At 37.2% G+C, this 120,728-nt stretch overlaps 15 protein-coding genes and 1 pseudogene across 25 annotated transcripts; 5 read left to right on the top strand and 11 right to left on the bottom strand.

Annotated features, from left to right (window-relative positions):
* The first annotated feature begins 255 nt into the window (after positions 1-255).
* Positions 256-2,113, top strand: LOC107037972 (ADP-ribose pyrophosphatase, mitochondrial). Its single transcript, XM_015256817.1, has 2 exons — positions 256-646; positions 1,363-2,113. The coding sequence occupies exons 1-2, from the start codon at positions 367-369 to the stop codon at positions 2,028-2,030; spliced, it is 948 nt and encodes a 315-aa protein (XP_015112303.1). The 5' UTR covers positions 256-366; the 3' UTR covers positions 2,031-2,113.
* Positions 2,114-3,831: 1,718 nt separating this feature from the next.
* On the bottom strand, positions 3,832-7,949 carry LOC107037961. 2 transcript variants are annotated; one of them, XM_015256801.1, is made up of 4 exons: positions 7,527-7,949; positions 5,991-6,257; positions 5,106-5,321; positions 3,832-4,466 (listed from the first exon to the last, which is right to left on the bottom strand). In XM_015256801.1, exons 1-4 carry the CDS (start codon positions 7,782-7,784, stop codon positions 4,017-4,019), a joined length of 1,191 nt encoding a protein of 396 aa, XP_015112287.1. In that variant the 5' UTR covers positions 7,785-7,949; the 3' UTR covers positions 3,832-4,016. The 2 variants fall into 2 exon arrangements, with proteins under 2 accessions (XP_015112287.1, XP_015112288.1); XM_015256802.1 differs by having other exon boundaries at positions 7,539-7,949.
* A 797-nt stretch (positions 7,950-8,746) lies between these two features.
* Positions 8,747-11,713, top strand: LOC107038007 (peroxisomal biogenesis factor 3). Of its 3 annotated transcripts, none has more exons than XM_015256868.1 (3): positions 8,747-8,853; positions 9,351-9,452; positions 10,247-11,713. In XM_015256868.1, the coding sequence occupies exon 3, from the start codon at positions 10,518-10,520 to the stop codon at positions 11,598-11,600; it is 1,083 nt and encodes a 360-aa protein (XP_015112354.1). In that variant the 5' UTR covers positions 8,747-8,853; positions 9,351-9,452; positions 10,247-10,517; the 3' UTR covers positions 11,601-11,713. The 3 variants fall into 3 exon arrangements, with proteins under 3 accessions (XP_015112354.1, XP_015112356.1, XP_015112355.1); XM_015256870.1 differs by lacking the exon at positions 8,747-8,853 and adding an exon at positions 8,982-9,243; XM_015256869.1 differs by lacking the exon at positions 8,747-8,853 and having other exon boundaries at positions 8,982-9,452.
* Positions 11,714-12,217: 504 nt separating this feature from the next.
* LOC107038006 (sodium-dependent nutrient amino acid transporter 1) lies at positions 12,218-19,817 on the bottom strand. Its single transcript, XM_015256866.2, has 9 exons — positions 19,765-19,817; positions 19,611-19,697; positions 18,757-19,015; positions 17,579-17,801; positions 16,399-16,773; positions 14,051-14,417; positions 13,316-13,592; positions 13,142-13,236; positions 12,218-12,574 (listed from the first exon to the last, which is right to left on the bottom strand). The coding sequence occupies exons 1-9, from the start codon at positions 19,789-19,791 to the stop codon at positions 12,440-12,442; spliced, it is 1,845 nt and encodes a 614-aa protein (XP_015112352.1). The 5' UTR covers positions 19,792-19,817; the 3' UTR covers positions 12,218-12,439.
* Positions 19,818-21,042: 1,225 nt separating this feature from the next.
* Positions 21,043-25,601, bottom strand: LOC107038010. The gene is made up of 2 exons (XM_015256873.1): positions 23,832-25,601; positions 21,043-22,590 (listed from the first exon to the last, which is right to left on the bottom strand). The coding sequence occupies exons 1-2, from the start codon at positions 24,387-24,389 to the stop codon at positions 21,943-21,945; spliced, it is 1,206 nt and encodes a 401-aa protein (XP_015112359.1). The 5' UTR covers positions 24,390-25,601; the 3' UTR covers positions 21,043-21,942.
* On the bottom strand, positions 25,096-27,361 carry LOC107038009. Its single transcript, XM_015256872.1, has one exon. The coding sequence runs from the start codon at positions 26,838-26,840 to the stop codon at positions 25,623-25,625; it is 1,218 nt and encodes a 405-aa protein (XP_015112358.1). The 5' UTR covers positions 26,841-27,361; the 3' UTR covers positions 25,096-25,622.
* A 589-nt stretch (positions 27,362-27,950) lies between these two features.
* LOC107037958 lies at positions 27,951-30,572 on the bottom strand (annotated as a pseudogene).
* Positions 30,573-30,960: 388 nt separating this feature from the next.
* On the bottom strand, positions 30,961-32,337 carry LOC107037967. Its single transcript, XM_015256810.1, has one exon. It carries the CDS (start codon positions 32,260-32,262, stop codon positions 31,045-31,047), a length of 1,218 nt encoding a protein of 405 aa, XP_015112296.1. The 5' UTR covers positions 32,263-32,337; the 3' UTR covers positions 30,961-31,044.
* Positions 32,338-33,790: 1,453 nt separating this feature from the next.
* LOC114841199 (sodium channel protein Nach-like) lies at positions 33,791-41,541 on the bottom strand. The gene is made up of 12 exons (XM_029126095.1): positions 41,381-41,541; positions 38,617-38,718; positions 37,442-37,648; positions 37,007-37,192; positions 36,857-36,919; positions 36,505-36,637; positions 36,321-36,443; positions 35,778-35,949; positions 35,034-35,211; positions 34,836-34,951; positions 34,158-34,381; positions 33,791-33,844 (listed from the first exon to the last, which is right to left on the bottom strand). Exons 1-12 carry the CDS (start codon positions 41,539-41,541, stop codon positions 33,791-33,793), a joined length of 1,719 nt encoding a protein of 572 aa, XP_028981928.1.
* A 1,237-nt stretch (positions 41,542-42,778) lies between these two features.
* On the bottom strand, positions 42,779-64,860 carry LOC107037992 (transient receptor potential cation channel trpm). Of its 4 annotated transcripts, XM_015256844.1 has the most exons (19): positions 64,619-64,860; positions 63,969-64,121; positions 61,016-61,125; positions 60,463-60,545; positions 59,887-59,943; positions 59,159-59,345; positions 57,655-57,868; positions 56,649-56,808; positions 55,646-55,782; positions 55,320-55,476; positions 55,006-55,171; positions 52,711-53,557; positions 51,298-51,509; positions 51,010-51,177; positions 49,773-49,832; positions 48,482-48,694; positions 47,877-48,225; positions 47,308-47,453; positions 42,779-47,154 (listed from the first exon to the last, which is right to left on the bottom strand). In XM_015256844.1, the coding sequence occupies exons 3-19, from the start codon at positions 61,076-61,078 to the stop codon at positions 45,409-45,411; spliced, it is 4,965 nt and encodes a 1,654-aa protein (XP_015112330.1). In that variant the 5' UTR covers positions 61,079-61,125; positions 63,969-64,121; positions 64,619-64,860; the 3' UTR covers positions 42,779-45,408. The 4 variants fall into 4 exon arrangements, with proteins under 4 accessions (XP_015112330.1, XP_015112333.1, XP_015112332.1 ...); XM_015256847.1 differs by lacking the exon at positions 49,773-49,832; XM_015256846.1 differs by lacking the exon at positions 59,887-59,943.
* A 3,116-nt stretch (positions 64,861-67,976) lies between these two features.
* Positions 67,977-69,020, top strand: LOC107038003 (protein lethal(2)essential for life). The gene has a single exon (XM_015256863.1). It carries the CDS (start codon positions 68,124-68,126, stop codon positions 68,646-68,648), a length of 525 nt encoding a protein of 174 aa, XP_015112349.1. The 5' UTR covers positions 67,977-68,123; the 3' UTR covers positions 68,649-69,020.
* Positions 69,021-74,822: 5,802 nt separating this feature from the next.
* LOC107037964 (glutenin, high molecular weight subunit DY10) lies at positions 74,823-76,824 on the top strand. Its single transcript, XM_015256806.1, has one exon. The coding sequence runs from the start codon at positions 74,823-74,825 to the stop codon at positions 76,722-76,724; it is 1,902 nt and encodes a 633-aa protein (XP_015112292.1). The 3' UTR covers positions 76,725-76,824.
* Positions 76,825-77,702: 878 nt separating this feature from the next.
* LOC107038017 (golgin-84) lies at positions 77,703-82,647 on the top strand. Of its 2 annotated transcripts, XM_015256881.2 has the most exons (5): positions 77,703-77,839; positions 77,923-78,117; positions 79,485-80,793; positions 81,852-82,076; positions 82,523-82,647. In XM_015256881.2, exons 2-5 carry the CDS (start codon positions 77,972-77,974, stop codon positions 82,580-82,582), a joined length of 1,740 nt encoding a protein of 579 aa, XP_015112367.1. In that variant the 5' UTR covers positions 77,703-77,839; positions 77,923-77,971; the 3' UTR covers positions 82,583-82,647. The 2 variants fall into 2 exon arrangements, with proteins under 2 accessions (XP_015112367.1, XP_015112366.1); XM_015256880.2 differs by having other exon boundaries at positions 77,703-78,117.
* A 3,069-nt stretch (positions 82,648-85,716) lies between these two features.
* Positions 85,717-95,313, bottom strand: LOC107037989. Its single transcript, XM_015256837.1, has 3 exons — positions 94,991-95,313; positions 88,233-88,483; positions 85,717-86,573 (listed from the first exon to the last, which is right to left on the bottom strand). Exons 2-3 carry the CDS (start codon positions 88,468-88,470, stop codon positions 86,260-86,262), a joined length of 552 nt encoding a protein of 183 aa, XP_015112323.1. The 5' UTR covers positions 88,471-88,483; positions 94,991-95,313; the 3' UTR covers positions 85,717-86,259.
* Positions 95,314-105,980: 10,667 nt separating this feature from the next.
* On the bottom strand, positions 105,981-109,161 carry LOC107037986 (beta-1,3-galactosyltransferase 5). Of its 2 annotated transcripts, XM_015256832.1 has the most exons (3): positions 109,092-109,161; positions 108,132-108,410; positions 105,981-107,328 (listed from the first exon to the last, which is right to left on the bottom strand). In XM_015256832.1, exons 2-3 carry the CDS (start codon positions 108,304-108,306, stop codon positions 106,184-106,186), a joined length of 1,320 nt encoding a protein of 439 aa, XP_015112318.1. In that variant the 5' UTR covers positions 108,307-108,410; positions 109,092-109,161; the 3' UTR covers positions 105,981-106,183. The 2 variants fall into 2 exon arrangements, with proteins under 2 accessions (XP_015112318.1, XP_015112319.1); XM_015256833.1 differs by lacking the exon at positions 109,092-109,161 and having other exon boundaries at positions 108,174-108,647.
* Positions 109,162-111,992: 2,831 nt separating this feature from the next.
* Positions 111,993-116,354, bottom strand: LOC107037987 (beta-1,3-galactosyltransferase 1). Of its 3 annotated transcripts, none has more exons than XM_015256834.1 (3): positions 116,103-116,354; positions 115,510-116,000; positions 111,993-114,566 (listed from the first exon to the last, which is right to left on the bottom strand). In XM_015256834.1, exons 2-3 carry the CDS (start codon positions 115,640-115,642, stop codon positions 113,482-113,484), a joined length of 1,218 nt encoding a protein of 405 aa, XP_015112320.1. In that variant the 5' UTR covers positions 115,643-116,000; positions 116,103-116,354; the 3' UTR covers positions 111,993-113,481. The 3 variants fall into 3 exon arrangements, with proteins under 3 accessions (XP_015112320.1, XP_015112322.1, XP_015112321.1); XM_015256836.1 differs by having other exon boundaries at positions 111,993-114,542; XM_015256835.1 differs by having other exon boundaries at positions 115,510-115,997.
* Positions 116,355-120,728: the final 4,374 nt, after the last annotated feature.

The raw sequence follows: 120,728 nt of genomic DNA, 5'->3' as shown, positions 1-120,728 counted from the left end.
ATAAAATTTTTTGGAAATAATTAAATAGGGGGGATAACGCCTTTTTTTCCGGCGTGATTTTTCAAAAATTTATTTTAAAAAAAGTACCAACTAGCAAATGTTTTTTATTAGCTCGCAATTTCCTTCAAATCTACTTCAATGAGGAAAAAAAAAAAATTTGGAATATCTATACATGAGGGGCTAATTGATCGGATCTTCCAAAACGGTATGTGTCCACATCTGTGAATACAAACGACCCCCCCCCCCTTCCCCATTCACTCTGTCAGTGCCAGTACAATTGAAGAAGACAGTCTTGTGATGTGTAAAACAAAATTTTCCCTTCCGTAAATCGTGAACACTGGAGGCTCGTCCACGTGGAAGCACGACATGCCCAGGACATGGAGGAAATGGCCAGAGTTACAGTGGTGTCATTACCTCTGCAGGAATGGTTTTTACGCCACAACAATGGTCAAACGATTTCCGGTACCGGATGATTTTGTTGGTTGGACACCTACGGCGAAAATCGCCTATGGTAGAAAGATAGAGTGTATAAACTGGCCTGAGTATGCACCTGTAGAATACACATCTCCAACTGTTGATGGAAAACCCTGGGCAGATCCTGATATCTCGGATCCCTCGTTCAAGCCCCAGTGGAATTCACTGGACGGTAAGAATTGTCGATGATGTAGCTGTCTAAGCATGATGATTCCTCGTATGAAAAAATTTTATAAGGTGAACACATTCGTTAGTCCAATATTTCTGCTGAAATGAGTGTAAAGATGCGATGTTTTAAATTAGATATCAGAAAGTAAAAACTTGCAAATTACAATTCACCTGTATTTATCACGATAATTAATATTTTTTAACAAATAATCGTCCATATCCTTGGAAAGTCCTATGTCTCTACGCTCGCTCATTTGTCTTGTTTTGCATAAGAGATAATTCATACGAAAAATTCAATACATTTTGGTTTTTCTATTGAAATTCTTAAGCACAAATTTTCCAAGTTTTTTCCGCTGATAAAATCGAAGAAAAATAAACTTGCATTTTTCAATGAATATGTTTTAACAGGAAAAAGTTTCAACTTGTTGATTTTCTATAAGAAATTCTGAAATTTTCTTTTCTAAAAATTCTTGCACATCAATTTTTCAACTTATTTTTCCTGAACTTTATAGAAAAAAAATAATAAAGCCAAAGAAAAATTGAAACTACTGCCGAAAAAATGGAGAATTCATGCCTAAGAATTTCTTCAAGAAGGCGTCAAGTTTTTATATTCTGTTACATTTTCAATGAAGAATGCTCTTCAAATACCAAAATGAAAAGAATATTCATTAAAATATACATATAAAAATATCAGAATAATATAAAAATATCGCTGCTCAGGGCCTATCGACCGTCAATGCTACGGTCGAGGCAAAGGCGTCTTCTCCTACGTTATATCCGATGATGGACGACCGATTAACCCCTTCGGACGCACAGGGATCACTGGACGAGGAGTGCTAGGTCGTTGGGGTCCAAATCACGCAGCAGATCCCATAATTACCCGATGGAAGCCTAAATCCCTAACTTGGACGGAGCCCGAAGAGAATTCACAGCCAAAGGACGACGACATTCTCCAATTCGTTGCCATACAGAGGAGAGACACAAAGCAGTGGGCGCTACCAGGGGGAATGGTGGACCCTGGAGAGCCAGTTGAGAACACACTGAAGCGAGAGTTCATGGAGGAGGCCCTGAACTCCCTCGCGAGGGAAAGTCAATCCACAGTGATGACGATCAAGCGTAAAATTAATGAATTATTCAAGAGAGGTGATGTTGTGTATAAAGGGTACATCGATGATCCTAGGAACACTGATAACGCCTGGATCGAAACGACTGCTGTGAATTTTCATGATAACGATGGTACTGCCTTTAATTCAATCCACCTCAGTGCTGGGGATGATGCGTGTCAAGTTCAGTGGATGGATATCAATGAGAGCTTGGAACTTTATGCTGAGCATAGGATGTTACTCACCTACGCGGAGATGTTAAGGAATGTCAATTGGAAATTTTAAGGGGGTGTTACGTAAATCAATCATACACTGAGAGAAAAATGACAATGTTCTCAAACAAGTCTTACTTGTTGCCGAGAAAATGGTTTTTTGAAAATTATCAAAAAAGGATTTTTTGTGCCAAACGTGCAGAGAGTGCGTTGGAATGAAAAATTTTTGTCACAAAAATAGATTTAGTAGTTGAAAAAAATTGCATTCTTTGTACACGCAAGAAATGTTCTTTCTAGCACTACTCCGTCCTTATTCGATACTCTCATACGTATTTTGCTCCCGAAAAATCTTTGTTTTATGCGAAACAAGGCATAGTAGTTTTCCGTTTCGGCTGTCTAATAATCACAGACAAGAAATGAACCCTTAAATGAAACAATAATAATGATATGATAGCAATCTTGTAACTTAGAGATAAAATATTTGTTGTTAAATTTTCCTCTGCATGAGATATTTTCATCCTGAAAAGGCACCGTCTGGTGTGAATTATCCCCCCCTTGAGCCAAATATTTCGTTGCTGTAGAAAGCAGAACAATTATTCATGTTTGAGACTTTCAAATTCGAAACAAACAAATTCTTTTTTGGCAATTTTCAACTAGCGATTTTGTGGGCCCAAACAAGACTTGTTTTACGTGTTTGTTTTTCTCTCGGTGTACTCTCAGTGTTGATTAACCAAATAATAAGGAATTTTAAGAAAAATAAAATGAAAGAACTGCTCTTTCTCCTAATTTCTTTATACGAAAGGCATGAGGCCCTACGACGTCACTCTAAGTGAGTCGGGAATTCTACTGGAGTTCTGTTTTTTTCATTTTATTAGTTTAAAGTATACGTGTGCGGTATACCGTATTCTCATCGCTGTTTGCGTTTTTTGCGGACACATCCGTCGTCTCATTCCCTTCGAACCCTACGTGAACAGGTATCCAGGGATACGTGATTTTACCATGATCCCTGTCGTCATTGTGAAATTTGGAAAATTTCCTTTCTATTTCAAGGATGTAAACATTAGTTTTCGCGGAGAATTTCACTGATTCTAAGCCCTGAAGTGTGCTCAGGGAGTCTGAGAGAATGAGAAAGTTTATTTTTGGGTGTTCTAATGTTATGTTCAATACACGGTTTAATGCTACATTGGGACGTAAAGACTGACATTTCTTTTTTTAATTTAATGGATTTCTTAATGTTCAAATCTGGGCAGTACCACGCGGCTCCAACGTGCTCTGTACCCGTGGAGTTCTGTTAACGTTCGATTAAATAATTCTATCGGTATTTGCGCCCATTCGGTTGTTGATTACGGAGTAGATCTTTATTATTCTACGGAAATTCTTGGGCATTTTCCAAGCATTTTCTGCTGTATTTTTATTCACTTCTCATAATAAAATTGAAGAAAAATAACTTGGAGAATTCATTCCCAAAAATTCTCATAGAAAAAATTGGTTATATAGAATTGGTTATATAGAAAAATCACCATTTGTAGACTTTTTCTATCAAAAAATATCGATTGGAAAATACATGTGCATAATTTATGATAGACTTGGTGCAAAAACCTGGTATTTCAATACAATTTCTGAGAGTTCTTAGATTTCTGTATTATATTTTATCATGTGTTGTCATGCTTGGGTGTAATAATTGATGATGAAGATATTTCTCTCAAAAAATGATGCAACGTTGCTCTATTATTGATTTTCAAAGATCCTATCTCCTTGTTTATTTTTATTAAAACAGTTTCAATTGTGAGTTGAATTTTCTGACAATTCATTCAGTGAGAAAACTTTGAAATAACTAAACGAGAAAGAAGTGAAGGGTGAATCCATTGTGACGATTGTTTTTCAAAAAAATGTCATCTCTATTTATTAGAAACAAAATATCACTATTTACAGAAACTTTTTATATACATTATATACAGTTTTGTTATTATCTCAACAGTTGCACAGCAACTCGTCGTCCTAGACTAGTCAAAAAATAACAGTACTTCGAGTTATGGCAAATAAGTACGAGAGGTATCACTCAATTAGCAGATTCCATGAGGACTTTGTTAGACTGGAGCCCCAGGAAGTCGAGAAAGGATTCGGTTGGATTTTTCATTCTGCTGCTGTCGTACAACGAGTCGTAACTGCTCTCCAACGAGCTATTGGGGAGGTCTGGGATGCCTGCGAAGGGATCGTTGGGTTTGTAGGGACAGTAGTCCTCTGACTTTGATGGTAGATCCATTGACGAGACACCAGTGGAGGCGTTAGTAGTGGTTTCGTCCCTTGATTTTCCTCTAGTCAGCCTTGTGTCGAGTTTCAGAGCATCTTGAGCCTCCACTTGACCCAGACTCGCTGCTTTTGTGAATAATTCACGTGCCTCGGCTAGGTTTATGGGAAGACCACCCCTTCCTTGGGCGTGGAAGACACCGAGGTTGTACATGGCACCTGCGTGACCATTTTCAGCTGCACTTCGGTAGTATTTCACAGCCTGAAATATTTTGATTATTAGTTTTCTCGCATTGGATGCAGGGATTCGATTTTTATGGTGGAATTGTAGAACAATGAGGTGATATCTGGGAAGAAATGGCATCTGCAAATTTGGGAAAACCTGAGGCATTTGCGGGTTGGAAAATTCTATTGGAATTTTATTTAAATTCTAACGGACGACTATTGGAAGTTGTAGTTTTTTGCCTATTTTCAATGGAAATTTGGAAATTTATATCAATAAATTTTATTATTATAAGTATATTATTAAAAATGAAACAACAGTTCTGTTGGAATTCAATAAACGAAATTCTATTGTCGTGCGTTTTTCCATAGATTTGCAGAAAAAAATCTATCAAAATGATATTGTAAAGTTGACTTATCTTCAATAGAAAGTGCGCAAAAATCCAATAAATTATTGAATAGAATAATTCCAATAGAACTCCACAGAATTTTAATAAAATTACTAGAAATATTCACTAGAATTTCTTAAAGAAAGCGGGAAGTTTTTCTTTGGATTTCTTTCATTTGTAATTATGTTCATACGTAATTGAATTCATAAATAGGGTAGAGCGTCGTGTTAGAATAGTGAATAGTTCGAACATTGGGCTGCAAATTGTAACGATTCTTCACGTTATTTTACCTTCACTGGGTCCATCCTCGTGCCAATACCCAACTCATAGCACAGTCCCAAGTTGAACATGCTCCCTGGTGACTTGAGTTGTGCTCCAACGAGAAAATGCTCCATCGCGTCGTTGTATCGATGTTCCTCGAGCGCTTTTATTCCATAACGAAGCTCGAATTCGCCCATCACTACTCGGTGTGTTCGAGTGTACTCGTCGCGTGCTGCTCCCAGTGCCTATTGACGCAGGATAAACACAACATGGTCAAAATGGAGATGATTACCTAGATAATTGAATAGGGGAATAGTGAAACTTGAGAGAACAAATCAGCTTCTCATTCTGTTGAATACATCTAATCATCCTCATAATGAATTACATTCAGAGCCATAAGACCATTAATATAAAAAGATTTTTTTAGAAATTAACCATTTTATATTTTGAGAATTACATTTGAAAATGGTGAACTGGTGAAACCTAATAGAAGTGGAGATTTTACATCTCAGTGAAAGTCAAGAGATATTTTTTTATGGAAATTCATTTACTATAAAAACGATCTCTGGATATTTATTTAAAAAAATCTATATTTTAAAAACTCACGACAAAATTTTATAATTTTCAATAGAATCGGCGAAAAAATGGTATTCTTTGATAAAATTTGCATAAAACTCCAGTTGAATTCTAATATATTTCAATGCGAAATTCAATGAAATTTCTCAGAGAAAGCGCTAGATTTTCCGATCAATTTTTTTACAAGGTCTTGTTTTTTTTATAGCAATTCTTGGGCATAAATGGAGTTTCAATAAACCTCCAGTAGAATTCTAATAGAGTTCCAACATAAATTCAATAGAATTTCTCATAAAAAGCGTTAATTTTCCCATTTATTTCTTTATAATGAACATGTTTACCTCTTCAGCAGTGATAGGACCGTAACGTCTCTGCTCCCAGTTCCCCTCGCTCTCGTGTCCAAATCCCCCATCACTCCCAACGCAATTGGTGACTGGGAGGACATGTTTCGGTTGCAAACTGAGTGCATGTTTCACCAGATAAGACACTTGTGTCTTCGGGCACTTCAAAATTCTGTACGCACACTTGTCATTTCTATTCCTCTCGAAAATGTGCTTTCTGATGCATGGGGTCTGGCAAATTGCCCAGCCGATGGCCAAGATGCTAGACTGAAACGCATTAAACAAAATGTTGAGAGTTGATATGGACACGGGACTAGTTACGTCTCCATGAATATTCAACACAGAAATCATTATCTGCGATGTTGGACTCTGCTGATATTCACATATCAAGTATCATATAAATACTGTTATATGATTCTGGTGACATTTATGTGATATACACTAACAATAGGAGTTTTTAACAATTTTAACCTCCGCTGGACCCTCTTTACGGCAAAAAAAATTAATATATGATTAAATAGGGAAAATTTCAGAAGAAAATATTTTCTTCATGAAACTTCACACTTTTCCATCGGAGTACCGGAGAATTTATTCGAATCAAATATCATTTGGTTGTTAATTTTCAAATAAACATGATTTCATAGTAGATACTAGTTATCTCTTCTTGAGATACATTTGATTGGGAGAAATCGAACTTCTCTAGAATTGAAGTTCGTTTTATTTGTCGCAATAATGAGAGCATTTAATTTTTTTCTAGCCAAAAGTTTGCCAACTCCAGAAATCCGTTGGTTTACTCAAAAATCAAAATTATTCTCATGACTAAATACGTTGTTATCTCAATCAACGCGATCATACGTTGTTCCAAGGAAATTATAATTGAAGTGAGCATTTCGTATGTCGAATCAGGATGAATATTGTTACGCGGAAAAAACTTTGAGATTGTAGAAAGATGTCGTTGAGTTGAAAGAAGTTTATATTTATTGACTAAAAAAAATCGCAGTAGTTTGCAATAACAGAATCACAGATTACGGTAATTCAACACAAACTTGGATATCACAAATTTCGTTCAATGTGATGTACGGAAAGATCAATTTAAACATCGGCTTCTCTCGAAAAAACAACATTCAATTAATTCCTCAATGTAATCATCTCCTAGGTACGAATTTTTTATCACTTCATGAGAGTAGAAAATTTCTCGACTGGAGATTACATTAGGTTAAAAAAAAATAGAACTTTTCCATTTTTGTGGTGAATACATGTGACTTGACGCCAAGGACTGTTTTATTTGATTCAAGTAAATGTATCTCAAGAAGAGATAATTGATCTGCACTGTAAGATCTTATTTATTTGAAGTTGCTTCAAGTATGTAATACTTGTTTCAAGGAAGAAACATCTCAATAAAAATAATGTGTTCTATCAGTGTAGTGGTAGCCAGGCTTTGATGCCAAATTTAGTACTTATTATTCTCGTATTGATTTTGTTGTGTTAAACAGTCCTGTCACCAGTTACAACAATTGTCTTCAACTGATACTGTACCCATCCAATTACATCAAAGAGTGTCCTATCTGCACTCCAGTGTGGACCACTCTTCTTGTCCTTGGTACCTCGATAATTGAAAAAACCACAGAAACCACTGGTGTTACGACAGCTCGTCAGACTCGATTTATTAACGTTAGCTGTGGCTTTAGCTTCACTACCATTGCATTCATCAGCTGTCGGTTGGGAGTAGACGTTGGTGCGGCATGCACGACGCTCGATGGACTCGCGAATTCCCCGGCTTACGAATTTCCACATTTTTGAAGGATTTTATTTGTCTACTGGGTATTTTGTTATTCTAGGTATCTATTATTTGGTAATAGGCTACACCGTGTAGCCCAGTGGTTACGGTGTTCAACCCCCCCTGACAATGCGTGCACAGACAAGTATGGAAAACTGGCGATATGGACCGAAGCGAGCCGAACGTGTCGTGCGAACGTCTCGTGAAATTTTCAATGTTGAAAAAGTATCGATGGCTCGAATCGACTAGCTGATATATCGCGGGTTAAAATTTCGATGGTGAAAGCATCGATGGAAGAAATGTTGAAAATCGTTTGTATTTGAAATTTACAAAAATTAATTGAATCGTATTTTCCGAGAAGATTTACGCGTGCGAAATTATTTCTTAGAAAAACTACACGAATTTTATTGAAAGATTTCAGTTGTTTCTGGCGTCGATTCTATTGAAAATTATGCAACTTTTTCATGCGTTTTTAAATAGAATATTTTTGTTTATAGAAAAAAATCTGTAGTTGTTGTTTATTATGAAAGACATAACAAATAGAAATGATGAAAATTCTCTTGCAAGTCTATAAAAATTCTAGCGGAGTTTTGATAAAATTCTATTAATTAATTCTATAAAAATTCTCGGGGGTAATAAAATTGAAGAAAAAAAACTTGGAAATTCAAACCCAAAGGTTTTTTCTGAAATAATTCCAATAGAATAAGTTCTACAGAAAAATCAATATCTATAAACTTTTGTCGATCAAAAAATATTTATTGAAAAATACGAGACAAAGTTATAAATTTCAATAAAACTGGCACAAACAAATTTTTTTCAATAAAATTTTAGTAGAAATCCAATAGAATTCTCATAAAATTCCAACAGAAATTCAGTAGAATTTCGCGACAAAATTTTTTATTCAATATCGATTACCGGTTGTCGGACACTGAAACATCGATATTCAGAATAATCGATAACCCTCGCATCGCTCGTCTCTACATGCGCACACAAATGCGCAAGTGTTGTTTATTTACGTGTTTATTTGTTATAAAGGTCACGACACAACGAAAAAGTGATAAATAGCGGGGTTGACCTTCAGCAGAGGTATTTACCCATTCACAAATATAAGAAATGATAAAAATTGGCATGATATCATTCGCATGTGATTGCAATCAAAATTAAAAATGACGAAATCATAGATTTTTTTGAGGTTATGACCCATGTTTATTGATTCCTAAAGGAACTTACACATTAGGATAATATCTCGCAAGTATCTTGACAGTTCGTGGGGATTTTTACCAACTCAAGTCATCGCCGAGTGCAATTACGTAGTATATTTCCACATGTGTACATTGGTTAATCACGAAGTACCGTTCAAGTAGTGGCAAAGTCCACGACAAGTTGTGGTGATTGAGGAGAGTCCTCGCAGTGAGGCCTGTACTCCGATAGAGAACGAAAAATAATTCATTTGTGTTGCACCTGATAAGGAATAAGGTTATTCCCCTCTCCCCCTGTCTCATAAACATTAAAAAAAATCATAATTTCACGTGCCTTACGCATTACCCTTGATTAACCGATTATTGAAATGTTGATCCCCTCAGAGAGAGAAAAATATGAGTTTCAATACCGATGGATCCAAGGAAATTGCTGATTTGCAATTGAAACAATTCATCGACGTTGTATCTGCCAATCAAAAGTTTCAGGTTAGTTCATCAATGTCAAATTAAGCTAATTGACAATCCCATTATTCTAACCCAGCAGAAATAATAGTTACATAATCTGAAATAGCAAATTTTGAGAAATACATTTAGAAACAATTTTTCAATGGTCATGTCCCAGTGATTTGAATTTCATAATTCATCAACTGGAATTTGTAGAAGAATTGAAATAAAATGTTGCCAACTATTTGTCGACAATCCTTCGACAAATCGTTGACATATTTTCGACAATTCGATAACGGGGTTACAATCTTTAAATTATATGTTGTCGATAATGTAACATGTTGTCGACAGTGAATTATTCGTCGACATTCTGAAGATAATGTGCTGGCATATTGACGACACATCGTCGACATATTAGCGACAAGCCACCAACATATTGACGACAAATCATCGACACATTGACGATAAACAATTGACATGTTGACGAAAAATAGTCGACATATTAACGACAAATCATCGATACATTGACGACATAAACCATTCTCTTGTTGACAACAAATAGTCGACATATTAACGACAAATCATCGACACATTAACGACAAATAGTCGACATATTGACAATTGATCATGTCAACAAATTCTTACTCGAGTCAAAATTCTGACTGCAGTGATTTCATTCAACATTTTTTAACGACCAAAACATGTCGCCATATTATCGTTTTCTTATCTGCCAGTCTAAATATAAGCCCTCCCTGACGACAATTCGACGAAGAATTGTAGCTGTCATAGCCCCAAAATCCAACATAATCAATAGTCGAAAAAAAAATTGATTCCAGGGTCTAGTCCATGGCCTGACAGAAATCTGTTGGGACACTTGCGTTGACCGTCCAACACCCCGTCTAGAATCAAAAACCGAGAGGTGCCTCGTTAATTGCATCGAACGCTTCATCGACACAACAAACTACATAACAAATCGTCTTGAGAAAGTCGCCCAGTCCGCCTCCTTCGAGTCCGACTAGAGAAAAAAAAACAAGTCCCACGAAACAAATTAATGTTAAGACTAGAGTTAGTTAATGGGTCAAGAGAGTGCCTCAGAAGAGTTCCACCATGTTCTCAAGTTTGCGAAGATTCTTGAGCAATCACAGACGTAAATTCATAGTCAGTGGAATAATTGTGGGCAGTGCTGTGGTCCTATGGAGATGCAGTAAACAGAAGCTCCTGGAATGGAAGCAGAAGGAGGTGCAGGAGTTGCTGCAGAGATCGAGGAGGAGTCAGCACTTTGAGAGTACCGAGAGATCCTGCAACCAGACGATAATAAATCTGGCGGTGTGCGTCAGAAATTCAGTGATAAAGTCCCTGGATACAGAGAAGGTGGTGAATGAGCTTCGAGATGGCTCCGCTGATAAAATAACAGCCTGGAACAAGCTGAAGGTCTTCTCGATAGCTCGTTCAGCTACTGTAATATACGCCAATACAATGCTGGTGGCGACTCTCAGGGTGCAGCTGAATCTCATGGGGGCGTACATGTTCAAGAATTCACAGAAGACTCTGGACACTGGACATTTGAGTGAGGAGCTACAGCAGAAGTACCTGACACTGTGCAGCTACTTCATTGACGAAGGAATCCAGAGGCTGAGTGCCTTCATTGAGAGGAAAGTGGATGAGACAGTTAGTTCTATCAAACTGACTGATAAGTTGAGCATCAGGGATTTGGAGCAGATTTATCTAGCCATTATGTCCACTGTTCTCGCTGATGATGCCTGCAATCCAGTCAAGAGGCTCACGAGCTATATGCTACCACCTAATGTCGAGGAGGAAAATGATCCACTGCTTAAGAAGATTGTTATTGAGACGCTGGATCTTCTGGAGACTGAGGAGCTGCAGAGCCTCATGCAATCCAATATCAGGACTGGATTTGTTGCTTTGGTTGATAAAATATCGGAGTATTTCATTGAAATTCCTTTTGAGAAGAATGGAATGTCCGGTCTTAAGGAGTTGGAGGGGAAGTATGGGTTTTTAGATGTCAATAAAATTACCATGCCCATGGCGAAGATCATTCCTATTGTCAATGGACAGGTGCCAGATGCACCCACTCAGAATGATATACCCACGGACTGGCTGCAGAGGCTCATCATGGACGAGATGCTCAAGTCGTTTGGGGCTAATGTCTATGAGGCATTCAGCTTTTAAGCGGAGAGGTGGGGGAGTTATTGAGTTTTCCATGCTTACAGGGATGGAAATGTGAAAACTATTTTATATACGCGGATGTAATGTTGTTAATAAATTAATCAGTTTCACTTGGATTTTTGGGTCAGGTTTTTATCATTGTTGATGCAATTTTACACGTATGAGAAAATTTAAATTGTAAACTTGCACTTTTTATTGGTGATTTTCTTTGATTTTTTCTTATCGTAAGTCTGGGGAAATTCTATTGGAAATTATGACTGCTTTTCGCTTATTTTTGAATAGATTTTCAGTAGAAGAAAGTAAAAAAAATTAAAACAACTGATGCTGGTGGGAATAAGTTTTTTCATGATTTAAAAAAATTAAAATCAAGTGAAAATGCAGGGAATTTTTTTTTTTAATCTCAAAAGAATACGTAATTATATAGAAATATTAAAATCGATTGACTTCTTTCGATGAATGTCTGTGAAAAAATGAAAAAATTTCCATTGAAATTGAAAAAAATTGAGGGAATTTCTACGAAAGTCTTAAATTTTTCTGTTGATTTTAAATTCTTTCAACTCTGACAGATTTTTATTTCCGTATTCCTCATTCCTTCTACATTTGATAATGGCTGAAAAAATGTGAACAAATGATATTTTATTAATTTAATTCTTGGAATAATTATTGTCGTTTATATTTTTTTTAGTCACATGGTACAGTCATTTTTCGTCATTTACAATAATGTTTTGTTTAATGTAGGTGTAAATAATTTTTTTTCCATCAATTGAACTCAATCGATGAATTCATTTCTGATTTATGAATATTTCAAGGAAAGTCAGAAGTTTTGAATTCCCCCTATTCTTTTAGTCTAGTAATAATTGTCTTAATCCCTTTTTGCGTGTAGATTTTTTGTCGTTGATGAACTCCAGCCACTTCTCCCGATGTACCTGACATTTCGGGCCCCAAGCGGGTGATGGCGCAAATGCAGCTTTAATTGCCTGAAATTATTTAATTCTTGTGTAAAATACCACATATGAAGAAATCTAATTAAATAAACCAAGCTCTTTTCGCAGAAATTTGATAAATTTCTATGAGAATTCTATCTATGAGAAATTCTATTTGTTTCTTGTGGCAATTCTATATTGAAAATTACGCAACGCCTCCCGTCTTTTTAAATAAATATTTATTTATATAAAAATGTCTACAGATATCGATTTTTCTATAAGGATTCTTGAACATAATTTTTCCAAGTTTTTTATTTTTTAAATTAAAAAAAAACTTGGAAAATCTACATTTATAGACAAATCAAAATCTATTTACTTTTTTTCTATTGAATATCTCTTAAGAAAATGAGAGAATAAAATTGCATAAACTCCTATAAAAACGGCGTAAAAAACAATTAATTTTTAAAAATAGAATTCTAATCAACTTCGAAAGAATTCATATAGTGTTGCAATCGAAATTCAACAGAATTTCTTAAAGAAAGCATTAGCTTTTTCTACTAAATTTTTTCATGCAAAAGTTACTGGATTAATTATGGGTGATGTTTGGAATGAATTTTTTACCTTCCCGATTGGTAATTTATCATGTTTATCCACATAATAGAAGATCCATCCTGGAATTTGGACCATTGCGAGAAAGAATAGAATCCACCCGGTCGCTGCAATCCCCAATAAAAAAAGAAAGCCATCAGTGGAAAGTAAAACATTATTACTCTCGCAATTACGATGGATAATCACCATATGCCCAATTAGGATAGTATTTCCCATCGTGAGTTAGCGGCGAGTAAATGACAAAAGTGTAAATCATGATGACGATCATGAGCGCGGGAGTGATGATCAGCCAGCAGAGTCTCCAAAGGATTCCTGGTCTCACTCCGAGCATGAATTCCACGTCGTCCAGGAAGTTATTCAGCCCATAAATCCAGAAAATGGAAATTATTTCCAGCACTCCGATGACAATGGCAACTAGAGTGCCCCCGTAGTAATCAACTAGAGCGACCAGCCATTGTCCTCCCTGAAGAACTCACAAATACTTGAGAGAAAATTCATAACAGAAAGAAAAGAAATGGATTCAGTTGTGAAATGGTGAAACGTCTGAAAGTCCGTGTAGACTTTGAAAAATTCATAGGAAAAAAATTAGATGAAAAAATTTTTTCAATATATTTCACATCTATTCTGTTTTATTTATTTGATGTGTTTTTATATTTATTTCCATGAGGTACGCAATTCATATCGAGGAATTCCTATAGAAATTTCTCAATTGATCAAATTCTGTAGAAAAAACAAATTTTACAGATTTTTTTCTGTAAAATTATTTCTATTGGACATTTTGTATACAAAAACGCGCAGTAAACTGCAGAATTCTACAATGAAACTGAGTTTTCAAAAAAAGTTCAACAGAAATTTAATGGAATTTTCTATCAAGTTCGCGAGGTTTTACGTTTCACCACTTGCTGACCAATCCAAACCTACCGGAGTAATATAAACAAGTCCAACACCAAATCCAATCACCGAAATGACCAGCGTAATAACCCATTTCTTCGCATTCGGCATGTATTCACAACAAGCTAGGAATGGCGTTCCAGCAAGTGCCATTGCAGTTCCCAATCCCAGGACAAATATCATGACGAAGAACAGGACTGAAAAAAGTTGGGGAACGAAGCTGAATCTCCCCAGGGCGTCGGGGTACGAGATGAATGCCAGTCCTGAGCCACCTCTGACCACGCTGCCAATGTCATCCGTCCCCATCTCATACGCTAAATTCCCAAGAATTCCGAATATCGTGCATCCCGCCATGAAACTCGTCAAAGTGTCCAACGTTGTAACAATCATCACATCCCTGGAGAATTAATTGAAGAAAGTGGGAAATTGCTTTCTTCACAACATAGTCAATATATTTTTGGTAATAAATTGGCAATTTTCTTCCGAATGGAATTTACAGTTGATTAAAACAAGTGGAAAATTGCTTTCATCGCAACATCACAACATATTTTTGCTAATAAATTAGCAATTTACTTCCGAATGGAATTTCTATCGCGATGTTTTCAAATTCATTTCAATTTAAAATCTTTAAATTGAATTGAATTATTCATTGGATTTAACATTACTTCAACATTGAAAATGTTTTACCTTTCCCTGAATATTGATTTCAAAATACATTTTTTGAATAACAGATGATGCAATCAATTTAATGATCGAACTCGGTCAAATTGGCATTGGAAAGAATATTTTAAATCACAATTGGAATCATTAAAACAATTATTTTTTCAGTTATCGTTAAAAGCCCAAAATTAGTTATCCTGACATAAAAAATCAGACATTTCGGATTTGATGATTGTGTATGGATGTCTTGTGGCACTGTGCGTACTATACGCAGGATATTTGGGGATTCCCCTGTGTGACACGCAGACCATGAGCGCCACACGCAGAGGCCATATGAATTTTGCGAGGGATTTCACAAATTTTCCGAGTGTCCCACGCAGTCGATAAAATCATAATTTTTTAGACGAAATTTTGCAAAAATAGGGCTGTGAAGTTGGCATCTTTAACTTCTTATTATTGTATACGAGATCGGCTGCGCGTGCTACGCCCGCGCCATATCGTCTCCCCACGTAGTGGCGCTTTGGTTTCAGTCCTACGCTTACGCTTACTCGAGATTTTCGAGATATATCGAGATCCGTTTCGATCATATGAGGTAGAAAAGTTCTTTTCATCACGCTGTGACGAAAAGTGAACTTTTCGGCACGCTCCGCGTGCCTAAAAGTCCAATTTCCGCCACATTGTGATGAAAAATATTGTTCGTAACTCGTGAAAAAATGTTTTTTATCTCGTGAGATTATATCACTCGCCTTCGGCTCGTGATATTAACCTCCCACGCCAAAAAAAAAGTTTTTTGCACTCGTTACGAAATATACTATTATGTCGTTGGGCCCGAAAACTGGAGAGGGAAGAGGAGAAATGGAGAGAAAAATCTCTCAAAAATTAGTGTACCTTCTCACCAACGCATGGGACGTACCGAATGGGGCGCAAGAAAGTAGAAGGAGACACTGAAAAAGTGGTATCCCGTACTGAAAAATTCATATATGGCACCCTAATTTTGGTGAGTCGTGCACTAATTTTTCATGCGTTTTCCGTAGTTTCTCATGTAACTCTTCCGAACAACTGGGTGAACAGCATTCTGTTTTCTCATTGATGAAATACACTAATTTTTAAGGAAAGTTTTTTTTACTTTTCAATGTATTTTTCTCTCCGTGTAGTGACGAAAAAAAACAACAGTTCAATCCTCGTTCTCGATTAACTTATCTCTCATACTCCATTGTGATCATCAAAGTGGATTAGGGTAATAAAAGATATAAAAAAATTATGATTGAAGATTAAAAAAATTGCGAATGCTGAATGTATTCGCAAAAACGTTCGATTATCTCTTTCACGTTCAACTCGATTCTCAACATATGTGGAAAAAAATTAATAGAAAAGCCTAGACTTTCTCCAAGAAATTCTGGTGAATTAAATTCTTCGATGGGCGTCAGCCTGAAGTATTAAATAAAACCTATGTGAACTATGTCCTAAAATTTCCCCAAAAATGAATTTCCTGAAACCTAACACAATTGATTAAACGAGAAATATCATTCACTCGAACAAAACAAAACGATAAATTACATACGATAGAAGAAAATGATGTCCAAAATGATCATTCGGAATCTACTTAATTTTTTTCTCCGTCTGGATATTCAAAATTCAATATAAAATTCACTTTCTTAGTGAAAGCGCTAGCTATTTCTATTCAATTCCGTCGTACGTTGAAGAATGTAATAACTCACCGATGCATGGGGTGGAAGAAACGATTATGAGATGAGTAAGTGACGATTGGTCCAAAGCAAACGGAGAGGGAGAAGAAGCACTGGGTGATGGCTGCATACCAGACGTTTGGATCCCAGAGTTTATTCCAGTTAGGTGTAATGAAGAATAGAATGCCATTGACAGCACCTTCCAGAGTAACTGCCCTGATCAGTAAAGCCAGCATGATGATGTAGGGGAAGATGGCGAAGAAGTACACGGCCTTTCCGGTCTCCTTGATCCCCCGGTGGAGGACGATGAAGACACACAGCCAGGTCAGAGCTAGGCAGATTGTCAACTTCCAGGAAGGTAGGCCTATTCCAGATTCTATGGAATCAGTTTCTTTCAAGACTTCTCTCCTGACGGGACGAAAAAATAATGCGCTTGGATTCAATGTGATGGGATTTTTACAAAAGTATAGCATCTATGAAAACATTCTAGGGAAATATATTGAAGAATTTTGGACAAATGTACGAAATATCGATTAGAAAGCGTTGGGTAGGACAAATGTAACGATAAATCATTTTATAATCATTGATTTGGTTTTTTTATCCAGAGCAATTCCTCCAAAGAAACTGAAAAATTATGATTGATGATTGCAATTATAAAAGTAAGCTTCTTAAAATATCTCCACGGATAAAAAATTATGTAGTTTTCAGAATCAAATTATAGATTCCAAAACAAAAAATTAGAATTCTAAAAAGCTTTGTGTTGAGAATAAGGCACTAGTTACTTAATTTCAGAAGAACACGGATGAAAAAATTTAATAGAAAAACCTAGTAAATTCGCTAGACAATTCCATTGAAATGTTCGATAGAAAATATTCTATAGAAAAGAACGGAAATTTGAAAAATCATCAGTTAGAAAACGAGAATATTTTTATATATAGAATTTTTCGGTTCTAATTTTAAGGATGAAAATTGCCCTGAAATAAATGAAAATATTGTATTTATGAACTTTTCGTTCTCTAAATTTCAGTTCGGAAAATTTCTAAAATTTACAAATTTTTACGAAAAATTCGAAGCACTTTCTTTCTGTCCTGCATTAGTCCATAAATTTTTCTTCTAAAGAAATTTTTATCGCATTGGATTTAAATCTTGCAAAATTTTTGTCATTGTCTATGGGATTTATGTATTTTATTCCTCTGAGTGATAAAATATTTACCGAAAATATAATTCAGCAGAGCCGGTAACTTTCTGACCGGAGGCCTGTATCTCACTCAAATTCGAATGTTGAGATACGCAGGGATCAGTCCACTCATCCCAGCAGTAAGACCAGGGTAGTTCGCTCTGAAAGCTCGCGACTAGGTACAGAAGGGCGAGGGCCATCAATGAGCAGTAGTAACTGACTACGTAGCTTCCGACGAACGCCTGGCCGAATCCTAATCCTGAGAAGACAAAAAAAATTATCAGCATTGTTACCGCGATATACGTAGTACTATAAGACGGTAAATCCGGAGTAATCCTGGGTGATAAATGACGAAGGCTATCTACGTGACAACATTGTACGACCATTTCGATGCATTATACACACGAAAATATTTAAGGGGATACGTCGGTGAAATTAAAAAGTATTCACCGGGCCTTGGGAACTGTTGAACAGTTTGTGATATACGACGGAATGTGGGAATCACTGGGGAAAAATTTCATTATTTCCTATTGAATGTTCGTTACACGCCAAAGAATAAAGTTAAGCATCCATTTACTTCATTCGCAATAGATCATGAATAACTGAATTTTGAATTTCGTAAATTTTTTACAAAAATAACTTTTCATTCGAAATATTGCCAGTTTCACCAGAATTTAGTAGCGGAGCGGTAAAACGGTTCAACTAGACTTTGACAGTTGCTCAGTTTTCATTGAATATCTCGGAATTTAAGGCAGATAGCAGAATTTTTGTTGTAACGTTTTCTGTGGAGAAAATTAAGAGCTGCAAAAAAGGTTATTATAAAAATGTCGATATCTCCTTTAAATTCGGAGATATTCCTGCAAAAATAAATTGTTCCACCGCTTCCCTACTAAATTGTTCTACTTTTTTCATAGAAATCTAATGAAAATTCCTGGAAGGTCGATTACTAGGTTTCAGGTTTAATTTTCAGTAGAAATGATTCTGAAAATATTATTATTTTAGGAAAAATCCCAATATTTAAGGTGGAATTTCCACAAAACTACTTTAATTTGGGCTCAAAATAATGTGGTTTTGACTAGAATTATTGTCCTTTTCATTAAAGTCCTGTTAAAAAGTCCTGAAAAATCGTTTGCTAGATATCACAAACAATTTTAAAAATAAATTTTCCCCCGCAAGGGAAGAATGATAGAGGAGAAAGATCATTGCTCCTTCACCTCTCATCGCTGGAGTTATATTCCACAATCCTGTGCAGGATCTGCTGGTAAATTGACCGATGGCTGCCTCGAGATAGTAGAAAGGTTTCCCAACAAGGACTAAGATTATGATGTAGGGAATCAGGAAGGCTCCACCTCCATTCTCATAGGCTGTGTAGGGAAATCTCCAGACGTTACCCAGACCCACCGATGTCGCGATGCAGGCCATCAGGAACTGCAGATTTCCACTCCATTCTGGTTTTTCCTCCGATTGTATCACCTGGAAAATTAATTTTAGGCATCTCCTCGTTTTTTAATAATTTCGAAAAATTAATTCTGAGAGTTCACGTGCGAAAAAAAATCAGAGAAACCATAGCGAATTGGCTAGATAATTCGATTGAATTTTTTATTAATTTTTGGACGATTTTATTCAAAAAAATCGAAGCTTATCTGCGCATTTTTTTAACAGAAATGTTCAATCGAAAATATTCTATAGGATAAGGCAGCAGAACTAGATTTTTTCTATGCAACTTATTCTATTAAAATATTTTCTATAGAAATTCCAGGGCTCAATTTTTACACATTTTTTTGTTTAATTTTGTCAATGAATAAAGAAGAAGAGTAGAATGAATAGAACTTGGAAAATTTATGGCGAAAAATTTCTATAGCAAATGCCTCAATAGAAAAAGTTGTATAGAAGGATGAAATTCTACTGATTTTATGCCGAACCTTTTCTCTTTCAAAAAAAGCGCTATAAATCGGCTAAAAACTACTGGAATTATCAACAGAACTTTAATGAAAATTTAATGGAATTCTAATTCTATCGAATTCACTAGGTTTGTCTATCAAACTTTATCACGTGTGTTTGGACTCACAGGTGGAGTCTCTCCCTGACAGCCTAAGTTTTCAAGATCGTCCGGAAGCTTCTCGACGGCATCAAAGCCCTCGTTAGCGTGACCGTTCTGAGAATAATTAATTCCGATTAATTCAGGGATGGGATTACTCAATGGTTGCGGGAATTGCACTCACACGTGCTCCATTAGAAAATTTCTCCATGTCGGGTATCTGATGATGTAGTCGAGTCTGTCATCTGACAGCAACTGCTGAAGAAATTTCTTATCACAGTCGATGTATTAATTGCTCTGGAATTAATGCCACGGTAATCCAGGGAGAAGTGCAATTGCCCTGAGGAACTTGTGTGGGGAGATAGGATTGGTGTCAGGTGCGAAGTGGAAGATATGTATTAGTATATGACAGGTGTTTTTGACGAGAAAATATAATTTCTCATGTCCTGTGAATTTTTTTATTCAGCGGTGTTCACAACTCGACAGAGTATTTGACGAACAATTTCATATTTTGAATTTATTAGAATTGACTGTGAATTCTGTTGCCGAGTTTGTGTTATCGGGGCGGGTTGATAAAATAGAGAATGGGGATTCTCTTGTCTGGCAATTGTTGATTAATTAGATCACTAGAAAATGTCTGGATATTCTTCCTGAACGTGATTCGGAAAAATTCACGCGGAAATTTCATTTCATTTCGTTTTCATATTTTATTTATTTACTAGGGGGCTTCGCCTCCCAATCTTCTCGGGTATGTTTAGATGTTCGTATTGTAGAGAAAAAAAATTGTTTATCGCCTTTGAAAAATTGAGATTGCATTTTTCCATTCATTTTTCTATTTTTGTAAGAATTTGATCCCCCTATAATCCCCATATGACCCCATATGAACCTATGGAGATATGAACGTATTAGAGAGATAGAGATAATAATTCATTTTCAATGGCAAACGTATAAGAAATTCAACAGAAAACCGTAGCGAATTCGCTAGAAAATTCAAGGGGATTCTCGATAAATCTTGTTTGTTTTTTGCACAGATTCTATTAGATATTTGGGGAAAAAAAAGGCAATAGATTTCGATTTTTCTATTTGAGTTTTTCTCTTTAGACTTTTCTATCAAAATTATTGGACACGGATTTTCCAAATTTTTTCCGCTATATTTTCTTTAATTTTGTTTTGTTTTGATAAGGGTCAGAAAAAGGGGCTTCTCCAAAATTTTTTAATCTCCTTATTTTTTTTATTCTATAGAGAGATTACTTGATGAAATATTAGAAAAAAAATTGTTCACGGTACTAGAATGTTTAACCAGAGGTGAAAGTGATCTCGTTACTCTGAACTAGCATCGAATTCCGTGGTGAGATGTCCTTGACATCTTCGATCAATTCCAGACAATTGTATTGAGCCATCCACACATTAAAAAATCAGACATTATCATCATTTTTGGTGATATAAATAACTGCGTCAATGGTATTTTCGAAATTTGAGTTTATTCTTTTTTGAAAAAATAACAAATTTACATTAAGATTGACATTCAACAATTTTTACAACTGTGAAAAATATTTTTAGTTTTTAATTGGATCCAATTTAAAATACGTCGTCATAGAAATTCCATTCGGAAGCAAATTGCCTATTTATTACCGAAAATATATTGACTACGTTGTGGCGAAAGCAATCGCCCCCCTTGTTTTCTCTTCAAATGGCCTTTAATGTCCCACTCTTGAAAATTACTAGTCAAGTGTCCATGGAATTTTAATTTTGTCCTAACAGTGCAGTTGATTTTTTCCCGCGAGCATTGAGTGTTTGCACACTGCTAGAAAAATCAACATAATATGACCAAAAAAATTTCTTGCGTCTTGCAGAACATCGCAGACGTATTCGATCAATTCATAGTAGGTTTCAGTCAAAAAATCGGTGCTCTTCGGGGCAAAAGAGTATGATACTGATTGAAAAAATCTTTTTTTTCTGGAAATTACTTACAAATTACTAATCTCATTGCGATTGAGAGCACGTGACGGTTATATTTTGAAATATCTGAAGGTTTTCGCTCGTATAAATTCCGTATTCATTCAATATGAAAGTCTCCAATCCATGATTCACTGAGTTTTTAGTATTTTCATTAATTTTCTCATCTTTTGCCCCAAAATAACCGATTTCTTGAGACAAGAAACTCTCACTTTATCGTCAAGTGTTCGTGTTCAGCTGATGAATATTTCACAGGATTCTTACACGCTCTGACTCATTATGCGGACGTCTTATCCCAAGCGTTTTATCCTTGAGATGGGATATTTAATGCAGGAAATTAGTTTTGTGATTTTATGTCGATATTTCTCTCGCCGCGGACGTAAAATGACTTCACCCACGTCGTAAACTACTTCCCCAACCATCCTCTCCTACTGTAAGTCACAACCAAATCCCTCAACTTCCTCCGGTAAGCCTCGTTGCTCTCCCCGTGCTGCATCAACTTCTTGACGTTACGGCAATCCGGATGTCCAGCCTCAACATCCAAAGTGATGATTTTCACCATACTCAAGCAATGCGAGAACTCTATCGGCGCATCCTCCTGAATTCTCTCATCGAAGGTCTCCCGAGAGTAAGGTTCGACATCACAGTGCAAAGCCATCAGCCGATCGATGACAGTCTCATAATACAGATCAATCAACTCATCGATGTGACCAAGCGCATCACGACGCAGTCCGCAAGTCACGAATAAAGTCAACTCCCTCAGAGGACTGAGATGGAGATAATTCTGGAAATCAATGAGTTTGACGTCATCCACTTCGCCATCACTTCCCCTTCGGTACATGATGTTGTTGGCCCAGAAGTCAGCGTGGATTATGGTCGACCAGGGCTCATCCGGAGTCGCCAGCCACGTCTCGTATTTACCCTTCTGCAGAGTTTCCACGCAAGCCTCGAAGTACTCTTTTATCTCGGGATCCCTCGCTATGTCCTGAATCCTCTCGGCTATGATGGGGACCCATTCGTCTGGATTCGCTAACTCCACGCATTTAGACTGAACCTACAATGTTAATGAAGCTGAAACTAGCAGAAGATTCGCCAGCGGAAAATTCAATTTGGGGGGTATTTGAGTGGAGGAGAGTGTAATAATCATATGTACAAATGTTTTTCAAGTGCCAAAGAGTTTGTACATTACTTAAAAACATTTCAGTAGCGAAGTGGTGAAAAGAGATGAGTCAATTTTGACCATTGACCAGTTTTTAATCAATATCTCGGAATCTAAGGGAGATAGCGAAATTTTTGTAATTACACTTGTTGTAGCACTCAATCGGCTTCACAAAAAAAGTTATAACAAAAATTTCGCATTCTCCCTTACATTCCGAGATATTGAATGAAAACTGGTCAATAGTCAAAATTGACTTATCTCCTTTTACCACTTCGCTACTGATTTGTACACCCCTAGATTCACCTAAGAGAAATCTTCTACTGTCGAATCTTTTGCTAGTTTCAGCTCATATAATGTAACTACTTTTTATAACTTCGCACACTGCGAAAAAAAATGTTTTTGAGTACGTTTTTGGTTGTATCAAGAAACTCATGGCTCGAAAGTTGACAAGCCGAACATATCTCGCACTGAGAAAAGAAACCTTTGCTCCAGAGCTTTTGTACTTGTCTGAAAGATGAGGGGCGATTTGTTCACAATAAGAAAACCACTTCTCGAATCAAGTCAGGTGGTTTTTGTATTGAAATATCCCGAATTTTAGACGCAAAAATTACTGAATAAATTGATTCAACTAGCCTAGCTTTGATTAATCACTTTCTTGTCATAAACTAATTATACTCATCTTTGTGACAAGTCAAATTATTTTTGGCAAAGAATCATTTTCTTGGGAGAAGACTATTTTTTAGCAACGGATTTCTCGAGGCCAGTCATTCCCAAGTGGTCCATGGCCATCTCCAAATATTACAATTATGTTGAGCTACGAGATGATTATGCTATATATGACCTTGAATGGTTTTCCAATTTCCCTTCACCATTTTCCAATTTTTTCAAATTTGAGATTTCGTTACGTAAAATGATTTTGAATAATTCTAATTCTGTTGATAATTGCCAATGGAGTTCATTCAAAGTCATATGTAGCATAATGCTCCCATAATGCAACATAATTATAATATTTGGAGATGAAGTTAAGCTGGAGAAATACGCCTCTAAAAAAATGAAATTTTCTCCTAAGAAAATGGTTTCTTGCTAAAGATAATTTTTCTTCAGTGTAAAATTGAAATGATCAAGAATTTACAAACCTTGAGAGTCTCGAAGAACGCGGGATCTTTCTCCTTCGTCGCAATGCCAAGAGCATGTAACCGCGCCATCATCTTCACCGTCAATTTCGCATGGGCCAAATCACAGCCGTACCTTCTGTCTGCGCAATAATACCCCTTTGGCTTCAGATTTTCGATGAGAATTACCGCGTCATCATTGAAATCATCATCGGAATTCACTCCCAATCTCGATCCGTAGTACTTTGGCGCAATTTCGCGGCCCTCTACGCCATTTTCCGTCTCCAATTTCCGGTAGAAGGGGAGAAGTTTAGAATACATGAAGATCTCTTTTCGAAATGTGCTTGGGGTGTCGAATGTTTCTCGCTGCTCTTTAGTAGGGGGCGGTAATTTTCCCACTAGATGCAAATCTTCATTTTCTTGGTTTTTGTTTTTGATTGAGACGTGGAGACTCACAATTCTACTTGCGTAGTTTTCACCGGGTGGAAGTAGATCCTGCATTTCGTAGTTTTCGACTATTAGATTGTCTCCCAGAGTTGATTGCAGGACTGATTGTAAGTCTTTTAGTGTTGAATTCGCCATTTTGGGGGACGATGTTGCTTTATTGGAGATACTGAGGGTACTGAGACAGTATCATGGTTTGGGAATTGATCCCAGTGTGGCCGGACGAGTCTACTAGATTTATGTGGTGGGAGGTATCATTACATCGGGAGTATATTGAATGAGGTGGATCGTGCAGATATAATATGTAGTTGCAGACAGCGGCTCAATAACGCGCTCGATAAGGTAGCATTTAACATTTTACGTGACGGGACGCTTCCGGAACGTACAAAACTATTTCTTCGAAATTCTTCTACTCATTTCAATAATGTTTTGAGTGAAGAAATATTAATGAATAAACTTGCGTATTTATTTCGCTGAAGATGTTCTGAATTTGTTCTCGCCGGATTTAAACAATGATTCCGTTTTTTAAAAATGAGGTCTTTGTTTGGATCATTTATGATCCAAACAAAGGTGAAACATTTGTTCAGGCTATAAAACATTTCTGGATGTGATTAAAAACGAAATTCTATTTTAATAAATCTATTTTAATTAAAAACAGAAATATCGAAATATCATATGTCCGAATGATATTCAATCAAATTCACTGCAACTGACCAAAGCGAAAAATTTATTGCATCACTTAGAGAAATGGGGAAAATTTGAAAAAAATGTCTTTCCAAAAATCTTTGTAGTAGAAAATGCCCTGGGGTTGTAAGTAAATCCAGTGTACCCGTACAGGCTTAAATACATCAAGGTCAAGCGTATATTTGTTGGTCCATCAATATTATTTTTGAATCGAACTTCATTATATTTCGTGAAAAATAGAAAATTTTAACACTGATTACTTTCCAATTGTTCTACTGGATTAGAAGTTTTTTAAAATTTTCTATTCATCTTTATAATTCGACAAAATTCAGTTTTAAATACAGAATAATAGCCGCCTGAGTTTTCACAATTTTCTATAATTTCCATGGATCTCAGATACGAAAATGATTTGATTCTTATTGATTGAATTTTCCACCGAAGCTCTCCACTCAAATTCTCACCTCAAACAAACTTTGTTGGCATTAATACATTTTTCTTTCAATGTTCACACGAAGAAATATACTTCTTGAGACACATTTTTGATAAATAACAATAACATTACATACATTATTACTATTAATCACAATAACAATAATGATCTTAGCTTAAAGCATAAGCCAGCTTACATCCGACGAATGGCAGTACAAATTGACACCTATTAGGAACAACGAAGGACCACCGCGAATATTATTTCTTTAGCCAGCCTTTCTCACCGTACGTCCGCACCAACTTCCTCAGCCTCCTCTCATAAATCTCATTATTATCGTGAGACTGCAGCAAATTTATCAGATCAGGAGCCTCTGCACCCTTCTCATGAATGTCCTGCGTCACGATTTTGATCATGGCCACGTTGTGCACGATCTCCACATAAGCGTCCTCCCGGACCTTCTCCTCAAAGGACCTCCGGCTGTATGGCTCAACATTGCAGCTCAGCAGTTTCAGTCGTCCGATCAGAGTATCGTAGTACAAATCAATGAGTTCATCAATGTGATCAATGGCATCTAGCTCCAGCCCCCCAGTAACGAAGAAAGTGAGCTCCCTCATGGGACTGGCGAAGAGATAAGTTTGGAAGTCTACTAGCTTCATGTCCTCCGGCTCTCCCTCGCTGTTATCCCGAAACATCATGTTGTTCGTCCAGAAGTCCGCGTGAACTATGGTCGACCATGGCTCAGAAGGCACTGCCTTCCAGCTTTCGAACATTTTCTGGCTCAAAGCTTGACGACAGGCCTCGTGATACTCTTCCAACTCGGGATCATCAGTGATGTCCTTAATCCTCTGTTGAAATAGTGCCTCCCACATCTCCGGATTCACTATATCAATCGCCTTAGCCTCGGCCTTCACAACCTCGAAGAAATCAGGATCCTTCTCCTTGGCTGCCATCCCAAGAGCATGGAATCGTGCCATAGTTCGCACCGCAAGTCTAGCGTGGGCCAGATCACACCCGAATCTTCTGTCCACGCAGTAGTACCCACTTGGCTTCAAATTTTCAAGCAAAATCACTGCATCATAATCATCTGAGTCGCCAGAGTGGACCGATAATTTTGAGCCATAGCACATCGGACTCACTTTGAAGACGTCCTCCTTCCTCACACCACTCGCAATCTCCAAATTCTGATAGAATGGAATCAGCTTTGAATACATGAAAATCTCTTTTCGAAATATAATCGAACAGTCGGTAATCTCTCGTTGCATCTCGACTGGGGGAGGTGATTTCGCCACTAACTGCAACTCCTCACTTTTTCCTTGTTTATGATTTTTAATTATCACGTGCACACTTGACATTATGCTCCCGTAATTTTCACCGGGTGGAAGTAAATCCTCTGTTATGTAACTTTCAACTGTCAATTCGTCGCCCAGCGTTGATCGCAGGAGTGATTGAATGTCTTGGAGAGATAGCGATGTCATTTTTTTGGAGAGACGCTGCTTCTCTGGTGAACTGACGGAGCACTAAGGTAGTCTTTGAGGCAACTGGGCTGTGTGGTACGCGGAAGCTCTATCGCTCGGACTCTTATGATAGCAATGATACACGTGTTTAGGTGATGTGTGCACACGGACAAAGTTGGCAGATTGCACATACATTTTTCGTTACTAGTGAGGCATACATGAGTGGAGGAAAAATATTCCAAGGCCCTCCATTAGATTGATTGTGACTTATTGACGTGTGAACGTGGCATTCATGACATATTGTGTTGAGAAGATTCTTGATGATGTACAATGATTCAATGAAATGCTCTGAGCGCATGTTTCCTTTTCAGGAAATTTTTGCATTGGGTAACTAGTGCAATGCAACGTGCGAAAAAATTTTCGTGAAAAAAATCAACTGATTCTGGCGAATACTTTATTGGCTTTCTGTTGAACTCTTGCTGAAAATTCTGTTAGTTTTGAGACGAGGCTGGTGATGACTTCCGCAGCTTTATCACGCGTTTTTGTAGTTGAAAGGGTCCATGTTTAAAAAAGTTTAGTTGAAAAAACTTGGTCAATACAAAAAATATGCTAGAAAAATAGTAAAAAATTCTCATTCAATTTTTATATAATTCTCGAATTTTATGTAATTCTCGAAAATATGGATCATTCTCTCGCTTTTCAATTGCAGATCAGTGGGATTCCCGTTTCTATTTTAGTTCAAGAACGAATTATGACGTGATAAGATGAACGTAGGTGGGGCGGGTCTCTCAACTAACGTCGCATTTCCTGCTAACTTGTTGACTGAATGGAGTGATGGATGATTTATTATGTACAGTAGCATCAAGTGACCCATTGAAAAAGGATTATTCTTCTCGCCTTCTATTATATCAACATCTTTTTTTGAACATGTATATTTTTTTCTCATACAGATAAAACATTGATATCATTTGAGGTAGCATATGCTTATGACATTTATTGATTAATTGTTAATGAGAAATGAACTGACTTACTGCTAATACCTGGCAGTGACGTATTAAAACCTATAGAAAGAATGGAAGAAAATAGGGCGCTAAATCAAGGAAATTTTATTCAAAATATTGTTAGAGTAAATTTTCAAGTGTTTTCATTGTATTTTTATTGGGTTTTGTAAGAAAAAAGAACCAAGAAATCAGAAAGAACAAATTTGGTAATTCATGTCCAACTTTTTTCGCTCCACGATTACCTTTCGCACAGTAAAATTTACGTAAAATATTATCAAAACCTGTTTATAATTTTTTAAAGCATTTTTTAACACGTTAAATAAGAGCGAAGAATTTCGAGTCGAAACCGCTCAATCACGCAAAGCGCACTGAATGAAACCACGCGATCTCCGCTAGGCGAGAAATCCTCTTTTCTATACATAAATATTGACAAGAACCGAAAAAAAAATTATCGAAAATATTGGGGCCACACTGAGAGCAATTTCAGTGGTAATTTCAACTACAAGGGAATTGTCAAAAAAATAATAGTTACGGTAACAATAAACATTGTAGATTCAACTATTACATTGCAATATTACAAGTGAAAATTACATCATAATGTTGATGAATGATGACACGGTTTGTCATAAAAAATCGAACGATGAAACCTAGTTTAATCTAAAAAATTTATTGTTACTGTAAATATAATTTCGTTGACAATTCCCTTGTAGTTGTAAATTACCATTGAAATTTTTCTCAGTGCAGATCTCGTACGATGTTTGACGGAATGGCCCTTGTATAAAGAATCACAACAAGATAACCCGACAAATCTCACAATTTTCAGCACAAATAGGTAAAAAACAATTACATTTTCTATTGATTCTGTTCACCCGCCTTTAACCAGCCCTTTCTACAATACATCTGAATTATATCCCTCAATCTCCCTCGATACATCTCGTTACTGCCACTGTTCTGCAGCACATTGATTACATTATCAGAGGCTGCAATCTCAGCACCATCTAAAGTACTGATCTTCAATTGGCCCATACCATGGATGAATTCAGGGCCTGCCTTCTCTCGGATCTTTTCATCAAAACTTTCTCGAGAGTACGGCTCTACATTGCAGTTCAGTAACTTCAACCGCTCGATGAGAGTGTCGTAGTACAAATCAATGAGTTCATCAACATGATCAACGGTCTCGTGGTTCAGTCCACAGCTGACGAAGAATACAATCTCCTTCGCAAGACCGGTGAACATGAAATTCTGGAAATCAATGAACTTGACGTCATCCGGCTCGCCATCACTGTTGTCGTGAAACATGATATTGTTGGTCCAGAAGTCCGAGTGGACGATTGTAGACCAGGGCTCACTAGGCGGCGTCAGCCAGATCTCGAATACATTCGTGGACATCAGGCCCACGCAGGTCTCGTAAAACTCCTTCAGCTCAGGATCATCACCGATTTCTTTGAAATGCTGCATAATCATTCCCTGCAACTGCTCCGGATTTCCGAAATCAATGCACTTGCCTCGGATCTTCAGGTCCTCGAAGAACTCTGGGTTCTTTTCCTTGGTCGCCATCCCGAGGGCGTGAAATCTTGCCAACGTCTTCACCGCCAATTTCGCGCGCGGCAAGTCACACCCGGTTCTTCTTTCTACGCACTAATAGCCCTTTGGCTTCAGATTTTCGAGGAGAATCACAGCGTCATCGTCGAAATCATCGTTGGGACCCAGGCCCAATCGTGATCCTTAGCATTTAGGCGTCAAGTTCGTGACTTCTTCCTCCTTCACACCGTTTTCAATCTCCAATTTGCGGTATAATGGCAGCAATTTTGTGTACGTGAAAATCTCTTTCTTGAATGTCACGGAGAAGTCGACCATTGCCCGCTGTTGTTGATTCGTCGGCAGCAATTTGCCGACTAAATGTAAATCCTCAGTTGTTCCTTGGTCATGATTTTTTATTATTACGTCGAGACTCACTATTTTACTCCCATAATTCTCACCAGGCGGAAGCAAATCCTGTATTACGTGATTTTCGATCGTGCAATTATCTCTGAGAGATGATTGGAGGAGTGATTGCAGGTCTTTCAGAGTTTCCGGCATTCTTGAAGCGAAGTGATGTTGCTGGTGTGAGAGTGCGCGCGCCACTGATGGGATAATATTGGATAATGTAGATGATAGTTTCTTTAGTGGGTGTGCCGACCTTGGCTCGACGCAGCGGCTTTACTGGTCGTGTCCACTGCATACACTGGATGGAACTATGTTGAGGTTGCTCTGACTAATATACATGTTTTATGTTTTCATTTAGGTCTTTATCTTTGAATGCCACTTAATAACTGGGAAAATTATGGTACCTCTACGGTCTCGGTTCAATTTGAATCTCCCGTTTTGGTGAACAAGGCATTTCAAATTGCATATGCGAAAAGAATGCCAAATTATTTTTTAGTGTGGGTACATAGTAATTTTAAATATGATAAATTGAAGGTAGGACGATAACCACGAAACTCGAAAATTTACCCTTCAACCTGGTATTTTCCATTTTTTAAGGGAATTTGTCACAAGAAGCTTGTGACTGACGATCGCGCGAGGGCCTTCAGCCTGGTATTGACATGTGATATGTGTTTTGATCTTTTGATTATAGAACACAGAAAGAAAATGAAGGAAAAACGAAACCAAAAGAATAGATAACCACGACTATCGACCTCCACACGACTGTTTACTTTAACAATCTCATCAAAAGGCTCCCGCGAGTACGGTTCAATGTCACAATCAAGTATCCTCAACCTCTCGATCACCGTATCATAGTAACGACCAAGAAGCTCATCGATATTCCCAGCAGTTTCATGAAACAATATGCGCATTATTATTATTATTTTTTTCTATCGTTATTTTACATCGCTTCGACCCGGTTAGGGTATACTACGATGACGATCAAGACTTTGAATGGTTAGATCGCACCATTCTACCCGGCCGGGATTTGAACTCGGAACCTTTCACATGTGAGGCAACGGATTTACCTACTGCGCCAAGCCACCGAGCAACGCGCATTATGATGAAACAATATGTTGTTCGCCCAAAAATCCGAATGAATGATGGTCGACCAGAATTCTTCAGGAGCATCAATCCAATTATTAAAACAATGATTAAATGACAAATCGAAGGAATATCATAAAAGTAACTCAGATAAAGAATATTTATTTTCGTATTTTCTAAGCACCATTGTTCAATACATAAACTACGAACTAACATCACTGTAGTAGCCACCCCCTCTCATGAAAAGAATTCACAAAATCCCTCAGTCTGCTTCGATACGCTTCTCCGCAATCCCCCCTCTCAAGCAAATCCTTCACATCATGAACATCCGGATCATCAGCATTGACATCCATCGTGAGAATCTTCACCATAAACAAGCAGTGGGTGAACTCCACACGACTGTCTACCTTCAGAACCTCATCAAAAGACTCCCGCGAGTAAGGTTCAACATCACAATCAAGTATCTTCAACCTCTCGATCAACGTATCATAATAAAGATCAAGGAGCTCATCGATACTCCCAGCAGTTTCATGATTCAGCCCCGACCCGATGAAGAATGCCAACTCCCTGGCAGGACTGAGGAACAGGTAGTTCTGATAATCAATGAACTTGACGTCATCCGGCTCGCCGGCCGCACTCTTATGAAACAGTATGTTGTTCGCCCAAAAATCCGAATGAATGATTGTCGACCAGGGTTCATCAGGAGGAGTAGTCCAAGCGCTCTGATCAGTCGCTCGAACAGTCTTGACACAAGATTCAAGGTATTTCGCAATCTCCGGATCGTCCTCGATGTTCTTGATCCTCTGCCCGAGAAATTTCTCCCATTGATCCGGATTCTTCATCTCTAGACACTTGGACCGGGCCTTCAGGGTCTCGAAGAAGTCTGGATCCTTCTCCTTGGTCGCCATCCCGAGGGCGTGGAACCTCGCTATTGCTCTCACCGCCAATTTCGCGTGAGCCAGGTCACACCCAAGTCGACGTTCTGTGCAGTAGAACCCTTTCGCCTTCAAGTTCTCCAGGAGAATTGCTGCGTCATCGTCAAAGTCAATGTCAGGATTCATTGACAGCCTTGAACCGTAGTACTTTGGACTTATGTCGAGGGCCTCCTGCTCAATCACTCCACTGTTTATCTCGAGTTTGCGGTAGAATGGTAGGATCTCCGCGTACATGAAGATCTCCTTGCGAAATGTGAAAGGACTGTCGAACATGTCTCGTTGGAATTCAGTGAGTGGAGGCAGTTTTGCTACTAAATACAAATCCTCCGGCTTTTCATTTTTGCTTCGTTTTATTACCGCGTGCACACTCACGAGTTTACTCCCGTAATTTTCACCCGGGGGGAGCAAATCTTTGGTGATGTAGCTCTCGACAATTGTATTATCGCCCAACTGCGAGCGGAGAATTGATTGCAAGTCTTGCAGATGTGTTTCTGACATTTTTGCGGACACTGACACGGCTGCAACAGAGACGGTCTCTTTACTGGCCGAATGTTACGTGCCGTTGTCTGGTGAACTAGGCACCAGCCTTGGATGAACGACTTCCTTTGAATCGAGGTGGGGATACGTGATCGGTTCTCCGCGCGTTTTGAGAGAGTGGTCTGTAACGATGGCGTCTAGTCAGGATGAGAATACGCGTGTGATGAATTGTTATGGAACAGGCGTAACTGCATGATAATAATCCGACACTATTTTTAGTCTCCAATTCTTAATTTTTGTCGTTTATTTTATTCATTCTATCAAAAGACACTGATAGAAGAATTCATGGGGATTCTCTCATTATTCGTGAAAACATATCGATTTTAAAACTTTAAGGAGACACTCAAAATATATTTTTGAAATGAGGAAAAACAAGTTTTTTCCATTTTCTAGCTGATCGTCTTGTTAAAAAAATTATCAGTCTCCAATTTGTGATTTTTGCAATTCATTGCCATTTATGTAATTCTATTCATTCTATCAAAAGACAAGAAAAGGAATTAAATTGATGGGTATTCTTTCATTATTCGCAAAAAATATCGATTTTGAAACTTTCCGGAGACATTGAAAAATTAATTTTTTTGAAAAATTAATGCTTGAAGAAGAAAAGTAATTCGAAGTTCCCTCCGCCATAAAAGAAGAAAAATCCATTTTCTAGCCGATTATCCCTTTCTGATTTTTTTTTCATTTCCTGTGCAGAATAATGATTGGAATAGGTTTTTAAAATTTTCAGGCATATATAGACACATATTTCGATTACGCGAATGAAATTTAGAATGACTTTCGTTTTGTGTTCGTTTTAATCACAAAAAAATATTTTTTATTTATCTTTAACATAATTTCTCTTCATTCAATATTGTAGCTTGTGAATTAAGGAAAACAAATATAATAAGAATAAGAAAGGGTAAAATTAAATTAATGTCATTGGGAAGACGGAAATGGAAAGAAAATAAAATGAAATAAAACAGTGTAAATTAAACCAGTACCAGAGGTATAGAGATCTGTTGAGGTTTTTTTCCTCTCGATTCGTAGGAGAGCGAATATTGACTTTGGGTTCATAGGACTTTCGCATGGCCGTGAATAAGTGTTTTGTGTTATCTATTAAATGAAGTTTGCGGAGGAAGGTTGAGGAAACATGATTGCGGATACGACAAAATTTCATTGAAAAACCCAGAAAATTTGCTGGAAAATTCTATTGGATTTTTATTGCAGTTTCTATTAGTTTTTTCAATAGAAATGTTCAATGGAAACTATTCTTCAGAGGAAATCTACACAATTTGATTCATCTCTACGACTTATTTTATTGAAATATTTTCCATAAAAATTTCTCAGATAAAATTTTCTAATGTTTTTGTTTGATTGTTTAATGAAAAGAGAAAAAAATAAAAACAGCACAATACAGTTACAAAATTCATCAATAGAATCGGTCAGAAACTAGTAGAATTGTCAATGCATGTCATAGAAAATGATCGAACCGAAAAAAATTTATGATCTAATTGCGATAATCGAAGAAAATACCCAGTTTTATTCTACGGAATTGAACGAACTTTAAAAAAACAAAAGATTGAAATTTCTTGCTTTCTCGGGTACCCTATGATATATCAAGAGTTGCTCGACAGCTATTTTCATCAATTGAAGTCTTTAAAGATTCCCCTTTGCGATCTCTTAAATTGATAATGGTACCACAGCAGTCAGCAATCAACAGCGACCGAAGATAACAAACACAAGCCTATTTACACTCTCCGATAATATTGTTATCACGAGATTGTCGAATCAATTACGTTCATGATATTTTGGCGCATCACGGTGAAGTATTACCTGCGCGATAAATTATGTTTGGAGTGAGAATTTAGATTTACAGGGTGGAGGCTGGGATTCCCGGAGTTAATCTCCTGCCAGTAGATTTGAGGATCTTTTTCCAAAACGATGGCGATGAGTCTTTCGTCCATTGGTGCGACTTTGGCTGATGCTCCTTTGATTTTTTTACGCCTGGCGAAGAGACGTCCGGATAATTTATAGATCACTTCTATTAAACTCGTGAGGCTCACGCCTAGGAATACACTGCAGAGCGCTCCGTAATCACCTGGATGAAATGATCGGTAATGCACACGGAGAAAATTATTTGGTGAATTTCAGCAAATAGTTTGGGGTTGAAATTCATCAAGTAGTTGTTGAAAAACTGAATTGATAACCAGTTATTGAATTCTAACAACTATAGGTCAACAACCTATACCCAATTTTATTTCTGAAAATAATTTTATAAGTTTATAGCTACAATTTTCTTCACAAAAAAAAGTCTCTGACTACCTAATTTTCCTATCCGCTAATTTCAAAATATGTCGAGATGACTCATTGTGAAAAGAAATCGACAAAAATTTATTTGAAATGAATCATCACCTAATGTGGAAAAAACGTACTTCAAGCGCAAAACACGATGTTTTTTTTAGCAAATTACGCGTATGAAAATCGTCGAATACGTTCATTAAGATCGTCATTTACGTTTAGATTTTTGTGTGTGTACATTCGTAGATACTTACTCATCAATTCATACCAATAATATTGCACATCGTGCTCCAGTTTCATCGCCACAGAATCACCAAAGTAGACGTTCAGGACGGCGTGGTCAGTGGTTCTGTTCAATGCCTGTACAGCTCTGAATGTAAAGACAAGGTCATGTTAATGGACCGGAGTTGATGAACAGGAGTAATTATATTGAGAATGACTTGGATAATTACGTGTCCCAAACAATAAATTTATCCCTCATTTTTCCGTAGCTCACGGAAACAGTGTAATCGATGTTATTACAAGCGGGATAGCACGGACAGGTCATATGACCCTCTGGAATTTCCGAGAATGCTCCCGTAGGATAGGACTCACCTTTGTCGAATATTGGAGCCATTCCCCACCATCTAGCTGCAATGATCAAGTTACACATTCAGTACCTGAATAATCGCCGATTATTGGACAGCAAAGGAACTCATACTTTGATATTTGTTCAGACATTTGAGATTCGAATGATCGCACGCTAAAACGCCATCTGAAATTCAACACGCGGAAAATATTTTTTTTACAATTTCACACGCACGAAAAAATTTAATACAAAAATCTGGCGAATTCGTTAGAAAATTCTACTGAATTTCTATTGAACTTTCCATTACTTTTTTGCCGATTCTATTGAAATGTTTAATAGAAAATATTCAATAGAAAAAGTCAATAGAATTCTCAGATATTTTCTATAGAATTTCCTCGCTTCGAATTTTCCAAGTTTTTTAATTCTATTTTTGTTTCCTCCTCATTAAGAAAATCAAACAAAAAAAACTTGGAAATTTTGAATCGAGAAAATTCTGTAGAAAATATCTCAATAAAATAAGTTGTATGGAAAAATCGAATTGTTGTGACTTTTTCTGTAAAATTTTTTCTATTGAACATTTCAATAGCAATGTCCAGCGAAATCGCGAGAGTTGAAATTGATTATTTACCGTGGCCATTGGGACGAGGGTAGAAAAACGGAATGCACCCGCATTTATCTATGATGTCACGGACTCGGCAATCTATGATGCAATCGCTGAACGAATACTGCCCACTGAATTTCTCATTTAATTCGGATTTGAAGCGGCAATTGCGATGAGATGCGTCGATGTTCTTAACATCCTGGAGCGAACAATTCAAGTAAGTTAAAATGGGATTTTTTCCCATGAATCTCTGTATTCAAGAGAAATTGTAAAGTTTCTATGAAGATATCTGTTCTAGCTTGACACATAAAAAATGATTTTCTGAAATATCCAAAGGAATCGTATTCGTTCCAATTTCACAAACACAACTCTCTAATATTTAGTGAAATATTCCGAAAAATTAGAATGTCTCCCTATAAATGAGTGAAATGACCCTATAAATCAATATTTATTTATTTTATTTTTATTTTTTTTCCTACTCAAAAAAATCCTATTTTGCTGCTGGACTAGTGAGCGTGAAATACCAAATTACACTCATTTCAACTGCAAAGTTTATCAGTGAATTCACACCTCTGTAGTATCGAAAACGCGCGCTCCGATATTGAGTAATGTTTCCCTGCCAGTCATCACTAACACCTCCCTCGTGCTACCGCTGGGTGGATCAGGAAAATCAGTGGCATGGTAGATCATTACCTGAGATGATAGAAAAAATTTTAAAAATCGATAAAATTGAATTTTTTTGAAGTCATTGCACCTTGAATCCGACCATGGGAAGCAGTTGATAAAAATAATCTTCAGCGTTTGCATCGAGCATCAGCCAGAGTCCAAAATCTGAGCCCTGTATTTCTGATTTCAGGACGGGTGCAACGAAATTATCGTCCTGAATACTTGAAGATCCAAAGAACACGTATTAGTAGAGAAATAGTAAAACAAAAGGAAATCAATAAATTTCTATCTTTCTACACGAATTATTCAATTGAGATTGAAACCACTAAAATTTATCTGGGTAGATATTTCATTCTTTAACTATATTGAAAGGGAAGTCTTGATTTTTTTCCATTGAATTCTGCTCTTGAAGATTTTATACGTGTACAAAAAGTATTTACCTTGAAAAATGATCCCTCCATCTAGCATAATTGAAAGCACAACAGTGGCCATCTGAGGTGAACCTAGATTCCAGAATGTCAGAGCACATTCGCACAATCCCTGCCCACTGGCAGCGCACGATATATTGTTCACACTGTACACCAACTGACTTTGCTAGTATGGAAAGCCTGGGTTTATTGTCATCGTAGGCGCTCTCCAGAATTTTCTGAAAGAGATCTATGTCGCCTGGACGCTCCTCCTGAATCGAAAATGTGTACAGGTGTCCAACGTATTTAACCAACTCCAAGAGTCTGGTTTTTGTTAAGTTCATTGATTTAATCCTTTCCTTATGCAATCTAAATGTGAAAATATATTAGCTTCTTCTATGGGTTCCTAAAGGCCGATTGGGTCAATTTTTTTATTCCCTCAATTGAATAATTATTGACTAGAAATTTATCTTCACGATGAATGATTTCAGGAGAAAATATCAAGAGACTTTTCCGTAGGAAATTTCGTCTGCATTAAAGAAAGTCGCTTGAAATGTCCTCGTGAAATAACTTGATTTTGAGATGAAATCATATCACATTTCGTCGCTGTTGACTTACAATCCTTCTACAAATGTCGTCGCCTTTCTTTTACTAATGAGATTCATATTACAAACGCTCACAGCTGGAAAATTAATTTCACTTATCGGAAACATGTCCGTTGCCATATGCGTCGCCGTTGGAGTATTTTTGTAATGCTCTGTAGTGTCGAGAATCATAAATGCGAATGCCGCAAGTGCGACGACGTGAACTGTAATCCACAATGCCCTAAAATTCCATCAATAATCAATGAACAGTTGTTTTGAGAAATACGAAAACGTTACCTTTCGATTGGATGTTTCCCTAGAACAGTGGATAGTACGCGTTCACATGTGATCCGCAGAAAGTTACATTTTTCCTTCATCCTTGCGATGATTACCAATTTTCTTAGAGAAATAAGTTCAGTGGCGGAATTGTAGGATGGAATGAGTTTATTTCGTTCGGATTTGGAACAAATGCTTTTCGTGAAATGATGTAGCATATTCCGGGACGAATAAATACACAAGTATATTTGGAATCATTACTTTATTCATTCATCCTAGTTAGGTCACCTCCCAAGGGATTTGCCGTCGTGTTATTTTTTACTTCAGCGTTACCGAATTCACTCTGCACTACAGTCATAAATACGTATTCATTTTAGAATTGAGGCAATATGATTGGAGATCAGGAATGAGAACGTAAATGAGAGTAAACTGTTGAAAAAATTTGGCTGAATTTTCCGGAAACAGATTTTGAATTTGATTTCAGTGGAATAAGTCAATGAAATTCAACGTTCAAGACATTATGACGCATCAATGCTTAGTACTATCTACGTGATAACTTATGCCTGAAATGATAATTTAGATCTGTCGAGGGAAGGCTGCCGTTCCCTGTGTCAATTTCCTGCCAGTAGATTTGAGGATTTTTTTCCGAAATGACGGAGATCAATTTTTCGTTCGCTGGCTTGACTGTCGTTGAAACTCCTTCGATTTTTTTATGCCTGCCGAGGAGATTTCGGGAGAATTTGTAGATCATTTGTATTCCACTCATGATGCTCAGGCCTAAGAACACACTGCAGAGTGCTCCGTAATTACCTGCACGGTGGAAAAAGTTTGAGAAAAATAATCAAAGAAGTCAAGTACGTAATGTCGATTTATGGCTATCGAGTCGAGCAATTTACTCGATACATTTGCAGATACGTACTCATCAATTCATACCAATAATATTGCACATCGTGCTCGAGTTTCATTGCTACAGGATTTCCGAAGTAGACGTTCAGGACAGCGTGATCAGCAGTTCTGTTCAACGCATTTTCATCTCTGAATGTGAAGACAAAATCATATAAATGAAATTGGAGGCCAACAAAAGAGTTATATCGCGAATCAGTCGGATAATTACATGTCCCAAACGATAACTTCATTTCTTAAATTCCCAATGCTCGCGGAAACTATGTAATTGATGTTGTCGCAAGTGGGTTTACAGTCGCAGTTTAAATGCCCCTCTCGAATTTCTGAGAATGCGCCGGGTGGGTAAGACCCATCTTTCTCAGAAATTGGGTTCATACCCCACCATCGAGCTGGAAATATTAAGTTGCCTCTTCAGTTGACGAGGAATCGTCGACTATTGAACAGAAATCTGTGGGGACTCGGTAAAACGTTTCAAGTTCGTTTTAATTATTGATCAGTTTTGATAAATATCTCGGAATCTAAGGCACATGGCAAAATTTTTGTTATAAGCTCTTTTGTAGAGCGAAGTGAGAGCTACGAAAAAGGTTATTACGAAGATTGCGCTGTCTCCCTTAGATGCGGAGATATTCCTCGAAAACTCAGCGACTTGAGAGCTACACGTATGAGAGAATTCAATAGAAAACCTAGCGAATTCGCTAGAAAATTCTATGGGAATACTATTCAAATCCTAGGGAGTTCTCGTGAAAATTGGAAAATAAAGAAAAATAAAAAAATAAATTAAATTTCAAATTAAAATTAAATTTTTTATTTTTGTAACTAGATTCGATTTTTCTGTTAAAATTGTTCTCTTGAGATTTTTTCTATTAAAGATATTTGGGGCAAACGTTCTTTTTCTCAATTAAAATTTTATTGGGGCAAACGTGAATGTCTCCCCGCATTTCTGTGAAAATTTCACAGAAATCCCCAGAAGTTTTACGTTAACAGCACTAGAATTTGTCACAGCCGGTGGATTATTTTTTCCAAAACTCGTACTAGAATTTTTCTATAAAATTTCCCTCCGTGCAGCAGAATTTTCTAGCGAATTCGCAAAGTTTTCTATTGAATTTTCTCATACGTGTAAATCGACTTGAACCGTTCTATCGCTTCACTACTGAAATGTTACTCGTACTTTGATAACGATTCAAGCACTTGAGGTTCCCATGACTGCACTGCGCAATGTTATCTGAAATTTAACATAATAAATTAATAATTAATTAATAATTTAATAATAATTAATAATTAATTATTTAATTGCGAAGAAAGTCCCTTTTTGCAACGATTTCAATTGACGAAAATTATTATTACCAAGGCCATTGGGACGGGGATTGAAGAATGGAATGCACCCGCATTTCTCGACAATATCACGGACTCTGCAGTCCATGATACAATCACTGAAGGAATACCGTCCACCAAACCGATTTTCCATTTCGGTTTTGAAGCGACAAATGCGTTTAGATGCGTCAATGTTCTCAACATTCTGCGGCAAATAATCCAAGTAAGTTCAAATTCAATAAATTTAGCAGTGAAGTGATAAAACGGTATTTTTAAAAATATAAGAGCAGTTCCAGGTCAAATTTTTTTGACAAGAGACACTTCAGAATTTTTTTCTAATGTTAAAACCGCATTCAATTGTTGATTAAATGGAGTAAGTAATGAATATTTTTTTAAATGCCCGAAGTGTCCATTTTGCCCCACCTTCCCCCATTTAAAATTGACTTATCATATTTGCCACGCGAGTACTGAAGGTAAATATGAAATTGCAATCATTGATAAAGTGCAAAGTTTATTGATGAATTCATACTTTTTTAGTATCGAAAACGTAAGCTCCGATGTTTAGAAATGTTTCCGTGCCGGTTGCCACTAAAACCTCCCTCGCACTGCCACTGGGTGGGTCAGGGAAATCAGTGGACCCGTAAATTATCACCTGTGAGAGAAAAAAACCCAATAAATCGATCCGGTTTACATTTCAGTAGCGAAACGGTCTATCAATTTAAATCGTTTTTGACTATTGACGGTTTTTTAATGAATATCTCGAAATCTAAGGGAGATAGCAAAATTTTTGTTATGACCTCGTTTGTAGTCCTCAATTCGCTCTATAAAAAAGATCGTTACGAAAATTTCGGTATCCCCCATAGATTCGGAGATATTCCTCGAAAACTCGAAAAGGGCCAAGTCGACTGAACTGTTTTACCGTTTCGCTATTGATTTTCATAGGGGAAGGCACCTTGAATCCAACCATCGGAAGCAATTGATAGAAATAATCTTCTGCATTGGCATCCAGTAGCAACGAGAGTCCAAAATCCCAGCCGGCTATTTCGGATTTCAGGACGGGTGCGATAAAATTATCATCCTGAACACTTGAATAGATAACGTACATTTTAATCGAGAAATGAAAATCAATTCGTTTGTATCTTTCTACAGGAATTATTGAATTGCCGTTGAAACCACAAAAAATTGCATAAATTTTCCATTTTTCAATTGCCTTGCAATTTCCACTATAGCAAAAACCTCATCAACTCTCATTAAAGAAAAAACTAATCCATTGATATTTAAAAATTCAACTCTGCTCTCGAAGAATTTATACGAGCACAAAAAAAATATGCACCTTGAAAAATGATCCCTCCATCTAGCATAATTGAAAGCACAACAGTGGCCATCTGAGGTGAACCTAGGTTCGAGAATGTCAGAGCACATTCGCACAATCCCTGCCCACTGGCAGCGCACGATATAGTGTTCACACTGTACACCAACTGACTCTGCTAGTATGGAAAGCCTGGGTTTATTGTCATCGTAGGCGCTCTCCAGAATTTTCTGAAAGAGATCTATGTCGCCTGGACGCTCCTCCTGAATCGAAAATGTGTACAGGTGTCCAACGTATTTAACCAACTCCAAGAGTCTGGTTTTTGTTAAGTTCATTGATTTAATCCTTTCCTTTTGCAATCTAAATGTGAAAATATATTAGCTTCTTCTATGTGTTCCTGAAGGCCGATTGGGTCAATTTTTTTATTCCCTCAATTGAATAATTATTGACTAGAAATTTATCTTCACGATGAATGATTTCAGGAGAAAATATCAAGAGACTTTTCCGTAGGAAATTTCGTCTGCATTAAAGGAAGTCGCTTGAAATTTCCTCGTGAAATGACTTGATTTTGAGATGAAATCATATCACATTTCGTCGCTGTTGACTTACAATCCCTCTACAAATGCTATCGCCTTTCTTTTACTAATGAGATTCACATTGCAAATGCCCACAGCTGGAAAATTAATTTCACTTGTCGGAAACGCGTCCGTTGCCATACGCGTCGCCGTTGGAGTATTTCTGTAATTCTCTGTAGTGTCGAAAATCATAAATGCGAATGCCGCAATTGCGACGACGTGAACTGTAATCCACAGTGCCCTGAAATTTCGTCAATAATCAATGAACAGTTGTTTTGAGAAATAGGAAACGTTACTTTTCGGTTGGATGTTTCCCTGGCGCTGTCGATAGTACTCGTTGATACGTGATACGCAGAAAGTTGCACATTTCCTTCACCCGTGCGATGATCATCATAGTTCTCTCAGAGAAATTGTCCAGGGAGAGGATTGTTAAACGGAATGACTCAATTTTGCTCGGAATTGGGGAAAATCACCCGTTTTTTTCGTGGAGTGATACAGCATTCTGCATTTATTTATTTATTCATTAAGCCTAGGTAGGTCACCTCCTGAGGGATTGCCGGCGGGATACATTTTGCATTATGTACTGAATGTGGCACGTCAGGGGGATTAAGGAAATACGATTGGAATTCAGTGATGAGAATGTAAATGTAATAGCATAGAGTAGCATTGCAGTCTTTCAATTGGAATTATTAAGTTTGTCCATTTGTTCCTCTGAATGGATTACCAAAATGTGGGTCAATATAACAATTGCTAGACTCAGGGGAAACGTGGAATGTTCAAAAAAATTCGGCTATTGGAAAAGAGATATCTCATATTGTTTTACCACTTTGCTACTGAATTAATTTAGAATTAACTTCAGATAGATTAATTTGGCAACTTTCTTAATAGGAACTGGTCACCCAGCTTCCGTGCAGTGACGCAGCAGCTTGCGCCTGACATATTTAGTGATGAATAAGACATACAAAACCAATTATGAATAAAACACAAGACCACAAGACACTTATGTTGGCATTTTTTATTTTATCAATCCACAACTTTCGATGCTATTATTAATTTTACAGTGATTTCTACTCCCCTCTCTTCGTTAATTTCTTATCCCCGTGTCCAATCTCACAATAAAACGAACGATTATTCAGTTAGATCATGATTTCGGAATATTCAAGCTCCCCCTAAAAGGGGAAATCAGTTTGTTTCGTAGATTGAGTTTGCGCTCGTCGTTGCTGAAGTGCGAGATCAGCCATCCTGATATGTGATTCATGATCGGGCGAGGATAAATGTAATTCTTCGGTATTACGAAAAATAAAATTTGTAGAGTGAACCCTCATCGCTATTCCTATTCGATCTCCTTTGTTCATTGAGTTCCTTTCTTTTAGTACTATCTTCACTGGAACCACTGGCGAGTAACTTTTGCAATTCAACTTTGTACTTTTGTTTGTGGCTGGGTGAATTCAATCGTCTGCAGAAACCCACTAGTTTCTTATTCAACTCAATAATTTTACATGTTTCTTCTTCAATCTCAAATTGCCACACGTCATCAATGGAACGATCGATCGAATGTCCTAACTAATACATTCAATTTCAGCTAAATTAAATTACATTATGATATCATCTCATTCATAATTAATCAACGAAACAATAAATTTTTCCATTATTTTCTTGCGCGACCCTGAGTTTTGTTTATTAATTGACAGAGATATCTCGACGCAAATAAATTATGAAGATAATCCATTTGATAATTATTTCGTTGTCATTATTTGTTATTCTCCGCGTGCAAATGATTAATTCATTTCGACTATTACATTATATTTTTTGGTTTCTCGTGCTTTAGTGGGTATCACATATTCGATCGATCAGACTCATTCTACTCACTCGTTTCTCAGAGTTTGATGGTAACAGTAAGCTCAGAACAAATTGTCAGTTACGTTCAGAAAGAAGTTTATTAGATATTTGGTGGAATGATCAGTCTGATAATAAGTGACAATTCCAAAATATTTCTCAAACACTTTGTCAATCAAAAATAGGACTCTTCATGGAGAATACAATTACAATCTATCTGCAGAGTCACGTCATTTATAAAATAAAATTGATAGATAAATCCAGTGCTTTCGAATTCTGCCGAAAACTATTTTTTTTGTGCCAATTCTATGAAAAATTATGCGAATTTCCCATGCGCTTTTCAATAAATATTTTTTTTCTAGAGAAAAGGCTGTAGATGTTGATTTTGAATGAATTCTCGGAATTCCTTTTCAGAAACATTAGAAAATTTATGTCCAGGGATGTCTGTAGAAAAATAAAAATCTATTGAATTATACTGTAATTTTCAACAGAATTGATGCAAAAATTCCATAGAATTTCATTGGCAAAGCCCTCGATTTTTCCGTTAAATTCTTCCATATGGCGTATTTACGGTCACACTTGAAATAATTTTGCAATTTTTTAAATTCATATTTTAAACGTCATTTTGAAACCATTATTAAGTAATGAATATACATAATTATCAACTAGTTTCTCCATTCATTCAAGATTACACATTTTATTATTCCACAAAATTCAAATAAATCACATGAAAATATATTGTTACTCTCCCACTGAGTCATAGAAAAGATGAAAGATGTTATTCAACTAAAAATAACACGAGATAAAGAGCGTATGCTGCTGAATTCAGAGCGAATTATCATCATTTGAGCAAAATTGGCATCTATCCCATTGAAATATTATAAATGTGCGAGGAAGAATGCGAAAAAAATAGAATTTCATATTTACAATTTGCATTTGATTAAAAAATAGATGGAGTACATTATTATTCATTTGTCACTCATTAAATTCCATGCCAATACATGACTTGAGCAGTCTGAGAGCTCAATCAGGCTCTCAAATATAAATTGCCAATTATTCGGATACATTAATCTAAATCTACGAATTCTTCTTTTGTACAAGATTGTGGTACCTCAATAAAAGGCTAAAAGAAGTAAATCAGATTGAGTGATAAAAATTCGATTCAATTAATCGTGTTATGTCGACTAGAGTAAAATTCATCTAAGTATCGTGAAATTGTACCTGATAGCAAAACATAATCTAGACTACAATTTCAAATGTAAAATTCAATGTTGATGTGGGCCTCCTCATCACGTCGAATATAGTCAATTCTAAAAATTAATCACGACAGTGATATGCGATATTTTGCTAAAATAATTAGACAATAAAAACAATTCATTGATAATTCAGCTAAAATGCTGAATGCAACTTTGGATTAATACAAGCGAATAAATCATTAAAGATCAGTTGTGAAGTGGTAAAATTTAACAGAATAATTCAACTGTTGAATTTTAATGAATATAAAATCGTAAAAAATGGAAAATTAAATTTGTAGTGAATCAACAGATATTGATTTTTTCGATAACCAATGCTTTCGAATTTGTTTGCTATACAATTGCTCTCACCCCATCTGTTACACTAAAAAATCATTTAATAATTTCATCAGCAACAAATTAACTCCTAAATGCCCAAATAACAAAAATACTCGCCTCACAAAAATCTACCACTTCACTCCCCACCTGAACAATTGCATAAAAATACTAAACCATGATTGTTCTAGCATTTCTAAAAACCATAGCAAGCCATAGTGCCTCAGCACATAGTTTCCGAAGCCGGTGCAGGGCCGGGATTATTTTTATCATCAGGTTCCGAGGCATCAGAATCCCTAATAGCCGGTGGTCTCGACAAAGTCTGTTCGATTTCCCTCGTGACACTGATAGTGGGTGGAACCCTCCTCCTCTGATGAACACTAGTTTTGCTCTCCTCGTCGATGGCAGTGGACCTCCTCAATCGATGCTCATTGGCAACGTAAAACGGTGGTGGTACAACATCGTCAGTATCCGAGTCATCGTCCTCCTGCCTGTACCTCCTCTGAATGAGATCCTCCATCTGCTGATAATCGCAGGCCTCAGCATCCCTGAGATGTTCATTCTCAAACTCCAGTGCAATCTCCGGATCCGACATATCGATGACATGTTTGGCTCTGCTGGGAGGTGGTGAGACAGGAGGAGTCCTCGGAGGGCTGAGTAATCCACAGTATCCCTCGAGTTCATCAGTAATGCTAGTGTACTCGTTCCTCATAGCGAGTAGAGTCGACCTGGGATGGCCCCCACTGGAGCCAGTGATGATGGCCACCCTGGGGTCCGCCCACTTGACCCCCTTCTGCGTGCCAGGTGGTGCCAGATGCATAGCATCGTCAGACTCGGACCTCGATCTGCTTGTCTGCCTGGTTGGACGCTCTGACGAGTCCTGACGTATGTCTGAGATTGGCACATCACTGCTGGTGTCTCTCTCCACCTCCGACTTCTTCACGTCGCCCTCTGGGATGTCCCTGCTTCCTCCACTCTCCTCCTGACTGGTTGTCGCTGTCTTCTTCTCATCGGGACCAGTCGTTGGCACCTCTCCACTGGACGACGACTCGTTCCTGCTGAGATTCTCTCGAGACGTCGCTGTCTCCGACTGCTTTATCGCGTCGTCGTCAGCTGAGGGGTTCATATGGAGCACTGGGGCATCAGTCAAAGACCTCAGGAGTCTTCTTCTTGGGAATAATCCTGGGAGATGAGGGTGGGAGTCTGCCTCTGAAATCACTTCAGATCTTTCTGACACCCTTCTCGACCGAATTTCTATATCCAAACTTGAAAGGTTCTCGTTCTGCATGTGCGTCGCCATGAACCTGTGAATTACCCCCAAATGAGCCAGTGTCTGTTCACTCAATTCCTCCAGCTTGCGCATGCGAAACTCCACAGCCTGGGACGAAGCTATCTGACTGTTCTCTTTTTTGTCGATGTCCTCTAGCTTTTGAGACATATTCTCCACTCGTTCTGTCGTCAGCTTGACTCGTTCCTCTGTCGACATTTGGAGTTTGAGCTGTTGCTCGGTGAAGTAACCCTCGACGCAGTCCTCCTCGAAGTCGTAGAGGCGCTCCATGTCGTCGGCCTCGAGGAAGAGCTTCAGACCGTTGTCGTATGTCTCGAGGGAGCGCATCTCTCCTTGCGTTATGTAACGGAATATGTATCTGCCGAGGAGCCAGATGTGGGAGAAGACTATGAAGGGAGGGGGGAGAACGGGCTTCTGCTCGTACTCCATGACGACAGTGAAACGCTGAAACATCCACACCTGGTGGGCCACAGCGTTCACCTCGATGAAGATGTTGTTGAAGACTGCGATGAGGAGATTTATGAGGAGAATGTTGGCTACTAGGAGGTACATTGACATCACTATTGGGGTTATCCAACGACCCGGAAGGCAGGGGATCATTGAGGGCTCGTCACCACAATCTGGGGCTATCTCATCTGCGTATACTTCACCGTAAAGCATGAAGTAGGGTTGTAGAAATATCTGGGGAGAATTATTCGGGGTTATTTGGTGAATTTTTATTGATTATATTTCATCGAGTGAGGGTTCAGGGAAATCCCAAGCATTTCGTCATTGGAAATTCATAATTTGATAAAGAACATTAATGGAAACTCAAGTGGCGGTTCAACTACTTACGTCTCGAATTATTATCCATTGGGGATCTGAATTAGGATTGAGAATAGCTCGTCGAGACACCCCGAAGCTCATCAATACGACCAGCAAAAGGACAACGAAGTAGATCATATTCTTCACCATCTTGCCCATCATTGTAACTAGGGGACCTGCAGCAGGGGTTTATCTATTAGGGTCCTGTTGTTTGTTGTCTAATCATATCGTAGTTCATATGAACAACAATTTCTATTTATTGAGTATTTAATTTCGTGGAATATTCAGTCAAGCAGTATGAGCCATTTTTATTGTCTAATAATCTCATTGATATCGTTGTTCATCTTTGTAACATTAACTCAAGTGTACACACGTTATTTCTCATTAAAAATTGCGAATGTCCGAGGTGAAACCATAATGATCATTAAAATTTTGTTTTTTTTACTGATAAAAAAGAATTATTCAAGTCAGAATTCCTATTGAATTGCTATCTGTATCCCATCAACGTGGAAGTACACATTTTTCAATTCATTTACATTCCGAATTAAAATTGTTGTCAAATTTGCTGGCACGAGATATTATTTTAATGTTGATCTTACCTAAGTACTTATTAACACCCAGAATATTCAAAATCCTCAAGTACCAGTAGATACAATCGACACAGTACATGACTCGTCCAATATCAAATGTCGATTGTCTAACTCTCAGTGCTAGACCAATAAGAAAGAATATAATAGCAGCAGCATCACAGGGATTCCACATATTCCACGACCATACACTGAATTTGTGGAACATTGTTGCGGGCTCGGACGTTGCTATCTCACGAACTTTTTCACAGCCAAGGGTACATATGTAAGCTATTGCGTAGAGCTCAGCAAGTCCTGGGTATTCAGTCATTCTTACGAGGATGCAGTATGAGAAGAGCATTAGAAAAACCATGTATGCTATCTGTGAAAGAGAAATTGTGAACATTATCATTGAAGATATCATCTAAAATCAATGACGAAGTTTAAACTTTTTTGTTATAAAATAATTGCCAACTCGTTCCATGAAAAATTGATAGACAATGAATTTTCTACCCCATAAATTTTATGCTAATTGAAAAAAACAATGAGAACTGGAATTGATTTTTAAATTTCATAATTTTTCAAGTAAGAAAACAATAATATTAAAAAATAAATTGTGTAGAATTAAAAATACTTACAGCATTTGCCCAAAATTTAGTAATAGGCGAAGTGTAGAATTCGTACAATTTTTTCTTTAATCGTAATGGTCGATTTGTTTTATTATCATAATATTCCGATAGAAGGCCGTAGGGACGATGAAGATTGTCATCGTTGTCCGTAAGTACTTTTCCATTCTCCTGAACAATAGTCTCTTTGGCAACTGTCGTACTGTGCTCATTGCTTATTAAAGCCTGGACAAAGGACATTACACGTGTTAGTAAACTCAAACGAAAGACAGTTAGTGATATAATGTCGAGGGGATAAAAGAAACAAGACTACACTGGGAGAAAAACGAACAAGTTCTCAAACAAGTCTTGTTTGGGCCAACAAAATCGTTTCGTGAAAATTACGAAAAAAACAATTGATTCGAATTTGAAAGTGTCAAACGTGAATAATTACTCGGCTTTCCCAAAAAAAGACTTTTACAGAGAGAAGTTTGTCAATTCATATTATTATTATTTCATTTAAGAATTCATTTTTGTCTGTGATCATTGAATAGAGAATAATTTTTTTTGAAAAGACTAAATCTGTCTTTAGTAAAAATATTTAATCTCGACGCATGCTTCACATGTTTGGCATAAGAAAATCCTGTTTTGATCATTTTTAACAGACGATTTTTTTTGGTGCAAGTAAACTTGTTGGAGAATTCCCCTGTTTTTCTCTGAGTGTACGACATCTATCTTTACATAATTATAACGACATGGAATATTATACGAGTAACGAGAATATTTCGAGTTCAGGTGATGTATTATGATAGGTGTTAAAGAGAGATGCATTCGGAGTGGGCGTTCATCAGGTATTCTAGAAAGACAGAGAAATTGAGAGACAATAGTTTGCAGAAATATTGGAGTTAGAGTGCAATCCAGCGGTGAATACATAACAGTGAAAGATAATATCTGTTCAACAATAAGGTGGCATCACTGAAAGTTAAACGGAAACAAATGATATTCACTTCACATCACAGTATCGGGAGACAGTGCGTTATTCGTTAGGTAAAAACAAATTAGACAGCTAGGAAACGTTGGTAAACGACGAGTCGTGAGTAATTAATCTACTTCATGACTACATTTTTCATTACTTTGGAGGGAGAGTAACTGGAGACAATGGGCACTGAGCATTGAAAGAATGAAAAATGTTCCCATTACCAAATGAGTGCTGAAATAAACTTGAACAATGAGACAAATTCTTCATTGAAAATAAATGGAGTACATGTGGACAAAGGGTAGGCATTTGATCATAAATTCTTTCTCTAGCCCGTGGGTTATGTACCTTTGGGGCCTGCTGGCTGGTGGGTTTGTTGCAAATGCTGAGACTCCTGCGCAGACGTTTCTATAAAAATATTCAACAGTATGCCGAGCTAGTTTATTTACAGGGAAAGCTAGACACCTTGGTCGATTAACATTTGTTAAGATTATTGTAAGTGTTGATGGGGTAGGGTTAGCTGCACAGTTGAATCAATTATCGAGTTATTAATTACAAATGGGGAGTTTCCAGTAAAAATAGGTGAATTTGACAGGAAATGTGTAAAGTTTTCCCTTATTTTAAGGAATTTTTCTCCAAAAATCAGACGAAAGGCTTCTAATTATTAATCATTTTTGTTTTAAATGAAGCATAATTGTGCTTGAACTGACCTGTATTTTTGAATTTAGAATGTTAAAGGTCTTGAAATAATCAGTTCCCGGTTGTGCAATTAGTCTACTCATGCTTTTTTCACAACTGCTTTGAAATTAGAAGTGAATCATCTGATTTTTAGACTCAATCAATGTTGGATTAATGGTGAAATGCGTTTCTACTTTTGTAGTCGAACATCAGAGCTTACATTTGAGCTCCATTTGATTTTATTATTTGAACTTTACAGGTTTGAATTTGAATCTCAATATTGAACCATTGAAAAAAAAAATTCAAATCTGAAAAAAAAAATCGGAGTTTATTTCTGGAGAAAGATTGATGAAATAATTAAAAATTGCAATTTCTGAAAATTACGAGCATTTTTTCATAAATAATTTATAAACAGTCAATTTTCAACTATAAAATCATTGTTCGGAATCTTAACAAATTTATTCATATTCAGAATTTTACCAGAAATCGATTTCATGCGTAAAAAATGAGGTTTCTGAAAGTTTAAATAATTTCAATTATTTATTTATAAAAAACGAATGTTTTAAACAATAATTCTGTGCAAAATGTAATTTAAATGACACGGAATATTCATGATTTTTGTTCAAATATTCCTCACGCAATTTAATTAACAAATTTGATGATTAAAAATGGTTGAATATATTATGTGGAGTCTGTACCAAACTGTCAACTCTGCACTTTTCTTCATTTAAGAAAATGTTTCCCTCAAAATAAGTAGATTTTCCTATTCAGTTCTAAATAGTTACCTCTTAAAATTAACTAACCAGTTTCTTATTTCAAGAACAAAGCACTACAGAACTTGGCTCTGAAAGCTAGAAAATTTTTCTCTCTGAGGCAATAAGAACTTATGAATTTCCAAGATATTCACCTCTACATCTGGACCAACAGGCGTCCCCTGCTCAGACTCACTGTCTTCATTCTCATCCTCCAGAGCGATCAAGTGCTCCTCCTGTGTCTGTGGCATTAACTGCAGCTCCTCCCTCGTCTTGAAGTCCAACTTCATGATGTAGAAAGGACAAACCAGTCCCAAAACCACCTGGAGAACCAACAAGATTAACAACTCCCTACCAAAATCCCCCCATAAAATAACTCAAATCACATTTACAATTGTTCACAAACACAGATTTTTTTTTTTAATTCAGTGCTACCGAATCACCTTCAGATTCGTATTCTTCCTGGTTCTCAAACCCCCCATCCACAGGTCGGCGAGAATAATCTGACTGCATGGATGCGCAAGAATTGGACGATGATTTGCGGTGACAGCCAGTGACAGACAAGTCTGACCCGACCAATTTTGCAATTCAGAAGTTAGTAATTGCTGTGTTTGATCATCGTCCTGACGGTAACAGTAGTCCAATAACTCCAGGGCTAGATGAAACCCAATTTAAACTCAATTAAAGTTTCGCTAAAGGGCTGACGTAATTTTCAATAAGCTGAGAAATTAGTTCACGGAAATTTAATCGAGGATGTTCAGGCAGTTTGCGCTGATTGGGATTTTTCAATTATTTCTCATTAGTTTTTAATTGCCTGATTCAAGAGGAAAAGAGACGTTTCCACGTGCCGGGAAAGATGTGCAATTTTCATGGATGAAAACATCATTTTCTTTCATGGATAATTCAATGGGCTATGTACATTTTTGGAAAGGCGAAAGGGGTTAATTCTACACTCATTCCCTTCTTGATTCTATGTAGACATGAAAATGCATACATGTTAATGTGCAAATAAGGTGTACATGAAAGAGTATGTGACCCAGTTACGGCTCTGAAAGGCTACTTTGCCTGAGGGTTTCATTAATTCGCAAAAGTATGCTCATGAGTCATGACAGCCAACAGCCAACGTCAAAATCACAAATATTTGCGAATTCATCGAAAGTTTTATGAATGAATTCGAGTAGCAGTGCGGCTTCAGGATATTTAAGTACTTCAGACTTTTGCTTCCGAATGGAAGCTTTTTAATGGTTGAAACTTAAGTTTTGCATTTTTTGTTTTACATCCTCAATTAAATTTCAATTCATCGATTAGTTTTTCCAATTTTCGATTTTTTTCAAAAATCGCTTGTCCCGCGATAACTAAAAAAATGTTCTGAATTGATTGAATGATGGCTAAAAAAATTTGTTTGGATATCCTTTTCAGCGAGTTCGAAGATGATTGAAAGTGAACTTTCTGATAGTTTCTTCAAATGTCATGTTTCAAATTCATTCACGTACGTATAAATAAAATTTTTCTATTAACATTTTATCGACGAGTTGAGGGGAGAGATAGAACCGTAAAAAAGACAATCGGTTGTATAGAAGAAAGGGATAATGAGAATAATAATGCTGATACCATTCAACTAAGTTGAAAATCTGAAAAAATTAGTTGAAAAGAAATCTCATTCAATTTAATAAAATGAAATAAACAATGAATTATACATGATAGAAAGAAATGATGCGCAGAATACCCATTCACACTCAAATTGCTAATTTCCCACTTGTCTTCAAATTCATTTCACGCAATTTATTTTCAACCCTTTCAATTTCAATTTCAACCCTTTAAACCCGCCCTACCATTCTCCTAAGATCAATAATTACCGATATTCTCAAACTCCTTCCCATACCCCCGCAGTTCATCATAAACTTCAGTCTCAAGATCGTCTTCTGCAGCCTCGTGCGCCATAGCCTTGTACAATTTAAGTGCAACAAGAGCCTTGGCAAGTGCCTCCTCGCCGTGCTGCCACATGAGCAACGCCATTTGCTGTCTCTTGGTGAGCACAGCCCATATGAGAAGCTCATTGAACGGATAATCGAACAGCGGTGTGTCCCGATTAGCTGGCAGTGTCTCAGCCAGAAGGCTCATGGTCAGTCCATGTGATTTTTCCCCAGACCCCGAGTAAAACTTTATCCCAGTTGCCATGCTGTTTCTGTGCTGCTGGAGATGTCCCCCCGATCGTTTCATAACTTTAGCATAGATCATTCGAAATTTACGACGTGTGTACTGATGCCTGTAAGCACCACCCATCAATTTATTAATCACAAGACCGATATCGTGAAGTGTATAAATGTATCCCCTTGGTATATGTGGCCTCACATCGCGGAGTATATATCCCAGAGTGTTGGATGGTCCTTCTTTAGTATTGTACAACTCCTCCAAACGTGGTATTGATAAAAATTTTCTCATTGATACACCATTCTCAAGCAGTAGTTTAACGAAATCTATTCTATCGTGCTGCAGTGCCTGCATCATCGCTTGTTCTAGGGCACCTGCTGGCCATTTTTGACCGTAAACGAATATCTCACTTCTTGCTATGTCTACACGATTCCAGATTAGTGATAAGGAGAGCTGTTCGGCGGGGGATAATTGTTGGGATTTGAAGAGGGCTGTCAAGATCGTTTGGTCGAGCTCTTGTGGTCGATCTTGAGTTATCCTGAACACAGTTATCTGCAAGTTTTTGGGCTCGAGTTATTTGGGGATTGGAGCGAAACTGGGGAGGTTGTTTTTTTTTAAGAATAAATTACTGCTCAAACCGCTTCCATGCATGGTGATATCTCCACCACTCCGGGGTATATTCCGGTCATAATTGCAAATAACTTGATTGAATTGTGAGGATGAAAGGGATGAATTTCATCGCAAAACAAATTTATCCCACGACAGGTTCGACCCATTTTATTGACGATTTTTGTTTGGAGTAAGAAAATGCATGAATGGATTATTTATTTATTTATTTATTTCGTCAAAAAAAACTGGGTAAATCAACTTTGGGAAAGTGAATTTTTGGTTAATTCAACTTTAGGAAAATTGAACTTCCGCCAATAACACGTTCTGCTTTGAATGACATCATTTGTTATATTTTGTTGTGTTGTGAAATGAATTTCTGTCAAATCACTCGATGTTGTTTACTCTGGATACGATGTTTGAGAATTGAACATTGTACTTTTTTTCATTTTGTTATTTCGTTATATTCGTGTTATATTCGTTCGTGGGTATTCATTGAAGCGTTATTCATGTTCTGTTTTCGTGTTTTTTTATTCAACTTCTTCAAAGTTCCAGTTGTTCAAGTTTTTTTTAGTCATCAGTTGATTTGACGAAGTTTCTTTCACCGCGTTTGTTTGCCGTTCTTAAAACATGGCCTGAATTTTATGAGGTTTTCTTTCTTCTATCTTCACAATTCAATTTAATTTCTTCCAATTGTGACAACAATATGATCCTTAGTAATTTTTTCAACTGTTTTAGAAAGTTTGTTAGTCAAGAAACCAATGCTTGGTATAGCATGGTCACAAATCCTTTTTGAGAATTAAAAAATACTGACTTTCAGCAATTTTAAAAGGGTCTCGTAAGCTCTGGAATTAATGGAGCAGTTTTCAGAAATTTCTCGAGTTCCAGAACTAGTTTAAATACATTAGAATTATAACAGCTTGGTAAATTGAAGAGCTTTCTAAACGATTCCTATTCTCCAACGGGTTAGAACATTCCATGATTTTCCAGAGCAACTGACATCTCAAATAACGTAAAATACTACTCTGTTTGATGATTTTATATAAATAATAATTTCATCAAGTCCTAATAATACTCATAATCCTCGAGTGCTCGTTTGGTGAGTGACCATACTACTTGAATGAGTCTAGGTAAAGAACAGGGTACAAATTAAAATCGTCACAGATCTACTAATTTCTCACTATTAACTTAAAATGAATGATTCTCTCGCACCCCCACGTCTATTCCTACATCCAGGACTGTGACTATGTTTTAATTCACTCCTCACGTTCTACATGCTCAAAAAATTTCACGTTCAACAATCCGATAACGTAACTACATCTAAAATTCAGTATTTGTGCACTCAGTCGTCTGTCCTGACCCTTGAATGCACCTACATTTTTTTCAACACTTACTAAATGTTTTTTACGAGTACACTGAAGCAATTCAGAGTACAACTGGGCTGCCTGCTCAGGTGATACTTTGAAAGTGTGCTTAATTGTTTCTAATAAATGTTCTTTCATGCTCTCCAATGGTCCATCAGTGCTTCCACCCTTAGTATCATCACTCTCAGTGGCATATCTAAAGAACAAATCTCTCGTAGAGTATCAGGAAATAGTGAGTGTGAAAGGTTTCAATGTTGAGGGATAATTGGATAGACGAGTGATGGTGTTTCTCATTGATTGCTATCAGTGATGAATTAATTTCAAGTTATTCTAGATTCTCATACTTATGCATGAAGGCGATAAGGTCAGCTGCACGCCCAGAACCATCACAGACAACAACGGGGACAGGTGGCTCATCTGTGACATACTCGAGCACTGAACGTATTGTGTTTGTTCCACCCTCGATAACTAATGCCACCACTGGGATACTACTGTGCGTGTCTGATCAAGGGGGAAAAGAGAAGATTCCACATAAGTTTACGACGGTGAACGGTTGATTGATTGTTATGGCTGATTGATTGTTATGGCGGAATGTCAGCTTAGGAATTCAGTCGTTTTATCGATTTTACGGGGGGTTTTCGAACATGTACGTGCAGATATTTTTACTTACATGGCTGGAGCTTCAAGTTTGATATATATTTCTCAAGTTTACGACGGAGAACTATCTCTGCACCGTATCGACCACCTGTGCCGTTGTCAACCAGCAGGAAGTAGGCGTGACGATTATTTAGTACTGCGAATTTTGACCTGAAAGGGGAGGGCAGAATTTTTTAATGAAGGGACTATTTAGGGAGCTGATGAGTGGTGCTTAGGAGGTTCGTGATCGCGGTTAAATAAAGCTTCTTTATTCAATTTTTCGAATGAAGAGTGTATGAATGTTTTCAAAAGTTCATTCAAGTAGTTTCAAAAGTTTATGATTGTGGCATATGTTTCTCGATTTTTCTATTTGTTCGTATTATCAGGATTCTCACAGTGAAAATGATATCATGTATCAAAAAACCGTGAATAAGTAATAATAAAAACTTCTTTGTGATGCATATAAGCGTCAATCAGCGAGTTTTTCTTAGTTATTATTAACTGAAAAATGAAGTAGGGAACATTTGGAGAATTTTGGGGGAATGTCAAGCTCTTTCACGTTGTTACACTGAGGAAGATTTCTATTTTCGTTCAAATTCTGCAGAAAACTCTTGAAAAATCAGAAGAAATTAAAAAATTCACGTTTTCAGGAAAATTTATGAAATAATTAAAAATTCATATTTTTTTATCAGAATCTGTTTTCACAATTGACTGATAAAACAGCAATTTTTCACTTCGATATTGATTGTTTTAAAAGTATAACAAATCTATTCATATTGACAGTTAAAAAAATCCGATTTTAAATAGTTCTAACGATACTCAAGATTATTTTTACAAAAAAAAAACAATAATGAAAACAACGTATTCTTTCCATGAAATTTCACACCACCATTGGAAATTACCCCCTAATGTTTCATTAAACTAGCGAGAATGAAGTTCTGTTCATCACCAGTAGTTCTGAACTTCATTTTCCCAACTCCAGTTAACGAGTTGAAGTGATTATTGCCCGAGGAAAAATAATTAAAGAGAGTCTTTACCAGGGGGAGGCCATGGAATCATAAGGCACCTCTCCACCGCGACCAACCAGCTCATGGCTCTTCTCAAGTATTCCCCAGGGAGCTATACCAATGCTAACCACTCGACCCTGCCGCTGCGATCGTTCAAGCAACAACGCATCTCCAACTTGACGTGTGACGCCTAAAATAATCATCGTAATTAGAATTGAGATGAGCATGAGAACAAAAAAATGGACGTTTAAGGGGTTTCTTAAGGGGAGAGTCATTCACTGTTAGAAAAAAAATGACAGTGACACTGAATGCGATTTAGAGGAAAAAAATTATAAAATTTCAGGTTCCACTGAAAATTCAGTAAAATTGAAGAATTTTAAGCAGCATAAAGGCGAGAATCCCTTAATTTGTTGGAATTTCTAATTTAATATGAATATTCAGTGCCAAATTACATTAAATTTTCAGTAAAATCTGAAATGTCATGATTTCTTTCCCCCTAAATGGCATTCAGTGTCACATATTTACCGGAATTTTCTGGTTTTCTATTCTTTTTCAGGGAAAAAATGGAACTAAAATTTAGTTTTCTTTGATTTTTCCGCGATATTCAGAATAAAAAATTCTAATAAAAATTTCCAAAAGGTATACCGAAAATTTCAGACAAAAATTTTCAACAGTGTAGTTGTTCAAATTTAAGTTTTGGATTTTCAACGTTACATCAACCCATTATAATCTGAAAAATCCGGAAGTATAGTTTTTAAGCCCATCCGTGCGTATTTACGCACGTGACAAAGTTTTCCCTTGATTGTTTACTAATAAACAGATGGAATTCATTCATTTTTTGTAAAGACCTATGAAAAATTTCCAAAACAACATTTTCTGGAAGAATCATATCTTGATGTTCCATAAAATTCTACATAATTTCCAGACAAAATTATAAGATCGAAAAATTAGACAATTGTAGCTTCCACTCGTAAGCAAAAAATGAGATTACGAAGAAGAATAAACATGTTCGAATGAGTCTAAAAATAAAATTCACCTGTATTCGTTCCACCGGTGAAAATCCATGCCCCGGTTGTCTTGGCGGCCTTCAATAAACCCTTGCGTAATACTTTTTTCAATGCCGGCTGAAGCTCGAAATTGGAGCGGCCACCGTGCACTGTTATCAGTAAACGGGGTAAGCCCAGGTTCCATTCTCGGCACAATAGCTGAACAATTGGCTCGGGCCGAGTGTCGTGGGCCATTCGAACATACTGGGAAAATTAGCAGAGTAAAAAAATCCACAATCCACTTTGCTGGGAACACTGGAGGAAAATCCTTCCTCCCTAATGAGGAGAATTATTGGAAAACTTTGCAGCGAGGATATTGGTTTTAAACAGAGCAATTTATCCGCTCGGAAAACCGCAAAGGAATTGCGTGCAATCTAGACCTTTTGTGCTCTATCATCATTTTTTTTCTTTGTCCAGATTATGAGTGGATTATTTTTATACCTGCCATCGGATTGCACAAATTTTCAGAGTATTCGATGAGGAAATTCAACACTAAAATAGTGAAGTGATCTAAAATGATTTATTTTGGTATAGACCACACTGCAGGTTCAAACCTTTTCAATCATCAAATTTGTCAGTTTTATTATTTTTTTAAACATCTGTTGTTTATAAATAAATAATTGAAATTGTTTAAACTTTCGGAAATTAATTTTTTTAGGCATGAAATCGATTTCTGGTAAAATTTTAAAAAGGAATGAATCTGTTATGATTCTGAACAAATGATTTTCATGTTGGAAAATGGATTATTTATCAATTATTTATAGAATTACAGGAAAAATTAGACCCTTTAGACATTTTTTGAACCATGCAATGGTTCAAGGGTTCAAGGGTCAAAATAAGGGTCACGAGGGTAAAAAAAGGTCAGAATAAGGGTCATGAGGATCAGATTAAGGGTCATATGGGTCAAATTGAGGGTCTAAATAAGGGTCACAAGGGCCATAGTAAGGGTCATGAGGGTCAGAAATAGGGGTCACGAGGGTTATAGTAAGAGTCAGATTAAGGATCCAAATAATGGTCAAAAGGGTCAGATTAAAGATCACAAAGGTCAAATCAAGAGTCTAAATAAGGTTCATGGGGGTCAGAAACTAAAAGCCAAAATAAGGGTCTCTATATTATAAACATCCAAATCCACTTCTGATGATGAAAATTTGGTACTAGAAATTACGGGCCAGAAATGAGGGGTTAAAATAAGGGTCACGAGGGGTATAATAAGTAGCCACGAGGGTCAGATTAAGGGTTACAAGGATCATAATGAGGATCATGGAGGTCATATGGGGGTTGGCAAGCGGAGCGAGCAGGGGGCGTAGCCCTCTAGTTGTAACGTGAAAATTCAACAGCTGATAAATTAAGGCATATGAATCTCATCAATCGCATTGCATTTTGCAATAACGACAATTATAAACAATTAATTGACAAACGGGTATCGAATCCGACACCGAAAAGGGCATAATGAAAGGGCCGGGCCCCTATTAATGAAATTCTCAAATAACTCACTTGAGCTTTCGTCGGATGCGGTCCCCCCTGGAATTCGATGGTTCCATATGCATCGGTCGGTGCGGGCTTCGTGTTTTTCCCAGGTGACCATTGTTCCCGCTCGGCCTCAGCTGCAGTGCCGGTTGCAAAATTCTGCACATCCGCTCCAGTTCCACAGTGGTGGGTGTAAGAATGACCGCAGCAACACCTGAAATTCCACCGAGACTCATCAATAATTAACATTCATCCTCAAGCTCATACTGCGAATAATAAAAACAGAACAACGTGAACACAAGATCAAGCGGAGATAGATAAACGTGTATTTTCCTCTGTGAAATAAAACAGATGCATCAAATGCATTATCCCATGAGTAATCACCAGTTAAACCTCTGATATTTCAGATGTTATCGAGCAATTTCCCCACCGATGCATCTGTTACTACAGTTTGTTAAGCGTTTTTAAGCATGTCATGTAAGCAATGTTCTGTGTGTGAATGAAGACGTGAATATTTTGCATTGTTAGTCTCTATTGCAAGCACATTGTCTGGGAACAGAGGAAGTCGTTACTTGTTAGCGAAACAATGTCAACTTCGATCACACATCGACGTTTTGCTTTTCCATGTACAGGGGAAGTATTTACAAATTCTTCAAAACAAAACCATGTTACTCATTTATTTTTAATCGTGAGACTTTATTACTTTGTGCAATTTTTTTTCATTTCTTTCAAAGATACAGCCCCAATAATCTCACCTGGAGGTGGTGATCACGTCGTATTCGGCACTTTTATCTCCTTGTATGTCTTCAAGCCTATGAATGTAATGAAAAAAAAAAAAGAGTAAAGGAAAAATAAATAAAACGAAACTGGTGAAATTAAACAAAATCAAAACCTATCGAGTTTCAATGCCCATTAATTTTTAGAGTTAATTCCAATCTGGGAGAAAAATTCGAATTCGGGTGAGCCATTTTGCCAAATGAGGGATTTAATAGTCAATTAAATGAAATTATAATAAAGAGTAATAATAGCAAACACAAAACGTTCGTAATGATGTTAATAAAGCTTAAAATGTTCTTCAAACGTAACGAATGATAACTATTATTGAAAATGCGTTAGGGTGTTCCAATTAACTTGCATAAAGTGTCTCTAATTCTGTATAATATTGTAATAAACTGCCAGTGCTGTAGTTATTGTGAGAGAAAATTCATAAAAATATGGTATTACTGCAGGTAAAAGTACGTCATTGGACTCGGCGTTGTAATGCCAGTCATTAATTTTTGATACCTTCTAATGATTTGAAATGTTGGTCATAGAAAGAGGCATGAACAAACCTATGTTCATCTTTGGCACTGGGTATGAATTTAGTACACTCTCGTTTCTGAAATGTTGCCTCGATCCAGCTGCGCTCCTGGGTCTGAAAATTCGAGGAAAGGCGTCATGGAATATTCAAAAGCGAGGATTAGAGAACGCGCACGAACAAAGTTAATTGTAAAACCCCGCGAATTCGCTAGAAAATTCTATTGGATTTCTGTTGAACTCTCTATTAATTTTTGGCCGTTTCTATTGAAATGTTGAATAGAAAATATTCTATAGGAAAAGTCGAGAGAATTTTTATGATTTTCTTGATGAGAACAAAACAAAAATAGAATAAAATTTATGAAAAAACCGAATTCTATTAGCTTTTTCTATTGAATATTTCAACAGGAATCCAATACAATTTTCTAGCGAATTCGCTAGGTTTTTCTAATAATTTGTTTCGTGCGTGAATCCTCATTAATTAATTTCTCGTTGAATTTTTAGAAGTTTCCTAGTGTGATTACCCATTCGATATCACTGAGAGATGAAAAAAAATTAAATAAATAATAATGAAGTTGACTTGTGTACCTTTGCCTTCTTTTTCTTTGTTTTTGGAACGTTCGCCCCGCAGATAACACTTCCAATAGCCATCTTGACTTTATTCAAATACTTTCACGATAAATTATACCATGACTAAACTAAAAAAAAATAAGCAGTGATTTATACTGAGAGAAATGGGGTTTTATGAGTGGAATTTATTCTGTTGAGGCAAGACATTTTTCCGGAAGCTCAAGTCTGATTAATTGGGTTTTTAGAGGAGAAGACGATGGACTAGAATTTCTTCTGTTTTTTGCTTGAAGAACTCAGGGTCTAAATAACTTGAGAATTAACAAAGATGTTTGTCAATTCTTGTTTTGATTCTAAAATAAGATGTTAAGAGACAGTTCTGTGGGGGAGAAAAACTCCAACGAAAAATAACACTGACGTTTTCGCTGAAAATAACTCACCACTGAGGTGATTAAAAAAATGTATTGCATTGTTAAATATTAAAGCAATGCCGTAGTAATTAAAAACAGAAAATATTCTAAATGACTTGAGGATATCCAAGTACTTCGGCTATTTTTTCTCCAGTGAAACGATTTTTACTTTTGTGCAATGATTTTATTATTTAAATTTTGCAAGTCTAAATTTGAATCTCGATATTGAACCGGTAGAAAAAATTTTTTTAATGTCAAAAAAAAATTAGATTGAAAATATTGATTGATTGAAAATATTATAGACAATATCTATGAAAAACAGGAGGACAACCGTAAGAAAAACCTGTTTTCTCGGAATATTCCTTAGAATAAGATATCGAGAATTATTTTTAGTTTTTTGTTAAAACAACTCATTATTGAGATAACTAATGAGAATGTTTAGCATTATTGAGTATGAAAGCAAAGGCAGAGTAATTCAAGAGATTTCGCATTTTATTTCAGTCCCGGATATCATTGTGTGGCGCATCAATTCACTCAAGCTTCATTAACAAATTAATCACATTCTATCAATTGTTTTGAGGGAAAATACCTCGTCTCGAGAGAATATGTTCCACGTGTAAATACATTTTCCATCAGCATAGTGGTGAGTGACAGTAAATGTGAGTGAAAAAAGACTGCAGCAGTGGATTGGTGAAACGAAATGACTCAATTTCACGCAGGCTTTTAGCTTTTTGCTGAATATTAATATCGGATGTGAAGGGAAACAGCGAAATTTTAGCAGGTACCTTTTATACCTTGCAAAAAAGCTCTACAAAGAAGGCTTTTATGAATATTCCTCTATTTACCTTCACAGAGAAAACAAAAAGAGGGAAAAAATGCATTTATTGGATGACAACGGCGAATGCAAAACTATTCTCACTTTATCAATTTTTCAAATCCAATCAGAATTTTTTTTAGTAGAATCTCTTCCGTTTTTTTTTCCGAAATTTTAATCAAATTAAGAGAAGGGAAGAAAATTTGACGTTGTCATCATCAATGAATTCATCCTTCATTTTTTTGCTACTCACCATTTATGTATTATAATGAATTTCATTCTCGCAATTCTCCAACATCAAAAATTTTTACTTCTACAATTATTTAATTCTTCTTCTGTGAAACAAAATGACTTAATTTCTCTCAGACTTTTACTTTAGTTTTTTGCTGAATATGTGGGGAGTGAAGTGAGATAAGCTAATTTTCACAGTTACCTTTTATTGCGGTTATTTTATTCTACACAAAAGTCCTCACGAAAATTGTTCTATTTACCTTCGCGGTGAAAGGAATAATGAAATAGCGAAAAATTCTTGATTTGGGAAATCTGATGAGATTAAATCTATCGTGCGTTTGGTAATAACGACATCGCAAAATTATTTCTACTTTTAGATATTTTTTAGCTTCAATTATCTTCAAAGGCTTTTGGGTGGAATTTTTTCCACTTTTTATTTGAAGAATTCAATAGAATCAAGAGAATTCTAATTCCATCAATGCAGGCCTCGATGTGAGTAAAAAATTGATAGAAGGGAAAAAATTTAACAGTGTCATCGTCAATGAATTCATCCTTCATTTTCTGGCTACTCATCATTTATTCATAACAGTGAATTGCATTCTCCCGATTCTCTAAAATCAAGCATTTTTACTTCCACGATTTTTAAAATTCTTCTTCTGTGAAACAAAATGACTCAATTTCCCTCAAACATTATTTTTTGCTGATTATGTGGGGAGTGAAGGGAGACAAGCTAATTTTCACCGTTGCCTTGTATTGTTCTCGTTTCCCTCTACAAAGAGGTCCTTATGAAAATGTCTCCATCTCCCTCCCAGAGAACGAAATAATTAAATTTTAAAAAAATCTTGATTCGAGAATTTTGGTGAGGCCAAATCTGTCATGAGTTCGAATAATCCTCGATATTATCAATTTTTTAGTTCCAATCGTAAAGTTTTCTGTCACGAAATGGCTCAGAAGTGAAGGGAGATGAGTAAATTTTCACTAGAACCTTTTATATTCCTCTTATTTAACTCTAAAAAAAGTTCTCATGAACACATTATATATCCCCCAACAATTCTTCTCAAATCAATTTGATATTCTCTCCACCAATCCACAACTGAACATTAAAATACCAAACTACAAAATCATATAATCAACCAAAATTATTGAGTGCTACAATCCACGTGTGAAAACATTTAATAGAAACCCTTAGCGAATTCTCTAGAAATTCTATTTGTTTTTTGCGTGGATTCTATTAGATATTTTAGGATAAAGGCAATAGATTTCGGTTTTTCTGTTTGAATTTTTTTCTTTCTCTATCTCTACGTTGTTTTGTTACACGATGTGAGTGAAAAAAACTTGGAAAATTCCAAGAGAATATTCATATAGAAAAATCGAAATATTTTGACTTTTTCCTATCAAATATCTCGTAGAATCAGTGCAAAAAAATAAAATTTTAATAGAATTCCAATCGAATTTCCTAGCGAATTCGCCAATTTTTTTCCACTGACGTCTCCCAACATTTCCTCCTCTCTCTACTCACCGCTCGTACAATTTTCGGCTTCTCAAGCATGCCTAAACATGAAAGAGTCTACCGAGAGTATGAAAACTGTTGCTGCAAAAATCCCGATACAAATCATGAATCACGAGATAATTTCGTCCCTCCTTGAAACACCTGGAGTGGCCCGAGAGCAATCTGAAACCAAACCAAGCCAAGCAAATGAAAAAAAACCCCATTGCCCAAAAATCCCCCGAGCCAACATCAAGCAGTCAATAGCAATAATTCCATTCGCAAATTCATGAGTCATAACTCCAGAAAATTCCACGCAGTGCTCAAGGCAAAAAATAACCCCCGCAAAGTAATTCGCTCCAAAATTTCCGCTCCGAATTAACTGGATCGAAAGACCGACTCCCCGGAGCGATCGGCCCAATAAAAGATCCCAAAAAATCAATTGTCTCAATGACACATCTCCATCGAGGGGGGGAGTTTGAAATATTATTGCACCAGGCCACGTCTGACCTAACCTTATCACTCCAAACGGTCTATTGCGCACGAGAAACGAAAATCTAGGTTAATTACTTGCAATTCCGAGGCGATAAATGGAGCATGCACGTGAATTACGACGACAGACTACTCTCCCCATTGAAAAAAAAACCCCCCACTCAACAATAAAAACAAAGTGTTACCATTACCTCGTAAAAATCAGTGGATGTCAGCACAGCCTTACAGACCATACTAACGCCAGTGGACTCGTTATTACCGATAACACGAGGAATCAGCGAGTGAAAACATCCGTAATGACGATTTATCTCAACGACAAACGTCTCGCTCATCGAGTACCAAGCACTGACACTCAAACTCCTCATGAGTTTTTTTATTCAACAGCCACCAAGCGACAATTAACATCAATCATCACTCCGACACACACGCGGGCTTTCTGAGTCGCCGGAGTGTGGACAGAGAACAGCTGTGCAGGCGTCACTGGCCACAACTCCCCCTCCCCTCCCGCCCCTCATGCGCCCAGAGGGAGGGTTTAATCTAGTGAAAGAGAGTGATGATGAATTTTTTCATCCCCCCCTGGTCGCGAGGAACCGAGCGACACTGTCCCTACCGATGCTTTCGCGCCACTGAGTTGCACACTGACCGCGTCAAGTGGGTCAAATCCCCCACTAGAGCACCCTGTTAGTTTCTAGTTCAACCCCCCTGACGCATGAGATGTTGGGGATATTGTTTTATGGTATATAAACAGTTGTTTTATGCTAAATATATATCAATCCTCACTAATTGCTGGGTTACCCTTGAGAGGCGAAAATGTTTTGGAGATTTATGCGACCGGCGGGGATTCGTCGTTTGCGTATTGATAGGGGGGGGAGGTTTTGCATTNTTTTCATCGGTCTCATTTCAGCCAATAGAATTGGAGCATTCGACGTCACGTGCCCCTTAAATGCCATTTCTAATTACCTCATTTTTGAACAGAAAGAGAGAATATGTTCGCCTGAATTTATTTCCCTGGCATTACGATCGAAAAGAAACTTTTTTCAATTGCTGGTTTATTCTTGAGTGGCGGAAATGTTTTGACGATTTAGGCGACCGGCGGGGATTGGTCGTTTGCGTATTGATAGGGATGAGGTTTTGCATTAGCCGATTTTATTGGGGATTCGGGGGGAGGGGGAATTGGGGGAAATTCGTTTGTTGAATAATGGAATTTTTTATTTTGATTATTTTCATCGGTCTCATTTCAGCCAATAGAATTGGAGCATTCGACGTCACGTGCCCCTTAAATGCCATTTCTAATTACCTCATTTTTGAACAGAAAGAGAGAATATGTTCGCCTGAATTTATTTCCCTGGCATTACGATCGAAAAGAAACTTTTTTGAATTGCTGGTTTATTCTTGAGTGGCGGAACCGTTTTGGCGATTTAGGCGACCGGCGGGGATTGGTCGTTTGCTTTGCTCATTGATATGGGGGGAGGGTTTAGATCAGTCAATTTTATTGAGGATTCAGAGGGAAAGAGGAAGGGCAATTTGTTAGTTGAATAAAATTATGATTTGAGGCAATTGGGGAGAAAATGCTGGATATGGAATTCTTTTATTTTTATTATTTTCATCGGTCTAATTTCAGCCAATAGAATTGGAGCATTCGATGTCACGTGGTGCCAGAAACATCAGGATTCCCCACCCACAAATATGAATCACCCACAAATATAAATAGAAAGTTTGTTTGCCCGATAAAAAAAAAACATCGTCATTACGACGCGTCGTCAGGGACAATCTCCCAAATCCCGAGTGTTATCACTCCATTCTCCCCCAACTCCAAAATCATAAGAACCCACTATGGGCATGAAAACCATTGCGCAGAATATTATCAACGTCCACGTGCAACAGGGAATGCTAATAACGGCAAACCTGCGGTACTTAGCATACTCCATCCTTGTGGGCACCTAAACCAGTAACTTCCTATTACCAATTAACTTTTCGATGCGTGCATAATTGATGCAACAACGGATAAAGCAAAAAAATGGTAAATACATAGAGCAGTACCTGTCGCGTTAGTTCAGAACGCCCATTGCCCACGTTCAATAGTGATTCATTATTGCCACACAGACGAGCACCAAAACTGTAATTTACACGTGCGACCTTCCAATAGACATTATCCAATTTCAATAGAAGTAAAAATTAACTGGGGTAAATATCGGGAGTATTGCGGCAATTGGATGAACCGTAGAACAATAATTATCTGTTTTTTTTGGCCTGAGTAATTCGGCTGGTGAATTGGTAGTTTGTTTTTAAAACATTGGAGAGGAACTGTCGTCATGTTACGGTGACGGAGAAAAAATATGTTAACAACTGGCCCTTTTTCAGTAATCGTAGGGCGCGACGTGTGGAAAAAAATAGGTGGAGTTTTTTCCCAGGGTTTTTTCCTCCGTGGAAAATTCCCGGAAACTTTTTCCCCGACAATCCTTTCTCGGCGAATTGTTCTCATTGAGATTAATTTTCCTTACGACTTTTTTTCATGTGGGATTTTGTTTGGAGTTTTTCTTCAGAGAATGCCAACTGAATTTCTTGGTTTTTTTCTCAGAAGGAGGAAAACGGAAAAATTGATGACAAAAATCTTTTTTTTTCATTCGCGACTGTTCAGTTGATAATTTTCGGCAAAATGTGGCTAATCTTGTTTTGTTGTAGATGTTTCACTTGACGAGGTGATTTATATTCGTACGAAGATGATGTTTGTATGTTGCTAATTAAAAATTAAATGAACTATTTAATATTTATCACATTTTTTAAAAAGTCGATAGATTTTTATTTTTCTGGAGGAATTATTCTCTCGAAGTTTTCTTCTACAGCAATTATTCTGTATAAATTTCTAAATTTTCCCTCTAGACTTCTTTCATTTCTCACTGCAAAATGAAAAATTGGAAATTTGGACACATTCCAGCGAAATAAATAGTGTATCCAGGAAAATCAACATCTGCTAATTTTTTGTCTACAAAATATCTACTTTAAAACACACGACTGCGTAATTCTCCGTGAAAATCATCACAAAAAAACGAGGTCAATTTCAATACAATTTCATCGAAAAACTTCTAGGACTTTCTATTAAATTTTAATAAAAAATGCAATAAGTCAAGTGAAAATTCCACAGAAAGATTGCTATTTTTACAACCGTGTCGACGTCTTCTACGTCTTCTAGTTAAAATTCCCAACTAATATTGAACGCATTTTTCTCTCGCCGCGCTGGCATAAATCATAAACTCCACACCAAGCAGACTTTCCAAAAATTTAATAACCATTTCCCCCGTCTGCCAACTCCCAAAATATTCCCAATCACTCCCCCAGAGTCAATGATTTTCGTAATGTTTGAGAAGTGGACAATAACCCGTTTGGTCCTCAGCGCATGTTGACTCTAATAATACCCGATTAATCACTGGCTGATGTACATAATGAGCAATTGTAGGCACGCGTACATCTACGACATAATCGACCAGTGCAGTCTATCTGCCGAAACGTCCGTGAAAATTTGCGGTAGGGGACTAAATATATAATCCGACTGGGGGGGCTTGGCTCCCAGTTTTGTAAGAAACTACGTTGCAAGCGGATCACACCTTAATTACTCGAAACCGCTGAATTCCGTTTGTCGACGTTCGCGAACGAACGATTTTTTTTTTGTGAAATAATTTCATTTTAACGATTTGAACAATGGCACTGGTGCCTAGCAGCTACTGGCGCGACTGGTGGGACGATTTTGAGCGCCCGGGGAAGGTCCTGGACAAATATTTCGAGCGCAACGTCACTCACGCCGAGGTCCTGGAGACCCTGCGGTGGCCGACATTCAGGTCGTTCTTTCGGCCCTGGGGACGCTCCCTCAACGCCAGTCTCAGTGAGCTCGACAAAATCGAGAATGACGCAGACAAGTTCAAGGTCATCCTCGATGTCAGGCGATTTTATCCGCACGAGATTCTGGTGAAGACGCTGGACAACTCCATCATCGTCGAGGCGAAGCACGAGGACAAGGAGGATCCCTTCGGCTACGTCTCCAGGAGGTTCCACCGTCGGTACGATCTACCCAAGGGTCACGACATTCGCCGGGTCACCTCGACCCTCTCCACCGACGGTATTCTGACCATCAACGCACCCAAAGTCGTTCCACCACCTGGAGAGAGAATCGTTCCAGTCGATCGCACCTACTTCCCAGCACTCAAGAGCCCGAGATTACTGCGATAATTTATTTTGATTTGTTTTTGCGACACCGAGGACATGTTCTGTTGTTTTGTTTTTGATTATTTATTGATTTTATGAACGATAACGAGGTTCAAACCTTTCGGATTCGACGCCAAATTTGAAATTGCTAGTCCACCTCTGACTGTTGTTAGACTGTTTAAGTGTAGGTTTTTTACTGGTTCTTTGGATAGTAAGTTAACTTTCGACTCGTTATCGAATTCCATGTTATTGGTATTAGCAGAAATCATTAGGGTTTTAGTGGTAGGATTAATGATCTGGTAGATGTTTTAATTGTTGACCTGCGATAAATGTACCACCGTTGTTCAAATTTTAATAATTGCTCTTTAGAGAATTAATAAATCTGTTGTTACTAATTTTGGGGATTTGGTGTTTTTTTATGTTAATCCTTCACCCGGGACATGAGCTCCTTTCCTGGTTATGTGAATTTAATGTTTTATGCGGGGTGATAAAGTTCTGGTGAAAAAATTGGATAATTCCATCATCGTTGGGGTGAACCACGAGGACAAGGAGGATCCCTTCGGCTACGTCTCCAGGAGGTTCCACCGTCGGTACGATCTACCCAAGGGTCACGACATTCGCCGGGTCACCTCGACCCTCTCCACCGACGGTATTCTGACCATCAACGCACCCAAAGTCGTTCCACCACCTGGAGAGAGAATCGTTCCAGTCGATCGCACCTACTTCCCAGCACTCAAGAGCCCGAGATTACTGCGATAATTTATTTTGATTTGTTTTTGCGACACCGAGGACATGTTCTGTTGTTTTGTTTTTGATTATTTATTGATTTTATGAACGATAACGAGGTTCAAACCTTTCGGATTCGACGCCAAATTTGAAATTGCTAGTCCACCTCTGACTGTTGTTAGACTGTTTAAGTGTAGGTTTTTTACTGGTTCTTTGGGTAGTAAGTTAACTTTCGACTCGTTATCGAATTCCATGTTATTGGTATTAGCAGAAATCATTAGGGTTTTAGTGGTAGGATTAATGATCTGGTAGATGTTTTAATTGTTGACCTGCGATAAATGTACCACCGTTGTTCAAATTTTAATAATTGCTCTTTAGAGAATTAATAAATCTGTTGTTACTAATTTTGGGGATTTGGTGTTTTTTTATGTTAATCCTTCACCCGGGACATGAGCTCCTTTCCTGGTTATGTGAATTTAATGTTTTATGCGGGGTGATAAAGTTCTGGTGAAAAAATTGGATAATTCCATCATCGTTGGGGTGAACCACGAGGACAAGGAGGATCCCTTCGGCTACGTCTCCAGGAGGTTCCACCGTCGGTACGATCTACCCAAGGGTCACGACATTCGCCGGGTCACCTCGACCCTCTCCACCGACGGTATTCTGACCATCAACGCACCCAAAGTCGTTCCACCACCTGGAGAGAGAATCGTTCCAGTCGATCGCACCTACTTCCCAGCACTCAAGAGCCCGAGATTACTGCGATAATTTATTTTGATTTGTTTTTGCGACACCGAGGACATGTTCTGTTGTTTTGTTTTTGATTATTTATTGATTTTATGAACGATAACGAGGTTCAAACCTTTCGGATTCGACGCCAAATTTGAAATTGCTAGTCCACCTCTGACTGTTGTTAGACTGTTTAAGTGTAGGTTTTTTACTGGTTCTTTGGGTAGTAAGTTAACTTTCGACTCGTTATCGAATTCCATGTTATTGGTATTAGCAGAAATCATTAGGGTTTTAGTGGTAGGATTAATGATCTGGTAGATGTTTTAATTGTTGACCTGCGATAAATGTACCACCGTTGTTCAAATTTTAATAATTGCTCTTTAGAGAATTAATAAATCTGTTGTTACTAATTTTGGGGATTTGGTGTTTTTTTATGTTAATCCTTCACCCGGGACATGAGCTCCTTTCCTGGTTATGTGAATTTAATGTTTTATGCGGGGTGATAAAGTTCTGGTGAAAAAATTGGATAATTCCATCATCGTTGGGGTGAACCACGAGGACAAGGAGGATCCCTTCGGCTACGTCTCCAGGAGGTTCCACCGTCGGTACGATCTACCCAAGGGTCACGACATTCGCCGGGTCACCTCGACCCTCTCCACCGACGGTATTCTGACCATCAACGCACCCAAAGTCGTTCCACCACCTGGAGAGAGAATCGTTCCAGTCGATCGCACCTACTTCCCAGCACTCAAGAGCCCGAGATTACTGCGATAATTTATTTTGATTTGTTTTTGCGACACCGAGGACATGTTCTGTTGTTTTGTTTTTGATTATTTATTGATTTTATGAACGATAACGAGGTTCAAACCTTTCGGATTCGACGCCAAATTTGAAATTGCTAGTCCACCTCTGACTGTTGTTAGACTGTTTAAGTGTAGGTTTTTTACTGGTTCTTTGGGTAGTAAGTTAACTTTCGACTCGTTATCGAATTCCATGTTATTGGTATTAGCAGAAATCATTAGGGTTTTAGTGGTAGGATTAATGATCTGGTAGATGTTTTAATTGTTGACCTGCGATAAATGTACCACCGTTGTTCAAATTTTAATAATTGCTCTTTAGAGAATTAATAAATCTGTTGTTACTAATTTTGAGGATTTGGTGTTTTTTTTTCATGTTAATCCTACAATCGTGACGAGCGCCTTTCCGGGGAATCTGATTTTAATTAATTGTGCAGGGTTATAAAGTTCTGAGTGGAATTTGTGGATTAATTAAAGGGTGGAAAACTGCACGGGGCTCGTAATTTTAATTAAGGATTGTATTTTTTTTTTCGGGAGAGGACAATGTATGTGACACTACAGTCGCAATTTCGTTTCATCTAGCAGTCTGAATTGGGGATGAAGAAAATGAATAACGGGGAGGGAAATTTTTGTCATCGGTACATTCAGTGCATCGTTTTAGGACAAGAATGTCAATTGAAGAACCTCAATGTTTTTATTTTAAGAATCCCAAGTACTGGATTCCAGACCACGGATGAAAAAGTTAAATAGAAAAACCTAGCCATTCCTAACCATTCAATAGAAAATATTCTATAGAAAAAGTAAAAAGAATTCGATTTTTCTATACAACTTATTCTATTGAGATATTTTCTATAGTTTCCTCAGCTCAAGTTTTCCAATTTTTTTGTTTGATGTTTTTGAAGACCAGAAAAGAAAAAGAGAATTTAAAAAACCTGAAAAATTTGAGGCGAGGAAATTCTATAGAAAATATCTGAAGAATAAGTTATATGGAAAAATCGAATTTTACTGACTTTTGCAATGAATATTTTCTATTGAACGTTCCATAGAATTCGCTGTTTTCTACGATTTTTTTTTTCGTGCGTGATAGTTTAGTTTTCCATGACATCTAGAACTAGAACTTTTTCTCTGATTTTCAGGAAAATTTCACTAAAATCCACTATTTTTCTTTCTGAAAACCAGAAACTCTTTTTCTCTGTGTTTTCAGCAGAAGTTCAATAGGAATCCAATAGAATGTTCTATCGAATTCGCTCCGTTCTCTATGAAATTGTTTCGTGCGTGTTGCTAGAACTTTTTCTCTGATTTTCAGGAAAATTTCACTGAAATCCATTATTTTTCTTTTTGAAAACCAAAAACTCTTTTCCTCTCCGTTTTCAATAGAAATTCAATAGAAATCCAATGGTTTTCCATTGAATCCGCTGTTTTCTACGTTTTTTTTTATGCGTGATAGTATAGTTTCCCACGGCCTCCTCAATCCTTTAAATAGAACACCCGCTGGGTGATAAATTCGGGCTTTTTTCGAGTCTGCCTTTTTTATGTAATACCCATTTTATTCTCATTTCTATGCATTATTGCATGGGCGAATTATACAGAGGTGCGACTCCCAAGGCCGTTCGGTGTTCTCAGGCGAGTCTGGGTCGCAGTGGCTCTCCAGTGGAACGAAATTTGGTTTTAGTGAGTAAACTATTCCGATGTGTAGCTGTATAGAAGGTGTATCACTCTACACAGAGAAAAAAAATACTTTTGCCAAGGAATCATTGTCTTGAGAGAAGAATTTATTTCTTTAAGAGCGTATTCACGTATAAAAAAAATCAATAGAAAACCCTGTGAATTCGCTAGAAAATTCTAGGGATTCTATGGGGTTTCTATAGAATTTCTATTGGAATTTTATTGAAAAATTCTATTTGTTTTTGCAATAAATTTCGAATTTCTGTTTGAATTTTTTGCTCAAGATTTTTTCTATAAGAATGCGTGGGCATCATTTTTCTAAGTTTTTTCCACTCGAATTCGGTAAAGCGAAACAAATCAAAAACCAGGAGAAAAAAACTTGGAAAATTGTCCAAGTGGCCCAATAATTCTAATAGAAAAAATGTCAAGAAAAAAATTCGGAGAGAAATTCAAAATATATTGACTTTTTTCTATTAAATCTCTAATAGAATCAGCACAAAAAACAAGAAGAATTTTTTAGTAGAATTCCAATAGAATTTTCTATTTAATTTTTTCACGCGTGTTTCTCCAGGCCAGTTATTTCCATGTTGTCCATGACCATCTCCAAATATCACAATTATATTGAATTATAAAATGATGATGCTACATATCACCTTGACTCTTCATTATTTTTTAATTGTTTTAATTTGAGATTTTCTGAGGTAAAATAATTTGGGATAATTCCACACGTTAATAATAATTGTCAATGGAGTTTATTCAATGCCATATGTAGCATAACTATCTCATATGTAGCATAACTATCTCCCAACATAATTGTAATATTTACAACTGATAAAAAATCGAAAATTTTGCCATAAAAAATAAATTCTCCTAAAAAAATAAATTCTCCCAAGAAAATGACTCCTCAGCAAACGTATTTTTTCCGTGTATAATCCATGTAACTCAACAGAAATATTTGCAATTTTGTATTATTCTGTACAGCCCGATCCATTAATATGCATAATGAGAATGGCACCTGAGTGACAAATAGCGATAATATACGATTTAATACGTCCAGTATAATTAGATCAGATGTGGCTTGATGCTATGCACTTCCGTGTCACTCAGGAATAATTAATCGATGAATCAACCAATTCGAAACCGATCCATCTGGTCTCAGCCAAAAAAACAACAATGAGTAATCAATGAACTTGAGACGAACGCCGAGCGATAAATAACCGAAATCATTATGAAGTCAAACCGATTCTGTCATCGCTGGTGCGTCTCCCCAGAGATCTTCCTAAATTTAATTTTTTCGTCCTGAAATTCAAGGGGAAATGACGAAAAAATTGTTACAACCGGATCGGCTCCATGACGCTAATAATTTTTTATAAATAACAAATGGAGTATAAAAGGCTGGTGAATTTTCGGATAAGCATCAGTCCAAGTATCCTCCAGCGTCGAAACAATCCGAGCCCAAGAATGAGGAGTTTCACGGTAAGTCTGCTCAGTAATTTAACGGAAATGAACGATCAAGGACTCGTTATATTGGAGCATGGGTTTTTTATGCAACTGGTAATCGATCAACGCCAACGTATTTACGACAATTGCGCATTACGTAATTTGGATTGTACATTCGATGTTTCCCATTGTAAACGACCCAAAATGCCCCTGTGGTCATGCAGAAGAAGATTCAACCGCATTGTGTGGGATTGTCTCAAGTATCAAAATAATACAGTTAAAATGTTGCAAAAAATACAAAAATATATGAGGTATTCCATGCCAAATGAGGCAATGGCTGTCCCTCAGCTTCTCCGACATTGATCTCGATTTTTTTTCTACGATTGGGGGGCTAGAAAAACTATCTTCCAATTTTTTCAGATTTGTTCAACAGCCCATTTCGGAGATATCAAGTTTTTTAAAATGTTTTTTCCATAACTCTAGTTCTATTCATCCGATTTTTATTTATGAAAACCTCTACGTGTTCATAATATCGAATTGTCAAAAAAAAAGTTGAGAAACTTGCATTTTCAAAATTATTTTAAATAAAATAAAATTATTTTATTTTATTTGTCTCGTCTTTTCATCAGTAATTTTTGTAATCATAACAAGTAGTTTGAGTTTGGTCATTCAAGTTGGGTTTCGTCTTACATGTACTTTATTTTTAATTTTTTCTTTTTCACAAATCTCGTCAAAATACCCCAAAACGGCGCTGATTGACTCTGGTTATACTAAAAAACAGAATTCCCCCGGCGCGGTGCCGTGGGCCTGAGTAACGAAGGGTTAATAAAAAAAATATTTGATGTTTCAGCTATTGATGATTGTGGTGGTGGGTAGCTGCGCCTCGCAGCCTGTTGACAAAGTTCAGCAGGTGGGAGGGCAACCGGGGCAGATTGTTCAGGGACAGGGGCATGTGAGCCAAGGTGGCATTCAGAAACCAGATCAGAGTTATGTTGCAGTGGGTAATGGACAGTACCCAGGGAATGGGTATCAAGGACAAGGGTCGGTTAATGTTGTTCAGGGAGTTCAGGAACAGCATCCAGTTAATGGGGTTCAGGGACAGGGACATTTGAGCCAAGGTGACATTCAAACACCAGATCAGAGTTATGTTGCAGTGGGTAATGGACAGTACCCAGGGAATGGGTATCAAGGACAAGGGTCGGTTAATGTTGTTCAGGGAGTTCAGGAACAGCATCCAGTTAATGGGGTTCAGGGACAGGGACATTTGAGCCAAGGTGACATTCAAACACCAGATCAGAGTTATGTTGCAGTGGGTAATGGACAATACCCAGGGAATGGGTTTCACGGACTAGGGTCGGTTAATGTCGCTCAGGGACTTCAGGAACAGCATCCAGTTCATGGCGTTCAGGGACAGGGGCATGTGAGCCAAGGTGGCATTCAAAAACCAGATCAGAGTTATGTTACAGTGAGTAATGGACAGTATCGGGGAAATGGGTATCAAGGACTAAGGACGGTTAATGTCGTTCAGGGAGTTCAGGGACAGCATCCAGTTCATGGGGTTCAGGGACAGGGACATTTTAGCCAAGGTGACATTCAAAAACCAGATCAGAGTTATGTTACAGTGAGTGGACAGCATCCAGGGAATGGGTATCAAGGACAAGGGTCGGTTAATGTTGTTCAGGGAGTTCAGGAACAGCATCCAGTTCATGGGGTTCAGGGACAGGGACATTTGAGCCAAGGTGACATTCAAAAACCAGATCAGAGTTATGTTGCAGTGGGTAATGGACAATACCCAGGGAATGGGTTTCACGGACTAGGGTCGGTTAATGTCGCTCAGGGAGTTCAGGAACAGCATCCAGTTCATGGGGTTCAGGAACAGGGGCATGTGAGCCAAGGTGGCATTCAAAAACCAGATCAGAGTTATGTTACAGTGAGTAATGGACAGTATCGGGGAAATGGGTATCAAGGACTAAGGACGGTTAATGTCGCTCAGGGAGTTCAGGGACAGCATCCAGTTCATGGGGTTCAGGGTCAGGGGCATGTGAGCCAAGGTGGCATTCAGAAACCAGATCAGAGTTATGTTCCAGTGAGTGGACAGTATCCAGGGAATGGGTATCAAGGACAAGGGTCGGTTAATGTTGCTCAGGGCGTTCAGGAACAGCATCCAGTTCATGGGGTTCAGGGTCAGGGGCATGTGAGCCAAGGTGGCATTCAGAAACCAGATCAGAGTTATGTTCCAGTGAGTGGACAGTATCCAGGGAATGGGTATCAAGGACAAGGGTCGGTTAATGTTGCTCAGGGCGTTCAGGAACAGCATCCAGTTCATGGGGTTCAGGGACAAGTGGAGCACGGTCAGGTAGTTCCAGTGGGTATAATCTCGCAGGACTCCGAGGTAAATCCGGACGGTACCTTCCACAATGTCTGGGAGTCGGAGAACGGCATCAAGGTTCAGGAGGAAGCGTCGGTGAAGCTCCTCGATGACAATACCGTATCGCAAACCGTCACTGGACAGATCAGTTATGTTGACAACGAGGGTAAACAAGTCCTGTTGAGATACGTCGCGGACGAGACTGGATTCCATCCTGAGGGAGATCATCTTCCAACGCCACCGCCACTTCCAACGGGCATTGCCAGAGGGCTTGAGTGGATTCGCGCTCATCCACCAGCGGAAGAAACTAAACTCCATGAGGAAACTGTTCTCAATGAAAAGCACTTCGCCCAAGAGCGGACCGGAGGGTACTAATTTCGATTGTTCGATACTATTCGCATATTCAGATTTTTCTGGTTTTAGAATTGATAAGGAACTTGGCATTAAACGACATCAGACGTTTGAAGTTTCTGATGTAAAACCGATTTATAAATAAATTTATTTTGAACTATATTGCCGGACTTTCTATTTTTGAATGACTTGAGTGACCTTTCGGGGATTTCCCGAGCTACCAATTCAGTGGTGAAGTGGTCAGTCGGGTTAAGTCGACTGAGCTCCCTGTTGAGTTTTCGTGAATAACTCGGAATTTAAGAGAGGAAAATTTTTGTAAGATCTTTGTCGATAGTCTTCACTTTTCTTTACAAAAAAAAATTTTTATGAAAATTTTGCCAACTTCTTTAGAATTTGAGATATTCATCGAGAACTGGCGCTAGGATGGAATTGACTTAAACCATTTGACTTCACTAAACAGAGATAATTTAAATTTTTTATGTAAAAGGTATTTTGTCGAAATTTATGTCAAAGATTTCTTTTACATAATTTTTCAAGAACAAGTCATGAATAAAGAAATTTATTTTCTTCAGCAATATTTCCAATTTTTTGACGTAGATACGTCTATGGGTTCAATATGGGGGGTCATCTTGGAAAACGCTCCTTATGTGCAGCGCCATCTATCGGAGTTCTAGAAAATTCTAGACATTTCGATGTAATTCGATAAGTTTCTTGAAATTTCGAAAAAATTCAAGGAGTTTCTAGAAATTTCGAGGAAATTCAGGGAGTTTCCAGGAAATTCGAGGGAATGCAAGGAGTTTCTAGGAAATTCAAGAAAGAAGGAAAGACCGTGGACGATACAGCCGCCTGCAATTTTTATTTTCAAATGTCTGAAGTGGGGAGTGACCTCCGAGGATTTACCAGCTACCAGACAGGTAGAGCTCGACAGAAGCTCCAGCTGTAGTACAGCTGGTGGACCCTAGACAGCACCACACGATCGTCTATAGTGGGAGGAATGGCAATGGCAGTAGTGGTGTAAATACATGTCGAATCACCTACGTGTCTCCCCAACTTTTGTAAATATTAACAATGCCAATGGTGAATAGGAGACAGCACTCAACTTCCCACTAGATATTATCACTGTTATTAATGACAAATTGGTGAGGATTCGGGGTTTAACTTACGATTGCGGCGTTCTTGCACGAGGTCTGGAAGAGGGTGTCAAGCTTTCACCAACTTTCAGGTTTCTATTTTCTACAAATCGTTGACAGTATTCTCTATTGTGATAAACTATGGCGTGGTTGTCTGATCTCGCTGGCAAGGCTGAAACTTTGCTCAATAAGATTGATCAGAATACAGCGGCTGTTTTGAGTAAGGATAATTATGACCCGGAGCAGGATCAGCTGATTAACGTCACTTCAGTTGATCCTTATGACAGGTAGGAATTTTTTTCATCATTTTTTTTTCTTGAGGTAAAAGGATGAAATTGTAGAGTTAGATGACAATTAGTATGTAAAAAAGAGAATCATTCTGGAGATTTTTCTAGAATTTTTTGGAAATCAGCGGTGAATGAAATAGTTAACTGACAATTTTTTAAATTTTTCGTTAGATTTGATATAAAGATATGATTTTCTATAAAATTATTTGATGTAAAAAATTATTTATAACTATTTGTTTATTATTTTTATTCTATAAAATGATATTTGCAGTTAATATATATTTTAGAATCCGAAGAATCTATTGACCTTCATAAGCTATCGTCTTTTAATCATGTTTATTCAATTGAAATTTAGAAAAATTGTTATTGAAAATTGTTCTGTTCATCACAAATAATTAAATAAAAATAAATCAACCACCGGAAAAGAATTCTATGGAAGTTTCTTATAAATACAATTTTTCTATGCAATATCTGAAAAAAAATCGCACCGTAAAATGGAATACGCCAACTTTTCATTTGAATTTTTTCTCAACCATAATCATCATTATTCATAACTAAATGGAATTTGCATTGTGTTAACTCGTGCTCTGTAATTGTCAACAAGTATTTTTATCACCTCAACTGTTTTCTGAAAACGGAATCATTTGTTAAATGTTGACATAAATTCATGTGCTCCCTCGAAGTTCCGCATTCGATACTTGTTACACAATCTTCGTCAAGACTGCTCTTAAAAATTTTAAACAGAAAAGAGCGTATGACATATAGCCGAATGTCTTCAATTCAACTAAGTGCAAAATTATTTCTACAACATGTCCTGGCATTTGAACATATAAATAAAAAAATGTACTTAACAACAAACACAGCGTTCTACATAATCAAAAATAAATCAAGAGTGGAAATCAATTGTAAATATCGTACATTCCACGGATGGAAAAAATCAATTGAAATTCTATTTATAGAAAAACCTAGTGAATTTGGTAGAAAATTCTATTGCATTTCCATTGAACTTTCCATTAGTTTTCGGCCGATTCTATTAAAATAGCCAACCTCAAACATTCTATAGAAAAATTCAAAAGAATTCTATTTTTCTTATAACTTATTCTATTGATACATTTTCTACAGAATTTGCTCGGTTCAAATTTTCCAATTTTTGTGGTTTGGTTTTCTCGATGAGAAGAAAAGAAAAATAGAATAAAAAAACCTGGAAAAATTTTACTCGAGAAAATTCTATAGAAAATATCTAAAGAGAATAATTCAAACAGAAAAACCCAATTCTATTCATTTTTTCTCTTAATTTTCTTTGTGGGTGTTGACTTTTTCATTTCACTTCAAGAAATGCTCCGAATTAATCAAGAATTGATTGGCAGTTCCCAATCGAACGACCCTGAGGCAGGGACACCCACTCGTTTCGCTCGCTTCATCACCACTCCCCAAGGGACTCCAAAAAAGCGGCAGCTCCAGAACCAAGAGGACCTAACGACATACCTGAGCAGCCTCTCGTCAGCCTCAACGAGACAAACGAATGGAGCACTGCTCCTCCCTCCGCCGACCCCCTCGTCGCTGTCAGTGGAGACATCAGACCCGAAGGACTCATTATCAGAGTATTCCCACAGCGGGCGATCGTCCCCAGATCTCTCCCACACCCTGATCGACCTCCCGAATCCAGACCCATCGTCCTCAGACCCAGTGGCCGAGAATCATCTGCTGAGAAGAGAAATCGAGAGCCTGAAGAATGAACTCCTGGTGTCCATGCACGTCGAGAGGTCCATAGAGAGTGAGCAGAGTGAGATGTACGGTAAACTGGAGACACTGAGACAGGAGTACGAGTACAAAATGAATCAGCAGAGACAGCAGATCGAGCACTTGACGAAGATGTCGAAGAGTTTCGAGAGGAAGCAGTCAAAGTCTGGGCGAAAGAACCTCGAGCAGCAGAACGAGTTCCTGAGCAGACAGCACACTGACAATCAGAAGGAGATTGAAGTGCTGAGGGAGAAGATGGACAAACTGGAGGTGGAGAATGGTCAGTATGTGAAGCAGATCTGCGATCTGAAGGGGGTTTTGGAGAGGAACAGGCTGGACTTGCTGTCCACTAGGCAGGAGCTGGAGCAGCATCGGGCGAGGGCCATCAAAACCCTCCAGGAGAAGGAGAAACTCATCGCTGAACTGAGGGAGAACAAATCAGACGCTGGGGTGGACAATGCTGCAACGAACATGGAGTTGAAGCAGTTGAGACAAGAGTGCAATGCTCTCAGACACGAGAATCAACAGGTCGGCGAGCAGTTGAGGATTGCAAGGGAGGAGCTTGTCACTGCTGATCTGAAAATCGAGGAGATGAGCAGGAAGTTTGGGGTTTCCAGCAGGGAGATGCAGGAGATTATCTCCGGGGAGAAGAGGAAGAGGGTCGAGGCTGAGGAGGATGCCAGGGCGCAGATGGAGGAGGTCAGGGCTGTTAAGGACGAGTTGGCTTCACAGGCTGGCATTTGGGCGACGAAGGTGAGGAAACAGGATACGGAAATCTCGAGGCTTCGGTCGCAATTGGCTGCTGTGTCGACACCTTCCAGCGCTGTTGAGACGAGATTGGCTACTTTGACGCAGACTCTTGTCGCGAAACAGAATGAACTTGAGGGGCTGACTACCGAGAAGAATGCGCTGAGATTGCAGTTGGAGAAGGCGGAGGTGAATTTAAGGATATCCAAGTATCCTTTGCAATTTGGGACAGATCATTGTTGACTCAATTATATTCAATCATCAAATTTGTTAGTTAAATTGCGTGAAAGAAATTTGAAAAAATCGTGATTATTCGGCGTCATTCAAATTACATTTGGCTGAGGAGTATTATTTTTTTAAACATTCGGGTTTTTATGAATGAGTAATTGAAATTGTTTAAACTTTCGGAAACATTTTTTTTTGCATGACATCGATTTCTGGTAAAATTGTGAATATGAATAGATTTTTATGGCAAATTGATTGTTTATAAATTATTTGTAGAATATATCCGAAGAATATAATTCATGTTCAAAATTTTTTTTACATTTTTAAAAAATTTTCCAACGGTTTAATATTGAGATTCAAATTCAGACCTGCAAAATTACATAATAAAATCATTGATAAATGTCCGAAAACTTGGGATCAAATGGGGCTCGAATGGAAAAAAATAAATGTACAAGAGTAGAAAAGCCTTTCAGTGGAGAAAAAATAGCCAAAGTACTTGTATATCCTCAATTATAAATAATAACTAACAATGAACGTGTTACGTTTTGTCATTTTACTGTGCACAAATTTCATAGAAAAACCTAGCCAATTTAATAAAAAATTGTATTGTTGATTTCTATAGAAAAATTCCCCAGCTTCACTGCGCATTTTTTCAATGGAAAATGTCTAATAGAAAATATTTTATAAAAAAAATCAGTAGAATTCATCTTTTTATGCAAGTTTTTGAGACATTTCCTAAAAAAATTCCTCGACATGAATTTTCCCAGTTTTTTCTACTCAATTTTTTTCTTTTTTCAAAAATCAAATGAAAAAACTGGGAAAATTTAGAAAAGTTGTTCAGAAAAATCACAATAATATATTGATTTTTTCTATAGAATATTTCCTCAGATGAACAGAATTTTTTAACATAATCAGCCAAAACCTGATCTAATTCGCTAGGTTTTTCTAGAAATTGATCCACACGATCTCAATTAATCCTCTATTATGTGAAAGAAAGTGAAGTGAATGAATGTTATTTTTAGCACGAGTACAGAAAACTCTTGGGAAATTCAAGAAAACCATACAACGTCAACGATACTGATGACGCCAAAGCCCAAGTGCCAACATTCCTAATGGAAACTCCATTCGATACAACAATGGCTCGAAAAGTTAAACGAGCTTACTCGTCATTGGATGCAATCAGTGTGAGAACCGGAGTCTTCCTCAGACGATATCCACTGGCACGGATATTCGTTATAATCTATATCGTACGTACATCCATGACACGTACAAGAGAAATTCATAGAAAAACCCGCGAATTGTGTAGAAAATTCTTTTGGATTTCTATTGAAAAATTCCGCACATTATCTGCGCGTTTTTTTTTCAATAGAAATGTTCAATGGAATATTCTAGAACTTACCTATTCTATTGAAATATTTCCTAGAAGTTCTTCGTTTTAGCGAAGAAAGAAGAAAAGTTGTGGAAAAAAATTTGAAAATTGTTGTCGAGTAATTCCAATAGAAAATATATGAAATTCTAGATTTTTTCTATGAAGTAAATTTCACTGGACATTTTCTACTAATGGAATTCCCAATAGAAGTTCAATCGAAATCGAATAAAATTTTCGGTCGAATTCGCTAGGTTTTTGCATGAAAATTTTTCGTGCGCGAATTATCAATAACAAATTGTTCTTCACGTATAATTTCTGTTCCAGGCTCTCCTCCAATTCTGGGTGTTCCTGGTTCTCCTCTCCCAGTCCCCAGAGGCTCACTAATCAGAACCAGTATCTATAAATAAACTGTTAATTGAAGTTTGTAATAAAAAACGAAGATATTTTAAATAATGGACTATTTATTTTACAGTTTCGATATTAAGGTTACATTATAATACTTCAGATGAAATCTGTCTATCAATCACTTGACAGGCATTCCCTGTCTCATCTCATGGAATAAATAAATAAATCATCCAATCATTTAATCTACGCATTGAACACTGCGTGATGCCATTCACACTATCACCTTAATTATTATTATTTTTTACGAACCGTTTGCATGACTATTCAACACATCATCATCTCAACACAGAAAACCTTTCCTATGATGTAGGATTTTGCGTCTTGTGTTGTTAAAAAAAGACGAATAATTTTCATTCGGTACTTTTTATTCCATCCCCTATTGTTTTCGTAGAAAATCATTTGTTCATTTAGAACGCCCATTAATTAGAGGATATCGCGCGATCAACAAATTTGATTTCGGAAAATTCAGAACCATTTGGTTTGAAAAGAAATGCTTTCCTACTTTTGTAGTCGAACATCAGAACATTAATTTCAGCCCCATGATTTAAATCACGATATTGAACCGTTAGAGAACATTTTGAAAATGCGAAAAAAATTGGAAAGTTTACTTTTGGCGAAAAATTGATGAAGTGATTTAAAAATTACAATTTTTGAAAATTCCAAGCGTTTTTTAATAAATAATTAATAACAAATTAATTTTTCACCATAAAAATCATTTGGTCGGAATCGTAACAAATTTTTTCATGTTCAGAAATTTACCAGAACAATTTTAATTATTTATCTATTCTTTTTCAATCTTTAAAAAGGAATAAATGAATAATTATAAGAAGGAATTATTTATCTATTGCTTTTTAAAGCTATAGGATTTCCTGAAATTGAGGCATGTGCTAATAATGGCTGATAAAACATGATTTGAGTATTCATTTATGAACAACGAGTGCATAACAAAATAATAATTCCGCGCAAAATGTAATTTGAATGACACTGAATATTCATAATTTTTTTCAAATTTTTCCGCCGCAAGTTAACCCCAGTCTGGCCATCAAACGCGATCCTGCGAATTGGTCACTTCCGCGGGGATTCCCCGCCGCGTTATTTAGGCTGTACCGTTGCCGAATTCACTCTACACTGGCCGGGCGCGGGTAGCGAGTTTCCGGCAACGTCGCGTCATGAGGCATTTCATTGAACATGGGAAAAAATAATTCATCTGTCCGAAGTAATTTGTTTTCTTTAGGATTTTTGGGAAACATGTTGTAAAAACTACCATAATTTTTTAGACACTTCAATTGACAAAGTCAATTGTTTTTTTCTTTAATTTTTCCGGTTAGCCAATCAATTTGTAATTAAAGAACAATGACGTGCAGCGGGGTTTCCCTCATAGGGTGACCAATCTAGGGTTAATGGACAAATTTGATGATTGAAGAAAATATTTGGATATCCTTAAATCGTATCGTTTGCGCTAAAAACTATTTTTTCACAAAAAATCCCAACAAATTGGGATTCCTCGACCTCGACAACATGAGTTCCATTACCCAAAATTCGGACTTGCTGCAAAAATTAATATTCATCATTTTTTAATCTTTTGTGTTGAGTTGTCATGAGTTGATTAGTCATGTAACCCTCGAACCAGTGTTCTCTTCATTTTTCGAGAGATTAAATCACATGCTACGTGGCTGGTAGTATCATACGTGTGTCTACGGACGACATAAAATCGTTTCTGGTAAACGCTTTCCAAGCTTCAAAATCAAAATTTCCGTCTCCGAAATTTTACTCGAGTGATGTTTCACTTTAGTTTCCATCCATTCTCACCATTCAGTTCATTCTAACGTGCAAGTAGCAGTTATCGGATATCAATTTCAACACGATTGTAAGATTTATATCAAAAAGTCATGTACTGATATGCCAAGAGCCTAAGTATCTCTAATTACTCTAGATTGTTTAAGCCAAAATTGTGATGTTTCTATTGAAACTTTAGCTGCGCGGAAATCATCCCTGTAAATCTACTCCGAAAAACTATTTAGAAAAACAGATAGACACACAGGTTGAAGGGCACTGAAATATGATTCGATTTCTCTAGTCGGGGGGATCGTCCAGTGGTTGAACCACTCAATTCATTTGTTCTGAAGTTCTAAATTTTTGATTTGGTTGGATCCATATTCTTTCTGTTTTTAAATGAGCATAAAGTTTTAAAAACTGGACGATTCGCTCCATTTAGGTTTTCTCAATCCGTTTCTCCAACTGTAAAAGACTAATCATTACTGCGATCATCGCAAATGTCTGAATTTTGAGGCACGTGATGTTTCTTTAAATATTTTTGAGATAATTTGTATCAGCGCCTCGCAAGAATTGCATTGCTGTGTATGAAAAATAATATCTGGAAAAGGTTCTGACATAATTGTCTACGTTTGTAATTCTCAACTTGTTTGATCCAACAAGAATTGAACAATTGTTCACTCGGTGAAATGTAGTTGTTTCTCCCACGGGACATCATGAAACTTTTCTGCGGTTGAATTTTCATTCAATCTTCTCTGGACGATTCACTCCATTTAAGTTTTCTCAATCTATTTCTCAAAATTGTAAAGGATTAATCATTACTGCGATTATCGAAAATCCCTAAGTGATCAGGCACAACATGTTCCTCTAAATACTGCAGAGTTCATTTGCAACAGTAGTTTGAAATGAATCCATTGAAAAATAATATCTGGAAAAGGTTCTGACACAATTGTCTGTGTTTGCCATTCTCAATATTATGCGCTATGTCTAAAAATAATTCTAATACTCACTACATATAAATATGCATCGTACACTGAGAGAAAAACAAAGACGTTGTCAAACAAGTCTTGTTTGGGCCAACAAAATCGCTAGTTGAAAACTGCCAAAAAAGAATTTGTTTGGCTCGAATTTGAAAGTCTCAAACATGAATAATTGTTCTGCTTTCGATAGCACCGAAATGTTTGGCCCAAGAGGTGGATAATTCACACCAGACGGTGTCCGTTCAAGATGAAAATATCTCATACAGAGGAAAATTTATCAACAAATATTTTATCCCTGAGTTACAAGATTGCTATCGTATCATTATTATTGTTTCATTCAAGGCTTCATTTCTTGTCTGTGACTATTAGACAGCCGAAACGAAAAACTACTATCCCTTGTTTCGCATAAAACCAAAATTTTTCGGGAGTAATGCTAGAAATTCCATTTCTTGCGTGTACAGAGAATGCATTTTTTTTTTAACTACTAAATCTATTTTTGCGACAAAAATTTTTCATTCCAACGCACTCTCTGTATTTTTTGCACAAAAAATCCTTTTTTGATAATTTTCAAAAAACCATTTTCTTGGTGCAAGTAAGACTTGTTTGAGAACTTTGTTGTTTTTCTCTCAGTGTATGTTTTAATTGCTCGTATCAGCAATGTCTAGGATTCTCCGTGAATTGAGAGTTCCTTTCTTGTTGTAAGGGAGAAACTAATCACTATCTCAATCAGGAGATGTTGAGAATAAGAATAATCTCCAATCGTAATTAATGTATATCAGTTATACTAATACGCAGTGATATGAAAAATGGTATAAGTACGAGGAGAACATCGTACCCTCCCTGTAAATCATGGAAAGCATTATTTCGTTAATTCCACGAATTGCGGAATTGCATTTTGAGATCCTAGAAGGAGCAGTCGGACGATACACCGCTGTCGGTGTCCGATGAAATGCAGGTGGATGTCACGTGATTTGGTGACATTATTTCTGACTCATTATTGTTACTTTGCCTCGTGTTGTCGACCTCCATGGCGTCGGTGGATGATGATACAGTGCCCGCTTCTTTCGAGGCGTCACCAACTTCAGTCTTGGGCTGTCGATTTCTCAACTGAGATCTGATGAAGTGCTGGGTCTCCAGGCAAAGGGCGTCCACCCTTTTTTGGAGTACGTGGTTGCGGCGAACCAGGATCAGGGTCCGGATGACAATGTCCAACAACTCTGTGGAATCATTTGTGGTTGTTATTTTCAAGGTGTTATCAGCGCTTGATTTGATCAAATCTGGTTAATGATGAAGTGGAAATGCGGAGTGAGATTATTCAGTCATGAAATGGTCAAAGGTGATTTCAATGTGTGATTAGGTTGACACGATGTTTTCTGTTGAATCTTTTGACATTTGGAGTTGGAATCATAAGGTTTGCCTCTTTGAATCCATATGACGAGGGGAAAAGTTTTCCAGATCGCGATTGTTAGGGAAAAATTAGAACTGTAAAGTAGACTTTTATGGTCTTCATGAAAATATTATAAGTAGTAGGGGAGCATGGGGCAAAATGAAACACGGGGCAAAATGAAACAGTGGGAAAATCTCGTCATCTAAAGGAGATAGGACATTTTTGAAGAGGACCTTTTTTGTAGCTTGTAAAATTTTCTACAAAAAAGGTTTTCATGAAAATCGTCCTATCTCCCTTAGATCACAAGATTTTCTTGCTGTTTCATTTTGCCCCGTGTTTCATTTTGCCCCACCGTCCCCTAATTCTTTTAGACTCGGGAATATTCTGCAGAAAATATTTCTGAAGTCTTAGTCATGAAAACTTATTCATGTTTGACAATTTTTCTATTTCAACTGGAATAAGTTGAAATATTTTATATCGGGGTGCAGATGACAATGTCCAACAGTTCTATGAAATCGATTGTTATTCTTAATGTATTATCACCTCTTGATTTGATCAGATTTGTTTAATAATGAAGTGGGAATGCGGAAAATGAGTTTATTCAATCGTGAAGTGCTCAAGGGTGATGTGAATATGTGATTCCATTCACACGACATTTTCCGTTGAGTCTTTTGACATTTGCAATCGGAATCACGAAGTTTTACCGCTTCGATACTGAATTCCACAGCGAGATTAGTTTTTGTTGCGCATTTTAAAATCCATATGAAGAGGGGAAGAGTTTTCTAGATCGTGATTGTTAAAGAAAAAACAGAAATGAAGTCGAATTTATTCATGTTTGACAACATTCCTGTTAAACCGTTAGAAAATTATTCTCGAAATTTCAATCGAAAAAATTGAAATCTTTAATATTGTCTCATTCATATGAAATTTTCATACTCATAAGACAGTCTATTTCTGATCTATTAAATTAAATTCAGTCGTGAAGTGGTAAAACGGTTTAAGTCGATTTTGCCTATTGGCCAGTTTTTAGTCAATATCTCGGAATCTAAGGGAGATAGCTAAATTGTTGTCAAAACCTTTTATGTAGCACTCACTTTTCTCTAGAAAAAAGGTAATTACAAAAATTTCATTATCTCCTTTAGATTCGGAGATATTCTTCGAAAACTCAACTAAGACATAAGTCGACTTAAACCGTTTTACCACTTTTTTTATTGTTTAAAGTGCTCAACTCTGAATTGAATTATTTACACTGCCCCGTATTACAACAATATTGGGTGTAGCCCCTCGCCTATAACAGTTATTAGTTTAGCATATTTCATAGCGTTCTAATTTCTCGTCCTGCCAGCATAATAACATTTTTAAAAAAATTTTAAATATAATTTTACACTCTTAATTCACATTCTTGTTTTACCACTTCGCTACTGAATTGTTTTTTGTTTTAAAAAATCAACCAATTGACACGAATTATGTAAGAACTGTCTTCCATTACCTTTTCTCCGTCTCTCGAGAATCCTCAACTGTTCCTGTTTAGGCTCCTCAGGTATTCTCGCCTCGGGTAAAGATAACTCCTGACAATTAGCCTCCCAATTTCCATTTTTAACAGATATCTGTTTCAATTCAACTCTCGAGTGCCTATTGATAGCTCTCTCCTGCCAATATTTCCTCCTCACGCAAGGTGCACCGGTCCCCGCCTTGGGAATATCAGCCATGCAAATTGTCGGTGCCATATTCCCAGAAAAACTGCGAGTTATAAAAAGAACAGGAATTCATGAATGAAAAGCAGTCGTTATGTCGCATCTAAAATTAATGAATTTGGGTGGTAGTTGTGCGCGGAAATTGTCGATGCCTCGTGTATGACTGCACTCTGGACAACATTGAATGTGGAACACCAGGTGGCCTTGAACCCTGTGGGTACACGTGCGGAACGGTCTCGTAACCCGTTAGTGTGCGTGCCAACTGCAGTTATTGTACACCGTATGAACGAATAATCCCTTTTTCCGTTTGAGGCGCGGAGAAAAAAGAGTCCCCCTCAACTCCCGATCTGACGATTAATCAAAATCACGTTTTCACTCGGTAATAAGGGGAAAATCGTAATAGAAGGGAAGAATATTTGATCAGGCTCGTGATTTATGAACACCAATTTGCCCTTTGAGTGGTGAAATAAATATCCGTGTAATCCCTTAGTCTGCCTGAAGTGGAGAGAAAAATAAATCGCAGCTGATGGGAAGGATATGTATAGTCGGTTTCGTGATGCGTGAATATCAATTTGCTGTTCGAATGTTTAAATTAATTTCCAAATGGATAATTTTTTAGTGCATATGTGGTGGAGAGAAAAACAATTCTCTTTAACTCGTGATTTAACGATTAAAACGGTTTGAGAATATCCAAGTACTTTGGCTATTTTGTCTTCAGCGAAATGCTTTTTTTATATTTGTAGTTGAACATCACAGCTTTCATTTGAGCCTGATGATTTTATTATTTAAACTTTGATGGTATGAATTTGAATTTCGATATTGAAGCGTTAGAAAATGTTTTAAAGAGCTGAAAAAAATTAAAAAGTCTACTTTTGGAGGAAGATTGATGAAATAATTCTAAATTTTGCTTGAATAAAACGTGCGATGATTGAAAATTACGAGCAGTTTCTATAAATAGTATATAAACAATGAATTTGTCATCATAAAAATCATTTGTTTGGAATCGTAACTAATTTATTAATATTCAGAACTTTACCATAAATCGATTTCATGCGTAACAAAATGTTTTCGAATGTTTAAAGAATCATTTAATTATGTCATTTGAATGACGCAGAATATTAATTATTTTTTTTCAAATTTTTTCAACAAATTTGATGATTAAAAACGGTTGAATCTATAATGTGATCTTCACCAAACTTTAAGATACTTGAATATCCTTAAGTCGATTTTGACTATTAGTCAGTTTTCAATAAACATCTTGGAATCCAATGAAGATGGCAAAATATTTGTTAAAACATTTTTTCGTAGAGCGAATTGAGGGCTAAAACAGAAAATTACTAATAAAAAAAATTAAATGAAATAAAAAAAAATTAACTAATCAAATTATTAATTAAAAAAATAATCGCAGCTAATGAGAAGGATATTTAAACACTTTCTTAATTCATGAATATCAGTTTGCCATTGAAATGTTTAAATCAATATCCAAATGAATAATCCTTTATTCCAGATGAGTTCTACAAAAAAAATTCCTTCAACTTCCGATCTAACGATTAATCAATATCGAATGAAACGTTTTTCATTCAATAATAATGCTTATTCAAATATTTAAATAGTATGTTAATAAAAAATATCGGAGATGCCGCTCCGATGACTCATGGTACGCAATTTCTTTTTTCGAAAAGAGAAAAACTCGGCGAAATATTAATTTCATCTAGTTATCTGATATCTGTATCTAATCCGGATATGCCACATGTGCCAATGCCCCCTCCACAGTCCCTCATCAGTATATTATTTAACTTCTAAGTATTTCACGGACAACAAACTGAAGGTGACGTATCAGCACACGTGTAGCCGAAGACGAGCGGAAAAACAAGTGTTTCACAGAAGAGCTCTGGGTGGGGGTAAAAGCCTGATGTGATTAATTCAGATGTACGATGGGAACGAATGGTTAATACTACGTCAAGTATTATCAGTCGATTCATCGAGCACACGTGGGGAAAAAATTATGATAATTCGTTGAGAATAATTATTATCTTTAGGATAATGTATTTTTCAGCCTTTCCGGTTTTCTAATTTTATCTAATCGCCAATTCGTCACGCCAGGTCGGAAGTCTTTAATAGAAATCTTCAATGGAAGATATCCTATAGAGAAAATCCATCGAATTGGATTTTTTATAGAACTAGATCTGTGCGCATTTTTGCGTATGATAAATATGAAAAAATTAAAATTTGAAAAAAAGAATAATTTGTGAGTTAAAAAAATTTAGAAATACTATTTTTCTTTCTCATGATCAACAATTAGGCAATTAATAAATATGTTTTAGTATAAAAATAAACTTCACACATGAAAAAATGAAAAATATGACGCAGAAAAAGTTCTCGGCATTTGAAGAATTTGAAAATACCGGGGAATTTTTTTCACCGACTACTTCACGTGACTCATTGCCCAATCAGAATTAAGGATTACCGGTCAGGCAGTTTCGAGATATTTCGATATAAAACAACTTCACGTTTCTTTCATCTTTAGAAAATAAGACTTATTCTATTAAAATATTTTCTGTATAAATTCGTCGGTTATTTTTCAATTTTTTTGTGTCATTTTTCAATTAAAAGAGAAGACAAATAGAGTTAAAAATTTTTGGAAAATTCATGTTGCGGAATTCCTACAGAAAATGTTTCAATGGATATAAAAATTACAATTGATTGGAACAAATCAAAGGTTCAGATGCTTTTTTTCAATTTTCTGTGGATATATATGCAGGAAATAGGTATGACATTATTATCCTCGAACATAATATTTCATCCCCTAACCATATGCGCTGTAATTTGATTTCACCCACTCCTGTGACGACCAACCACCTCCGCGTGACCTCGACTGTGGCGGAAATGTCAGGAAGTAAGCTCTCAATCTCGCTATCAAATGCACATGGAAAATTTAAAAAAAAAAAAAAAATACAGAGAGGGAGAGGACAAAAGACAGCTTTATGGAGTTTTTTCGTGAGTTTCCGAAAAGTTTTAGAAAAAACGCAGGAAAGTGATTGCACGATCATGAAATTTCGTGAGCCATTAAGTAATGATAAAACACAAAGCGGCATATTTTTCACATGAATCCGATCAACAATTTACCAGAAAATTTAGAAAAACGTGAATTTTGGCGAAAAGGGTGTAATACATCCTTAAGAGAAAACGGAACCCCTGCGTTTATATGAATATTTAGAATTGTGTTTTCTCCTGCAATTATTATTTTTTATTCAATAAACTACTTCATAGACTCAACAATGCGATAATCGAGTCGATAAAGTAATTTCATAGATAGAAATTACAAATTGTAGGAGAAAACACAATTCTAAGATTTGATGTAGACAAAGGGGTTCCGTCTCCCCTTAAACCGTTTGATCACTTCGCTACTGAATTGATTTACCCGATAATGTGGCCTGTAAGCTAGAGCCTCCATTGCGAAAAACTGAATCAAAGGCAATGTGCCACTGAATTCCATAAATACAAACCGAGAATTGAGAATCCTCTTACGATACATTGCAAGAGGTATGAACATGTGCCACGCGCCTGTCTTCTTCACTTCTGAGAAAATACATTATCCGTCTCTTTTTCATTTGACCCTAACGTTATTTGAAAGACCCGGTCGTCACATGGATAGGAAGGAGACGTACGCCTCGAGGTGAAAGAAAGCCTTCGGCCACACGTGTGTATTATATGAACGATTATCGTCAGAGCAGGGATTCGGTTGGTTCAAGTACTAGAGATTGTCGGAGGGATTTCTTGTCCAGTCATCGGGATTATGTTGAGTTTCACTCGGGAATCTCAACATTATATTGTATTTGTTGCCGGTATATCTTTCTGCGATCAATATTCATTGTGGGGAATGGATCGAAAACTATTGTATTCAAGTATTCGATCGCAGACACTCAGGATGACTCATTTTTATTTCAATCAATTTATGTTTGCTGAAAAGTGCCGATATTACGGGACATAATATTAGCGCTATGAATAATGACACGAGATAAAGGTTGTCTTATCAATAGAGCATGTTTACACAGGGGTGCGATAAAAAAATAGATTATCACGGTTTCTTGCGCATTTTCTGCTAAAAATTGAAAATAAATAAAATGAGATTTGTGATCCATTCGAATTGTCGATGATGAAGCTTTTGGGACGATATTAGATAATTATTCCTGATATTTTGGGAAGTGACGGGTAGGTAAAATTTTGTAGGTAGATCGTCAGTGATTTTCTGTTACTCCTTAAGGGAACAGAAGGACAACATTCCCTGAAAATTTTCAAACAAATTTCCTGTTCACAATTATTAATATTTTTCGAACCCAAGGCACATTGATCTTCATAATCGTCTCTTGGAGATTAATGTGTTTCGATTTGTGAAAATATCGATAACTTTCGACAGGAAATTCGGTCAAAAATTTGGACAATTTGCGCCATTCTGTTATCTCTTAACATGGATATTCAGTGCCAAATTAAGCACTTTTCAATAACAGGCGCCCCCCAGTTGAAGCCCATTTTTGTGTTAAATGCAATCTTCCTTTTTTCAATTGATTGTTTATAATCATTCTCATTGAAAAAAGCAGTACGACCGACGAGAATCATATGCCCCAATTTATCAGCTGTTAAATTTTCATATTACAATAAATGATTTGTTCATGTTCTAATTCCTACGCTCACTAAATAAGATTTTAATCATAATTACAATTTAATTCCTTCTACGACACACTTTAGAGTGTGAATTTCTGGAATTCAATGTTTGTTGATACTCTGTTAAAAGTGCGTGCCCACACTGTTATCAATTTTTAGTTAGTTCACGCGGTAAATCAATTAATCTGTTGTTCATCTCATCAATATAATTCCGCGCTTAGAATATTGTCACCTCGTGTTTTCAACCAAGTTAAAAATTAAAATTTCATTTGGAATATTGAGTCACAGCTTTTTTTTATGCATATCATAAAATTTCTGTTTGGATATTAATATTATTTGTTGAAAGCGAAAAAATCGATCATCATTTACACTATATTCCGTTTAGATTCTCCTATCCTTAACGTAAAAAAATGTGAGATGATCTCATAATTCTAGCTATTAATTCTAATCAACTTTGTTCGAAGAAAACCTCAGTAAACGCAATATTAACAAAGTAGAATTATTCCATTTTCCCCTGACCTAAATGATTTCGACAATTATAATTCGTTTATTCGTGTTTCATAGAATGGTATTTAATTCTCTTTTATTTAGCAGGCGGGCTTCATGAAAACTCGACGGAAGACGATCGTACTCATGGAAACCGCCTTGCTTTCTCCATTCGTTCGAGATATCCGCCACGTTCGAGTTCTCACTTTCAATTCCAGATATTCCCCATGCTTCTTCAGAAAGGAATTAAAAATTCAAGAATATATTTACCGGAAGTTTCCCCATTCCTATCAATTCCATGTGACAATTGACCAGAAATTTACAGTTCTCATGAATTCCTCCCCAAAATTCCGAATGTCCAATGCCGAACTTCCTCGATATTTCCGTAAACCCAACTCTTACAAAAATGTCCCGGAAATTTCACGGAAAAATTCGCAACAGCGTAGATTCAGGCTTGAACGTGTTGACTGCCACGTGCGGCCCATTCCCCCGACTAGTTCGCTCTCCCTCCGAGACGATTTCTGTCCTCGTCCGGTGCAGACATACACAACTAGTGTAGATCGGCTCCCGCGGCCCCAGCACGTTTTCACCCACTCTCACAAAACGCCTATCTGCCAAAATGCCTGGACTGGGCTGTACTGCCAGGAGTNGGGGGGGGGGGGGGGGGGGGGGGGGGGGGGGGGGGGGGGGGGGGGGGGGGGGGGGGGGGGGGGGGGGGGGGGGGGGGGGGGGGGGGGGGGGGGGGGGGGGGGGGGGGGGGGGGGGGGGGGGGGGAGGGGGAGTACACGTGGCCTTTGACGAAGGGTCGTTGGCCGCGTATTGCCCCATACCCATATACCCAACGTACATGCGACAACACCTTCTCACCTCTCGTTACGCACCCTCACCCCACCCCCTGGCAATGTTTTTGATCGATTGTTCACGGGCTGATTGAAACATTCCGATCATTATTCTCGCCCTCATCGCACGTGTAATGCGGATCCCTCAGGCTCTCTTTACTGATAACAACGGGTGGAAATGAGCGGCTCGCGTGCGGCGCACCGCGAAGACAATAATCAGTAGTTAAAAAATAAGGTGAACTCAATTTTCACAATAAATCAACGACAGCCCTGATAGGAGCCATCACGGGGACTAATACAGAACAGAAACAAGTGCGCGAGGCCCGAAGTCTCTCGGCGACAAAGGTCATTGGTCTAATGACTCAACACCCGGGGCGGACGGGGTAAAATGGACCTTTTTAAATCCTCACGTCGGCTGTATTGACGACACCAATAGAATTGACATTTTCGCATTCTGAGTGATTGAAAAACAGGTTCAAAGGGTCCATTTTGCCTCTGCATTTGTGATGATTCAGGGTGGATGGACAGGATAATGTGACATTATTGTATACAAATACGAGCCTCACCGAAGGAAATATCGCTTCCGCTAATTCCTCTGTAATTGCTATCGTTCCCCCGTCAATCACTTGTCACCTCCGATTATTCTGCTTGTTCCGGGGAGATACGGATAGAAAATAATTGCCGATGTTTTACAATTCACAAAATGTCAATTCAGTAATTTTTGCAATTACTGGGACGGTGTCACTCAGTGTAACAACACCGTTAACTTCATTTTCTTGACTGGATGTTTAAACAATTCGGGGTTACCACGTGCCTGTTGATGGTAGTGAATGGATCGTGTGTGACTGACTTGAATCCTTTAATGGCTCTACGGCGACGACCAACTCGTCTGAACCTGCGGACCAGACTGAAAACCATGAGTGATACCACGCGCGCGCACTCGGGTATTCCTTGTGCTGTACTCACACAAAAGGATGGGGGGGGGTCGGGTGAAGGAGGAGAGGGGCGATAAAAAACAAGACGAGTGTGACGAAATCGCACACCACTGCAGCTAACAATGATAATAATTCGAATTACAAACGTGCGGCACGTGTATCCCCACTATGTGAGCCAACGGGAAGGAGATTTCGAGGGTCGGAGGGGAGTGAGCGCGTGCGCTTGGAGGAAAAATCAACGGATTTGCGAACGGCTGGGGTTTCATCATCTCTTTTCAGGGGTAATATTTTATTTATGGGTGGAGGAATTCTCGTCTGTGCATTTTTTAAGGAAAAATACGGGGGGGAGAACCTTGAGGGAAGTTACTACTCGTTTTGCAAGTTCAGGGTGCGGGGAATTGCAGGTTTTTTACTGACAGACGTCACTGAACCGTTAATTTTAGTAATTCTGTTTTTATGGTGTAGATAGAATGAACTTCCGGATCGATTACATTTTTTTGCGGGAATAGAGATGATAAGGGCGGTTGATAAGAGCTGTGGGGGACTTTTCTGGATGATGTAGTGTTAGGAGAAAAATGAAGTTTCAGAGTTTACTAAAATTTAGGGAAATTCGGGATTTTTGAAGAGCATTGAGATGAGAATTTTTCAAACTATTTGCATTTTCAAGGAAAACATGAAGGGAGGGCCGAAGTCGGGTGAATTTTCAATTAGTTAATAAATCAAGAATATCTTTCAGGAAATAATTGAACTGAAATTGACAGGGCTCATTGATTTTTCCATGAAATTACTTGAATTTTCAGTGGAACTAAAATGTGATGAAAATTTCCGGAAATTTTAGCGGAATTTATCAATAATTAAAAAAAAATAAAAAACGTGGAGGAAAAGTTTGTGGGAAGATACTGCAGTTTTTACAACTTCGAGAGTTTTCAGATAACGGCAGTTTCTTGGCTGGACAGATGTCACTAGACCATTAATTTTAGTAGTTCTGTTTTATGGTGGTAGATACAATGAACTTCCGGATCGATTAAGTTTTTTTTCTGAAATAAAAATAATAATATTGTTCGATAAGAGCTGTGAGGGACTTTTCTGTACCATACAGTCTTAGAAGAAAATTGAAATTTCATGGACAAGTTTTGAACAGAGCGTTGAGATGAGAATTTCTCNGCTAACAATGATAATAATTCGAATTACAAACGTGCGGCACGTGTATCCCCACTATGTGAGCCAACGGGAAGGAGATTTCGAGGGTCGGAGGGGAGTGAGCGCGTGCGCTTGGAGGAAAAATCAACGGATTTGCGAACGGCTGGGGTTTCATCATCTCTTTTCAGGGGTAATATTTTATTTATGGGTGGAGGAATTCTCGTCTGTGCATTTTTTAAGGAAAAATACGGGGGGGAGAACCTTGAGGGAAGTTACTACTCGTTTTGCAAGTTCAGGGTGCGGGGAATTGCAGGTTTTTTACTGACAGACGTCACTGAACCGTTAATTTTAGTAATTCTGTTTTTATGGTGTAGATAGAATGAACTTCCGGATCGATTACATTTTTTTGCGGGAATAGAGATGATAAGGGCGGTTGATAAGAGCTGTGGGGGACTTTTCTGGATGATGTAGTGTTAGGAGAAAAATGAAGTTTCAGAGTTTACTAAAATTTAGGGAAATTCGGGATTTTTGAAGAGCATTGAGATGAGAATTTTTCAAACTATTTGCATTTTCAAGGAAAACATGAAGGGAGGGCCGAAGTCGGGTGAATTTTCAATTAGTTAATAAATCAAGAATATCTTTCAGGAAATAATTGAACTGAAATTGACAGGGCTCATTGATTTTTCCATGAAATTACTTGAATTTTCAGTGGAACTAAAATGTGATGAAAATTTCCGGAAATTTTAGCGGAATTTATCAATAATTAAAAAAAAATAAAAAACGTGGAGGAAAAGTTTGTGGGAAGATACTGCAGTTTTTACAACTTCGAGAGTTTTCAGATAACGGCAGTTTCTTGGCTGGACAGATGTCACTAGACCATTAATTTTAGTAGTTCTGTTTTATGGTGGTAGATACAATGAACTTCCGGATCGATTAAGTTTTTTTTCTGAAATAAAAATAATAATATTGTTCGATAAGAGCTGTGAGGGACTTTTCTGTACCATACAGTCTTAGAAGAAAATTGAAATTTCATGGACAAGTTTTGAACAGAGCGTTGAGATGAGAATTTCTCAAACTATTTACATTTTCAATGAAAACCTGAATATTTAATGTCGAACTATGATGAATTTTCAATTAATTAATAATTCAAGAATATATTTACCGGAATTTTCCTGATTTCTGATAATTTTCAGGAAATAATTGAACTGAAATTTACAGTTCTCATTAATTTTTCCATGAAATCCTAATTTTTTAATGATGAAATTTCTTGAAATTTCAATGGAACTAAAATGTGATAAACATTTCTCTGGGCGTCCGCGATGAGAAAGTATTATTTTTACGTGTGAGAGGTGTATAGCCCTCGCTGAAGACGAGTGCTCCCCTTCCACTGGCCAAAGTACACTTATCCCACGCATGTCGGACGTTCCTTCATCACAATTCGCACGAAATGTGCTTTGCGCACGCGGAGCTCACGTAAAATGTCACTTTACCCACGGTAAACTCCAAGCCCATGTTGCTAAAACTCTAGACGAGAGGTGCACGAAAAATTCTCAACTTCAATGACCAACTGCACTCGACCCCCCGCCCCACGCGCGCTCGTCCGATAAGACCTGCCCTATCGTTGAACTATATCGTTGTTAATCGAGCCGACGAATGAAAACAATTAACAACTTGTCTTCTATATGCGACCCGTAAACTGTACATTCCCCCGAAAAAATAAAATACTTATTTCCCCTGCGGAGTGGAGGTACGTGTAGATAATTCAAGACCGCTCAAAAATATTTCTCAATCATTTTTCTCCTCTTCCGTGTTTCAGATATTTCGAAATCCCCTCGACGAATGATTTTGTGCGTCAATGTCCTCGCGATGACAAACGAGAGATAAAACGAGTGATTTCGGAAGTTGTGGGGGACATTGTTTGAAAAGAGGCCTACGGGATTCCCACAAGGAGCAAAAAAGAAAAATAACTCAAATGTGTGTCAACGGTTTAACGTATTTATAAAGCGATACACGTGTCAACCGCGACACTGGTTAAAATTAATAGGCGGAACATCGGTCTGAACTTGTTGATTGATCAGCTCGGCTATATCCAACTTCGGTTATTATAAAAGACGGTAAATGTCGGAAGGGGGAAAAAAATAGAGTGGCAATGACACGTGTTTTATGAAGGATAAACACGTCGGTGAATCGCGGAGAGGCCGGTGAAACAAAACGAAGGTTACGTACATATGCACAAAACCGCTGCAACGATTGCGTTATCTCCACGGTGCGTCAGTTGGTCATTAGCCACGTGTCTACAGCAAGTCAACGTGAAAGGGTCTCTTGAATTTAAGCGTTAGTGACATTCCATCTCTTTTCAGTCTTTTTATTCGTTACGTCGAGCCACTCGACTGTGTTAACACATGATGCGTCTGCTGAGGCATATTAATGCAAGTGGAGAATTTAACATTCTTGATAGTTTTTATTGGTAAAATATTTTTTGTGAAATTCTTTCTTAAAAAAGCGTGGGCAATGTCTGGAATAGAAATTGAGAAGTCGAATGAAAACAGTGAGGCGGTTTTCATGAGTAGCCCGCCTGCTAAATAAAAGAGAATTGAATAATATTCTATGAAATATGAATAAACGAATTGTAATTGTCCGAATCAGTTAGGTCAGAGGAAAATAGAATAATTCTATTTTCTTAATATTGCGTTTATTGAGGTTTTCTTCGAACAAAGTTGATTAGAATTAATACCTACAATAATGAGATTATCTCACATTTTTTATGTTAACGATAGGAGAATCTGAATGCAATATAGTGAAAATAATGATCGATTTTTTCACTTTTAACAAACAATATTAATATCCAAATACAAAATTTATGATATAAATAAAAAGAAGCTGTGACTCAATATTCTAAATGAAGTTTTAATTTTTAATTTGCTTGAAAACACGAGATGACAATATTCTAAGCACGGAATTATATTGATGAGATGAACAACAGATTAATTGAATTACCGTCTGAACTAACTAAAAATTGACAACAGTGTGGGCACGCACTTTTACCAGAATATCAACCCACATTGCATTCCAGAAATTCACACTCTAAAGTGTGTTCTAGAAGGAATTGACTTGTAATTATGATTGAAATATTATTCAGGGAGCGATCTAGTCAGTGTGATAGATGGATATATTAGGGCACTGCACAATCGGCCGGCTGTGCGACTGGGTTTACATGGTTTCCTGTGCAGTCCTAGCTCGAATGGGGCACAGCTAAGAGTAAGATGGCCATGATACCGCAGATAACAATGAGAGGAAAAAGAAAGGAGGGGAGGCTGGCTAGAGGAGGGGTTTCAAATCGAGAATTACTTCGATAAAACCAATGAAATAGAAAAAATAAAAAAATAAATAATATTATTCAGGGAGCGCAGGAATTAGCACATGCGCAAATATTTTCTTGTAATACGAAAATTAAACAGCTGATGACTGGGACATATGATTCTCATCGGTGGTACTGCTTTTTGCAATGAGAATAATTATAAACAATTAATCGAAAAAAGGAATATCGAATCTGATAGAAAAACGGTGATGCCCTTTAGTAAAGAGAAAAGTATTGCGTTCATTTCCACTAAAAATAGAGTGTATAAATGAATACGTCAACACTCCAATCAATGATATCGCCAATGGCTGTAAACAACTGGAGATAAAATTGTCAATACTCCTGTTATTCTCCCCGAAATCATTGGAATGAGGACTAGTGCGCACAAGGTTTAGTTGACCACGTGCACATGTTTTTCGCGACGGGGTGTCTGTGTGGGCAAGTGAAGTAGATGTTCACTGCAGCGTCATGAATGACGCAATAGTCGGCTTTATATATGAACGGACTGCCCGTGGACAATGCTTATTTTACTGAGATTTCGTGATTCCTCCTCTGTGAGGTAAAAACCGATGTGGGATGGAGCTTCCTTCATCCTGGATATGGGTCAGATTTTATGAGAAGAGAATGCCCAGCATCAACCAGGAAACTATGGGGTGGGAGAAACTTCTTATCTATTTTGATGTAGAAGCCGGGCCAAAATGGAGCTTTCGTCTCCAATAATTCGAGCTTGAAGGTGAGATAAAGGTCGTCCAAATAAAAAAAACCTATTTTACCTAACGAGAAAAATCAAAAGCCCATTATTCATCTCGTCCTACATGAATGACTGCAATGCTGAATTGAATTAAACTATTTTAATTGAGACAAATTGATAACAACACTCTACCTTTCAACAAATTACGAGATAAAGGTCATCCAAATAAAAAAAGCCCATTTTGTCTAATGGAAAATATCAAAAGTCCATTCATCATTCGCCTCGTCCTACATGAATGACTGCAATTTTGAATTGAATTTAACTATTTTAATTGAGACAAATTGATAACAACACTCTACCTTTTAACAAATTATGAGATAAAGGTCATCCAAATAAAAAAAACCCATTTTGTCTAATGGAAAATATCAAAAGTCAATTCATCATTCGCCTCGTCCTAAATGAATCACTGCAATGCTGAATTGAATTAAACTATTTTAATTGAGACAAATTGATAACAACACTCTACCTTTCAACAAATTACGAGATAAAGGTCATCCAAATAAAAAAAGCCCATTTTGTCTAATGGAAAATATCAAAAGTCCATTCATCATTCGCCTCGTCCTACATGAATGACTGCAATTTTGAATTGAATTAAACTATTTTAATTGAGACAAATTGATAACAACATTCTACCTTTCAACAAATTAATTTCAATACCACGGCAGTGGAAATGTTTCTCTTGAAAGAGAGCAAAAATACCCTGAAAATTATGTGTGATCACAAGGAAATATATTTCTCAATGGAGAGCGGAAACAATGAGCGCTCGGGTTTGAATATGAGGAATGGAGGAAAGCCAAAGAACCAGATGATACGGGTAAGAGCCGACAATAATTGAACTATTGTGGTGGGAGATAGCGGTGAGATATACATAGGTATAGCAGAAAAGGTGGAGGACCTCGCACGTGTAGCCGAGATCCCCCACTCTCGTGTTTGGAGTGACTGTAAGGAGCGTCCTTCACCGTTGATACTGGAGGGGACCTACGGAGTGTCGTTTCGACCTTCTTCCGACCGTCCATTAGGCCTAGTCTCCAAGGGAACGCCGTCCGTTCGATAACTTGTCAAGTCTCTGATAAAGTACTTTTATGTAGAATGCGTTGTCTGAAGTGTGAGATTTTTAGCTGATCGAGAGGCAATTTTAATTTTAATTTCAACCCCAGACTGGTCACCCTACGCAACGAAGCGACTTGGTCACCTCAGCGGGAATCTGCCGCCATGATATCTAGGCGTTGACGATGCCGGATTTACTCTACACTGCCCCCGCGCGTTTAGCGAGGTTCTGGCAACGTTGCGTGGCGAGCGATTTCGTTTAACATGGCAAACAAAATTCTCCGGTTGAAAATAATTTATTCAAGTTAAATTTTCAATAAAAACATCAATATTCAGTTCCAAATTGGGCTGAATTTTCAATTAATTAAGAATACGAAGTGTAGACCAGGCAACAAATGCAAAGAAAAAAAAGGATCGGAATATTTCAGTAGCGAAGTGGTGAAACGGGTTAAGTCGACTCATCTCCCAGTTGAGTTTTTGAGGAATACTTCCGAATCTAAGGGATATAGCGAAATTTTTGTAATTACATTTATTGTGGCACTCAATCGGGTCTACAAAAAAGGTTATAACAAAAATTTTGGTATCTTTCTTAGATTCCGAGATATTCATTCAAAACTGGTCAATAGTCAAAATTGACTTGTGCCGGTTTACCACTTCACTACTGATTTCAACCACGACTCCAGGGACACTCCAAAACCCTGGTATAAAACTTGTAAGCTTAAGAGAAGCGATATAGTAACTGTTAACCGGATTAGAGCCAATCATTACCACTTTCCCGCTTCCGTAGAAAAAGTTGGAATAATCAGTGATTCAAGCTGTTCTTTTGGAGCAGAATTTCAAGATTTCGAACATGTCCTGTGGCATTGTCCAAAGTACAACCAGCAACGATTAGAACTACTAAATAAATTAGCAAAAACCAACTGCTCACGCCGCGAAAAAATTCGCAGATGGAACTGACGATAAATACGTAGAAGAAATATGTAAATATTAAAAAAACTGTAATTTACTAATTTAAATGCATGGAAAAAAACATGTAACGTACCGACAGTGTAAATAACCCATGTTACGGGTTTCAATACATTCAATAAATAATATTTTAAAAAATAAGAATACATTCACCGAAATTTTTCTGACTTCTGTCAATTTTCATGGAATAATTGATAAATAATATACTTTACAGATTCCATTGATTTCTCCAGGGATGGACACTAATATTAGATTTTGACAATATTACAAAGGGATTATCTCCTTATATTGTTCAAAGTTTAACTATATTTAACAAATTTAAAATATAAAATTTATCAACCAAATTTTCCGATAATATTGAAATGTACTTTTTTAGTTAACAAGCTAATTCTAAATTTAGGTAGTTGATTTTCGATTATCCAAATAATCGTCAATCTTCCTTCCTAAATTATTGATTGATAGAATATTTCGAAATTTAAATGTGCAAATTGATGGTTAATTTCATATTTAAAATTTTAAGATTTATGTTAAAAATTAAGAACTTCACAATTTAACGGTAATTATGTGTATAAACGTAAATTACTCTATAATATTTTCAATTTCAGATGACAAAATTACGTGAAATTTGAGCAAAAAAATTTAACTCCGCTGGAGAAATTGTGGAATCCTTGTATTCAAGTATTTAGATTTTCGATTATCTGATTTCAGTTATTGCAGAATATGCTTAACTCGCCCCTCTCTAACGTCAGTGGCACAGCTCTAGTAAAGGACGTTCCTGAACTGCCCCGGCAGTGCTGTTATCCAATCCCAAACGGCTGCACCGACTCCACGTGGCAGCCTCAGACGTAATCGATGTTCGCGTTCTATATACTACGAGTGAGGGAGAGCCAACACGTTTTTCTCAACCCGCGAGGTGACCTACGTTGGTTTCCCCACATTTTTTTCCTTTCATTTCCTTCCCACTGGGCTGAGGAAATGAGAAACTGCGGACAAGTCACCGCTCGGTACTTGTGTAGAAATGATATTAATACGACTGAAGGACATGGCATTCCTGACTTATGCTATTTTTCGAGATGGAAATGCTCAGGTTTTCTTTGACATTCATGCAGGAAGCAATTTTTTCCCCTTCAATTATTCTTTTTTACGGACTGGGATCATTTGTCGAATACATTTGCGAGACTGTGATTTTGTATTTTTTGTCTCAGCAGAAGAGACGGTTTGTTTGGGCTGTTGGGAGCTTCTTATCGGGAAATTGTGGGGAAATATTTGCTCTCCGCTTGACTAATTTTTGTGTTGCAATGTTTTCCTATTCAGATATGAGCGGAATAAAATGGAGATGTTTTCAGAGGGAAATTTAGAATACCAGTGGGTCGGATTTAATGGCTGCTCTAGAACGAGGGCTCAGGGTCAAGATTAAAGTGACTCGATCTGATAAAGAGGTTTCATGTAATTTCACCAAATTTTATCGGTTATATTCCAATTCTTCATGTTTTCAATTTTATTGCCAATGGTATTAAGGGACTTGCATAAAAGTCAGTTCTTTCTCATTCGCCTATTCACACATTCGTCGTAACGTAAGAAAAGCTAAACAGCAAAGATAATGGAAAAATATAGCCTACATCGTTAAAAAATTTCGTCCGAATTTTCTGTGCCAAATTCTGGAGATTTTTTTTTTCAAGTTCCACTGAAATTTCAGGAAATCTTGTCGTTGAAAAGTCCAATGTTGCATTGATTTGCTGCTCGAATGATCTGGAGATCAACAAAGTACTTGGTTTTTCATGTTCGTCTATAAATACCAGACAATTAATTCATTCCTACAAAGTAAAATTTACATCAGCGCAATTAATTGACTGTTTCTAATGATAAAATATTCAAATGCTAAAATATTCAAAAATATTCATTATTCGATAGTTTTCCATTGAATCCGCCAAGTGAAATCACCAATAACCCGACATCTATCGGATGTCAATTTATTATCTACAGCTGATTCCGTAGAGATCGTCATGAGTAAGAATGAAGTCGATAAACTCCATTCCTGTAATTGAACATGGTCAGTCTTCGTAACATTCTCATTTCGAAATTGATTTTATTGAAGGTAGAGATCAATGATCCAAAAATCAGCGAAACTTATCATAAACCGGTCAAACCAAAATTTGAATCATTCAAAGTTCAGCCATAAATTCTCGAAATGTTGAGCATTTGCAGTCTGATATCGTGTTTGCTTTACAATAAATAATAAAATACCGCCGAGATGATCGATCAATTATCTAATGAACAGTCGTTCCCCTTAAAGATCTTTAATCAGCGCCACATTTCCCACTTCTTTCTACCAATGACAAATGCAGTATTATGACTCATTAATTTCCGCGAGCGATTTACCTGATCATCATCAACAATTGTCGCAATTACAGTAGCAGAATGAAGACAACAATAAAATCACGGAAAACCACTTGTTCAGCTTGATTAAAAAGACATTTCCAGTGTTCGAGTAAAGACTTTCCAAAATCATTCAACAGGATTATGGTAACGGTTCATCAAGATGCTGAGAATTCCTCCCACAATCTCTCAAATCCCATGGCCCATGGATTCACACACATTCCGATGGGAAGGATTAAACCTTACAAGTCGTGAAAACAATTCCGATAGTAATCGATGATGGCGTGAGGGCAACAGTTCAGATTGTGCTATTCAACTCTTGAAAAATAGCCGTGAAGAGGATGCAAGAATACCCAAGCCTCGATCCACGGAAATTATCAATCGAACTCGTAACGCCACCGCATGAAATTAGACAATTCCGGTGAATGCCCGGTCTTCCTATTACCGTAATATCAAAACTTCCTTTCATCGAAAGTCATGAATATGTGTTGCGCACGAAAAGCATATGGTCCCGAGAGGCCAGTACGAAAAGCCGGAGGACACTCGAAATGTTTAATTATTCGTAATGCCTCAACGCAGGATAAATAAAATTGTCTCTTTGACGCTGAGGGATACAATTCAAACAATGAAAGTCCCTTTGATGCTTTCAATTCATTTCTGTGGAATGCATCCCCCAACGTCAAAGCTTTTGTAAAATCTTCGATAGTGATATTCATCTCCAATAGATATAAATCAAACCAGATGTTCCTAGGGCTAGTGGAGAAATAAGTTCACAACATCGACTAAATTGTCATAGTTTGAGTAAAATCTTCATTCTGACGGTTACACCATTCAATTGCCCACGACAGCTGCTCTCAGGCCAACTCAACTGTACTAATAGTCCATTTCAACACGTAAATAGTATAGCAAAAACTGAGTTATAACTTTGAAGCAATGAATTTGCTTCTCTTAGTTTTAGGAGAAATAATATTCTACAGAATTAGTTTATGTAAACATCAGGTCTTTAATTAAAATCCTTTCTGCACATTCGAGACACAATACGTTGCAAATACCATGTGTTCTCACTCGTACAAGATTACAGCAACATGAACCAATAATTTGGTCACAGTCAGGAAGTAGTCATGTGCTTACAAGACAGGTTTCACTCAATGGAATGTATCTTCACGATAGGATGTACAGTGGAGCACTAAAATTCCTGAACAACCTGAGCTTGTATCTTATGTATTCTGTTCACGAACTTTAGTGTTCGACTGTATTTTCTCCTTCCGAACTTGCACTTGGTCTTACTATCTACCAGCATTTTCTGAAGAAGGGCTTGATGTTCAGGTTCAACGTCATGTATACTGATGACACGTTGCACATTACAAAAGGTGTAACTGATTTTGTCATTCCAAAATTCATTGACATGCACTAGATCGATCCTGAGTTTGGGAGCAACCATACCAGTAATAAAGACATCCTCCAGGTTAAAGAAAGTTTGGTTCAGCGCACTCTCATACAGTTTATTGATAACATCCCCCGACAAGAGGTAGGCCGGTCCAGTCATAAAGTCAGGATACAGCACGGGTTTGTACTGCGCCGAAGAGATGTAGTATTTGCTCTGTTCATCTCTAAACGGCTTCCACTTGTGTGCCAATTTACCAAATATAACATTCCTCTGTCCCTCGTGTTCTTCAACGAAGGACAAGAGTCGAGGTATGTTGATGAAAATATCATCATCGGTTTTCAGGAGAAACTTGGCGTTTGAGCAGTATGTGTCGACCCATTCTAACGTTGAGATTGTCTTGAGCGTTAGGTTTGAGTATGAGTCTAGGAATCTACCTCTTATCAAATCGCCGTACCACTTCTGCTCGTCCTGGAGAAGCTTCTCCAATTCAGGATCTTCTGTCGTACCAAGCATGAATACTGCACTGACGTTTGTAAGTTCTTCAAGGGAAACCCATGTTTGTCGTATTGCAGTTCTCGCTGCTGTGTGCGACGGTCTTGACGTGATCACAATCACCAAATCCATGTCTTCGCCGTGTTTGGGGCACTTCCCCTGGGCTGATACATTATATCCACCTTGATATATCGCACGTATTGTGTTATTCTCGTTGGTGACGGTTGGCTGAGTGCCTGGTGTGGTGGGTGAGGCTCTGAAGAGGCTGAAGGGTCTCTCAAGAGGCTGAAGACCCTGAGGTGGTGATGTGGATGTTGATCCCGTTGGTGGGGCTGAATTCCGAGGAGCAGTTGCGTTGGTCGAGAGGGAGGACAATGGTGCAGCCTTTGAAGACTGGGGGGATGCGTTCCTGATGTTGGGATCATTGACGTCTCTGATGAAAGCCGATTCACCTGCGTTTACATAACGGTACATTTTTTATGACGTTGGGTAAACTTATGTTTTGCATTCATGGGATGAAAAACAGGCGACGAAAAATAAGGGTTGAATTAGTATTCGTCGACCCTTGGAAGCAATAGACATGATAAAAAGATGATAAAAATAAAAATTACCGTGCCGGTAGAGTAAAAATTACTGTGCCGGTAGTAAAATTTACCAACCGTTCCAGAATTTTCGTTGTTATCTACATAAAAATTATTGGACTGGAAGGGTAAAGTTTATTATGCGTCAGGATTAAATTTCTCTAACGTAGAATCAAATTTGATCATTATATATTAATTTTCACTAAGTTTCGGGATTGAAATGAGGAAACGATGATTCATGGTAGGGGAGGGTGGGGCAAAACGGCCGCCCTTCAATTGTCAATAACTTGTGAATGACATTGTGAAAATTCCCAGTTTCAACTTCATTTTGAAGATAATTTTTCATTCTTCAAAACGAGCTCTAACTCATCCCAATCGGATTATTGAATCGGAAAATATTGACGATTGAAGGGGGGCCGTTTTGCCCCATCCTCCCCTACACTTTTATAGAATGGTAGGATAATTTTCATTAAAAATTTCTCTCCGTGTAGTGAGGTAAAGTGCAAGGTAAAGTTTACCCGGCCAAATTAATAGAAATTATAGCCAAATTATAGAAAATTCCTATACCTTCCGCACTCGCACCGAAATATAGAAATTGGTTAAAACATTCGCTCCGTGATTACTTGATTTGTTACAAAATTTATTCAACAAAATTCTCATTTTTGAGTAACTACCGATATTTTCATCGTCCATCAAATTCTTTCCATTATACATACTGACATCTCCAGGCGCGATGACAGAAGACGAATCATTCGTACTCATTCGTAGATACAAGTACAAGGTGAGAGCGAAGAAGCACAATATGAGGATCTGCAGATCGTGACGGCGAGGGCTCAAAAAGGGGCGCATGACGATAACAAATAAATCGACTCAAGGATGTCCGGAAAATCGCATACCAGTTTTTGACCTTACTTTTCTTCACTGGCAGAGAGTTAAAAGTAAACGGGTAATGACTGAAAATAAATATTGTGAAATATTGTCTTCCGGCAAAGGCGATGAGTGACTTTCATGATTTTTGAAGTCCACAATGAGAGAAAAAATTAGTTCTGCCGAAAAATTATGTTCCCCTGAAGGGATATTTTGTCGTGTTGCATCAATTTACTTGCGGACAAAAAAGAAAGTTTCCATCAAAACACGGTAATTTCCGTTGTAGTAATTGTTCTCGTGAGACATTTGTCTCTCGGGTAAATACATTCGTTCTACAGAGAATTATATGAGGCTCCGGTTTTATCAAGTGAATTTGACTGAGTAGTGTATATCTTTGTCCAATAAGCATTTATAATTTCCATAGAACAAATGATAATTTCAAGAGAAAACTACAATTTTCTTGCCGAATACTGTGTTATTGGCAAAACTAAATAATTTCGAGGGGACAATTTTTTGTTGGGAAAAAAATATTCTTTCCCCGTCAATGTATTCTTTCTATGGTATAAACCTGTGGAGTTCTCTCAGATCAAATGCTTGTCGTACAATAGATTATATTTTTCCGGCCAACAGTTTGAATTCTTCTAGGGATATTTCTGATGATCACGACAAAAATTTAATTTTTATGAAAGATAGTAAATTTTTTTCTATCAAGTTGGTTATTTTCCCTTAAGTAAATATGGAACAGCCACTCCATCAAATATTTTTACGTGGAACATAGTTTTCCGACAGAGCTAAGTTTTTCTCTTCGTTCACTGATGTATACACTGCACTGATGACTGCTCTTTACTGTACAATACATGCCTTTTTCTGCAGGAAAATAAACAAAAAGCAATTGAAAGATTATTACGAACTATAAATTCGAAACATCACGTTTCACTACATTTTTACGTGCATTATCACCACTTACCATGTATTGTTATGTTCTCTGATTTTTCTGCTTCACTCTGTCTCAATATTCGTCAATGCTGATTTTTCTCAATTGTATATATTTGGAGCTTGCATTCGGAAATCGCCCATTTTTCGTTTTTACAATGTTAAAAAAGTATAAGTGTATTATTTTTTGTTGTCAATTTGGATTTATTTCTTTCACGATATCTCCATACGTAAAAAATTATAAATAATAGAAGGAAGAATGGAATGAATGGAAGTGATTAGAATCAGTAGGTCGTATATCCAGTGCATACAGACATTTTGATTTCAACAATTATTTCACGAATACAATTGCAAAAAAATACTTTTGTGACTGGTTATTTTCAGAATATTCGAAGTACGTAAATCTGAATCGGAATATAAATGGCGTAAATAATATTGTTTACATTCCGATCATTTTCCTCCAAAAAATTAAAAAGATCTTCATCGTAGGGGTAAAAAATCGTAACTACCAGTTCTTTCGTGACACGAATTTTGCGTTGTCAAAAAGGCATGAGTGCAACGATTTTAAAAAGAAGACGAGGGAAAAATATTCTTCAACGTTGTAGCTTTCCGAGGGAACCATAAAAAACAGGAAATGAAACGGCTTGAGCTACTGCTATCAGCGTGCTTCCGTCCATTTTTGCAATAAAGTTAAAAATAATTAAATAGTTGAAAATTCCTTCAACGCTTTAAGTTTTACTTGCAATTCGCGAGAGACGTGGCAAATATTGTGGTGAGCAGCTTCGAAAACAAAAATATTTTATATGTAAACCTTGAAGAAAAAGCCAACTATGCGCTGCCATTTGCGCGCTGTTTTTTTCGAGAATTTACTGCATATTATGATAGTTTTTGCAAAGAATATGCATTTGAAACATTTTCGGGAAGAAAATCGTGATAAACTCGCTGATTGAAAGGATCACTTAATCGAAAGATCGACTTTGGTCACTTTTCTCTATCCTTGAAGATTACAATCTACTATTTTCAACTTTCCGACCCAAAGGGAAGGGAAAAATAATTGTGATATGTAATGTCATTTTGCCGCATCCCCTTTTGTACACAAATATTTCGTTGAAATCGAAAATCTGCTTCCATAATGAGCATTGACACGACATCCATCGGGTATTTCCACTACTCCATTACCTACACTTAGTTTCGTAGGAATCATCATGAGTAAAAGTGAAAACGATGAAGTAGATTCCTGCAATTAGGTATTAGCGAAATCTTCGCCACATTCTCATTTCGAAATTAATGGAAAGCTTGCCAACTTATGCAATTGTGGAAATGCCTCAAACCAGCGGCCACTGAAGGAAAATGCGTGTATTTCAATGAAAAAATTCTGACGTATAAATGTCCATTTGTTCCTGAACTTTACAGAGCTAAAAAATTTTCTGCACAGTAATAGAGCTCTATAATTCGAGAATGAGAGAAACTCATTATAAACTGGTCAAACCAGAATTTGTCTTTCAAAGTTCAACGATAAATTCTCAACTAAAATGTTGAGTATTCGCAGTCTGATATTTTGTTTGCTATCGCAATAAATAATAAAATACCTCAGTGATGGTCGATTAATTATCCAATAAAAAATTATTCCCCTCATCACCGCAGCATTTTCCGTTTTTTTTTCTACCAATCGCAAATACAGGATTATGACTCATTAATTTCAACGAACAATTTACCCGATCATTATCAACAATTGTCGTAATTACAGTAGCAGAATGAAAACAACAAGAATAAAATCGCGGATAACCACTTGTTCAGCTTGATTAAAAAGACATTTCCAGTGTTCGTGTAAAGACTTTCCAAAATCATTCAACAGGATCTCGGTAACGGTTCATCAAGATGCTGAGAATTCCTCCCGCAATCTCTCAAATCCCATGGCCCACGGATTCACACATATTCCGATGGGGGGGAGGGGGAATTAAACCTTATGAGTCATGAAAACAATTCCGATAGCAATCGATGATGGCATGAGGGCAACAGTTCAGGTTGTGCTATTCAACTCTTCAAAAATAGCCGTGCAGTGGATGCTAAGAATACCCAAGCCTCTATCCACGGAAATTATCAATCGAACTCGTAACGCCACCGCATGAAATTAGAAAATTCCGGTGAAAGCCCGGCCTTCCTATTACCGTAATATCAAAACTTCCTTTCATCGAAAGTCATGAATATGTGTTGCGCACGATAAACATATGGTTCCAAGTGGATATGAAATAAATATGACCAGTTACCCTGAATTGTTGTAATGAAACCGCATACCGGAGAAAGGACACTTGAAATGTTTCATTATTCGTAATGTCTCAACGCATAATAAATTAAATTGTCTCTTTGACGCTGAGGGATACAATTCAAACAATGAAAGTCGCTTTGATGCTTTTAATTCAGTTTTAAATCAAATGTAATTGTACCTCTCTGCAATTCATTCCCCCCCAAACGTCAAGGCATTTGGACTAGACAAAAAGGAGTTATTCAGTGTTTCAACAACTGACGCATCTTCCATAACGACGAAAACAGTAGAATCTTCATTTTGACGATTACAACGTTCAATTGCCGACAGCAGAAACTCTCAAGCCAACTCAACTGCACTAATAGTCCATTTCAACACGTAAATAGTATAGCGAAAGGTACCGAGTTATTATTTTGATGCAATGAATCTGTTCCACTTGGTTTCAGGGGGAAATAATATTATGTAGAATTGGTTTATGTAAACATGAGGTCTTTAATTAAAATTGTTCTTGCTCATTCGATACACAATATATTACAAAGGCCATGTTCTCACTCGCACAAGGTTGCAGAGATTCTTTCGCAACCTTGATACGAGATGAACCGATAATTTGGTCACAGTTGGGATGTACTCATGTATTTCACACTAGTGTTATCTTAAAAATACGAGACTTGGTTTTCTTCACCGTAATATACAAAAATAAAAGTACAAACTTGAGGACTTAATTAATAACAATTTTCAGGAATGAAAATAAATGAGATTATTGCACAATTGTTTTCCATGGTGATATCACTCTAGAATAGGGGAGAACAATTGTGCAAAAAATCAGTTAATGATTAATGATTATTCACAATACTGCTAATAGATAATATTAAGTACAATATAGATACAGGAAAATATTTACATAACCATTAAAATTGATAAAATTTTGGGGAAATGGTGAAATATCATGTTTTGAGTGAATTTGGTCTATCAAAAAAATGCAGCTATCAAACCCAAACAAATTAATTTCACTCAGTAAAAGGAAAACAAAGGACGAAGCGTGCCAAGGATGCGGTGGCGATGGTATTTTTTCCGTTGCCTTTCCTCAATAGAGGCAAAAAAAAGGCGCATGAATAACCAACAGACACGATGAGCTGAACAATCATCCAGTCATTACCTCTTCACTTTTTACCCCAGCGGTTCTCCAGTAGTTTTTAACTCTGTCATGATTCAATTCCATTACGTATCTTAATTATCCATTTGATTTTGCAATTCAATCAGAGGAACTAGGTAAAAAACTGATGTCACTGTTTTTCTCATTTTTTTTGTTCTCTTCAATATGGCACTCGAGGAAATACCACGAATATCTGATTCCGTGAGAATGGAATAATCTGATGGAAATCTGCTCGAATTACACATATGGCACCACTAAGCGAAATTCAGTTCCTCGTCGAATGCACCAAGTAACGTGACTCCGTGAAATTGAAATAGTCTTCAAAAAATTCTTAGCCTACACGTGTAAATAAATAAATGCCATTGTTTGTAAAAGGATTAAAAAAAAATTCTCATTGTTCCTTCCTTCGTATGCTCGAGTGTTTGTAAAACAAGGAAACGTGGCTGAGTAAAATATCCGCTCCAGCAGTGACAGAGAGTGCTCATTCAGACAATATCCCCTAGCTAAAAAATTCTTATCTCAATGACTGATAACTTTTTCAAGTACGTCGATATCACTTGCCCGTTAATCTAATGTCCCTGCTGTTAATGGATACACGTATGCACGTATGGTATTATTTATATTCTCAAATTGATGTGGACTTATCGGAAACACGTGTTCCTATGCGTATCCATTAACAGAGATTGTGACAAAGAAGTGCTTCGACAATTGTCGATGCCCAGTGAGACCACAATTGTTCGCTCCACTGGACTGAATATAATCAGTACGCAAATGCATCAAGTACAGAGACTCGATGGATTACACTTTTCTACTCCTTCTTGCACTTGATTTTGCGGTCCATCAATTTTTTCCAAAGATCAAATTGCTCTCCATACTTCACCATGTGTATACTGATACTACGTTGTACGTTGCAAGCATTGTAAGCAATTTTCTTATTCAAAAATTCATTGACATGCACTCGTTCAATACCGAGTTTTTGAGCAACAATACCAGTTGTAAAGACATCCTCTAGTTTTAGATAAGTTTGACTCAGTGCAGTCTCATACAATGCACGGGTAACATTCCTCGGCAAGAGGTAGGCCGGTCCAGTCGTAAAGTCAGGATACTGTAAAGGTTTGTATTGCGCCTGAGAGACGTAGTATTTGCTCTTTTTATTTCTAATCGGCTTCCAGTTGTGTGCCAACCTGCCGAATATAGCATTCGTAGTGTTCTTGTGTTTGTCGATGAACGATAGGAGTCGAGGGATATTGATAAACATATCGTCATCAGTTTTTAGAAGAAACTTGGCTTCTGAGCAGTATGTGTTGACCCACTCTAACGTTGAAATCGTCTTGAGCGTTAAATTTGAGTACGAGTCTATGAATCTACCTCTTATCACATCACGGTATAAATTCTGCTCTTCATCGAGGCTAATCTCCAGTTTGGGATCTTTTGTTCTACCAAGCATGAATACTATACTCACATCTCTGCGTTGTCCATAGTGACCCCAGGTTTGGCGTATTGCTGTTCTGGCTTCTGAGTGCGATGGCGCTGATGTTATCACAATCACCAAAGTCTTGCCTTCACCCTTGTCAAGGCACTTCTCCCAGGCTGTCACGTCGTGGCCAGGTTGATATATGGCACCAGCTGAGTCCTTTTGGTGAATTGTCGGCTTGGTGACGGTGGCATTTGGCGTGTGGAGAGTTGGATCATTGCTGGAGAGGTTGATCGAGGTACTTGCGGAAGACTGTGGACCCTGAGATGTTGATATGGATGTGGGGCCCGTTGATGAGGTCGCATTGTGGGGGGCTATCGCGTTCGTCAAGAGTGGGTCCGATGTTGTATTCTTTGGCGATTGCTGCAATGCATCACTCGTATTCGGGAGACTGGCTATTTTTATGATTACAGGTTCACCTGTGATTGTATGGAAATTAGTTCATTGCACTGGTGTGAGGAGTGGGAAAGAAACTGCACTGAGAGAAAAATGTCATTTTGTTGAGGAAAATTCGGAATGATATTACTGGAATTTTACTAAATTTGATTAGATCCAGTGATATCGTTATGAATTTTACTAAATTTTAAGTAAAATTCCAAAATTTTACTCATTTTTCAGTGAAACCTGAAATTTAATGATTTTTTCTTCTATAAATCGCATTCAGTGTCACTGTCCTGAAATTTAGTAGTCAACTGCCCATGAAATTTCATTTTTTTGCGAACAGTGAGTTCACTCACTGGAATTTTACTTAAAATTTAGCAAAATTTGTAACGATATCACTGGAATTTTAAAATAAAATTCAAGTGAAATTGTGTAAAATTGCAGTGATATCGTTACGAATTTGACAAAATTTTACTCAATTCTCAGTAAAACCTGAAATTTCATGATTTTTTTTTCTATAAATCGCATTCAGTGTCACTGTCCTGAAAAATTGTAGTCAACTGTCCATGAAATTTCATTTTTTTTCGAACAGTGAGTTCACTCACTGGAATTTTACTTGAAATTTAGAAAAATTTGTAACGATATCACTGGAATTTTAAAATAAAATTCAAGTGAAATTGTGTAAAATTCCAGTGATATCGTTACGAATTTGACTAAATTTTAAGTAAAATTCCAAAATTTTACTCAATTCTCAGTGAAACCTGAAATTTCATGATTTTTTTTCTCTAAATCGCATTCATTGTCACTGTCCTGAAAAATTGTAGTCAACAATTCATGAAATTTCATTTTTTTTCTGACAATGAGTTCGCAAAAACGTAATTTAGCGCCTTGTCAGTAATTTCTCAACACAATTCTAATTCTTCTCTCTAAAAACCCCCAATTGTTCTCTCAGTTTCAAAAATCATCATTTCAAATACTCACCAACATCGACAGGCACCGTGACAGGACGATAATCTTCAAGGGTTGTCCGATAACACGTGTAAAAGGTGAATACGACGAGGCCAAGTATAAGGCTCTGCAGAACACGACTGCGGAGATGCAAAAAGTGGTTCATGACGATAACGAATGAGCCGAGTCAGAGACGGATATCCGGAGAATCGAATACCGGTCTCTGTTATTTTTACTCTTCGTTGAAAAAAAAAATTCAAAAGGGAGTGAATAGTTACTGAGAACAAGTATAAGTGGATATTTTTTAAAAAAGGGCGGACTTAAGGGTGAACGATTAAAGCACTGAGTGAGGCACTTGGAGAAAGACACGTTTGGGAGAGACGAGGCCAAATATCTTCGGGGAAGGTCGACGAGTTATTCCCATAATTTCGAGGTCCACTGGAGTATTTCCCCGAATGCAGAGTGCCCGAGCCAATTGGACCACTGCACTGATAACTGCTCTTCACCGCACAGCACATGCCCTTCTTCAGTGGTAAAACAAACAAATGTAAATCGATGAATTAATAAAAATTAACATTTGCTAATGTGAGTTTAGCTACACTTTAGTGTGACTTATCATCACATACCACTTATTATCATCCTCCCTGGTTTCTCCGCCTCATAATCAGTTTCAAACACGTCATTCTGTATCAGCAATTCGTAGCCCACACGTTATGGTATGTCAAGAGGCGATCAAACACACGTTTTCCCCCCTGATCCTGTCAGGCAACTTTGAATATAACCTCCTTTTATGAAAATAAAAGTCGCCGAACCAGCGATCTTTCTTCGAACGAGTTCCACTGAGCTCTGAGATTCGTTTCTCGTGTATTGGCCAGTGATTGAGGCCACCACTGAGATCCCACTCCCACTAGTTCCTCACTTTTTTTTTTATTTTCACTTTTTACGAACCCTCGGTGTTGTCCACTACCGCGGGATGGCGCAGCCTGTGGCTAAGTACCTTCGAGGGTTTCCCTGTTTTCTCGGTTTTAGGCAACGGAGGTACCCTTCGAGGATTACTGTATCCTGATGAATCGATTTTTCGAATTTACCACATTCAACGGTGATTGAGAAAGCCCAGGTGATAGATGTAGATATTATAGTTAACTATTGACGGAATGGAGGGAAAAAAACTAAACATGTTTGATTAATCAATAAGGGGAATAGTACTCATTAAAAGTTTGATGAGGTAACAACGCTAATTGATTCGACTCTCAATTCTACAAGGCTATGATGATCTAAACGATGAATGGGTGGGTGTTCATGTTTAAAAAACTTCCGTTGAAAAAAAAATCATCAAAAAAACTTGGGAGCTGATAAAACTTGAAGAAAAAAAACATGGACAGCTTGAACTTCGAAAAACTTGAAAAAACTGTTAAAAACTCCAGGAGAATAATGCAAAAACACTAGAATAGGGCATTAATAACGCTTCAATGAAATAAATGAGAAATATCGATTATTCTTTTGACAAGAAACCAAAACCAAACAGATAACAACATTTTAGAATCCCATACAAAACAGACTTTAGTAATATTCTTACAAAAGGCAAGATAATCGAAAAGTTTTCGATTATTTTGTTGTATGAAGTTCCAGTTTCGTTTTCCTGGCGTCAACGAACCTGGAACCTCTCAAAATAATCCACGAATTCATAAAAAAACATGCAAAATTAGAATCTAATGTAACTATAGACAATTGAGTGCCAACTAATCTCAAAATGTAACAAATTTGTTTACAACGTTTTGTAAATAACCCGGTAAGAGTTACTACATATCAATAAAAAAAAGGTCAATTTGAGAAAAGTTGAATCCACCAAAAGTTTACTCTCCCAAAGTCGATTTAAACAGATTTTTTGACGAAGTTTTTTAAACGTGTTCCCCTATGAATAAATTGAATTAAATTGATTTTTAGAACTCGGCACATTCAGTGAAGCAGGAGAAATCCTAGCTGATAAATTTGGATATTCAGAAATAAGAATTGATGGAACGAAGGGATAGAAAACATTCTCGCGCTCTATTTCTTCTAAAGTAAATATGAACTAAAATAAATATTTGCAAATTTGAGTTACTAAATAAGGCGAATATTACTATGTAAATTATCATCTGTAACAACGCTAATTAATTCGTCTATCAATTCTACAAGGCTACGGCGATTTAAAAGACGAATAAATTGAATTAAATTGATTTTTCGAACTTAGCACTTTCAGTGCCGCAAGAGAAGCCCTAGCTGATAAATCTGGAAATTCAGAAATAACAATTGACGAAATGAAGGCAGAGAAAACATTCACGCGTTGTATTTCTTCTTAAGTAAAGTTTGGAAAAGCCTGATAAGAGCATTACGAACTTGAACAAAATAAACATGTAGGAATTTCGATAGCTAAATCGACAAATATAAATACATAAACCTCAAAATGAACTTACGTAGAATACATACTAAATTCCACTCTCTTACAACGCTGATTAACTTGTCTCTCCATTGTACAAGACCATGTTGGTCTAAACGATGAATAAATTCAATTCAATTTTACAACTTTGAGGGGATGAGAGTTGGTTTTAAATGTCCGGTTGTTCTACTTTCATGCACTATCGAATTTGCACGATATTTCACACCCCCTTCCGATAATTAAAGAGTTTTTAATAAGATTGCCCTTTATAGAGGGTCACAATGGAAATCCGATTATACGTCGCCGGGAGGTAATTAAAATGGATTTAGTGAAAAAAGTTTGAAATTTACGGGGGAACTTGTGATGAAATATAACTTTCCGGGGGACCTTCGAGGAAGAAATGATCGCCTTTACTTTATTTTGGAAATAATGATTCTTGGGGGTGGGAAATTGCCCATAAAAACTTCACGGATTTGAATAGTTTGAATTTCAAATTCGGTAATAGGTAATGGAGACTCTCGTAGGGAGCACGTACGATCGCGAGGATGTCCAGCGGGGAATAGCGGTCGCGAGTTGCGGCTATCGTTCGTACGATGATGATCACGGGAAATTACGAGCACCGGGCCGATCCGAGTTGAGATATGCACGGGTTTTTAGGGTATTGTTTGGCCGTCTTGCGGCGTTTACCGTGGCATTGAAGAATGTAGGCCTGTTTACGGGGCCTATCAGCATTTGGGAGTGATTAGCGGTGACAATGAACACCTTAGACGTAGCATTTCGATGGTAGATGGGATTTTAATATTTTTTAATGAGATTTTGATGGGTTTTTAGAACGACTACGTGTTTTTCGTTTCCGTTCATGTGACAATTCGTGGCATCAGTTTGTAATTAAACACTTCAACTTTGGGAAATTCCAGGAAGTCACTTTTGTAAAGTATTGGAGGGAAAAGGTGAGGAAATTTTTCGATGCATTGAATAATTGTACTGAAGTGTTGAAGAAAACAGGGGGCCTTGAAAAATGAGAATGGACTCTCATTGGATCGGAAGAATGATGTATTATTCGAGTTGCATTTTTATCAATAGGGTATTCTTCCCATCGCGTTGAGTGAGGGATGCATGAAATAACGAAAAAAACCATGATTTTTTTAAATTAATTTAACATTAATATTTATTTTTAATGAGAAATTTTGTTCTGGGTACTTGAACATTCAACAGTTTTTAACGCATGCCCCGAAAGCGTTCCCATTTTCGGTTAATTCACGGGATCGCAGAATTCTTAATTCGATAGATTCATAACTTCATGGATTTTACAGATTTTTTTTTCAGTAAACATCGAAAAACTGATTTTTCAATTACAACGAACGGTGAGATTTCCATCGTATGCTGATAAAACCAGAATACCATTGAGTTCATTTTTTAAGTCACGATTAAAACGTTATCAGTTGTGATTTTTGAGTGATCATTGGAACATTTAATCATGGAAAAATGTAAATAACTCTGTAATCGATGATGAATTTAATTTCAGTGGCATCCAGAGATAGCGCTAATTTGAAGATTTATCCAGAAAAAAAAATTAAATAATTCGTTGCTTGAAAAAAAATGAAAAATAAATTTGAATAACAACAGCGACAACTAGTACCCGTTTTCACTGAAAAATGGGACTCAATAACTCAAAACTCAAAACTCTTGCGACATTCTAAATTTCATCAGATTCTTTTTTCTCGTGTACACTGCGTTGCCGGGGTTTTCCGACCTACAGACCAGACTTAAGCACTTTCGTAAACATGATGCATTTTCATCTTACCTATCCTGACCTCCCATCATCCCTCTTCACACACTTGTACTCTGATTTTATCGACTCCCCAAATATTTGATCCAATTCCCCCTTCAAATTTGACGTTCTGAATAAACAACATCTATATGTATCTGTTGGAGTTACTTACGCAATGCGTAAAAAATCGTTGAACTGTTTTTCGATTATTTTTGACAATTGCAAGCGTTCCGTACGTCTTGCGTTACATTCATTGCGCACGGAGAGAAATTTTTGATAAGAATTATCCTACCGTTCTATACAAGTGTATCATGCGTCATCGTTTCCTCATTTCTATCCCGAAATTTAGTAGAAATTAATATATGATGATCAAATTTTATTCTACATTAGAGAAATTTTATCCTGATAAAAATAAAAATTACCGTGCCGGTAGGGTAAAATTTACCAACTGTTCTAGAATTTTCATTGTTATCCACATAAAAATTATTGAATTGGAAGGGTAAACTATACTATGCGTCAGGATAAAATTTCTCTAACGTGGAATAAAATTTGATCATCATATATTAAGTTTTATTAAATTTCGGGATGGAAATGAGGAAATGATGACTCACAATAGACTTTCACAGAACGGTTGGTTAATTTTTATCAAAAAATTCTCTCCAAGTGGCATCAGTTTATACTTGAGATGCAAATTAACGGACATTTGTAGAACTACGTCATATACACGGAAATTCTCTCGAAAAATTCTAGTACTAGCACGGGAAAAACGGCGCAGAGCGCCTACAGCAAGGGAAATTTCCAGTGCTGGCATTGGAAATTTTATTGAGTAGCCCAAGAATTTTTCCGTTCTTATATGAAATTTTCAGAGAAATCGCCGAAATTTTATAAAAAATCCTTAGAAATTTTCTATTTATTTATTTATTTGTTTATTCAAGTCCAGACAGCCGAGGCCAATTACAGGACTTATAAATGCTGTGGAAATGAATAAACGCATCGCAATTTATAAATTCGCAGTAGGTAAATAAATGTAAAAGGTATGATATAATACTGGTTAAACAAAAAAAA

Source organism: Diachasma alloeum, unplaced genomic scaffold (genome assembly GCF_001412515.2).
Source record: "Diachasma alloeum isolate Michigan unplaced genomic scaffold, Dall2.0 Dall_scaffold_00276, whole genome shotgun sequence".
NCBI lineage: Eukaryota > Metazoa > Arthropoda > Insecta > Hymenoptera > Braconidae > Diachasma > Diachasma alloeum.
The sequence above is the reverse complement of the archived record's forward strand: the minus strand, read 5'-3'. Positions and strand labels throughout refer to the sequence as shown.

Bases quoted from the DNA above. Each gene is read 5' to 3' on its own strand.
- LOC107037972 (XM_015256817.1), top strand. From the start codon at position 367: ATGCCCAGGACATGGAGGAAATGGCCAGAGTTACAGTGGTGTCATTAC. The intron at 647-1,362 runs GTAAGAATTGTC...ATCGCTGCTCAG, and splicing joins CCAGTGGAATTCACTGGACG to GGCCTATCGACCGTCAATGC.
- LOC107037961 (XM_015256801.1), bottom strand. From the start codon at position 7,784: ATGTGGAAATTCGTAAGCCGGGGAATTCGCGAGTCCATCGAGCGTCGT. The intron at 6,258-7,526 runs GTACAGTATCAG...AATGCGTTTCAG, and splicing joins TCTTTGATGTAATTGGATGG to TCTAGCATCTTGGCCATCGG. The intron at 4,467-5,105 runs GTAAAATAACGT...AAAATATTTCAG, and splicing joins CGAGGATGGACCCAGTGAAG to GCTGTGAAATACTACCGAAG.
- LOC107038007 (XM_015256868.1), top strand. From the start codon at position 10,518: ATGTTCTCAAGTTTGCGAAGATTCTTGAGCAATCACAGACGTAAATTC.
- LOC107038006 (XM_015256866.2), bottom strand. From the start codon at position 19,791: ATGGAGAAATTTTCTAATGGAGCACGT. The intron at 16,774-17,578 runs GTAAATATTTTA...TCGTCCCGTCAG, and splicing joins TCTGCTGAATTATATTTTCG to GAGAGAAGTCTTGAAAGAAA. The intron at 13,593-14,050 runs GTAGGTTTGGAT...TGAGTTCTTCAG, and splicing joins GACTTGTTTATATTACTCCG to GGAGGACAATGGCTGGTCGC.
- LOC107038010 (XM_015256873.1), bottom strand. From the start codon at position 24,389: ATGGCGAATTCAACACTAAAAGACTTACAATCAGTCCTGCAATCAACT. The intron at 22,591-23,831 runs GTTTGTAAATTC...TTAACATTGTAG, and splicing joins CGTTCTTCGAGACTCTCAAG to GTTCAGTCTAAATGCGTGGA.
- LOC107038009 (XM_015256872.1), bottom strand. From the start codon at position 26,840: ATGACATCGCTATCTCTCCAAGACATTCAATCACTCCTGCGATCAACG.
- LOC107037967 (XM_015256810.1), bottom strand. From the start codon at position 32,262: ATGTCAGAAACACATCTGCAAGACTTGCAATCAATTCTCCGCTCGCAG.
- LOC114841199 (XM_029126095.1), bottom strand. From the start codon at position 41,541: ATGAACTTAACAAAAACCAGACTCTTGGAGTTGGTTAAATACGTTGGA. The intron at 36,920-37,006 runs GTCAGTTGGTGT...TCTGGAATCTAG, and splicing joins AGGCTTTCCATACTAGCAAA to GTTCACCTCAGATGGCCACT. The intron at 35,950-36,320 runs GTGTGAATTCAC...TGTTCGCTCCAG, and splicing joins GCGTTTTCGATACTACAGAG to GATGTTAAGAACATCGACGC.
- LOC107037992 (XM_015256844.1), bottom strand. From the start codon at position 61,078: ATGGCTATTGGAAGTGTTATCTGCGGGGCGAACGTTCCAAAAACAAAG. The intron at 57,869-59,158 runs GTGAGTTATTTG...TAATTTTCCCAG, and splicing joins CGCATCCGACGAAAGCTCAA to TATGTTCGAATGGCCCACGA. The intron at 53,558-55,005 runs GTAAGTGTTGAA...AAAAACTTGCAG, and splicing joins GTACTCGTAAAAAACATTTA to ATAACTGTGTTCAGGATAAC.
- LOC107038003 (XM_015256863.1), top strand. From the start codon at position 68,124: ATGGCACTGGTGCCTAGCAGCTACTGGCGCGACTGGTGGGACGATTTT.
- LOC107037964 (XM_015256806.1), top strand. From the start codon at position 74,823: ATGTTTCAGCTATTGATGATTGTGGTGGTGGGTAGCTGCGCCTCGCAG.
- LOC107038017 (XM_015256881.2), top strand. From the start codon at position 77,972: ATGGCGTGGTTGTCTGATCTCGCTGGCAAGGCTGAAACTTTGCTCAAT. The intron at 78,118-79,484 runs GTAGGAATTTTT...ATTGATTGGCAG, and splicing joins TCAGTTGATCCTTATGACAG to TTCCCAATCGAACGACCCTG. The intron at 80,794-81,851 runs GTGAATTTAAGG...TGTTATTTTTAG, and splicing joins TGCAGTTGGAGAAGGCGGAG to CACGAGTACAGAAAACTCTT.
- LOC107037989 (XM_015256837.1), bottom strand. From the start codon at position 88,470: ATGGCACCGACAATTTGCATGGCTGATATTCCCAAGGCGGGGACCGGT. The intron at 86,574-88,232 runs GTAATGGAAGAC...ATGATTCCACAG, and splicing joins TCTCGAGAGACGGAGAAAAG to AGTTGTTGGACATTGTCATC.
- LOC107037986 (XM_015256832.1), bottom strand. From the start codon at position 108,306: ATGCGCCCCTTTTTGAGCCCTCGCCGTCACGATCTGCAGATCCTCATA. The intron at 107,329-108,131 runs GTAGTTACTCAA...ATGTAAACGCAG, and splicing joins GATGGACGATGAAAATATCG to GTGAATCGGCTTTCATCAGA.
- LOC107037987 (XM_015256834.1), bottom strand. From the start codon at position 115,642: ATGAACCACTTTTTGCATCTCCGCAGTCGTGTTCTGCAGAGCCTTATA. The intron at 114,567-115,509 runs GTGAGTATTTGA...ATACAATCACAG, and splicing joins CACGGTGCCTGTCGATGTTG to GTGAACCTGTAATCATAAAA.